Source organism: Stenella coeruleoalba (assembly GCF_951394435.1).
Source record: "Stenella coeruleoalba genome assembly, chromosome: 8".
Lineage (NCBI taxonomy): Eukaryota > Metazoa > Chordata > Mammalia > Artiodactyla > Delphinidae > Stenella > Stenella coeruleoalba.
Window position 1 is genome coordinate 76,759,201 of NC_137154.1, and position 144,179 is coordinate 76,903,379.

Sequence of the window (144,179 nt, forward strand, 5' to 3'; positions counted from 1 at the left end):
ATGAAATTTAAAATTTGCTTGAATTTAAAGCAGCACTTCCAGTCAATGCTCAGCATCATCCAAATGTTGACAGTCTTTGGGTAGCTGAATAGTGAACCTTCATTTCTTTCTTTTAGTTGTTTTAGATATGGCCTCATATCATCAGTAAGTAATAGCAACCTCTTGGTAAATGCTCATGAATTCAGATTCCTGTTTTATATATTTTGAGAGGAGGGTAGGACATACTAAGTATTTGCAAGTTCCCTCAACACGTTTTTTGCTTTACATTTGAGGCCAAACATAGGAATTCACCTGTAAAGCCCCTTGGAAATGGCACAAAAATTGTGCTATAATTGAAGCAAATAACGATAATTGTTTGTGGCTTTCATACTTCTCCAATAAAGTGTTCTTATTTGGCCAATAATTTTTCAATAAAATAAAAAATTGTACATTGTACAATAAAAAGTATAATATAAAGAGCTTTTGAGTATCTGTATTGGCTGCAAAAGAAAATAGGACAAGTATTTCACATGCACATGTGCAAACACACACACACACACACACACACACACACACACACACACAGAACTGAACTATGTTTCCAGAGTTCAGTGAAGGAAACACTTTTTCACTGGTAAGTGTAACATTTTCAAAGAGATGAATCAAAAAATTTAGGAAAGATTTAACCCCATTTTGCAGATATTATCAATCATATTCTGTGGGGGCTAAGAAGGGTAGATGATTAAACAGTATTCTCTAAATGGCAAGAGATTGTTTTTTTCTAGATTTCAAGTCTGGAAGTCACCAGCAAGGGATCCATAGAGCAGGCAAGAAGGTACCTGATATCTCCATCAGGGAAATACCACAATATGGTGTGTCTGCCCTGCCAGCTAAAATGATTCCCAGGCAAACACTACATGGCAATCACATCATCACAATAGTTGTACCCAAGAAAGCAGTTTACACAACAAGCACCAAACAACTGGGAATAATTTTCATCATAATCTGCAACCTTTAGCCTGAATAATGAAATTTAATCATCAAAAATATTAAATAGTAGAGTTCCAAATAATAGGATGACCCAAGTTATCTTTGAACATTTTCTTCTCTAAAAGCTGGTCATATTGCCAGTTAAAAAAATAAATCAGAAAATAACATGGCTTCAAGTGGACAAATAAATATGAATTTTAAAGAAAGACTTTGCATTATCTATTGCTTTCCTCTTGATTTGGTTTCATTGATAATTTCTCCCCAAGTTTTCTAATAAGTTCTGCCAAGTCTTCTGAATTTTGAGTTTTTTCTTCAAGAAGTTCATAGCGGAGACTTGAGATGTCCTGTTTAATTTCCTTCAACTCCCCTTTGCAAAACAAGAGTGATAAGAAGTCAATTGTAAATACGTAATGCAGAGAAAGTAGTGATTCTGGGATAGATTGAAATGAGCCTTAATGCCACACACACCTGTATTTTGAATCCCTTCAAAGGAAATCACTTTTTAATGGGGGCAGGTTTCTATTTTCTCAGCTCAGTATTTTGGTTAGTGAAAAGATTATAGAGAAAACTTACAACGTCGTCCTCCTGAAGTCAGTGGAAAGGAAACACTGGTGGCAAATGTTACAGGGTTTGGGGGCAATGGACCCTTACTATTCCCAACCACTTCCTTCTCCCTCCAAGCCCCCCACGGATATAACACTGTTCGCTCTCCTCGGGTATTAGGTGTGCGGAGGCGGAGGGTAGACTGTAGTAGTTACTTCATTTTATATAAGGGACTTGGGCACCCATGGATTTTGGTATCCACACAGGTCCTGGAAACAACCTCCCACGAATACCAAGAGATGACTGTAGTTACATATCTAGCAAGTGTCATCTGCCCCCAACTGCGGAGACATAGCCTATTTCCCCAGTGTGTAGCAATACTGATGGTTGGCGAGATCCTGTCTTCTCCTGTTGAAGCTCACCCTTCCCACGCCCATCTCTCCAGCTCTCCCTCAGCTCTGCCTCAGGCCCCAGGTCCTGGCTTATGCTCAGGGGCTGACTTGTCCCTGTGTTCAACTCACCTTCATTCACTTCATCACTCTCCTTATCTATCTGGGCTTGTAATACATATCTTTTAATGAGCCTCTTCATTATTTTCTAGACAGAGAAAAGAGAAATCCATCTTAGTTTTACGTTCATGATAAATCACTCATTTGGAATAAGTGTCTGATTTTTTCTCTCTTTAGTAAACACTTCAGAAATGATAGCTATGAAAGATTAAGATGATTTATCTGGTAGGGGATGCATACTATCTCCAGATATTAAAAGTAATTTTCACATCACCAGGACTAATGACTGAAAAGTTAATTCTTGAGAAAAGAATAAGTTCAGAGCAAACATCTAATCCTTCATTGCTTGTATTTTACTTGAAAGTGTTAGAACAAGACACAGCCTTAACAGCTGGGCAGGTCAGAGGTGTGCACTTCTGCACGTGGAAATGGAAAGTTAAGCAAATGTGCCCTCATTTATGGCTTTTCCCCTCCATTACAAAGAAATGGAGCCAGTTTTGATTTTATACTTGTTAATAATTTAGGAATGGCTAGCTTCAATGTAATAATATTTCTCTAGCACTTGAGCTTCCACCATGAGGATATTGCTTTTACTATGTATTTTTCATAAAAAGTAAGAGACTCAGCAAGTATGCAGGAAGTCCTGGGTGGATATATAGCTAAACCAAATCTTGCTACCTAAACCTTAAACTAAATGATAGTCAAATCCCACTTTCAAGAACTAATCCTAATGATGTAATTAAGTACATGGACAAGTATGTTCATAGTAGTCTACTTACAATAGTGAAAAAAAAAAAACCCTTAAATGTCCATCAATAGAGGATTATTTATTTGTACAAAGGAATATAGTACATCCATTAAAATTAATATGAATATATGTTTTGTGAAGTGAAAAACTATTATTCATTATATAAGTCTTGTTAACTCATTTATATAATATTACATATACATTTCTATAATAATATTAAACTATATGTAAAATTATATACATACATATAATCATCTGGAAGAATATTCACGAACAGTAAGTAGTCTTTACTTCTCAGTGGTGGGGTTTTTTACTCTCTTCTTTATGTTTTTTGTAAGATAGACTTTTTTTGTGTGTGTGTCTGTGTTCATGTATTGGAAGACTTTATATAGTTAGGACAACAATTCTACTCAAATCGATCTATAGATTCAACACAGTCACAGTTTTGGAATACACAATCAATTCTAAAATTTATATGGAAAGGCAAAGAAACAGAATAACCCAAACAACTTGGAAAAGAACAACAATGGAGAATTCACATTAGTAAGATAGGCTTTTTACAATAAACGTGTAGGCTCTAAGTTCCATGATGGCAAGACTTCATCTATTTCGTTCGCTTCTATATCTCTAGTACTTAGAAAGTGCATGGTACGTGGTAGTTACTCAATAAATATTTTTTTGAATTAGTGTATTATTTTGATATTGAGAAAAATATCATAACAGTTCATTTTCACTTAACTAATCACATAGTTTGAGTTTCTAAATATTACAAATAACTAGTCTTATTTCTTTAAAAATTAATGCTTACCTGATATTGTCTTGGAGGATTACTGAAACTGTTTAACTGGAAATCTTCTGAACTTCTTAAGCTTGATTGTTTACTATGTCCAAACTGTATTTTGAAAAGAATTAGAAATTGATTATCATTTAATTTTTTTTCAATGTGATGATATTTATCTCATTGTTATATATGTGAACTAAGTCTCATATATATAAATAATCTTTTCTATATGTATAGTACCATTTTAACTTAATTTGCTTAATATTCTGTCTTCCAAGACAAATCATAGACACTTTAGGTGTGTTCAGCCTCTCAGTGTCTATTAGAGGTTGTCTGAGGACACTCGTAGACTTTGTGGCTATCAATCATTTTGTCATGAGAGTCATGTTTTAACATTCCCACAGATACACCCTTGGTGGAGGAAGAGGCAAACAAGTTGAGAAAATAACGGTGGTGATCTCAGAAGTCCATTGATGAGGGATCCACAGTCCAGCATGATTGACTACACCATCCACACCTGCAGTAGAGACTGTGCTAAGACTCCTGAAGAAACACCAGGGCAAGACTTTGTTGTAGGATAGGATTCAGGTGCCAAGAAAGCACTAATAAACCATTTGAATTTTAGGATATATATAGTATCCTATCTGGGCAGCACTTTTCAAATAATACATTTGCTTGAATAGGAAAATAACAAGGAAAGTAATCTGCAAGAGAGGTGGTAAAGTACCATATTAACATGATAAGAGGATGATTAAAAACCTCTTTAAGGCATTTTCTAAAGGGAAAAAATTGGTTTTACAAAGAAATAAGTAGGAGAAATTGAGCAAAACACAGCATCTCCAAATATACATTTTTGGGGGTGCAAAACTCTTTTCCAGGGGAGAAGAAACTTCAAGACTATCTACTAAGACAACCATGATTTATATTTCCCAATGACATCTAAGTTGCTACAGGTAAAGCTCGATGAGACTCAATTAAAATCCTTGACTTCAATGCATTGATGCTTTAAATGGCCACATGCTGAATTCAAGCAGCTATGCACACATTCATCCATTAAACAGGTATGTGTGAGTGACCTCTATATATAAGGTGCTGTGCTATGTTCTGAGTATTTAATGAATAACATAAATAACTATGATCTAGCTGAGTTATAATAATGGGAAAAGTATGGCAAGGCTGACAAGATTCATATTCATTGTGAAGATATTGTTTAGATAGCATCCTTTTCCATGTAGTTATTTGCCTTTTATTTCACCCTCTCTAATAATGTCAGCAAAATGTCCGTATTTTTTTTAACTTTATATTAACTTTTAAAAAATTAAGATAAAATTGTACAATTGACCAAATTAACCAGAGGCAGCTTGGGTTCTGTAGAAGAGCACTTGACAGAAACCTGAAAACTCAAATCTGGCTCTGCCACAAGTTAGCTGTGGGATAATAGGTGAGAAGCTGAAACCCTACAATCTCTTCTGACAGTGAAGGGAATGCCCTAGTTGACCTCTACAGTCCTTCAAGTCCTACTAATTTATGAATTCGTGAAACAAATGCAAACTTCAACATATTTTAATGTTTATTTTCAAATTACATAATCATTTATTTTTATAATATTATAAAATATAATGATATTTAATATATTAGATATGATTCCTGGATTTCAAACTATGATTTATGCTTTAAAGACATCATTAAACATGATGACCAGAGTCATCACTTCCATCCCCCAGTTTTTATGATAAAGCATGGAGGGTGAGGACAGGTTCATAATCAGAGCAAAAGGATCCAGGCAAAGGGAATCTTTGTGTGCATCACGTCCATCTCTTCATGAATGCACAGCCTCATGGTGGCAAATCATTAATTTGATGTCTCCTTCTTTTGTTAGAGGCCACTAACACATCCAAATGGTGTTCATGGAAAAAAAGAAAGTGAAAAATTATACTTCTTTGAGAGTTTTTTAGAGATGAATGTGTGGACCTTAATACTCGTGCCGGTCATTCCAAATTAAGGCAGCTCCACAACCCACCATGCCTATGGCAATCATCCTTTTTTGTAAATTTAATATTATATGAACACTATGCAGGCTTTTTTTCATTTGCTCTTTTCTAATTTAATGTTTGTTATTCCCAATTCCTGAAACACTCTTTTCCTGGCTCTTTGCCTGTCTGACTTGCTTTGTCTGATCCTCTGGAGTTTAGCTCAACACATAAGCTCCTCAAATGGCTTTCTCTGCCTACCCCATGAAAATAGATCTTGAGCAAGCTAGGCCTTTTGTACCCTTCAAAACATGCTTCACAATTGCTAATTACTTTATTCACTGGCTTGTTTACATGGTTATTGTCTACATCCTCCTGGGCTCTACAGAAGGAGGGACTTTGTTTAGTTTATCTCAGTGCCTTAAGAGCCATCGCTGTCCCGCAGATGGTAAGTGCTCAAAAGTTGTTGATTGGTGAATGAATGAAGGGAGAAGTGCTTTCGGGTCACTAATAGAGTTCACCTGGTTTCTGAACAACTTGCTATACAAGACATGTACAATACAAGTTCATGAACCAATTGGCTGCAGCTCAACCACATGGGAAAGATAAATCTGAAACATGGTTTTAAGGTCTGAGGCAGATGACTTACAAATTAATACCCTGGATGACACAGAAGAGGTAACAGTACCAGGAAAGCCAGAAAACAGTTTTCTGTTCATTTGAGAATGGGTATAATTGTAGATTTTCCAGATTGTAGATCTTGACGTGTCAATGACTACAGCTACAGTGTGTCATACAGTTTTATAACACACAGCTCCTCTTTGCACGCACCCAATGGGTAGAGTCTGGGATTTCTCAACTGCAACATTTTTGACACTTTGGGCTGGGTAATTCTTTATTGTGGGGGGCTTCCAGTACATTGTACAATGTTTGCCAGCACCCATGGCCTTGATACCCTAGATGCCAATAACAGTTCCCTTCTCTAGTTGTGACAACCAAAAAAGTCTCCAGGTATTACAAATGCACCCTGGACTGCTGGTAATGTGGAATCAAAATTACCTCTCAGTGGGAACCACTAGTATAGTTAAATGGTATATGACTAAACAGTTACAAATTAATTTGGATCACTTTTATGTGAAGAGTTCTGCTCTAAATCTGAAGTATGAATTTGGATGCAAATATAACATTTATTTAGCAAAAATTTCTAAACAGTTTCTGATCTATAGTAGGTATTCAACAAATACATGTTTAAAAATTTAATAACACAAAGGAGTAATATGTAAGAAGAAACTTACCCAATGGTGCAAAGAAGCATTATTACCACTTGGTGGCAGAAAATTCTAATTTATATTTGTTTTGATGTACAGCTACTAAAATAGACTGGGAAGTCAAGGGAATTCAGTTGGCAATATGAATAGCATTTAAACCTTAGTGATTTGGACATTTATAGATGGCACTGACGCATAATGTGATGGGAGTGGGAAAGGGGAGCTTGTTGAGTAGAAGCAGGAAGGACTGAGTGTAATAAGCTTTCTTCCTGTGTAATGCAAATACACACTCTGATTCTGAATAAAGCACTGCCTGTCCTTTTTTTCCCCCATACCTTCTACCGCATTTCCTGCATTCTTTATGTTTCTTTTCTTTTTTAATCCTAGTAATTAGTTTGATATTAGCATTTCTTACCTTGCTGCAGCTTCATTGTAGGATTAGAGTGAGGAACACTAAATAACTTGTTTGTTATTCATTAAGAATAACAAGTAAGCCTCAGGCTTGGGAATTTTTTATGTTGTTGGACATAGTACTAGGAGTCAGTCTCCCATTCCCCACGTTGAGGGGTCTGAGGCAGGGATCAAAGCAATGAACTGAAAATGTAGAGGAAATATGATCAGTCAGCAGGGGGTGCACATATGACATGAAACCATGTGGTACAGTGCTTGTAAAAGCTCTTGCTTGAAATCAAACAGATATGGATTTGAATTCTGGCTCTGTCATGTGTCTGAAGTGGGACTTTGAGCAAGTCATTTCACCTCTGTTAACCAAAGGTTTCTCATGTATAAAATAGGGAAAATAATATTACCTACCTTCTAGAGTTAATATGAGGATTAAAGAGATAAGGTGTGTAGCTTGACATAGTAGATGTTGTACAAGTGTCAACAGCTATTATTATTGTACAGAAGGATAATTATCTACTATGTGGCTTTAGGCCTATTTCATGGTTAGTTTTAATCTGCTCTATTTCTTTTGGAGACACTTTGCTGAATATTGCTTTTTACTGATGTGCTCATGTCCATGACTAAGTCATCCAGGGAATGAAATATTCAGTGATTCCCATACCCAGATAAGCATTAGAATCTCCTAAGTACTAATTAAAATGCACATTTCCAGGCCCAATGGCCAGAGATTTTAACTCTATAGACCCGGAGAAGAGGATGGGTAATTTGTACAAATTCATCTGTTGAAGTGACCCTGGTGATAGTAACAAATTGGAACCACTATATTATATAACTGGTTCATCAGATGACTAAAAAGAAAGCCCCTGACCTAATTAGAAGCTAAAGGACATAGTTCCTGGATATGTAACTGCTAAAACAAAAAAATCTCCACATCTCATTCAATCCAGTACAGAATGGACCCCAAATCCTAAAATAACATTTACGCTCCATACTTGCCTATGGTCCATGGCATGTAAAACCTGCTCTGAAACTGACTACTTGAAGGGGATCTGTTCTAGAGCTAGAACAGAGCAAATATTCAAGAAGTTATTTGGCATTTTCAGGTTTACACATGTAATACAGTATGGCAGAGACTGAATATTAATGTATGCTGTCCTTTCAGACTATATGTCCGAAAAGCTAATGCTAACCACCAAAGTCAGTGATACTCGGAGCTGAAGGAGATGATTAAAGATAATAAATAGATGTGCTAAAAAGTATTTTTATATGGCTCATCTGACTGATTTATATAGTGTCCGTGGAGCAGATGTGAAGGAAGCAGATGTGAAGGAAGGTTTGTGCGACCTAACCACTTTAACTTTCAAGGAGCCAAGAAAGAAGACCCCAGCAAAATAGAAACTTAACTGTGCCATTTTAGACATAGACTTTATGAAAAAGAATGAACAAAAGCCATGCAAATGGGTTAAGGAAAACACACAGCAACAGGCAAAACTGATTGGAACTATAAATGGTTGCTTTAAAAAACATTTTCTCAGGAATATAGTTAATGTATCAAGCAAAAGCAAGCTATGTGAAATATGCCTCAGTTTTGTTCACCACAAGCTTAAATAGTAAGGGAAAATAGACACTTGTGTTGATTTGGTCCTCTAGGAATCAAATGCCAAGACAAAGTGAGAAATATGAGATGTATTCAGAATTATGCCTGTGAAAGATAATGGGAAGTGGCAGCAGAAGGCATAAAAAGCTCCCAGACCGTGAGGCACGGCTCACCTGGGAAAGAGGGAAAGGTAGTAAGATTGTCTGGGAAAGTCAGCCAGCCCAACGGGGAGCTGCGGTGCAGAATGCCCCAAGAGAGGTCCTGTGTTGGCTTGAACTATCTGGGACCTAAAGAGCATGGCCATGGCAGGAAAGCTGAGGGGATCCCAAAGATGCTGCAGCCGGAGGCTGTCAGCTGACCGAACTCCTTGAAGCAGGCTCTCTCTCGAAAGAAAACATGAGCCGTACATTCCCATGGCTGCCACAATAAACAGTCTCTCAAAAGGGTCTCTAGAAGGTTCAGCTGACATTGGAATCAACATTTCATCGATCTACCACTGTGATCAGATACCAGAGGCTTCGTATTGCTGTTAAAGAATTTGCTTTCGCCTGGGATTGAAATATGTGCTATCGGAAAGTGTAGAGTAATCCAAGCTATGTTTAAAAAATATAAAATGTATTTTCCAGATGATTAAAACAAATTTTAAGTTTCCACATTTTTTGAGAAACTCTAAAGAAAATAAAATTATTTGATTTGAAAGACACTATAGTTTCTATCATAAAGAAAAAAGCCATGTTGATCCCCCTTGAATTTTTCTCATATTTGTCCAACGCTTTATTGTTATCATGCATTCATCATACTTTCAGCACAAGTAATTTCTTACTGGAAAACTATAAAATCCAACTCACACTGACCTATTTTTGAAAAATTTTTATTGAGTTATTCATAACCAAATGACAAAAAGCTGCTTCTTTATAACAAGTACTTCACTATTTGTATAATAGTGTTTGTGATTTACAAAGCATCAACTGAATCCTCTCAACGATTTTGTGTGATGGGCTGTACAACTTGATCATTCCTATCTTGTAGATGAGGAAATTAAGGTTCAGAGAAGTCAAACGAATTGCTAAAGGGGCAGAGATAAGATGAGATCCCAATCTTCTGACTACTTGGTTCAATGATCTGGCTATATCAATACTATATCAATACATAAGAGTATTCCTATTTTGTTGGAGGAGGTAACATACTTGGCTTAAAAGCAAAACAAAATAGCATCCCTCCTTGGCATTTGTGTCCCATGGGGTGGCCCTGTAGCAGAGTTCTGTCTAATGAGATATAATAACAGAAATTGTTGGGAGGCATCTCTGAGGGTGATTCAGCTAGGAGCCCACTTTTCCTTTGCCCCATTCCTTCTTCATGCCTGAAAAGTGGGTGTGATGTCTGGAGGTGAAGGTGTCATCTTGCATCTGACTATGACAAAAAAATCCAGGAGAATCAGAGAGACTCACTCCTGGCAACAGTCCTGTACTGCCAACTCTGGAGAGTTAAATGAGAGAGGGAAAAACAACTGTCTTGTTGAAAACACCATGATATGTGCAACTGAATGCTAGTCCCACCGGATACACTGCCTTCTCCTAATGAATTCACTCAAAATTTCCCTCAGCAACATGCATTTATTGTATCCCTACTATGTGCCTGCTGCCAGAATGAAGCAAAAGTCCTCAGCATCAGGGATTTTGCCGCTCCAAATTACGGAGCTGATGCAGCTCCAGGGTACATTGCTCATTATAAACTGGGCTGACGACAGGAGCCATTAAATTCTCAGGGTGCCTTTTTGTGACAGCTTCTCGATTACTGACAAATAATGCAGCTCTGTTAGGTGTGCGTAATCTCCACCTGAGCTGCCGAGAATTAAGTTAATTATATCTCCATCAGGTCCCTATTGTTTCAATTTTCCCTTCTTTACATCACAATTTCTATATTCCATCACCCATAAGTACCCCAGTATACTTGTTTACTATCTGTCTTAAACAGCCATGTAATTCTTTTTGCTGATTAACAGGACACAGGCTTATTTTTACTTCTCAATAACAGATTCTTTGAGCATTGTTAAATTGTTAATTCTTTAATGTGTCTACTGTTTCTTGAAATTGCTTCTGAACATCTGTCCTTTTCTCTGAGTAGAAAGCCTGAACCTACTCGTGGTTTCATATTTTCAAATGTGATCTTACCTGTCTTTTGTCAAGTGATAATTTTGAAAGGTCTTCATGACTTCCCAGAATTCCAAATTTCTTTTCTTCATTTCTCTTTTAAAGATAGAGAGTAAAATAGGTACAATCACTAATTTTACATTGGGAATTATAAAACGAATTTCACTCTTTCTTTATTCCATATTCTAAAAGCCATCTGGTCCAATTCTCCAGCAAGTTTCAATGAGAGAAACATATTCTTATTCAGGTCTTCCCTTTGGTGAGTACTTGGACATTTCCTTTTGGAGACTGAATTGTCTTGGGTTGCAGCTCTAATCGCACCTGTAAACTACACACTTAATAACATTAAGTAAAGTGAGGGAAATTTTTGCCACTCAACACACTGAGTTCTGTAAGTTATACATTTGGGAGAGCACCAAAGATGGCATATTTTTCCAAAATTCCTATACAAAATAATGATAATACATTTAAAGAGGGCTTTAGAATTCTCAAAGCACTTTTACATATTTATCTGATTTGATTTTCATGATGTAGATGCAATTTTTATTCCCATATTACAGTTGAGGAAATTGGAGCTCTGGGAGCTTAACTTGAGAATCTCACATAGTAAGTAGCAAATCATTCAATAATAGAATCTTATAGCTGCAAGGAACTTTTACAATCATTTGGCTCAGTCGCTCACCAGTGTAGGAAAACCTATAAATTCCTAATGTTGGTTAGCCAACATTTATTGATTACCTGCAAAGATGGGGAGCTCACTATTTCACAGGACAGCCCACCACTCTGTTGGGCAGATCTTGTTGTTACAAATTTTATTTACATAGAACTAAAAATGAACTATTTGCAACTTTTGCCCATTGCCTCTCTTCCTATTTTTGAAGAGAAAATTAAATGTGCTTCCTCATTAAAATTGGGAATTGGAAGCAGCCAGCTCCTTCACGTCCCCATAATATGACACCATATCCACACCTGTTCCCTTCCTGGCCCTCCTCCTCTGGAGGCATCTAGTCCCTCAGTGCTCCTTCTGGATATAGAGTTCTGTCCCCTGCAGAGTTCCCTGCTGAGAGTAACCTCCCCACCCCCATGCATTCCACACAGCATTCCACATGCTCCACACATTTCTAAACCCACTGTGATTGTTCTACTCCTTCATCTAAGCAGTAGACCTCTTCTCTTTCATGGCTTCTTAAGATGGTACTGCCTCATGGGATTACTGTTTCCAATTAGTCTCCTTAGATATTTCTTTCTTGAACTACTTAACGCCAAACCTGGTCTCCCATATTACATGTGATCAATTGATTTCTGAACTTTTCAATGTACGACTTACTTGTCTGTCAGATTCCCCCAAGTCATAATCAGCTAGCTGTATAAATTGAACATGCAAAAAATGGAAGCTGTATAAATTGAAGTATATAAATATACCTAGCTGTATAAATTGAAGGTGAAGTGAGGGACATGTAGCCACAACAGCAAAAATGGGGCCCAGAATAGCTCTCCCTTTCAGTACCCACTCCAGATAATGTAGTACATTATTTTAGTTATATTTCATGAATTTTTCTTATATTTTTAAGCAGAAATGCCCAGTGTTCTCCTAATAAACAGACACAAGCCAAAGGACTGCTCTGAGCTAAGTGACTACATTTGGGAATGGATGGACATGTCATCACAGACTGCTTCTTTATAAAGGGATGTGGCACAGTGGTTATAATGGTTTCAGCATTTAAAAATATAATTTTAAATTATCAAGTCAAATCACCTTGTTCATTTCCACATCCTCCTGGAAACCTTTTTTATGGCCCTGGAACAGCTCAGAAATCCATTTTTTAAGCCTCAGTAGGAGATAAAACAGGGACTTTGGACTTGGCACCAGGTTGAAGGGAACAGGAAGAGTTCTTCCTTCCTCAAAGTAGGAAAACCAAAGTTTGGCCCTTGCAAATTTCCACTCCACATCAGCATCATCCTATACAAATACATATGACAGTTCAGCAAGGAAATGCGTAAAAAGAATTACTGGGATGCTTCTAACATTGCGTGACTAGATGGAAGTAATGGTGCCTACAATACTCTCAGGCCCCAAAGACCACTCCAAGATTTTTTCAAAAATGTTAAGGTACTATTCACACACTCTTTCCTAAATCTGCCTAAAATTTTATCAGGCTTATAGATCTATAGATCTCAAAACTTGCATGTGTTTATAAATACATTGAAAGATATAAATGCATTTTCCTACATTTGAGAAAACACTATGAAAAATTATTCACTTTTTTATTCTGCAACAGATCACTACTTTGATTAATTTGGGAGACAGACCAAGATTTCTGGAATAAAGATGTACACTATCACTCTGAGTTTGAGAAAGTGTCAATTCTGAACATCACTCAAAACAAGATTTGGAGAATAGTGGTATTCGGAAGCAATAACTTTTAAAATAAAGTATAAATTCATGCTGATATAGTATTTCTAAAGAGTTTGTAAATAATAATAACAAATCATACATCATTTCTCATCCTTACGCCTTACTATCCCACCACACCCATAGATATTGTGTTTGGAAGCAAAACATTAAAATTTTCTAGATTCCTTGTATATAAAGTATACAAAAATATAGATATTCTCTACAGTATATATAGTAAATAAAGAAGTATGTAAAAAGGGAAAGAACAGATGGAAAGCAGTCTATACTGTCACCACCAATGCTGAGTTGATCCCTGGAATAGTTAAAACATGCAGCACATAGTATACAAATGTATAGAGATTATACCTCAATTTCCTGGAATGAACTGTTGATCATTGCAATTAACATATTTAGCAAAACAATAACCATTGTAACATTATAGACTCCATAAAGAACATAACCGATGTTTTCAATGAATTTGTGATTATAGTTGATGACCACTGATTTCACTTCAGAAAGTCCAAATATAGCCCAAAACAGTGTCTTAAAACTCTCTTCCACTCTGGTGAAAAAGAAGGAGAGAAAGGAAATGATAAAGTGTACAAATAAACAAAAATGGTACCATAATAAAAGTGAGTTGATTTAGTGTCTTTGAAAATTATTAGATATTCATGAGAAAACTCTTTACTTCCCTGAGCCTCATTTTTCTTTTCTATAAAATGGGTACAATAATTATTTATTTCTAGGATTGTTGCAAGGATGAGGAAATATTGTGTATATGAAGCACATAGCTCACTATCTGGAACATAATAAGCACTCAGTAAATGCTAGCATAATTACATAACCACAGATATTAACATTTAAATAATCCATAGTTGTGGCAATGGAAGTGTTAAATGTATTACTTAATAAAAGATAATGCTATCTGTTAGAGTCCTTTTGGGTTTCCTGCTCATCTATACTTCCACTAATTTCCAATAAAAAGATTACAATATTATGTGTCTTAAAGGTGTCTTAAGGAAAATATGACAATATAAATAAGCCGATGTTACCAAAATCACTGACATGTCTTACATAGGAATTTCAATGCTTTAAGCATAATTATTGACCTTAAACTAAGCCCCTCTGCTTAGCCCAGGTGGTTTAATTTCTCTCATAAACTGAACTTTACAGGAATATGGGTAATAGGTTATGCTTCAGTCAATACTTATTGTAACACTGAATACCTAACATTTGAATAATGTATTCCAAACACACTTTATAAAAAACATGTGTCTATGGTGAACATAAGTTAAAACTCTTGTCACTATTGATAAATTGGATTGTCTCAGTGATAAGATCCAACAAATTGAATTAGGAAGCAGCTGTTCTCATAGTCAGCATCCCAGGAGTCTGTAGTAAGCAGAAGGACACAGCAGTGAAGAGCACAGATGTTATAGTGGACAAGGGACTATGTCCTGGCTTTTCTATCTATTAGCAGCTACGCAGTGTTCAGCACATCATTTAACTTTTCTGAACTTCAGTCTCCTTTTTTTCTTCTGAAACAGAGATAATAAAATGATGTGTGTGAGGTAGTTCCTAGCCTTAAAAATGTTAGCTATAATTACTTAATATTACAGAGGTTGCCTACATTATTGAGTTCTTCCAACCCATTTTAAAATCCTCTCATTTTGCTAAAGAGTAACTGGAGATGAAGTCTTTACCAAAACATTATTTATGCCATGGACGCATATGAACACTGTTAAGCTAACATTTATTTAATCGATGATCTCCATGATCAAAATATCTGAAAGCACATACGTTGTGAAGGCTTCGTTTTGCTTTGCACCAATGTAGTAGGAATAGAGGTTGAACATTCCAATCATAAAGGCCACAAACACCATGATGAATATGACCATGAACTTGAAGATGTCTTTCACTGTTCTTCCAAGTGATATCTGCAGAGGTCCAAAGCTTTCATTTGCTGGTAAAATGTAGGCTATTCTGGAGAAACTTAAAACTACAGCAATTGCATAAAGACCTTCAGATATAATTTGAGGATCAGAGGGGTCCCACTTTATCCTGGCTAGGAGAAAGGAAAGACAAGTGTTATGGTGAGTTTATTTAAGTTTTTTACTTAGGTAACTTCTTTTCTGGGGTAGAAATAAAATTACATTAGCAATCCAGTTCCTGACGGAAGTCTTTTATCTTAAAGGGCTTCTTTAAGTGTCAGGTGTATTTGAACTTCTGAATTTACTGAGAAAATTATGCCCCTGGTTTGCTGGAAGTTTTCCATAGGGTATAGCATAATGGTTAAGAGTACACATATATATGGAATCTAAAAAAAAAAAAAATGGTCATGAAGAACCTAGGGGCAAGACAGGAATAAAGACGCAGACCTACTAGAGAATGGACTTGAGGACACGGGAAAGGCGAAGGGTAAGCTGGGACAAAGTGAGAGAGTGGTAGTGTATATATGGACATGTATACACTACCAAATGTAAAATAGATAGCTAGTGGGAAGCAGCCGCATAGCACAGGGAGATCAGCTCAGTGCTTTGTGACCAGCTAGAAGGGTGGGATAGGGAGTGTGGGAGGCAGGGAGACGCAAGAGGGAGGGGATATGGTGATATATGTATATGTATAACTGATTCACTTTGTTATGAAGCAGAAACTAACACACCACTGTAAAGCAATTATACTCCAATAAAAATGTTAAAAAAAAAAAGAGTACAAACTGTGGACTCAGCATATGTAAAAATTCCAATACCTACCTGTCTATCTATCTATCTATCTATCTAAAATCAGCTGGAAGAACTGGTACAAATTACTTATCTTAGTTTTATTTTCCCCTCTTTAAAAATGAGATAATACTGCTTCTACCTCTGTCATCTGTTGTGAGAATCCAGTAAGTCAACATACATTCAGTGTTTAGAAACTGCTTGGCACTAACTAAATGATAGCATTTACTATTTAATCTTAAACTATAATAAAAGAAAAGAAGGCCCTAAATACATGATATCATTATTTAATTTTAAACTGTAATTACACTATAATGTAATTTGGGGCTTTTGGAGTTACTTAAACTTACTAAAGTAATTTATATTGGTCACTCAAGTCTATTTTTATCATAAAAATGTAGTAATTATTCACTTATGAGTTCTTCTGGCATTATTACATCAGGTCATCAAAAACCTAATTAAGAAACCATTATGAAGAAAAGCAGTGTGTAGGAAAGAGGAAAAATATAATTATAAATTTTTATTTGCTTATTTGCTGAGAAGTGGAATCAGGAAAGGGTACAGTAAACTAATAAAAGCACTTTCTTTTTTTATAGCACTTTGAATATAAGTACAATATATAAATAGATAGTTCTGACTTTAAAATTCCATATAATAAAAATTTTTGTTATAAAATAACGGCTACATTCCCTGTACTGTACAATATATAGAAGCCTTACATTATGCACTAAAAGTTGTTAATTAAATATTAAAAGAAATATTAAAAAGAAATAATAAAAAAGAAATCCCTATGTGATATAGCCAGTAAAACCCATAGAGATGTCAATTGACTGTTAACTGACATCTTAACAGAGGATTTGAAATAAGTATTCAAAGAGAATCTGTTTTCCCCACTCTAGGTTTCTACAAGGAGAGATTTTCCCTAAGTAAATAACTGAATCTATTTCTATCACTTAGTCACTTTCCTCCTGGGGAGGTGGAATGACTTATCTGATTACTAAACTGGGGTGGAAACTGAGCATACTTGGTTCAGCTCTGCCCTCTTTTTTCTTGAGAATTTTCCTCTGTTCTTCCATGGGGGAATCTCACATGATCAGACACTTGCTGCCATACCCCTCTTTGAGGAAGACTGCCCTGTCCATACATCTGCCTAAGCCTGAGGTTCAATATTACTGAGCCGGCTAGCTAATAAACTCAGAATTATGTCATCCACCCTGAACTTTGTCATTATTAGAGGTGATGATCTGGCCTCCGTGTTCGCTTTTGGTTTTATCTGTTATCTAGTTTCAAAGACTGGGTGAGAAAAAGTGGTGTTATTTATTGGGGGCCCTCTAGAGCCTCCAATGATTCCTGTGCTTTCAAATAGTTTATATGCCTTAAATGGAAATAGTACTTAAATGTATACTATTTTTAATGGACAAGAGGAAAAAAATAAATCCAAGACATAATACAGGCATTCTCAATGAAGTTTGGTGGTTAGCCAATTAATCCCAGAGATAAAGTGAGATGATTCTTGTGATTAAAAGAGGTTTCCAGCCAGAAGAAATATCAAGGGAAGAGGTAGAAAGCATGCTTCTTCAGATACAGATACTCTAAAGAAGCTGGAAACTGACCAACAATTTTATGAGAGCTGAGTAGTAATCAAACTGTTACTGATGTGTACTTTTATAAGAAAATTCTGCATTTTATAAACTTACATTGACTGTGTCCTATAAACTCACCCAAATTGTAGTATTTCACATTGTCTCCCAATGTGACTTTTGTCAAATCCTTCAAAGTATCATTTGCATCAATAATGCTCTGGGCTTTGGAAGCATGCCAAAATGCCATGAATCTTGCAATGAATGATGCTGCAAAGATTGCCAACATTCCAAAATCAAGCATATTCCACAACTCAAACAAGTACTCCTTGGGGCCTTGAGTCCAAATTTCTTTACATTCAGTCCATATCATGCCTGTATTAGAAAGAGGTTAAAATATCAATCCAACTTCATTCCAGCCTTGGCTCTTCAATAAAACAATAAATTTGAAAGATCTCAGGCTGATATTCAAAACCCTTCAAAATTTGGCCTCATCCCACCCATCCAGCCATAATTATCTTGTCCCCACAAATCCTAGAGTCCAACAATATCAGTGCATTACCTTATAGCAATGTGACAAATTTCATCAAGGGCATTCAATGTTTGATTCAATGGATCAAACATGATTTGATCCATTAATTCTATACATAAAAATACATTAATAAGATGTTCAGTGTAGGGTTCTTTATAACAATCAAACCATACAAACACACCCACATTCACACACTCAAAATAGAAGTAACCATGGGACTTCTACATATGGGATATTATGCAGCCATTTCATATGATATTTTAATTACCATGGGATAGTGGCCACAGGAATGTACCTCCCAGACCTCCAACTACAGGAATTTAATTGGCCATGGGCCTCAGCTACAGCATTCTGAAAACTACTGCCACTTTTGCCCTAAGGCCATGCTTCCCATGGGCTGCTCCCCAGTAGTGACTGAGGGCAGTCCTTCTTCAGAGACATGGGACTCCTTTGATGGCTGACTTTGGCTCAAGGATTTCCTGACGGCCTTGTTAAACTTTCTTTAGACTGGATGGAGATCTAGGATACTTCTACCCTACTTTCCTTCCCTCAAGATAAGACTTGCATCCCCGTCTTACAGCCCTTGCAGCTCTCTTCAGTTCTCTCCCATTTTCTCTCACGTGGAATTTCCTTAATAAAATTGTTGTACATTAAATCCTGTCTTGCATATGCTTCTTGGAGGACCTGGACTAATACACATTGGAAAATGTTTATGTCATAAACATTCAAGCATGCTAAGTAAAAAACGTTATATATTGTATGACTTTATGTTTCAAACAAGCATAGTAAAAGACTAGAAATAATTACAGGAACATATTAATAGTAGTTGTCTCTTGATGGTGGAATTATTAATAATGTTGCATATTCACTCCAAAACTTAATGTGGTACTCAGGAAGGAGCATAGGTTTTGGAATTAGACTGCCGCAGATTTGAGACTTTGCTCTTCCACTTATTAGCTGTGTAATCCTTGGCAACTTATTTAAACTTTCTAAAACTCAATTTGGAAAATGGGGATGATAGTAGTTTGTACCTACTTCACAGGTTTGTTATGAGACTTAAATAACACATGTAAAATGCACAGCACAGTGCCTGGCACTTGAAAAAATAACTAACATTGATTGAGCATTTACTATTTAAAATTTCCTATGTCTGGCACATTTTCTTTTTTCATCTGAAAAATCGTGCTTTATTAAAAAGAAGTTACTTTACCCCTATTATCTTTAGATCCCTATGCTCTGATGTCCCACCTCCTCCTAGAGCCATCTGGAGAAATACAAGCCAAACTCCAACAATCCATCAAAGGCTACCTCCATCAACAAGTCTCCATGGTCCCCTAGTTGAAATTAATCTTCTCCCCTTTCTCCTACCAAGCACCTTCCCCAAGTCCCCACATTTGTCATGAACCTTTATCACAACTTGCCATGTGAATGACTGTAGAGCTCTTCAGGGGTTTACAAAAGCCATGGTCTCCACTCTTCCAACAGCTTACTATGTGCTTTTCTCAAAATGATCATTCACTGTAGCCCACAACTTACTTATTTGTAATTATTCAAAATTCAGAGGAGACTAGAATTGAATTCATATATACTTTAGTGGATCAGATTTAAAACAGGACACACTACATGTGTACACTCATGAACACATACGTGCATGCACACAACTATGAGCAGGGGTGAACAAAATCTGAGGGCAGCCTTTTTTTGTGGTCCCTGGATTCCTGCCAGCTTCCTCAATAGGACAAAAGGGTAGTTTAGAGTAACTGAAGAATAGGAATGAAAGGGCGGTTTAAATTCATATCGTTTAGTTGTTTTCAAAACTTCTCTCCTTCTTCCTCCTACTTCTCCATCTTCTCTCTCTTTAAGATGTACAGTTTTTGGTAAAAAATGATATGTCACCAAAGCTTAAAAAATAAAATAGATAGAGCGAACTCTTCTGTTTGAAGGAAGAGTTCCCATCTTATTTCCCCTGTGGACCCCCAGGAGCTGCCAAGCATAGATTGAAATCCCCCATCTAGTCCAACTTCTCCAGCAAGCAGGGGACTTCTCCACAGGGTTGAGCCTCTTCTTGAATTCGTCCTGAATGACTACTTCTGAAGACGGCTCATCCCATTGTTGACTTTTTAGGAAGCATCCCTTCACTGTGGACCTGTTAGTGCTAATTCTGCCCTTGAGAGAAGAGAATGAGTCTGCTCTCTCTGCCTTTAAATTTCTTAAAGCAAAACAGAATAAAACAAAGCACAAACACCTGCACACTCATTAAATCTATGCTTCTACAGCAGAGGCAGGTTTCCCACAAAGCTAATAAAATTTAAACTTCAAGATGTCTTATCTGCCCAGGCTCCTCCTAGGGCTCTGTTTTGTCTTCTTTTTCTCTAAATGGGGCCCTCCAAATAACTAAACTTCAGGTTCCACAATCCCAGGGTTCTGCCCTACCTCCACCCTCCAGAGTAAGCTTCTGCAGTTCCCACAAGTGCTGTTCCCTGGAAGAGCCACTCCCTTTTCTGGTTGCTTTCAATTTGTGATGCTCCCTAGTTTGCCAATTGCCTGCAGATGGGATGTGGCCAGAGTGTGGAGCAGGAATGTGATTACGGCCCTTGCCTGCAGTCCTCTCCTTCTGTTGAAGGGTCAATCCAGCATTGCATTTGCTTCCTCAGCAGCTCACACTGTTAGTGTGATGTTAAGTTAAAAAGTGCTCCTTAGGTGAAGCGTCATCAAGCGTGTCTCCCCCCTCCCTGTGTTCCTGCTACACTTCTCATTGGTTTCAGCTTGCCCTTCAGCCTTGTCAAGATCTCCTGGAATGTCAATTCCATCATCCAGCCTTTCAACATTTTGTCTACTAAAAATTATATAAATTTGCTTTCTGTGACCAATAATGTCAGTCTTTTCCCTCAAGCCAACTAGCATCTTGACCTAACTAGTCCACTTCTTATTAATATTTCCAGAAAGTACAGCAACTGTCTTTCAAGAATAACTTCAAAAAGAAAAATAAATACCAGTGTCAGAAATTGAACCAGGAGTCTAACATATGCTACAAAGTATCAGCTGTCCATTCTGAGTTGTTCCTTGTCTTCCCTTTAAATGAATGCTGTAAGATCATCTCTGAATCTCAACCGTAAAGGTTATCCAGCCAGTTGTTCCAAGGAAACGGCTTTTATTCATAAAATTAAAAGTTAACATTCTTGGTTTAGGTTTCCAAGTGAAAAAGGAAAAACTTCCAATGTTTATATTAAAATATTAGTATGAGGAGAGTCAATTAGTTTTGATAAAGAATAAAATGTGCATTCATTGTATTTAATCCTCTTACATAAAATTTAATGTTTTCAAAGTTTAATCTTGAACTGAAGTGTCATATCTTGCTTAATATGTTTTCAGTAGGAAATAGCACTTCCATATAAAACACATGAACTCTTAATGAAGAGTTTAATAGTAATCATAGTTATCTGAAATTTATTAAACATTTCCTATGTGCCAAGTGCTGTAATATGTACTTTAAACATACTAACATAAAACAAAACCTATAACATATAGGCTCTTAGCTTGAGGTAAAGGCAATGTCCAAATGATTATTCTTATTTTAAATCAAATATTCAAAATGAAATGTAATTTATTTCTTATAGCATTATGTTATAAGGTAAATATCAATTAAATTCGAAAAGAAAAAGTGGAAAATCAAACTCTTCTTTATCTAAGGTTTACTTCAGTGATGCAATTCACATGTTAAAACACTATATTTCTCCTTGGAACATTTCCAGGAAATGAAGAGATTCAGAAGTTTTGAGTAACTCTCAATGCTGTTGAATTACCTCATATGCATTTAAAACGATCATATGGTAATTTGTATAGTGCTTTGTAGTATTTCAATGGATCATCCTATCAGCCCCAGTATGAGGAAGCCAAGAAGACAGCCCCTGCCCTAGAAGTGATATAAAACTGACTGCAGATGCTTCTCCAGATCACTGAAAGAGAACCAAGCTTATGGGCTACCAATGGTTTTGTATGAAGATTCCTTGGGCCTTCTTCTCTTGACACTCTCCACATTACACCCTAGGTGACTTCATGCATAGTCAGGGCCTTATGAAGATTGCTGAAACTTTATCCACAGCCTGGCTTCTCCCAGGGGTTGCATTTTAGCGGACATCTTCAACTGGAAATCCCATGGGCACTTCAAAGTCAATCACAACCCAAACTTACCTACCAGCTTTTCATTCTCCCAGTCTCAAGCATGATCTTCCCTCTATATTCTTCTTCCTAGAGACTTGCAGTCACCACCTAGTAATCCAAGGCAGAATCCACAGTTCTCCCTTTCCATGTACAATACATCACCAAGTTATTTGAAGCGTATCTTTTAAGAAGCTCTCAACTCCTTTCCCCACGCCCTGACTTCTGGCACCATGTTCCTCACAGGGATCACTTCAATTGTCTCTCAGCCTCCACACTCACTCCTCCCCAAAGCCACCCTCTACCTCACAACCACTGTGATCTTTCTAAAATGTGATGGATCACATCACCAACAGCTGAAAATCATCCTCTGGCCATGTCACCACCCTTATCTCCCATCACCCACATCCATAAGTGAACCTGCATTATAGCCGGACCTAACACATGACTTTGCAAATGAGGTGCCAGCTGTCGACCTTTGCAACCCCTGGGAGCAGCCAGGCTGTGGATAAAGTTTCAGCGATCTTCATAAGGCCCTGACTATGCATGAAGTCACACCTTTGCATCTAACATTTTGCATCCATACCTCGTAGTGTCCTTACTCCCCATAAACACTCTGTAGGATTAACATGTCCTTATCTTCAAAGTCTCAGATTGAACATACTGTTCAGGGAGGCCTCCTTCGTCCTATCCATACCCCACCCCATTCAGATTTAGATGCCCAATCCATGTGTGTTCATAACACCCTAATAGCTCCTCAGTTACAGTATGTGTCACATAGGTTTTCTTTATTGATTTACTTATTGACCTGTCCCCTCCCCCCAGACCTAACTTCCTTGACTATAAAGACTGCATTTCATTCACTTCAGTATCCTCATTATCTAATGAGGGCACTTTGTTAGACAGCTATTAGGTAGGTAATAGCTACTGACTTTATTCATTCATAAATATCCAATTGAAATATCTTTCATTTGCATTATATTTAATGACAAGCCATATGGATGAGTGATTCTAAAGATAAATAGCATAGTAATTAAGACCACATTCCCTCTGTATCACTTAACATCTGGGAGATCTAAAGCAAATTACTTAATCTTCACATTAATGCTGTAGTGTAGACATTATTATATGACAGATTGGACCACTAAGGCACAAACAGAGTGTGTGATATGATGTATGTAAAGTGATTTGAACAGTTCTTGGTACATAACAAATGTTCAATAGATGTGAGTGGCTACTACCTTCAGTTCCTATTAAATTGCAACATAAAATCATGTGGTTATTTTTAAACTTGAAGTCACAGCTCTCCTAAAACATGAATGGCAGTTTTTCGTCACTGGCAAGGTTTGATTCATACTATCCTGTTCATTTTCTTCCTGAGTTTTTCTTAGAAATCTAAAAAGCACGTGACATGTGAGAAGACTGTGGTACTGATAATGAACCCAAGATAACTGTGCTTTAAAAACAACAACAAAAAAACATGCTATGTGGAACATTGTATCATGCTGTATACATCTGTATAACTGATGTGTGAGGGAATCAGTGTCATTCAGTCCTACTGCTAAGGCTGTAAAAATAAGTGATGACAGAAAAATCAGTCTTTACCTATTACCCAGGAAATAATGAGCATCTCCATCCATGAGAAGCAGGAGGTTTTCATCCTGAACAGCTGTTTTGCATTATCTGTGCTGGTTTCATTAGGAAGGAGTTTGGTGCCTTCAAATCTGTCAGCTGCATTCATGACTAGTAGCCCCAGAAAAATGGTGAAGGAGGCTGCATGTGCTACAAACTTCATGAATGGGCCACGCATTATCTTCCCCATCTGCCACAACACACCAAAAGAAAATCTTAGCTTTGTTCTGTACATTTTGCAAAACACACATGCGTATACACAAGAATAAATATCTGTGCACTCCAATCTTGTCCTAAGATAATTATGTACCTTTATATAACTAATAATAGAAAAATAATTCCTTATGCTGATATAAAATTTTGGTCATGTTGCTCAGCTACATATGCTGATATTCTGGATTGATAGTTAAATAAATTAATTTCTATTAAATGTTATTTAAGTTCTTAAGATATTACTGACAAAATATTTTATGAATATAATAATGACAAAAGGCAGAGCATAGTATCACCATTACTCATAAAAAGAAAACTAATTTAGTGGGTGTGAAGTATTGAGGAAGCAGCAATGAAAATATTAACCTGAATCTGCTTTACAGTGTATACACCCTTGGTTGATGTTTGTCTGCTTGTTGTCCTCATGTGCATTTCACTGACATGGGTGCAAATCAGGCTTCAAGTGATGCTGTAAATGGAGTAAGAGTCAGGAGTACCAAGAAGAGAACTCCCAGCCCAGGACGGGACAGCAAGGCAGTTCCCATCACGTACTGGAAAGACGTCCTGGAATGACACTGGATTGAAAAAAGTCCAAGTGTCTTTTTTTTTTTTTAACGTCTCTAAATCTTTAAATATGGGATAGGAGCAAAAGGTTAAAACATTTGGTCTCGCGTTGGGAAGGGAGTTTTGAGGAAGAATGGGTGAATTCACTGGAGCTGGCCCAGGCGACAGAAACCAAGTAGGGGGTGGGTTTCAGGTGCAGAGGCTGGAAACAGGGACTCAATGTGAGCAGTTTGTAAGGGTGGCTGTAGGGTCTTCAAACTGTTTTTTATATTTGCAGAAGCCTATTGGAAATCACTTTATATTTGCTGTTCATAGGCTTCGGGAAAAGGTTTAAAAAAAAGTTTTGTGGGGTTTTTTGGCTAGAATTGCATCAGTGTGGTAAGAAATGCAGATTGGCAATTACATACCTCTCTGGTCACATAACCAACACATTTTAGGTTCAGGTTCCAGTTTCATTCCCTCATTAGCTGAGTAGCAATGAGTGAATTTCCTAAATTATGTGAAAGTCAGATTCTTCATATGAAATACGGAGACAATAAAAGTTCTTGTGCATCTATAGTACAGGAATCATTTCCATCTGAGATGCACGAATCCTAGCTGGGGCAGAGGGATGGTGTGTGCCCAGGATGTGTCTCAAGGGCTCTGTGTATCCCCTGTAATGGTTAACAAAACTCAAATACAAGTATGCAAGAATTTTTTCTTAGGAGAGGGCCAATAGCTTTCGACAGCTTTTCAAACGAGCTTATTATTACAGAAAAATGTAAAAATTAATAATACCACCAACACTTGGCCAGTACTTTTATGTACTGTTTTAAGTGCTTTACCCTGTTAATTCCATGATATAATTACAATACAAAGCGGTATATGCTGCTGAAATGCCCATTTTATGGATGAAGAAACTGAGGAAGTGAGGTCCAGAAACTAGCTTAAAGGTCACACAGCTTATAAGTGGTAGAGCTGGAATCTGAACCCAGGCATACTTGTTTGAGTTAATGTTTCTATTTGGTTTACAAAACAAGTTCATATTTTCTCACTGAAGTACATATATATGTAAATTCTTAGAGAACAAACGGTTCTAAGATTTTAAAAAGCTAAATGCTATAATGGAAGGAATGCAATCAATGTTCTCTGTTCCTACACACTTTATCTGTCTATATGGTTTTCAAAATCATAAAAGTTAGAGCTAGGATGAATCACATAGTTTAGTCCCTTCTCTCTTGATATTTAGAATCTTAGGTCAGGCAGAATATCAGGGTGTGTATGTGTGTGCATGCATGCGTGTGTGTGTGTGTGTGTGTGTGTGTTTATCTAGATCAATAGATCAACTGCTCTATCTATCTAGTTTTAAGCCAATGGATCTATACAGTTAGATATATTGCAGGCCCAATCCAAGGTTACTTTGTAAAAGGTTGCTGTAAAAACGTTGTCCAAAAACCATACTTCCATAAGTAAATGCTCATTAGATTGAATCAAAGAGTACTTTCTGTGTTTTTTTAAGATCTTGTTTAAATAGAACTCTCAAATAAAGTTAAAACAAATGGGAGAGAAAGTAGGCTTGATTTTTCTCTTGCCTATTGTCCTTAGCAATGTTTTCTAAAAAAATATGGACTATTAAAAACTGAACATTAATGCGACTTTAATTTCTTTTTCTATGGTGTGCCACATATACAATTTTAATTCTACATTTGCTTTATATGCAATTTATTGTAATCATGGCTATTTAATCATGTTTTATATAAGATTTAATCAAGTGTACAAGATTTATTTAATCATTTATTGCAAGGTTCAATATCTTCCTGGTGAAAAGAGCTATTATTATAAATATTAAACCAATTTTTTAAAGTTCTCAGTTTATTTGACTGTTGTGGAAAACTGGGATTGGGGCATTGACTATTAGTAGTAAAATCTATGGAAAACTTATTTATTCCCTGTTTTGTTCAGGAGAGAATCAGAGGTGGCCTTCAAAATACAAAATTACGAAAAACTCAAGAGAGCACAAATTAAAATAGGAGAAGGAGAAGAGAAAAGGCTGGAGACGTAAAACGGGGTGAGAATAAAGCTACGCACATTAGAGTGTGCCTCAAGCCTGAGAGGTCTGGAACTTGAGTTCAGCTGTCTGGACACATCTAAAGTCAACGTTCAGTTATTCAGGGCATGGTATCTGATCTGCCCCTTACTCCTGACCTGCCTCACCTTCCTTCTTCCCTGGGTTCCTGGTTCTTACACAATATGACTCCTTTATTTTATTCGGAAGGGAGAGAAGGGAATCAAACCAGGTACTTTTGTTGCTTACTAAATATATACTACCAAACGTAAAATACATAGCTAGTGGGAAGCAGCCGCATAGCACAGGGAGATCAGCTCGGTGCTTTGTGACCACCTAGAGGGGTGGGATAGGGAGGGTGGGAGGGAGACGCAAGAGGGAGGATATATGGGAATATATGTATAGCTGATTCACTTTGTTATAAAGCAGAAACTAACACATCATTGTAAAGCAATTATACACCAATAAAGATGTTTAAAAAATAATAATAAATAAATAAAATTTAAAAAAACAAACACATAAACAAACAAAAAGATGGTTGACAGGAAACTAAAGTGGTGTGTTTGGATAATCATATCTTCTATTTCTTATTACAAATCACTGAGAGTTGTGTTTCTCTTTAAACTAAAGGAGATTCTGGTACCACTCAATGGACTTTAGGAACTGAAGTGAGTTATTCATTTTAGTAAAATTTGTCATCTATATATTCTGTGATGTAAACAGATTTCTAAAAAATAACTGTAAAGAAAAATTGAACAAGGTGAAAAACTGATGTACCTGGAAAAATGACTGAAAGAAATACCTGCTTTTAAATATTATACCATACTCTTTTTAAGTATTTACTGATGATCAAATAACTATCAAATACCAATAGTAGCAGAAAATGTTGAAGATAGCTTAAGTCAAAATGATTTGAAATCACAGCATGACCTATTTTTACTATAATGAGTATAAAACACATTTGGGTTATGGTGGAAAAAGAGAACAAGTAAGGACAAAAAGAATTTCTTAAAGAAAAGAGCAGACTTGAGGAAAGAAAACCAAACTTTAAATAGAAACAAGGACTCTGTCAAGGTGCATATGCCTGCAATTTGATCTCGCTTAATTTTCATGGATGCTTTGGAATTTTTTAATATTTTAAATAATATTTTAAATAAAAGCATCAATATAGCTTGAGCAATCTCCCCCCGTTTAAAAAAATCAATTCTCTATACTGTAAATAATATTTATATATATTACCAAAGGGAAAAATGTAAAATAGATTTTATCATCATGCTTCAAACATTAAATAACAGTAAAATAGATTTTACATATGAAAAAAAATACAGTGTCCTTGACAGTGTCCTTTTAATTTGATTATTTGCCTCAGGGTTCATAAACGAGGGTGGAAAACATGGCCAGGAAAGAAGAAATAGTGAAGGAAATCAGGTTTAATTAGGATTCAATCAAAATTTAAGAAATGTGCAACTCTAAGGACTGCCAAAACTAGTCTGTCAAAACACCAAACACTCTGGAAGGCATTATGCTTTTGAACTCACTGGATATGGGGAGGCACAATTATTCACCTTAGAAGAGATATTATAATTTAACTGATCACAGAGTAATAACAAGGATAATTCAGAACGCCCCCCCCCACTTTTTCCCCCAACTTGTAATTCAGGTTAAATCTCTGAAGACCCAGGAAATGTGAGTAGAAGCAGAACAGAGACTACATACATAGATGTAGCTTATGTTCTAGTAAGGAGAATTAATTCTTTTTTCAAAGTGAAATCTGTCATTCCTATGAAAAAGGGAAGAAAAGAAAAATCTTAACTTCCTAGAAAAAAATCCATGCTATAAATTTCTAATTCTAGTAAATATAACTATTTTCATTTTATTTTCCTCCTTTATAATTTACTTATAAATATATAAGGCCAACTTTTGGCCTTATATATTTAAGGGAAAAACATTTATAATGACAGATTTTACCCTCAGGAGAAAATGCCAAGTTTCCAGCAGTTCCTATCATCATCAATGGAAGTAATTATGAAGTTCCCACTATGTAAGGCTTTGCACCAGCTTCCTACCATAAGCCACTTAATAACATTCCTATAAGGTTAAAGCACCAAATATATGACTAAGTAATAATAATAAGAAAATATGTAGGTAATGGTGATATATGTCTTTGCGCCCACATGTTACAAATATTTGAAAATGAGTCATGCCCAGATTTAACAACAGCAAGTGATTCAACTGGCATATCGACATGGCACATAAATAGGTGGTCCAGCAGACATTTCAGTCACATAGCTTTAGAGTTATTTCAGTCTGACTCTAAGAGTTGAAACTTTGACAATTCCAGAAATGTGGCTTCAAAAACATGCAGAATAAGATTGTTGGCAATGCAGGGCAGACAAATCTCTATGCCTGTTAACAGAATGACAGGTCAACATTTTCCAAACTTCTTCGGTCACACTGATGAAAGGCTAGGTCCATCTGAACAAATTAATTTCATCAAATCCTGGGCAGAGTTTGCAAAAAACAAAAAAAACCTAAAAAACAGGCTATCTTTGTTGTCAGGTTACAATGTACTCTGTCCTTAAAACAAATAGTCTTCATTGAAACAAGCATTATAGTAATATTTACACAATTGCCCTTTATTTATATTAAGATTTATCTGGTCATATTCGTTAAAATAAATACAAAACAAAAATTTTCATCTCAAATTTTGCCAGAGGAGAAATAACAAAAGAAAACATGTTCTTTTAGGGTGTTATTTGAGATATCTACTCAATGCATACCTCATCAAAAATGTAAAAATATATGCATAGGTGTAACTAGAGAGAAGACAAATAGGAAATATACTGAGGTTTTCTTTCGCATATTAACAGTGGTAATATTACAGGTGAATTTTCTCTTTCCATTGCTTTCATTATTTCTTATAGCAAATATATGTTATTTTTATAATAGTAAAAACAATAAGATTATTTAAACCCAACTCTGACTTCCCTGAAATTTTTATTTGGGAAATAGAATTTTCTTTGCTTAACTGGCTCTGATATATAAACCAGATACACTTCTAGGAGATAACAGAGGTGCAGGCTTCACAGACATACCTTGCTGCATGGAGCAAACCAGTAAATGAGAGCCAGGAAAGGCAGTCCGATGGCAACGGCGAGGACCACAAGAAACTTGACTGCCGTGGTCTGCTGCCGCAAACCGGAAAGGTTCTCATACCATATGGACAGAAGCTGCTGTTGACAGTTTGGATGAGCTACAAACTAGCAGGGGAGCGACAAAACATTTAACAGCTTGCTTAAAGATTCAGCATAAACTCTTTTCTTGCATTCTAATATTATGTTCTGTTCTTGCCCATGAAAAATATTGTTAGAATTAAAGAACAAATGTAAAATATCTAGCAGGCAGGTATTAAGCAAGATGGCAGGGGGTTCTAATATGTATTACATAAATTCAAAGATTCCAACTTTTGCTTTATGACTAATGGGTTTTCTTTCAAAGCACAAACAAATTTTGGAAATTTAATATTGGAAAATGATTCATCAATATTTTACAAAAGGACTTTTATGATTATATGTTTTTTCCATCTAGAAGGAGTGATATAAAGATCCTGCTAGATCAGATGTCTAAATACTTTTTTTTTAAAGTATACGACCTTTTCTGCACTGACCTAAAATGCTAAACTTATTTTATACTAGGCTCCCATTGCATATGGGTCTTTTTCTGGACTGCCTATTCTATTCTACTGATATTTCTTTTTATTCCTGCACCATAAACTCTTTCAATTAAGAAAACTTTATAATTAAATTTCACTCTTAATTTTTCAGAATTTTTTATTCTTACATATTTATTGCTTACAAATGAACCCTATATATGACAGAGAGCTGCATTATTTAATATACAAAAAGCAACAACTCAAAATAACAATTGGTAAAGAATATTAAAAATTAGACAAAGGACAGGTTATATAAAGGAACTAAAAATGTTTCTTAAGGATGGTTAACCTGGAAGATAATTAAATCAAGATACAATGTTTGTCTTCTCAGAATGGTAGGGTTTAATAATACCCATTATGTAGCACAGGGAGATCGGCTCAGTGCTTTGCGATGACCTAGAGGGGTGGGATAGGGAGGATGGGAGGGAGGCTCAAGAGGGAGGGGATATGGGGACATGTGTATGCATATGGCTGATTCGCTTTGTTGTGCAACAGAAACTAACACAGTATTGTGAAGCAATTATACTCCAATAAAGATCTATTTTAAAAAAATAAAAAAATAATAATACCCATTATGAGTGGAAGAAATAATCCCTCTCACATACTGTTGACATGTGTAAACTGGTGTACATTTTTTGAAGGGAAATTTAGCAAATGTTTTGAAATAACAAAAAAAATAAGGAAAATAATAAACACCCTTAAATAGTAAACTGACTAAATGAACATAACAATATAAATAAACATAACGATATGCAGCCTTTGAAAAGATTAAGTGGACTGATATGTGAAGATGTCCAAGGTATAAATTTATGGAGAGAAATATAATATTGATTAACCACTCTCCATTAAGAATTGAGAAGACAGAAAGAGGGCATGTCTATATTGTTTGAAAGCTTACCATAAGTCTGTGTTACTTTTATTAGAAAACCTACCTTTAAAAACTGTTTTTTTTTAAGATATCTTACATAACCTAAGAAAGCAGTCAAGGATAGGGGGCACCACATGAAGACAGAAATAAAAATACTCCACAAATAAAGATGAAGGAGATTCAAATGCTCTAAAGAAGGAATAGAAGGCATTGGTCTGGAATTGGAATATATTAACAAATGGGAAAACCGAGTTGGGTCTTAAATAATGATGTTCCTATCCTATAACAAATGCCTTGTAGTTTGAACACACAAAGTCATTTTTGTATCATTAGTTAAGTAAAAGAAAGTGTCAATCACTGCATAAACAAGTCTAGGTTTTAAAGACTGGCATTAGTGTAGGTTAAATGCCTCACAACCAGGCACTTAGAATTGTTAGAGAGCCTACCTAGTGCAATTAATTAGAAAAAAACAGCTCAATCTAATTATGCCAACCCTTCATCCTGATTTAGCACCAATAAAAACTGAAATAATGTAAAAGGGGCTTCAGGCCTGACCTTACTTTTTTTACGTCATATTTAATGGCAAGTTTTAAACGGCTGAGATTTGGACGACCGTGATCTCCACCACTGTGGTGTATTTCAACATCCCCATTCAGAATGGCCTCTACTTCTTCGGTATTTCTGCACAGATCGAGGAGTCCAACAACAAAATCTTTGCACTGCATTGACAGTTTTTTGTAGTCATTCTAGGAAAGACAAAGCAAAGCAAAAAACAATAATGTAGAAGTAGCAAATTTTACTATGTTATGCTGCAGAATTTATCAGTGATTTGATGGTCTGTAGAGGAAAAAAACTCTATTTTTAGGTTTACTATTCTTTTAACATCTTCAATTGCTGTTCTGCTGAGCGATCTCTGAAATATCTTAGCACAATAAAGATTTTCTTTATATTCTGAAAGAGGAAATTTGTCTAAAACATAACCAAAGTTATCAAAAAGTACTGCACTGTGCCAAACTCATCTGCTGATTCAGGAGAAATATAAAGTAAGCAACATTTCCCACGGCATGCTCATACTATTTTGCATACATATAGCTCTTATGTTCATAACTTCATCAGCTAGGCACGTAATATATATTTGCTAGACAAAAGCAAACATATATCACTTATCTATTTACTAAATTGTTACTGAGGAATTTTATGTACCAAACACAGGGTCAAAAGACAAGATCTAATATAAAGTCTGCAAATTGAGATTCTTCTTTGGAGAAAAGGAAATTTAATGAAAATGCTTTCACTGTAATTTACTGCTGATGAACTAATGGTATTTTGGGAGGATTTAGAGAGTACAGATCTTATTTAAACACCAAAAACTCATTTTGAACTTACATACACCATGCATTCATATCTTCATTCAGGTCTTTGATATTTCCTTCCTCTTTATTCTCTTACATTGAAATAAGGCCATTTATAACCCAATGTTAATAAAGAAAACCTATTAGCTAGAACTTGTTGCATTCCAAGTGGATCATATCATTTAATCTTCACAGTTGCCTTGATCACTTAGGTTAAATAATATGTTCAAGATCATGCAGTCACCAAGTATCAAAATGAGGCTTTAAACGTAACCCTGTTTTGCTCTAAACCCTTTGCCTGTAAGAATTATGCCACTTTGTCTTTTTGTAGAATGCTTCTCTATTTTGATCTATGAAGAACTGGGAGGCAAGCCAGGGAAATACTAGTCCCATTTTACACATCAAAAAACTAAGGTCCCGGGCTTCCCTGGTGGCGCAGTGGTTGAGAGTCCGCCTGCCCATGCAGGGGACACGGGTTCGTGCCCCGGTCCGTGAAGATCCCACATGTCGCGGAGTGGCTGGGCCCATGATCCATGGCCGCTGAGCCTGCACGTCCGGAGCCTGTGCTCCACAACAGGAGAGGCCACAACAGTGAGAGGCCCACGTACCGAAAAACAAAACAAAACAAAACAAAACAAAACAAAACAAAACTAAGGTCCCTTGAGGTCACTGCCTCCATGGCAGAGTTTACTCTTAAAGCCAGCTTTGTAGGTTCAGAATTAGTTGTCTCCTCCATCTTGAAGCCACCATTGTGTTGTAGGATAAAAAGATTCCTTGCAGGGGGAGTTAAGATAGCAGAGGAGTAGGAGGACATGCAGTTCATCTCTCCCCATGATGCATCAGGAATACATCTACAGATGCAACAATTCTCCCAGAATACCAGCTGAACACTAGCAGAAGACCTTCAACACCAGAAGGGACTATAAAGGTCCCTGAATAACTGGGTAGGATGAAAAAAAGGAGGGAGAAGGAGGAGGAGAGGAAGTGGGATGGGACATGCACCTCGGGGCAAGGGAGCTGAAGCAGAGGAGAGATCCCCAAATTCAGGGAAACCCCCACTCCAACAGGGAAATCAACTGGGACAGAAGGGAAAAGCATTTGAGGCTGTCAGAAGAGGGTGAAGTGGCCGATCTACGGCAGATGGGACAGAGTGAGAAATATACAGGTGGTCTGTACCACAGCCCTATGTGCCCCAGACTGGGATGTGTGTTCACAGGTGTTCAAGGGGGCTGGGAGCTGGACTGTGGGGATTGGAGAATAGACCTGGAGTGAGAACTGCTGTTGGCTGTGGGGAGACAAACTGAGGGGACGGAAGAGAGGAAATCTGCAGCAGGGAATGCCTATGGAGGAAGACTGGACTGCCATGGAAACAGGGCGCTATTGCAGGGGGAGGAGCCGCTACTGTAACCTCTCTCTCCCCACACACCGGCACCAATAAAAGAAGCCTTCTCACGGCTGGCCCTCACATGCCTTATGCTGAGCACCAGAAAAGGCCCTCACTTGGGCCATATCTCTTGTGCCCATGGCCACCAGCTTCCCTGTGCATTTGGTGCCACCAGGGGTCCTGTGATCCAAGCAGCCATACCACCTCTGCACCCCGTCCTCACAGGGGAAGACCCAAGAGCTCCAAGGCAGCCTCAGGACCAGACTCCTGTGGGTGGACCACAGGAGAGAGGTGGGGATAAAACCAAAGCTGAACCTCAGGAACAGGGTGACTAAGGAAGAAGATCAAAAATCTTTCCATCAGCTGTTCAAGCTGCAGATTAAATCCCCGTGATCAGCTAGGTAGACCCTGTGTCTATGGAATATCTGAGTAGACTATGAGTGTTCCCACAAATGAAAACAGTCTAGCTCTGGCAGCTGTGGACTTTGGGGGCAAGCACACACAGGAATTGGGCCCAATCAGAGTCTGAGTGGTTCCCACAGGGCCCCCAGCAAGTCCAGAGACCAGCCCAGAGGCAGAGGAGGGCCTCTTGGAGAGGCAGAAGTGGGCTGTGTCTCACTGCATGTGCAAGGACACTTACAGTGGAGACCCCAGGGAAACATAATTATTACTAAGAATTTTATCATGTTTTCATTCATTCTGTTGTTGGTTCTGGCTTTTTTGTTTGGTTCTTTTTCTTTCTTTTTTTGTTTGTTTGTTGTTATTGTTTTAGTTTTATTTTTTTTAATTTAGTCTTTTGGGATCTTCATGTTTTATAACTTTCTTAAATATATATTTCTATTTTTACTTTGCTTTCCTGTTCTGTGTTCTTTTCCCTTATTTTTATTCCTCTTCTTTTTCCTTAATATATTATTTATTTTAAAAATATTTCCATTTCTACTTTGCTTTTCTGTTGTCTTGTGTTTTTTCCCTTTTATTTTATTATTATTTTTTTAATCCTTTTTATCGGTTCTGTTTCCTTACTTTATTCTTCAGTTGGCACACTGCTTTGGTTTTGTGGTTTTGTTAGTTTTGATCCTAATTGTTTGATTTCGCCTTTGAGTTCCTCTATTTGTCTGGTTGTTCTTTGTTTTTTGTTTTATTTGGTTCTATTTTTATTTCTTTTGTATGTGTGTGTGTTTCCTTGCTGTTTTTGTTTGATTTTACTTTTTACCATTTGTCTGGGGTTTTGTTAGTCTTTCTTTTTTTAAATCCCCTTTATTGTGGGAATGAGTGACTTGCGGGGTCTTGGTTCCTCGACTGGAAGTTGGGTCTGAGGCTTTGGGGTGGGAGCAGTGAGTCCAGGAAGCTGGACCACTAGAGAATTCCTGGCCCCAGGGAAGATTAATTGCCAAGAGCTCTCACGGAGGCCTCTATCTGAATCCAAGACCTTGTTCCACCCAAATGCCAGCAGTTCCCAGCGCTGTATGCTTCACACAAAACAACAAAAAAGACAGGAACACAAACCCACCCATCAGCACACAGACTACCTAAAGTCATACTAAAGTCACAGACACCCCAAAACACACCACCTGACATAGCCCTGCTCAGCAGAGGGAAGGACTCAGCTCCACCCACCAGAACACAGGTACCAGTCCCTCCCATCAGGAAGCCTACACAAGCCACTGGACCAACCTCTCCACTGCGGGAAGAGAAAAGCAGGAAGAGGAACTATGAACCTGAAGCCTAGGGAAAGGAGACCTCAAATACTGTAAATCAGACAAAATGAGAAGACAGAGAAATATCTTGCAGGCAAAGGAGCAAGATAAAAACCCACAAGATCAAAAAAATGAAGAAGAAATCGGCAAACTACCTGAAAAAGAACTCAGAGTAATGATAGTAAAGATGATCTTGGAAATAGAATAGAGAAAATACAAGAAATGTTTAACAAGGACCTAGAAGAACTAAAGAGCAAACAAACAGTAATGAACAACACAATAGCTAAAATTAAAAATACTCTAGAAGGAATCAATAGCATAACTGAGGCAGGAGAACGGATAAATGAGCTGTAAGATAGAATGGTGGAAATAACTGCCGCAGAGCAGAATAAAGAAATGGAATGAAAAGAATGGAGGACAGTCTCAGAGACTTCTGGGACAACGTTAAGTGAACCAACATTCAAATTATAGGCATCCCAGAAAAAGAGAAAAAGAAAGGGTCTGAGAAAATATTTGAAGAGATTTTAGTTGAAAACTTACCTAACATGGGAAAGGAAATAGTCAATCAAGTTCAGGAAGTGCAGAGAGTCTCATACAGGATAAACCCAAGGAGAAACATGCCAAGACTCATATTGATCAAACTAACAAAAATTAAACACAAAGAAAAAATATTAAAAGCAGCAAGGGAAAAGCAAGAAATAACATACAAGGGAATCCCCATAAGGTTAACAGCTGATCTTTCAGCAGAAACTCCGCAAGCCAGAAGGGAGTGGCAAGATATATTTAAAGTGATGAAGGGGAAAAAACTACAACAAAAATTACTCTACCCAGCAAGGATCTCATTCAGATTTGACAGAGAAATCAAGAGCTTCACAGACAAGCAAAAGTTAAGAGAATTCAGCACCACCAAACCAGCTTTACAACAAATGCTAAAAGAACTTCTCTAGGAAGGAAATAAAAGACAAGAAAAAGACCTATAAAAACAAACTCAAAACAATTAAGAAAATGGTAATAGAAACATACATATCAAATATTACCTTAAATGTAAATGGATTAAAGGCTCCAACCAAAAGACACAGACTGGCTGAATGGATACAAAAACAAGACCTGCATATATGCAGTCTACAAGAGACCCACTTCAGATCTAGGGACACATACAGACTGAAAGTGAGGGGATGGAAAAAGATATTCCATGCAAATGGAAATCAAAAGCAAGTTGGAGTAGCAAGATTCATATCAGAAAAACTGACTCTAAAATAAAGACTATTTTAAGAGACAAGGAAGGACACTACATAATGATCAAGAGATCAATCCAAGAAGAAGATATAACAATTGTAAATATTTATTCATCCAACATAGGAACACCTCAATACATAAGGGAAATGCTAACAACCATAAAAGGGGAAATCAATACAACCAAAAGGGGAAATCAACAGTAAGACAATAATAGTAGTGGACTTTAACATCCCACTTACACCAACAGACAGATCAACCCAAATGAAAATAAATAAGGAAACACAAGTTTTTTTTATTTTGTTTTTTTTTTCTTTTTGCTGTACGCGGGCCTCTCACTGTTGTGGCCTCTCCTGTTGCGGAGCACAGGCTCCAGACGCGCAGGCCCAGCGGCCATGGCTCACGGGCGCAGCCGCTCTGTGGCATGTGGGATCTTCCCGGACTGGGGCACGAACCCATGTCTCCTGCATCAGCAGGCGGACTCTCAACCACTGTGCCACCAGGGAAGCCCAAGGAAACACAAGTTTTAAATGACACATTAAACCCACAGCCAACATCATTCTCAATGGTGAAAAACTGAAACCATTTCCACTAAGATCAGGAAAAAGACAAGGGTGCCCACTATCACTGCTATTATTCAACATAGTTTTGGAAGCTTTAGCCACAACAATCAGAGAAGAAAAAGAAATAAAAGGAATCCAAATCAGAAAAGAAGTAAAACTGTCACTGTTTGCAGATGACATGATACTATACATAGAGAATCCTGAAGATGCTATCAGAAAACTACTAGAGCTAATCAATGAATTTGTTAAAGTAGCAGGATACAAAATTAATGCACAGAAATCTCTTGCATACCTATACACTAACAACAAAAAAATCAGAAAGAGAAATTAAGGAAACACTCCCATTTACCATTGCAACAACAAAAAAATTAAAATATCTAGGAATGAACCTACCTAAGGAGGCAAAAGACCTGTATGCAGAAAACTATAAGACACTGATGAAAGAAATCAAAGATGATACAAACAGATGGAGAGATATACCATGTTCTTGGATTGGAAGAGTCAACATTGTGAAAATGACTATACTACCCGAAGCAATCAACAAATTCAATACAATCCCTATCAAACAACCAATGGCATTTTTCACAGAACTACAACAAGAAATTTTACAATTTGTATGGAAACAGAAAAGACCCTGAAGAGCCAAAGCAATCTTGAGAAAGAAAAATGGAGCTGGAGGAATCAGGCTCCCTGACTTCAGACTATACTACAAAGCTACAGTAATCAAGACATTATGGTACTGTCACCAAAACAGAAATATAGATCAGTGGAACAGGATAGAAAGCCCATAGATAAACCCATGCACTTATGGTCACCTTACCTTTGACAAAGGAGGCAAGAATAAACAATGGAGAAAAGACAGCCTCTTCAATAAGTGATGCTGGGAAAACTGGACAGCTACATGTAAAAGAATGAAATTAGAACACTTCCTAACACCATACACAAAAATAAACTCAAAATGGATTAAAGACCTAAATGTAAGGCAAGACACTATAAAACTCTTAGAGAAAAACATAGGCATAACACTCTATGACATAAATCACAGCAAGATCCTGTTTGATGCACTTCCTAGAGTAATGGAAATAAAACCAAAAATAAACAAATGGGACCTAATGAAACCTAAAAGCTATTGCACAGCAAAGGAAACCATAAACAAGATGAAAAGACAACCCTCAGAATGCGAGAAAATACTTTCAAATGAAGTAACTGACAAAGGATTAATCTTCAAAATATACAAGCAGCTCATGCAGTTCAATATCAAAAAAACACACAACCCAATCCAAAAATAGGCAGAAAACCTAAATAGACATTTCTCCAAAGAAGACATACAGATGGACAACAAACTCATGAAATGATGCTCAACATCACTAATCATTAGAGAAATGCAAATCAAAACTACAATGAGATATCACCTCACACCAGTCAGAATGGCCATCATCAAAAAATCTGGAAACAATAAATGCTGGAGAGGGTGTGGAGAAAAGGGAACCCTCTTGCACTGTTGGTGGGAATGTAAATTGATACAGCCACTATGGGAACCGTATGGAGGTTCCTTAAGAAACTAAAAATAGAACTAACATATGACCCAGCAATCCCACTACTGGGCATATACCCTGAGAAAACCATAATTCAAAAAGTGTCATGTACCACAATGTTCACTGCAGCACTATTTACAATAGCCAGGACATGGAAACAACCTAAGTGTCCATTGACAAATGAATGGATAAAGAAGATGTGACACATATATACAACGGAATATTACTCAGCCATAAAAAGAAACAAAATTGAGTTATTTGTAATGAGGTGGGTGGACCTAGAGTCTGTCATACAGAGTGAAGTAAGTCAGAAAAAGAAAAACAAATACCATATGTTAATGCGTATATATGGAATCTTAAAAAAAACGGTACTGATGAAACTAGTGGCAGGGCAGGAATAAAGACACAAACGTAGAGAACAGACTTGAGAACACGGTCAGGGGGAAGGGGAAGCTGGGATGAAGTGAGAGAGTAGTATTGACATATATACACTACCAAAAGTAAAATGGACGGTTCGGGGTAAACTGCTGCTTAGCACAGGGAGATCAGCTCGGTGTTTTGTGACGACCTAGAGTGATGGGATAGGGAGGGTGGTAGGGAGTCTCCAGCAGGAGAGGATATGGGGATATATGTATACATATAGCTGATTTACTTTGTTGTACAGCAGAAACTAACACAACATTGTAAAGCAATTATACTCCAATAAAGATGTTAAAAAAAAAAAAGATTCCTTGCAGGGATCAAGAGAGAAAGATGTTGGAGGAATATAAGAGGCTCTGGATGTGAATCAATAGGTAATATTTGCGGAGCGGCTAAATGGAAAACAGCTTCAACCTGGGTATTTGCAAAGCACCTTCCTGGGCTCCTCCCCGTAAATCATGCCAAGTTGCACTTTGCTAACTGTAGGTTCAAACAGATTCTATAAAAGAAAATTAATAAAACAAATTCTGTCTTAACTGAGAATGGCTCAAACTACTTCTAAACAGGTATCTGGTCAGATAGTATAAATAAGGTCACAAGGAAACAGCTCTACCCCTGTCATGAAATAGTCAATTAAGGTCATGGGGAAGAACTTTGAGGTGTGGAAGCATCAATACATATGCTGTCCATGCCCACTATTCCATATTATAGTGGTTAGGAGCTTGGGCTTTTAAGGCTAGATATACCTGTAATCAAATCCCAGCTCTTCTGTTTTTTAGCCATGTGATCTTAGGTAGCTTCAAATCACTCTATGAGGTAGGTGTTATTATTATTTTCACTTTACAGATGAGAAAACTAAGGTTTAGTGAGAGTAATTGTTAAAGAAATCACACATTGCAAAGCACATAGCAAGCATTTGATAAAACATAATTATTTTATTTATATCATCAAAGGCAAGATCTGAAAACAGGCCATTTCTTGACATTTGTAAGTACCTATGGAGTTTAATGCATCTAGGCTTTCTTGTTTATAGTGCTCAATTCTAGATGTATCTTTAGTCCTTTTGGAGATAAAAATGTAAGACTCAAAACCAGTACTCTCTCGAATTCCAAAAAAGCTCAGGTGAAATTAGATATTTCAAAGGAGGGTATGACCCTTCAAGTGTAGAGTAACATTTTTAGTAGAAACCACATGGACTGAAAAAGTAAAGTACAGGAGCTCTGTGCTGTTTCATATCTTGACTTAAAAAATTGTTTCCAATTCACTGCTAATTCTCAAGACATATTCCAAGCAAAAACAAAACAAAACAAAAACCAACAATTAAAAAATAAAATAAAGAATAAGACTGCTTTTAGAATTGCATGTTTTTTTTACCTTGGGAATCCATTTACAAATATTTTCATATTTTAAGTTTTCTCAAATTGAAATGTAAACTCACTTAAAATGAGATGTTGGCAGTTCATTAGCCAGACACAGCACTGTGATTTTGGTTTTTTGAAAAAGTGAAGCTGACGGTTGATTTAATTCGGCCTTTGGCTCACACACCCACACCATACATTAATAAATTAGAAGTGGGTGCTTGCCTATTAACCTTTGAGTTATAAAGAGATGACTGATAGTGGGTTAATAGAACAGAGTTTAGAGATTAATAGACATGAAATACCCTGTTAAAAGCACCCTGTCAAAGGGTCATCTTAGTTGGATTTTACATAGTAGAAGATATGTTATGGTGTGTAATTTTAATGTCTGGATCTATACATAGAATAACATTTGCTTTATAGAAATCAAGAGAGTGGGGGAAAATGCATGCCTTAATTCTCACTAATCATCCCTGTGGGCTTTGGAGAAGAGCAGACCTGGATTTGAAACTAGGTGCAAACACTTACTAGCTGCATGACTTTGGGCAAATTACTTAATCCCTTAAAGCCTCAAAATTCTCATGTGTAAAACAGGGGTAATGTAAGTACCTACTTCCTAGGGTTACTATGAAGATTATGTGAGATAACAAATGCCACTTCCAGGCCCAGGGTTGGGATGAATCAATGGCAATTGTTATTGTTGTTGTTTTCATCATTTCATAAACAATATCCAAGTAGTCTCAGTACCTAGGCACAAAATTGTGCTAAAAAATAATAAAGCCATTATGGGATTCCTGGGGGTAAAAGATATTTCCACATACTGAGGTATGGGTAAGTCATTCTAGCTTATACATGAGTTAACTTGAATTTTATGCCAACTAAAATTGCCTGTTTGTGGCCTGTCAAACATACATTTTACACCTGCTTTAATTATTAAGTAAAGGGCACATTGACCAGAAGTAAAGAATATCCATGTTAAAAGTAACGATTAAATGCCTCTCTTCCTGGGAGGCCAATGCTGGTTCTCCTTCGATGATAAGACTCCCTTTCCAGGTGCCAAGGCCATACTGACTTGCTGTGTACATGTTAATCTGTTTTGTTTTGTTTTTTCAAACCTTGAAGGAACATATCCCTGACTTGTTTAATGTTCTTTGTTCTGACAAGATATAAAACTGTGCTGAAAACCATGCTTTTTCAGGTCAGTTCCTCAGAGTTATCTGAGAGGCTGTCTTCCAGGATATAGTCCTCAAATAAAACTCTTTTCTATTCCTATTGTAGATTGTTTATGGATTATTTTCATCAACATTGGGTATCACTTGAATGTACTGAAAATAAAATGATTATTCATTCATTCATTCTTTCAACAAATGTTCTACAAATGTTCAGCAAGCAATCAGCAACTAGTGCTGTGATAGATACAGCAGTCTTACTAAGATGGGAGTTTGGTAAAATGAGATTATGTTCCTAAAGAGTAAAGAAAGTACAGAGTATCATTATCTATCTAGTGATCGAGTTAACCAGTCCTGCTTCTTGGGACCATAAGTAACTCTTAAGACTTTTCAGAATAATTGTCACTCAATGGCACATTGATCATTGAACCCTGTCACAGCTGATGTGAGGATGATTAACAAGCATTTTTACAGCACCTAATATGTGGGGTTGTGAGGGACAAAAAAGGTAATCAGACACTACTCTAAAGAAAAAGTAAAAAGAGATGAGATACATTTTCAAACAAGAATTGAAGACAGACATTTTCCTAGGTTTGTCAGACGCTATTTGCTTTTATTTTGATTTTTGCCACAGCAGTGGATACTTATTTAACTTAATAGAGTGTTTGATAAACAGGTTTTATCCTTTCCTTCGCATAGAAATTCTCAGGTCCCATTGAAGCCAGGAAGATTGAAGAGCAGCAATGAAGGTAAACAGGTGCTTCAGGGGCTGAGGTCTCTCAGGGTATACACTGTTGCACGTAACTTCCATCCCTAACTGTTGACTTGCCTTAGATCTAAAATTTTGCCAGAATGGATTTTTCCTGCCCATCTATTTAACTGATCGGAAATTCAAAGGCAAGAACAAACAGACTCATACACTTAACTGCATTTGTTCATGTATCTGTCTCTCTTGAATAGAATCAAATATCCTTCAGAACAAAGACTGTATCTTACTCACCTTTGAGTTTCCAGAACAGTGGGTGGCACACAGCAGGTAACCAAAACTTTTGTTGTGTCATATAAAGAAAGGAGCATGACTGGGTATAAAACATACCTGTGTTTGAATTTTTGCTCTGCTACTTAACAACTATGATCTTGAAAGGCTACTTTATTTTCTGGCCTTTTGATAATTTCTCCTAATTATGGAGAACTTAAACGCTGCTATATCATAAAGTTAGAGTGTAAATCACTTAGAATGATTCATGAAGCTCAACAATGGTCCATTTCCTCCTTCCCCTTTGGTCTGGATCCCTGCCCTGTGCTTCTGTAGGCTATTTAGCATGCAAGTGACACCTTTGTCACCCTGCTAAGGTCTGATAACAGTCACACTGCCTTTCTGCTAACAAAAACTGCTTTTCAACTCAGTCAGTTTCTTAGAGGGTATTTCTTTTTCAAAAATGCCAGGAATTTTTGAACATTTTGAACGCCAGAACATAGCAACAGTTTAAAAATGGACACAGCAGAGTGTCTTCCCTTTCCTCAAAGTCAGTGGCAGAGGCATCTGGAGGGCCATGTGCCTGTTTAGATACACACCCCGCAGGAAGACATGAAGGATCTGGAAAAGCTTCAGAAAAGTTACTTATCTAGAATGACAGGGAAGAGGGCAAACTCTGATGTATAGAGGGGGTAATTTTAGGGTAATTAAAGGAAATCCTTTTTATTACCACAAACAACCTAAAATATAAATATATTCAAAAAAGGGTTTAGAGACATAAGTCATAGGTACATATTGATATACTAAAAGGAAGTTCTGAATTTGGGAGAATGAATTTGCTGAAAAAGCACCCCTGGTACTGATCTCCTTGTCTTTATGATAATTCTTAGTCTTGAGTCAAGGAGAAAAACCAGGAGTTATGCTCTGCTTCACCAGGATCAAAAACAGTCAAAATTCTGTGTGTGTTTTTTTAATCGATTTGGTGTTTGTTGCCAAAATTAGGTTTAGCCCCAGTTTTAAGTTTAAGGTGGCTGAGGTCTCTTGCTACCAAAGCAAAAACTTATTTATAAAAATTCAGTACAGGGCTCCCCTGGTGGCGCAATGGTTGAGAATCCGCCTGCCAATGCAGAGGACACGGGTTCAAGCCCTGTCTCGGGAAGATCCCACATGCCGCGGAGCAACTAAGTCCGTGCGCCACAACCACTTGCCTGCACTCTAGAGCCCGTGAGCCACAACTACTGAACCCACGAGCTACAACTACTGAAGCCCACACGCCTAGAGCCCGTGCTCTACAAAAGAAGCCTCTGCAATGAGAAGCCCGCGCACCACAACAAAGAGTAGCCCCTGCTCGCCGCAACTAGAGGAAGCCCGCGCACAGCAACGAAGACCCAACACAGCCAAAAATAAATAAACAAATAAATTTATTAAAAAAAAATTCAGTATAAAAATTAAACTTGAATGGGTGAAAACTTTTAAATCTGGTTTCTCCCTCATTCACTTTGAAGACCTGAAATCCCTCAGACCTATGGGTTTTCTTCTTATTCCTGTGGTTCCATCTAATTGTTAGATTTCTCTGCTGTGCTCTGGTTGTCACCCCCACACGGAGCCAGCTCCAGACCTGATGATACGGGTAATGAGTGCAATTTGTTCGGTTTAGAAGATTCAAGGTGCAAGACTACAATTGCCTGAGGAATTCAGTAGCAACCACTCTGGCCTCTTTTGTTAAAGGACTATGGGTTAATTATGGAAAAGGAGAATTTAGGAGGAGCTTAAAGAAGCTATATATTGGAGTTTACAAAATCTTTGTGAAAGTTCTCATTCTCTAACTCTCATAAAATAGATTAGTTGCCTTCAAACAGAGATATGTTTTTTTGTTTTTGTTGTTTGTTTGTTTTTTTGCGGTACGCAGGCCCCTCACTGTTGTGGCCTCTCCTGTTGCGGAGCACAGGCTCCGGACGCACAGGCTCAGTGGCCATGGCTCACGGGTCCAGCCGCTCCGCGGCATGTGGGATCTTCCCGGACCGGGGCACGAACCCGTGTCGCCTGCATTGGCAGGCGGACTCTCAACCACTGCGCCACCAGGGAAGCCCCAAACAGAGATATGTGAAGACTTTCCAAGCGGCCAGAGAACACTGATAGTTTTAAGGGAATACATTTCCAGATCTTCAACTTTCCTAAAACTGATTTCCTTGAAAATAGATCTTTCACCCCTTTACAAAATAATTCCCCACTCTCACTCACCCATGTAGCAAACAATGGAGAATTCCCCTTTAATAATTAACCCAAGTACCATAGACCTGAGGGGCTTCCTGTATTTTCCTGCCCTAATACACATTCCTGTTGAAGATGAAGTTTAATGATAGAAATACAACATGCTGGTTCATGTTGGGATGTTCTAAATTTAGATGTATGGTGCAGTGTAGTGATAGGAACAATGATAATTTTTGCTTAATGTACTTTGCCTCTTCATTCTTCAACAACTGTCAAAGAATGCATCCTTCTTGAATAAGAGGATGGCAAAGAAGGTATCAGTAGGAAATACTGAATACAAAAATCACTTCATGTACTTAAATGTGATTCTTTTAAATTATTAATACTCAGCTTTTGGATGTATTATTAGCTTAAAGGAAAGACATCTCAAATGGGCAAGGCAGAAAACGTTAGGAGGATGATTCCTTTTAATGTGATTTGGAATGGTTTCCAGGACTCAAAATTTTCATAGGATATTGGCTAAAACACATGGATAAAACTTTTATGTGATTTTTTTCAGATTCATTGTGGATAATTCAGTAAGGCAGTTATCAAATCACATCAAGAAATAGTTATTCCAACTACAGTCAGCTCTTTTAATTTTATTACATAAAATAATTTATATTTAATTTTATTAATTTATATATCCTATTAACAAAAACTAAAGTAATATGATAGCTGACAAATCAAGTTATTTTAGCAGGCTATAACTTTTTCTTTCACTAAATACATAACAAAAGTATGGACACGATTAATCCCATTAAAAATTCATTTCCAATAAGACCTGTGTCATATATTTAAAATTTACTTTTCAAAATTTGTACATATTTGTTATTTTGAAAAATTATATTCAACTTATGTAGTTTTGATCAAATATACTGCTAATATGTGTTATATAATATATATCATATATATATAATATATATGTAATTGGGTGATCTATAAAGGACTATACACAATAAAAAGCTATTACATCAGAAATCATATTTGTGGAGGAAATTGGACTGAAAATACAAGCTCAAGGAGCAAAGGAAAGATGTAGCTATTCTGAATGTTAAAAAGGAGGTTGTTTACTTATTTTTAAAATAGGTGATGTTATGCATAAAATCACAGCACTTAAAGGCCCCTAGATACATCTGAAGAAGCACTAAGAGTTCTATTTTTAAATGTCAATATTTACACTATGCAGAAATTATATCTTTTAAAAATATTTAAACTTAAAAATAAAAATATTTAGATGCCAATTTTAAAATGTGCACATGAGCACAGAATTTTTCAAATGTCTTTCAGGTGAAAAAGAAGCAAAAGAATTTGAAGACCATGAGCAGAAAGGATTGCCTGTGGCCAGTACAATCTCTCAGGTCCCTGTGAGGCATCCCAGGCCTCAGGTGGTCCAGACTCTGCAATCTTTGTTCCCTGAGACTCTAAGGGACTTGACTACTAAAAATACAAATAGAAGGATATGTGCTGGCGTGTTTGCAGTATCAGTGTTTATTTCTTGGTGGCAAAATAGAAATGATTTTTAAACTTTTCTTCATTTTTATATTATTATTTTCTAACATGACCATATACTCTGAACAAAGCAGAGGTTAGGAGCACCCATCCTCTGAGCAGTTGAAAACCTGCATGTAACTTTCCAGTTGACCCTCGGTATCCACAGTTCCACATTCATGGATTCAACCAACCTGGGATTGTGTAGTACTGTAGTCTATATTTAGTGAAAATAATCCACATATAAGTGAACCCGCACTCTTCAAACCCATTTTGTTCAAGGATCAACTGTATCCTTTTAAAGTAAGAAAAGAGAAGCTACTTTTGAAGAGTAGAGCAGCAGACTTAGCAAGAAATCTCACCAGAGACACCAATCTCTTTAGCCCTGTCAGGTCCCATCCTGTTGTAAACTGAGGCTGGGCTGCTGGGAAAAGGTTTAGCATCACAACACCGTGGATGGTGGTGGATGGAGGATGTGTTTTCCCTGAGTTTACACACAAAGGCAATGGCAGCTCATCCTCGTAGGAGGCTGTTCTTGCCTCTGTGGACCCAACTAGGCTGGAGAATGAAATATTTGTTTTAGAGTGTTCTGTCTGGTGAGAAAGAAAACCTTGTGCTTTTTTATTTTGTATCTGCCAAAGACTTTTTAAAAAAAGTCAAGAACTGGCCTTTTTCCTTGTGTAATACAAGAACTTTTGGAGTCAAATTTCTAATTAGAAAAACTGCTGATTGTCGAGCTCTAGGATATACTTTTAAAAACATTTTTCTGAACTGCTATCCTCTTTTAACAGTAAACTAATGTAATATTTGCGAAGAATTTTTAAAAGATATTAGGGATAAAATACTATTAAAGAGATATGTGTTTTCAGAGAGATTTGTTTTTTCTTTGCCTTCAAACCTTCACAGAGGCAGGGCATTAAGCAGACAGTAAGCCTGAGTAGAGGCTCTAGGTAGCTGCTAAAGAGAGTGGAACTACACAGAGAAAGTATGAATGGAGGGAAAGTGCCTGATCCATGTACCTTGCACCACCTGAGCAGAAACAATGTGTGGTGAACAAATAAAGGAACGTCCAGATCCTTAAATCCTCTTAATCCTAAAGGGGCTCTTACATTATGCAATGCATTTAGGGACAGTGAAAAATTCACATTCTGGTTAGATGTGATTCTTCTCACCTTTGGCCCACCTGCCCGCCCCCTCACTCTACAAGGTCATGCCTTATATTATAGTTCCTACACACAGGTCTTTCCTCTCCTATTAGATTACAAACTAATTGAGGGCAGGATTACTGACTGAATTGTCTTTGTGTTCGTGCTACATCTCCATCCTCCCTTCTCAACTCTCCCCAGTACAATATTTGGTACAAACATGGGCTCAAAAGATGTAAGCAAGTGAACGAATGAATTAAGAATGTAATATTCTTCTGTGGTCTAGAGAAGTGTGTAAACAAAGATACAATTGCAGAAACAGAGATGTTGAAACCTAAGCAGTGAAATTTCAAAAAAATTAAATACAAATTTTAAAATAATATTAATCAGATTTTGAAGAAACTTCTCTAATTGAAGATTGCATAGCTCTCTGACTCACTGAGTCATGGGAGTAAAGTGAGAAGTAGGAAAGACTGAGACAGGATTGTAAGCGATCATTTGCTTGTCCTGTACCCTCAGCTGCCAGGTAGCTAAAGGAAAAGCAGCATCCTCCATCCTGGGGGCCATTGAAAGGTTCCAGTCACCATTTACCTCCCCCTCCCTGCCTGGATGGATAGGACCCAAGGATAGATGGACACATGACATACCATGCTGGGTTTAACAGTGTTCCTTCAATGACAGAGGCACCAAGAAACTGCACAGGAGAGACCCCCAAAGTGTGGAATGTAGAGACATGCTTTCTCATAGCATAGAGAACAGAGAAAATAAAACCAATATTTATCTTTGTGTAATACTGTATTTGATGAATCAGGCCTGATTCCAAGCAGTGTATAGCTGAGTAATGGAGAAAACCTCACCCTAAATAACAGTAATGTACAGCAGAACGTGATGAACACTGTAAGACAGGTCAGATAACCTGTGGAGGGAATTTAAAGGTGTATGTGTGTAGGTGTGTGACCTTAGACTAGGAATCTGAACTTTCACCCTTTCCAGATGTAGCACAAACCATGGGGAAAATGGCAGCATCTGATATGGTATCTCTCCACTTACCTTTTATTCAGAGACTGCTCCAACTTCCCTCGAAGCGACTACTTCTTCCATATCTACAAGCTTTTGTTTTGGATGTTACTTTGGCCTAAAATATCTTCTCCCTCATTCTCTGCCTTCCAAAATGCTACTCATTCTGCCATATACAGCTGAAACACCATTTTACATGTAACTTCCCCGACACCTAATGTGAATTAAATACTGCTTTCTCTGAACCGCTATAGCACACAGCTTATAGCCCTACCTAGTAGTTTCATTTCTCTTTATACCATATTTATGCATGCATGCATCTGTCTCTCAAGTCAAACTACAACTTCCTTTATCATATTCATCTTTCTGACCTCAACAGCAGCTATCACCATGCTCTGAATATAGAAACAGTGTTTTACAGGAGACAGAATCTGGGTTTTAGAGATCAGCATCCATGGATTCTGATCCCAGCTCTGTCATTTTACCAGTTGTGGATCTTGGGCCTTACTTAACCTTTCTATGCCTCCATTTCTGCATCTGAAAAGGAACTAAGATCTTCTCAAGGTTGTGATAAGAATTAGACATAATAAATGCAAAATGTCTAGTGTATAGTAGATCATCTCCAAATGGCAGTGATCACTACTTTTACTCTATATAATAATGATCTTGTTGGCAAAAAAAACATGTAAAATTGCCTACTGTCTACGATACCTATCAGGGTGTGAGTACCTAGTGGAAGCTTGTAAATATACCTTGACTTCGACTCTTAAAGACCTACCTTGAACTCTTTCTCAATGTTGGCCAGCACTGCCAGCTCATTGCTAAGCTCTAAAGCTGTCATGACTGGATCTTCACTAGACAATGACAGGTAAGCTGGGCTTGCCAGGCCTTTGTAGGCATTAATTCTAGATCTGGAATGGCTGAAGGAGTCATGCTTCTGTTTCTGGTTGCATTCGCTGCACTTGCAGAAATAGTCATGAGGCCGTTCAATCCGAGCACCCTTCCGCAAGAGGGTGTGCACAATTTCATATTCCTGGCAGTGGGCGGCCAGAACGATTGGAGTCACATCATGGGAGAACCGTGTTCCGTCTTCATCATAGGCATAAAAATCATCTTGCTGGAGTTCAGACTGACTGGGGCTGGTTGCTAACCGCTTGCCTTCAGCAAAAGCTGGATGACTGAGAATGGCTTCCACAATCCGAACATAACCTTTACTAATAGCTAAAAGTAAGGCATCCCCAACACGAGACAGATTTTCTTTCTTGAGAAGAAGTTCTGTAATTTCCAGATGTTCATTGGCCACCGCCAGCTGCAGGGCATTCTGGCCCATGTAATCCACACAGTTAACATTGAGTGAGAGGCATTCTTCTAACATCTTCCTTACCACTGGGATGTTGCCATATTCAGCTGCATCTAAAAAGCGTTCCTCCTCAATAGACAGGTTTGTTGAGTGATCATTAAACATGTATGCTGGTCCTCGGTTAGCTAACCTTCTCCCCTTCTCACGGAGAACTGTCTGCCGCCGGTGGGTCAGTCTATTGTCGGTGCCCCGGCTGTAATAAAATAGAAAGATTGTGAACAAATCATATTAAGAGCATCTTAGTGTGTAAAATGACCTACCATTCATCTAATGCAATCCTCAAGTATATTAGATGTTGTCTCATCATCTCTAGACCAGCTATAATACAAATGAAGATGCATTTATTTGTTAATGGATTCCAAGAAGTCCTCTTTTTAGAAAGCCAAGCACTTTGCAGATTTTGACATTTTAATTTGGGGTGGAGATTCTGGCAATTCCCATAGTCTCTCTGTGCCATGCACACAGAGATTAATGTGTGTTTTTCAATCGCAGATATTATAGATATAAGAAAGACCCAAAATGTCACCGTTATGACATAGAGTGTAAAAATATAAAAAATAAGTAGGAAAATAGCAAATCCATTCAAGTCAACATATATTTATTGAGTCCCTCCTATGCCAGGGCCAGGCATTATATAAGGTCTGGAAAAAAGCAATGGTAAAAAAAAAAAAAAAGAAACCTTTCTGTCCTTAAAAATCTTGTAGTTCAAAGGGAGAAATGGGCAATTAGCACATTACCTTGTTATCAGCTGTTTAATTGTCATGATAAACTTATAGCAGGGGCATCTAACCTACCTTCTGGGAGAAAGTGACATGCTGAAAATGGAAGGATAGCAGGAGTCAGGTGACAGTGTGTTTGGGGAGAGTGTGATGAGGTCAGGTATAGGTAGAGAGCTTTCTCCAGCAGAGGGATCAACTGCCACAGCATAGGTTTCATTAACAAGGACAATTAATGGATTGGACTCTGGTAGGCATTGTTCTAAAAATCACTGGTAACTTGAGAAAGTTGTGATCCAGGTGGTAAGTGGGAAGGAATGAGTCTGTGATGGAGACCGTGGTCAAAGAGGAGGCCAGCCTTCAATGTCAGCTTTCGTTCTGTGATAAGAAACAGTGATTCCTCCTCTGATCGAAATGCTACAATGAGGATTTTTTTCCCTAGTGATTCATAACTTTATGTCTTAAGGTGTTTTTGAGTTTGAAGGGCTGAAGCTTTGTCACTATCACTAACTGGAAACCCAAAAAGGACAAGTTCCTGCAGAATACAGAAGAGCCAGGTTAAAGGGGAGCCTGAAAAGAAGAAGAAAGGTGTGATTGATGATTAACGTCATAGATGCTTCTTCTCTTTATAAATGTTCTAAAAGCCATCCCTCTTCAAAGACTGTCACAAACTTCCCCATATAAAGAGAATTTAAATAGATCCAAAGACCCCATAAGCCATCTTCCCCTCCGATGTGGCCAGGCTAAGAGAAACTAATTTTCTTTCCATACTAACCCTTATGCATCTTTATACCAAAGCTCCAGGCAATGTTGACAATGGCAGTGTGATGCCCAAAGAAGTTAGCAAAATGTCAGCAACTTAGAAATAGATTGTGGCTCTCCAAGGAGCTTCAAGAGTCTGCTGCCATATTCACAAAACTTTTTCATAGACTTTCGTTCAGCAGTGAACCCTTTAGCCAGCCATGGCCTCTTCAAAACTAACCAGGCTGATGTTTTACTGACAACTACGTAATTTTTTTAAAAATGACATTAAGGGCCATAGCCAAACATATGCTATAATACTAGTAATTTTTAAGATAGATCTTTAGATAATGTGTCCATAGCTTTTATTAAGTAATAAGAGAATGATTTATATATCTATTTTGCTTTCTATAGCTATTGTTTTGTTTCCGATTCCATTTTAAATTGTACCCAAGTTATGCATGTGCGTGTTTACAGACTCTAAAAGCTTGTTACAAAAAACAGCAGTCCCTTATTCTTCACCTTCTCCATATCCTGATCCCCCGAGGAAATACATTTCAACTATTTTAGCTGGTTATTTTATAATTTAAATCCTTACATCCATATAACTTCATAACATTGCTATTTCTTGCTTTTTCAGATTTGGTATTATCTACAGACTTCCCATTATGAAAGTTGAGTATTTAGTTCACTTTCACAATCTCCCACCTTACCTTCACATCCTTCTCTCTCTCTCTCTCATACACACACACACACACACACACACACACACACACACACACACACACACATGCTTCATGGTCCCTTATCATTCCAGTATAGTTATATCATAACTTTTGTTAGGTAACTATTTACATTATGACAATGCAGGTGCTAGCTATAGCTATGACAAGTAGTATATACTATACTGTGGTGTCTTTTCTGGTACAGCTTCCCTGTGTCCTGCAACCCAGTCTTTAAAAATCATCTTTCTGTATTCATATGCTTAATGTTCTACGTATTTATGAAATTCAACAAAATTAATCTCCTTCAGTATAAATCTTCTTTTAATACATTCAACATACTATGTGTTTTTTTTCAATTTTAGCTTCTTGAAGAATCTCCCTGTCACCTTCTGATCTGCTCATCTGGACCAGTTGCTATCACCAGTTGGTGAATATTTGTTGTCTTTGAATCTTCCTTTTAGCATCATTCCAAGGATTCTGTTTGCTTTGCTCTTGTGTTGGGTTCCTTACTGTCTGTATCCCAGATCTTCCTCTTTTTTAGTTTACTCCCTGGAGGATGGAGTACATCCTCCAGGAGCTGACTGAGAAAGCAGGCATAGGAAATAAATTTCTTGAAATGTTGCATGTCTAAAAATGACTTTGTCTTACCTCCAAACTTAATTGGTAGCTTGGCTGGGTAGAGAATTCTAGGATGACAATAATTTTGAAAGTCTGGTTCTGTTAGAGTCTAGTTTTTGTTAGTTGTTATCAAGGAGTATGATTCTAGAAATTCTCTTTCTCTCTGGTGCCCTACAGTTACATGATCTTTGTTATTGAAGGGAATCTCTTTTCCTCTATAGTTCTAGGCACTCAGTAAAACTTTTAATGTGGAAAAACATGTCCTTCTTTTCTGAAGAATATTTTTGATTTATTTCTCTGATAGTTTTGATTCTTGCTTACAGTGTTCCTTGTTTCTGGAACTCCTTTGTTTTGGATGTTGGACATTCTGGAATATCCTTTTACTTTTTTATCTTTTCTCTTCTATTTTCCAATGGTTTATCTTTTTGCATTGTACTCTGAAATATTTCTTCAACTTTATCCTCTAATATCTTTTGAAAATTTTTTTCTGCTATTACATTTTTAATTTTTAAGAACATCTTTTATTCTTCAAATGTTTCTGTTTATAAGATCTTTTCTGCTTTCAAAGACACAGTATCTTATCTAATTCTGGGGACATCAGTGATAAAAACTCTAACACAGATCAGAACACTTCAGAGAATTTATTCCTAAGTCACTTTTCTTATGTTTGTTTTTATATTTTATATTTTTATGTTTGTTTAATACTTTATATTAAAGTTATTCCTCAGGGCTTCCCTGGTGGCGCAGTGGTTGAGAGTCCGCCTGCCGATGCAGGGGACACGGGTTCGTGCCCCAGTCTGGGAAGATCCCACCTGCCGTGGAGCGGCTGAGCCCGTGAGCCATGGCCTCTGAGCCTGCGCGTCCGAAGCCTGTGCTCTGCAACGGGAGAGGCCACAACAGTGAGAGGCCCGTGTATTGCAAAAAAAAAAAAGTTTTTCCTCAAATAACTAGTGATCCTTAGGAGATATTCTTTTCCATTTAAAAAAATAAATATTATTTCTAATGTCTTTACAAAGAGCATGTAATTTTTTCCTACAAGAATCAGCCAGCGTCTAATGTTGATTTTGGCAAAAGGTGACTCTTGACATAGAAGCGAGTTTCTAGAAGAGCAGCATTATTTCTGAGTTAACAGGATGGATGAAGTGAAAGAGATAAGAAGTCACCAAGATTTGTTGCATGAGCAACCATCCATCATTTCCTTCTGAAATTCTGAAACTTCTTCCTTTTTTCAGTCACTTTTCTGACTTCTAATAACCTCGTTAGCCTTTCACTTCCTCTCTTGTCTTCTGTATAAATTACTTTCCATACTTTCTGTTGTAGACAAGAGGAAGTTCAAAGATTAGAGGGAGGGGACATATCTGTTGAACATGGTTAATGCTTTGAAAATGAAAACCTGTAAAATTAAAGGAGAAAAGAGCTAGGATCAGGGGATTTATAAAAGTGAGATGAAAGTACTGGTAGCACAAGAAAGGTTTTTGTGTAACTAAAAAAAGAGGACACAAAATAATGCCAAGTACCAAAAGACAAAGGATCAAGCCTCTTTTTTGTTCTTTTTTCCCCCATAAGATTGAGAGAAATAATTATACCAGCCTAATTTACAGGATTACTTCTAGGGTCAATTGAAATTATGAATGTGGAAAGCACTTAAATTTGGATTTCATCATTTTTACAGCCATAGGAATATGCGTTTATATGAAGAAGGATTTTTCATATAAAAATTTTCATATAATTTTTCAGCTGTCATTCAATTAGAAAACCCACGAAAAGCCAAGGACTGTGATGGTAATTGATGTAAGTGGTTTTTGTCTTTTTATAGAAAGAAAAATTATGATTAGCAACTTTACTCATATTTCAATTTTTTTTTGTTGTTTTTTTTTTTTTTTTTTTTTTTGGTACACGGGCCTCTCACTGTTGTGGCCTCTCCAGTTGTGGAGCACAGGTTCCGGACGCGCAGGCTCAGTGGCCATGGCTCATGGGCCCAGCCGCTCCGCGGCATGAGGGATCCTCCCGGACTGGGGCACGAACCCGTGTCCCCTGCATCAGCAGGCGGACTCTCAACCACTGCGCCACCAAGGAAGCCCCTCATATCTCAATTTTTAACCTAGTTTCCAAAGTTTTATTTGTTCATATAACACCTCTAAATTTACATTGAGGTAGAATAAGACTGAGTTGTGACATTTTTTAATTCTAAACTTTTAAAATAATGATTTATGATTTTAATGTTATTAATTTGAATAATAGCAAGTTCTATACTGGCAAGGCACTAATCCTAAGGATATATCCTATTTCCTTCTAAACTATTATGCTTTCATACCTATAACTTCCATCCTTTTGAAGAACAGGAAAGACATTTCCAGGGAAAATGTTTTCTTCAGTTTCAAATCTTTTCCTGTCTCTATCACAAATTTTAATCATTTGCAGTTACATAAATTTCAGATATGTTTTTATTAAAAGGCCTGGATCATCATCATCTCTTTAGCACTCTGTCAATGAGAAAGCCAGATAAAGAATGTTTACAGAGGTGTTTAAGATTGTTTTAGGAAGAAAACTCTTAAATGTACAATGAAGGCAGTACTCCTTGCATGGGTAGTGAGATAAAGGGAAAGTGCTTGCACGTTGACAAAATGCATCCATTACTGTCTCCTTATCATTCCCAACTGCAGTCTAAAGAAGCAACAAAAGGCTTCATGTATAGTATTTTGTCATAAGTGGTGCTGCTTAATCCTTGTTGAAACGCAAAAGCAAAATGTGTAAAACAGCTTTTTAAATGACAAACATTTGAAGCCTTTCAAGAAAGATACTAGATGTTGCCAGATTATAGAATGGATTTTATAAGGCTATATTATAGAATTGTACATTAATTGCAAGTGTAACCTAGAAAAATTGTCTACTAGAAAGAGGAACAATAGCCCAAAGCACTATGTCAACAAAAGACACATTTTCGTTCCAGTTAAAGGGCACACTTTTGCAAAGTGGGCTCTTCTATTTAAGAAAAATATTTATTAAGATTGTTTTCTTCATCCTTTTAGTTATATTTAGCATGGCTGAATGTTCAGTAACCTACATATTCATGACTGTATTTTTGTAATTTGCTTTATCACAGTACATAAATACCAGTTCTAGGAAGAATGTATCTAGCCACTGCCCCCATGGTACTCAAATATTGATTAGGTCATGAAAACAAGTTTTTACATACCTCATTTTCCTTATTCTTTTTGCTGGCAGAATAGTGCCTGTTGCCCCAGATAGTGAGAGGTGGAATAATCCATCTCTACTGAAAGTGCCAGCAATGTGAATTAGCTTTTGAGTCAAATGGACTGTGTGCTTGAGGCCAGAGCATGTGCAGTAATTTCCTCTACATCCTGTTCAAATATGATGCACTTTTATCAAATAGAACTGCTTCTATACAAACTAAGCTCTATATTAAGTATCCAGCTTCACTTTTATTTTTTGCTTCAAAAATCCTTGAAATATTTAAATAAAGCACAATTCTACTAAAGCAGAAGTGTTGAAACATAAATGGCATGTAACTATTCCAGGCAGCATGGAAGAGCCACAGGAGTAGACTTTTAGATGTATCCTAGGAAGGTGAAAATTAAGAAAATTCTAGAATGTATATTTTATTACATGCACAATTATCCATGGGAAAAATTACATGCACAATTATCCATGGGAAAAATTAGACGTAGATATTTAGAGATTAACAACAAACACAACTAGCAATTTTGCATACTACTTTAGGAGGATAAATGATAAAAGTAATTTTATTCTAATTTTATAACAATGAGATTGTTTTTACTCTACTTAATCTCTAGCCACACATTCCTGGTCCTTCCTCTGGGGTTGAGGGAGCAATACACAATCAGAGTGGTTTTCCTTTTTCCCACGAGAGCAAGGACTACTTTGTCTTATTCACCACTGGATTCCCAGCACTTAGTAGAAAGGCACACTGCAAGTGCTCTGTACATAACTTCAAATGCATGAGTCCCTCTTGTCAAAGGAATAAAAATCAAAGACTGGGCTTCCCTGGTGGCACAGTGGTTGAGAGTCCGCCTGCCAATGCAAGGGACACGGGTTCATGCCCCGGTCTGGGAAAATCCCACATGCCACGGAGCGGCTGGGCCCGTGAGCCATGGCCTCTGAGCCTGCGCGTCCGGAGCCTGTGCTCTGCAACGGGAAAGGCCACAACAGTGAGAGGCCCACATACCGCAAAAAAAAAAAAAAAAAAATCAAAGCCTGTTTGCCCTCTATTAAGCCAATAGCAAATCACCACGACATACAACCCTACAAAAAAAAAAAAAAAAGGAACACAACATGAAGGTTTAACCACAATGTGTCCTGGAGTACATATAATAGTTTGCATTCATTTCAAATAAGCATCAAGCTCAATAGCGAATGAAGAAAATTGAAAGGCATATTTTTTAAATGGCATCCTTGTGACTTGTCTTTGATCCAGAAGTGGAGATTTTCTTGTCCTTAAAGGTAAAACTAATATTCTCTCACCTCTATTGCTCTGTCTATCCTTGACACTGCGCATAGAGCATAACCACCCACCTTCACACCCATCTTCACAATGCATTACCAAATCCCTTTAACCTCCAGATATTTTTCAAAGTAACAGTTCTTTATTTTGATTCAGTTAGCTTCGATTTTCCCCATGGACTCCCCTCATTTCATCAAATACTAACGTTCTATTTGATTAGTCACACTACATAACAACACTGCCTTATTACTTTGAGAAGCAAAATGATAGAAACCTGAACTGTCTGTCGCTTTCAGTTGGGAACCAGCAAAAGTGTGACTGAAAAATGTCTTGTGCATGTTATATATTTTTGTTTGTTTATTTTTATCACCAGTTGGCATCTCACTTGTACAAAGTAGAAACCAAACTATATGAGAAAATGAAAACATGAGTAAATAATGGAACAGTTATAGAAACTTTACTTTTTGTAAAACAACTAAGTCTGAAATGTCATTGTTTCTTTTCAGCCTTCAGCTTGTGGTTTATTTCATGTGTCATGTCATCCTTCTTTGAAATGCTCTTTTGTAGATCTCTGGGCACATGCATTTATTTTGATCTATTTTGACAGAGTACTCTTGGAAATATAAAAAAGTTTATGTCTAATACAAGCAAGATATACCCCAATTATCTCATCAAAGAAACAGGTTTAAACCTTTTGCTTCTATTATCAACAGCCATCATAGTCCTGTGTATTATACAAGCATATTATCCTGTTCAACAATAACTTCTGTATAAGACAGATTCCAGGCAGAAAAAAGACAAAATACCTAAATTAGGCAATCTGACAACTTTAATGAAGAGACTCTAGGAATGTGTTGGCAGAAGTTTGTGAAATCCAGCATGGTGCCCTACAGTACCCGGTCTAGGACAGTGTAGGCTTCAGCCTGAAGGGGCAAAAGGAAGAAGAAGTTACAAGCAGTTAACAGGGTAACTGTAAGGCAAGGGCCACTTGACAGCATTTCTGACCTTTGGTTGAGGGTAACAGCCAACCCACCAGGAGAGAGCCAGTGGAATTGATACCCTGACCTCACTCTCCTGCCCTCTGATATGATGGAGGGGCTCTCCCATGGGCTGTACCCAACCCAAGGGCTGGGGACAAAGGAGCCCACTGATACCGTCTACACAGTCTGCATTGATGCCAACCTGCCAGGCAGAGGAGAGTGTGCAAAGGGTGGAGAATGGACCATGAGAGCGAAGCCAACAACACCCAACACATACTCTCTAGGTGAATTTGACTTTGCCATGATTATATCCTTCAGAAATCACTGACGAAAACATATGCATAGAGAAAATTATGTGTTTAATCTTTTATTATGAGTCACTGATGCATCATCAGTTCTCACCTTTCTGAGCTTAATTTTCCCTCTATAATCTATCTGTCAGGAAAGATACCCACATTCAATTTCAGGCAGTCCATTATTTTAAAAAATGAGCCTTTAACCAAGAATCATCCATCCAATTTAGGCTTAGGAGGAACAACTCTGATTCTGAGGATGAGAAAATGGGTAATGTGATACAGAAACATTCAGAATTGTTTAGATTGTGTGTTCAGCACAGGCTGAAGCTGCTGACTGCTGGAGATAACAGTGCTAGACTGCAATAATAGATCTGGAACATGCTCTCAATCTCTACCTCCAGGGCTAGATCCAACCACTCATAATGTGGGTTTAAGTCTATATGCACCTGGAATGTATAAGAGAGTACAACTATAGAGAAAGATGACTAAAGGATGCAGCACATAGTTTAATTTATTTAGAAAACAAAATTATGGAATGCCTTTCTTTGCTGCTGATTCAGCACAATTTTAGATACCACTATCGCACCTCACATCCACCATCAGGATCTTAACAGATCACTCACTCATCAGTTCAAATATTTGCACTTCCAGGCACTATGCTAGGCACATGGAGGACACAGCAAGGAAAGACACTTAAGGCATGGCAGAAAAAAGAGAAAAGTAAACAGAAGATTAGAGGGTGATGCATGTTATTAAAGAAAAGGTATGATGTGCCATATAAATGAATAACAAGGAGTTTTCAACTCAACCTGTTGGTCAGGGAAAGCCTTCTGAAGACATTTCCCTTCTTGTAAGAAAGAAGGAAAAGTTAGCAGAAGGGATGGAAGAGGAGAAAAACACTCCAGGCAAAGAGAACCATACTTGTTTGTATAAGTCAGTAGTCTAGAGAAAATGGAAAGATGTCCATTATGGTGGGAATGTACAGGAGTTCCCTCCCCCAAGGGACTTCTTATTCCCGGCTCAGGTTAACTGAAAATTGAGGGCTCAGGGTTTAGAAGCTGAGGTCTGGGTTCCATTGTTGACCTCAGTTCAACACATAGCATTTATACCTTAGGGCAGAAAGGTGAAAATTTAGGTAACTCCCAACCAGCTAAGGATTCCATTTTAGGAGATTCAAGCTTCAGAACTCAACTATTGGGTCTCCAGCTCAAGGGGTTTTGTTCTGAGGCATTTGGAGCTTACATAATTCAAGTTCACAAGTTTAGGAAAATTAAGAACAAATTTATGGTTCCTGAGAACTGAGTCTTTAGGGATCTGGACTTGAGGCAACTCTGGGGAGCTATGCCAAATACTGGGAAGAACATTGCTTTGAAGAAAGAAGAACTTTGTTGGGAATCTGGACTCTGTCATTTACTAGCTATATCATCTCTCTGAGCATCAGATTCCTTAGCTATTAAATGGGTGGATGGGGGGTGGGGAATAGTAGTTACTTTGCAGGGTTACTATGAAATTGGTGACTCATGACATTCAGCTTAAGGCAGTTCGACGCCTCATCTCTTATGGACTTCAAACCCTTCTTAACTATAATTGTTCAAAGCTTTCCAGTTTGAAGATGTTCTGTTTAATAAACAAGGTGGAAGGTAAGCAGTCATTAAATGGCTTTCCTTTCCCCAATGCAATCTCTTAAATTTGTACCATGTGCCTAAAATAACAGATTGACCGTTCCTTGTTTTTCTCCTTGCTCTGTATGTAAACATGGCTAACAAGCCATTTTCATTGCCTGAGTTTTTTTTTGTTTAATCTTTAAAATATTCTGTACTTCATTCTTGCTCACACTGTTCTTAAACTATGTTCTATTCTTTTATCTTCATCCCTTGATTGTGTATTTCCCTTACACTTCTCGTATACATGAGCTCTTTTTTTTTTTTTTAAGATTTTTTTGATGTGGACCATTTTTAAAGTCTTTATTGAATTCGTACAATATTGCTTCTGTTTTACGTTTTGGTTTTTTGGCTGTGAGGCATATGGGATCTTAGTTCCCCAACCAGGGATCGAACCCTCACCCCCTGCATTGGAAGGTGAAGTCTTAACCACTGGGCTGCCAGGGAAGTCCCCCTTACATGGGCTCTTAAAACCCAAATCCGTCTTCAATTTCTAGTGCCAAGCACAAGCCAGGCACAAAATGTCTATGCATCTACAAGTGAATGAATAAGTAATAGAAAGAAAAAAGGATGAAAAGAAAAATTAATGGAGAGCATTCTGTTTTGTCACATTTTTAGGAGTTTCCCAACCCATTTTATTCCAAATCAAGAACTTATGTTTTACTATACAATTAGAATATCATTTATCATCAATGATCAAATGTATAACAACCATACTACACAAGCTTCCTGTGCTGTCAGAGAGTCAAATTTTGAAAAGTGTATCCTTTATTTACCAAGTAAGGGTGACTCTTCATAATGTCCCTGCATTATTCAGGCAGTTGAGGGGAAGGTAGACAGACTACTCTGTAGGTGTAACCACATCTGCTTCACTTCCTACAAAATGACAGTGTATTCATTTAGGATTTCTCCTACCCAGAAGGATGTAATCTAATTAACAACACATCAGGTTTTAGCTCATGAATCTGTGGGATAAAATAATTTTATGTCTGAATATTAGAATGGTCACAAGGCTAAATCAACCAATTTTTATATACTCACTTGATACAGCTAAGATCTTCCAATAATCCACAATGCTCTCTTTTAAATAGGCTGGTTCCTTTGAAATATAGGGCAAAGTGTTATAAATCATCATAAATAGTAAATGTTGCCTCAATGACTTTCAAAACTAATCTATATAACTTTGTCCTTTATACCATTCCTAGTACAGCAACGTCAGACTTTGTAAAGCTACACATTTTTTTCCTCATCCTGTGACCAAATTAGTAAATTTTCATCAAATGCTTCAGATTCACAGTGGTTTAAAGCACAAATGCTTGAGTAACCCAACATGGATTCAGGTTCTGATGTGCCCATTTTTTGACTCCCTGGCTTCCTCCAAAATAAGGATAATAATGACCCTATTTCACAGGATTTGTGGGAGGATTATAATAATGTATGTATTTTATTTGGAAATATCAGTTATAGCCGTTGCATAATACTAAGTGCTCTGCAAGTCTTAAGGAAGCTTAACAATCTTATGTAGTTTGTACTTATTATTCTCATTGAGGTAAAGATAATGTAAAGCATTTACTACTTGATAATAATAAGTGCTCAATAAATAGTCTTAATTTTTATTACTATTCTACTGTATTTTAAAATAATTTTTACTTGTAATAAATTCAAATATACTTGTCCACCCTCAGTGAGAATGAAACATGGCAACTTGCTAGAGTTTGATTTTGAGCATGCCAATTGTGTCAAGTAAAGTTGTAAGTTCACTATATAGTTACTATAATTTTTCTAGCTTTATAAATAAAATTTTATAAAATTTATATAAATAAAATTAAAACACATGTGCAATGTTGGTAGGAATGTAAATTGGTGCAGCTGCTATGGAAAACAGTATGGAAGTTCCTCAAAAAATTAAAAATAGAACTACCATATGATTCAGTAATCCCATTTGGGTATGTATTCAAAGAAAATGAAATCACTATTTCAAAAAGATACCTGCGTCCCCCCATGTTCATTGCAACATTATTTACAACAGCCAAGACATGGGAACAACTTTAGTATCCATAGATGGATGAATGGATAAATAAAATGTGATGATATATATACAATGAAACATTATTCAGCTGTTAAAAAAAAAGGAAACCCTGCTATTTGCAAAAACATGGGTGGGCACCAAGGGCATTATGCTAAGTAAAATAAGTCAGACAGAGAAAAAAAAAAAAACACTGTACAATCTCACTTATATGTGGCATCTAAACAAAGCACAACAAAGCAACAAAAAACCTGAACTCATAGACACAGAGAACAGATGGGTGGTTGCCAGAGGCAGCGGGTAGGGAGTGGGGTCAAAATGGGTGAAGGGCGCCAAAGGTACAAACTACCAGTTATAAGATAATTGAAAGTTGCTAAGGGAGTGGATCTTGAGAGTCATCATCGGGCTTCCCTGGTGGCGCAGTGGTTGAGAGTCTGCCTGCCCATGCAGGGGACACGGGTTCAGTGCCCCGGTCCGGGAAGATCCCACATGCCGCGGAGTGGCTGGGCCCGTGAGCCATGGCCACTGAGCCTGTGCATCCGGAGCCTGTGCTCCTCAACGGGACAGGCCACAACAGTGAGAGGCCCACGTACCGCAAAAAAAATATCATCACAAGAAAAAAATATCTGTAACTATATGTGGTGATGGATGTTAACTAAACTTATTGTGGTGATTATTTTGCAATACATACGAATGTAAAATCATTAAGTTGTACAGCTAAAATTAATACAATGTTATGTCAATTATCTCTCAACAAAAAACAAAATAATATAAATACAATTATTGGAAAAACACTTATGAACATATATTTTATATTAATTTGACTAGAACTGGGAGGATGAGAACCGACAACTACTGGGGTTTATTATGTGTCAGTCACTTTATAGATGTTATTTTATTTAATTTTCACTGCAGTTGGTAAAGTTGGCTTTGTTACTTCCACTTTACACATGAAGAAATGTTCGGTGATCAGTAGGGATCAGAAATGGTATGCATAGGTAAAAGTGTTGTTTCTGTTGTTGTTATATTTTTAATACAGCTGAAAAAAAAAAAGCTAAGACTGAGTACATTAAGAAAATGTTTATGAATTCTCTACAGTACCTAGAACTAGTTATGATCTATAGAACACTCCTTGAGTTCATACTAGTAACAAATAGTAAAGCAAGATTGTAAACTTAGCTTTGCAGATATTGTATCTCATTTTTTAAATCTTATTTTTATTACTGTGAAACATACATGCTGAAAAGAGCTACGATTTAAGTTTAATAATAAAATTAACACCACTTACCAACCCTGCCCCCCATCTGTCCTCTAAGAATTAGATCACTGATAACTTTGGAAACCTCTGTGTGCCCATTTTGAATTAGTACTATCTCCCCCTGAACTCCAACAAGTGACCGCTACACCACCACCTAGCTTTTGGGTTAAACGTCCTCAACTTTATTGCTATAGCTTTTCCATCTTTATATGCCCTAAATAATATAGATCAGTTTGGAAAAATTAAGTACTTAGCACAAACCTGGAAGAATAAGGAAAAGGAAATATTGCCACTGTTACACTATTGGGAGAAGGATCCTATGATATGACAAGAAGAGCAGAGTCTGTGGTTCACTGTCTGGCTCCAGCTTCCCTGACAGTTGACAAGGGCCCCTGTAGGTTAGGCAGTGGTGGATCGCCTGGAGTCCTAGGAAACACGGGGCTCACCAGAGCTGCAGCATCTGGCCAGACATCTGGCAAGGCATCTGGCCAGCCTTCTGCTGCTCGTGACAATACTACAGTTATTCTGTAGGAGTAGGTCAAGGCAAATCACCTCAGAGAGGAGAGGGGCTTGCCCTTTTCCTACTTATTCCATAAGTCCTCTAGATGTAGGTTATCAGCCAAGTCTTCACTTCATCTCTGCTTTTGTCTGTATCTTTAAAAACCAATTTCACAAGAACAAAACACTGAATTACACTGGAAGTTACGTAGCGAAACTAGCCGTACTAGATGTAAAGCTACTAGTTATGCTGAGCCAAGGATGGAATGTGTCTATCTCCATTTTCAGCTATATTCAACTTTTAGAGGCATGGTCAATGAGCTTCTAGTTAAAATGGGACTTTCAAGACAACTTGAGCTATAAAAGTTATATGACTTCTCTAATGTAAGGGGAAAAGGAAAAAACAAACTCAGTGAAACCAGTAAAGTAATTGCTTTGATACAACACAAAGCAAACCTAGCTGACTAACTTCTGGAGGCTTTGGTATCACATGAACAAAAAATAAGGGTCTACGATTCTACAGAGAAGTTATTCTTAACTTACAATTCTTCTTTTATGGTAATAATGAGCTTCAGTTTCTATAGTTATAACTCAAACCATTTTTTATTAACTGCATTATATTGCTCTGCTAGAACGTTTATAATTGAGAATCCTGCCCAAGGGTCACAGTCTCTCTAAGTATCCTATTCTATGATTATTATTGCCATCAGTCACTTAGTGAATGTAAGTTACTTAAATGTCTGAATGTATGGGATACATTTCTGCATCACTTTCACTTCACCTACCAAGGCAATAATAGTAGGATCACAGACTGAAAGTATCAGAACAGCACTTAGAAATTGTCTCTTTCAACTTTCTTACTTTTCACGTATCTGCCTTAAATTTTTCTATAAGAGGGAATATATATAAATTATTTTAAAAAATTATATAGTTACCTTCTATATGAGAAAATTGAGGCCCAAAGTAACTTGCCCAATGTTAAATAGCTTCTTATAACCCTGAACTGTTGACTCATTTTCACTCCAAGATGCTATTACCTTAAAATAATTAGTTATTTAAAGGAAATTAGTTTCTGGTCCTGTTAAGAGGAACTTTCTTATGATAAAGATCAAATTTAACAAACAACTATTGTTCCTCAGATATTTCCATAGCTGGTGCTAAATTTATTCCCATATAGATTGTGGCCAGGTCAAAGCAGGAAAGGCCAAAGAGTTGGCTGAGTCTATAATCTTCATTTCTTCGCTGAAGCCCAGAGTAGTAATAAAATCCATGAGTAAATTCACTCATTGATGTTACTGTGGCACTGAGCCAACTGGGTCACTCCAATGTTTACCACCAATTCAACTCAGAGAAAAGAATCAGTTTTCCTCTCTGGTCTTCTCTTTTCTTGCTTTTAAAGCAATCTCTAAGGACCATTACAGTTAATACTAATTTGATTCTCTTTATTTTAAATAAGTCGAATATTTATCTTCATTTTCAACAGCTTTGAGGATACAGACTAAGCAGAATAACCTGAAATCAGGTGAAAACTGAGGGAAAACATTCAACAATATGATGTTTTCTCCCAAACTGCTTCTCTTATCTTGTTCCCCATCTCAGTTAATGGCACTCCAATCTTCTAGTTACTCAAGAAAAAAAAAATCCCGGTGTTATGCTCCCATCCTAGCCCAGGCCTTTTCGTCTAGATTATTGCTATAGTTTCGATCCTGCTTCCGTGCCTCTTTGCAATCACCACCATCCAAGAAAGACTATTCTTACCACATAGCAAAGTAATACTTTTAAAATGTTAGTTAGATTGTATCACCTCTCATCTCAAAACCCTACAAAGGCTCCCTGTCTCAAAACAAAAGCAGAGTCCTTACCATGACCTATAAGGAAGGCCCAGCACAACCTGACTTTGTATTGGTTCTCCGTATCCACCCTGTATTGGAACCCAACCCCACTCAATCCTTTTTCTGCAGCCACACTGACCTCCTTGTTCTTCCTTTATGTACCAAGTGTGCTGGCGCTTTTGCACTTCTACCCTCTGCCTGGAAACTCTGCCCCTGGTATCTGAGTACACACCCCCAGTTTCTTCAGGTCTTCACCTTCTCATTGAGGCCTTACCTGGCTACTATTTAAAGGTAAAATCCTAATCTCTAACATTCCCTGCTTTTTTTTCATCTTACCACATATCACAACATCTGTGTTTTAATTATTTATCTTGTTTACTGTCTGCCTCTCTCACAAGAATGTAGATTCTATAAAGGTATAGGGTCTTTTTCCTAATGTATTCTCAATGCACCTAGTAAATTCTCAGTAGATGTCTGCTGAATGGATGAAAGCATGAGTAGATATAACCTGGATTGACTGCCTATAAGAAATTGTTTGGTGTAGCTTCAGTGACAGCATTATATAGAGGGGTTTTTTTTTTTTAGGAAATCAATGCAATCTATAAAGCTCTAGCAGATTAGAAACAAAAAAGATAGAAAACACAAATTATCAATGTCAAGAATGAAAAATATGACATCATTACAGATTCTACAGATTTAAAAGGATAATAGGAGACTATTATGAACTACCTTATGCCTATAAATTTGACAACCTGGAATAGCAAAGGATTTTAGATATGATACCAAAATAATGATACATGAATTTTAAAAAAATGGTAAACTAGTCTTCATCAAGATGAAGAACTTTCACTTTTTGAAAGACAATGTTAAGAGAATTAAAAGGAAAGCCACTGACTGGGAGAAAATGCTTGCAAATTACCTACCTAATAAAGGACTTGCATCCAGAATATATAAAGAACTTTCAAAATTCAATAATAAAAATTCAATTAAAAAGGCAAGAAAGAATCCAATAAAACAAAGAACCCACTTAAAAATAAGCAAAGATTTGACAGATTTGAAATCATCAAAAAATAAATATCAATGACAAATAAGCATAGGAAAAAATGCTCAATATTATTAGCCATTAAAGGAATGCAAAGGATAACCTTTATAAGATACAATTGCATACGTATTAGGATGGCTAAAATTAAAGAGAATGATCATACCATGTTTTGGTAAGGATGCAGGACAACTGGAACTATTTTCTGTTCCTTTTTTTTGTTGTACAAGATTCCTAGTTCAATTGCACCCTCTCTGTCAGTATTTCAAAGCTCAGATAGGTTAGTGGATTGTTGCTATTTTGGTGGTGGGAGATGAGATTGTATATCCTCCAAATTTCTGGTTATCTATTGTCTTCCAGGACAGACAATAGATAACCAGAAATTTGAAGTGAAGCTTCTTTTTCACTTCTTTTATCTTTCACTACCTAATAACCAAAGGGGGCTTTTCACATCATTTTTACCTTTCCCGCAGATGGTACACATTTTGAAGAATGCTCTTTGAAACCATACATTCCCTATAGTCCTTTACCTATAGTTCAGGCTCTGATCTACCAGGGTACTTTTTTAGTATTTTTCAAACTTAGGGTCGGCTTAGTATTTCTGACAGTAGTTATAGATCAATGAGAGAGTATTCACTAGCCTTCTTCTTCTCTCTTCCCTGTAGTTTTTCTTGGTCTGTCCTTGCTTGCACCAAAGCAAGCCAGGGTAGAGGAGGAGAGTCAGGAAGATGAGATCTCGCACTAGGATTTAGTAGGTTTTTTTCCTTTTTCTTATTACTGTTATTTTGAAGTTTGATCATTCTCTGTTTTCAAGTTATACCATGGGCATGGTTTCTGTGAAATTTTATTTACCCTTTCTTGTTCCTTACTGTTTGTAAGATATATTAGAAGACTAGAAGCTAGGCAGTGGCCCTTGTCTTCCATTACCTGGAATTTTCTGTTCTTTTGTCTTTATTCTGAAATATTTTAAATCAACAGTACCAGAAATAAACATAGATTCCACTAATCTTTGGAGACTAACTCTGTGATAAAACCAATTTCAATCTTCAGTAGAGAGTAGAAAATCAAACGTTCCATATTTCCCCTTAGGTTAGACAGTTGTTCACTTCACAAATACTTATCTCTGGCTGAAATTGAAACAGAACAAATTGAAAAAGACCATACCTATTCATTTGACATAAAAATGTATCTAATCACTACTTGAATACTCTGCTCTGCTTGCAATGATTATTTGTCATGTATATATAAATAGAAAAAAAAGTTGTTTAAAATTTTTCTGATTATTAAAAGATTAAAAGTGGATACAGTGATTCCACATGAAATTTTCTGCCCCTCCCATGTCAAAATTTGAGGAAAACATTCTTTCCTCTCTCACTTCTGTGCCCCTGTATTCCTTTGTGGTTCTAAAATTATAATGGCTAATTTGGAAGCTATCTCTCTAAGCTAGACAGGCTCTGTCCTTGCCAAAGTCAACGTGAGATTACTCAGTGATAGCCAGCTGCCTGCCTCCAATTGGTTCATTAGCACTTCTCCAATCTAAAAGTAGACTCTCATTTGTATTACTTTTTATCTTTACTGTAGTCTTACTTTTACAAATTTGGGACTGTGGGCTCGTCAAGGGACTCAGGTGAATTTACCAAGAGATGGGAACTTCAGTGTCTGCCAGACCTTTTTTTATCCTTTAGATCTGAATATATTTCAGTCAAAAAGTAATTCTACCATATTGTAAGAGCTTTGATTTCAAGACTGGGTCTTTCATTTCAATATTCCCCATTTCCCAAAACAGTGAGTAGCAAGAAGTATGATATGTGAGTATAGTGTTATAAATATGACCTTTATAAAATACAGCAAAATTTGATAACAGTGGTTATCTGTGGGTGGGTGGTAGAATTTCCTATAGTTCACTTGCAATATTTTTTAATTTTTTTTATTTGTTAATAGCAGATTCATAACTATAATCACATTTTTGCCTGATTATTATTTATTTATTTTTTTAATAAAAATTGATTATACTGAAGGTTTACAATATGATGATTTGATATATGTATACATAGCAAAATCATTACTACAGTCAAGCTAATTAACATATCCATTTATTCACATAGTTACCTTTTTTGTGAGGGTAAGGGACCTGAAATTACTCTCTTAGCAAATTTTCCATATTCAATACAGAATTATTAACTATAATTATCATGCTGTATATGAGATGTCTAGCCTGTTCATCTTACATAACTGCAACTTTGTACCTTTTGACCAACATCTCCCCATTTCTCCCCGCTCCCTGTCCCTGGTAACCTCCATTTTACTCTATGCCTCTGTGTATTCAACTTTGTTAGATTCCACATATGAAGTGACATCAGCCTGAAATACTTTTTAAATAATTTCTTTTTCTTTGATTTAAAATGAACACACCTGCTTCATTCACTTTTCAATTATTGCTCACTTTCTATCCCTTAGAAATATAAAGTAAAAGTCTAGTGCCCAATTTTGTTAGCCACTCACTTTATATAACCATGAAAGAAACAATTAAACAAAATGAAATTAAACATCTCAAAGTAATAACATTTTTGGAACAAAGACATAATGGTCATTAGTCTGGAAAAGTAGTGGAAAGGCAATGTGGTAGAGCATTTCGGCTTTGGAGTCAGATGGAATTTGACTTGCATCCCAGGTTTGTGACCTATTAAATGTGTGATCCTGAATTGGTAACTTAATCCCTTTTAGCTTCAGTTTCACCAGGGGAGTAAGAATACCAACATTGCAGGGGTTTTTTAATAAGTAGGAAAAAAATTTAAATAATCCACAGCAAAGATGCTTAGTCTTAGAATTTTTAGGATTTGATGATTGATTAAATGGAAAGGACAAGATAAAGGGAAGAGAGAAGGATGACACTAATATTTCTGGTTTGGATGAATACATCTGAGCTGAAACCTAAACAACGAGAATGAGTTAGCCAGGTACAGGTGCAGTAAGGGAGAAGAAAATGTTCTAGAAAGAGGAAGTACATGCACAAGGGGCAGATGATGAGCATGAACATAACATGACCTTGGAACTCAAGGTAGTTTAGTTACACTTGAGGGTCAAGTGTAACAGGATAGCTAGAGATTAGGATGGAAGGAAAATGGCATCCCAACCAAGAAAGACTTTTTGAGACATAATGCTGTGTTTGGACTTAATCCCAAGGGTGATGTGGAGACACTGAAAGCTTCTAAATTAGATTTAGAGTGGACAGAAGCAAGGGACAGGAGGCAGGATGACCAGTTAGGAGACTATGGCTAAAAGTTGGGTGTAAGACAATGGTGACCTAAAGTAAGGTAGCAGGAATGGGGACTAAGGAACACATCAGGAAAGCCTTTCCTGATCCCCTAGGATAGGAGCTGCTACTTCCCTTCTGTGCTCCATAGCCCTTTGTGCTCACTACCTGCATTGTAGGGTGCTTATCACAATGTATTTTCATCACACAGTAGAATGTAAGTTCCAAGAGGACAAGAACCATTTTTTCCCCAGGCCCTCATACAATTTCTGGGACGTGGAGAGTGTTTAATATATATCAATATTAATGAAAAAGCGTAAATATGAATCTCTCTTCCTCCCATTCTGCAGCTTTCCTTTGAACAATGACTACTCATGGGGATAATGCAGACACCTCTAAATAATGGAATTGTTTCCTCCAATGGAGAGAGGACCACTATCATCCCCATAAAAGTTTTGAGTGCTAACTTCCATGTGAAATTGTATTAAACACTGAACATAAGTTAACTATGGTATATTTTCTGTCCTTAGAAGTTTATATATGATATATACTTTTTAACTTTCAAAAAAATATTATATATCTTAGTTTCCCTTTCTCCTCTTAAAGTCAACATCAATAACCACAGTTATTTTTTACTGAATGGATTTTTCCAGATGTGTTATTCCTAAATTGTCTTTTGTTTGTATATAAAAATTCTTTCTAGAATGTTCTGATATCAAAAGATGATTTTATTAGATAGGCTTATCTCCCAAAGAATAGGAAATGTACATTTTTTAATTAGGTCACGTTTCTAATGAGTTACACTATTTCACGGTACACACAAAGGCTGAAGGGATGAAAAAGGTCACAATTTCAAAACATATTGTATAGGTACAAGGTTGTGTAGTATTTTATACATCATTGTACTTAAACTGGGGAAGGAAATATGACTAGCAATATAAGAGCACAGCATCAAAATACTGGTGAGTCAATCCTGATGTGTTTTAACTTTATGCATTTTTCATAATTCTCTTATTCAATCCACTCTTCCAATTAAGCTGTTAACTACTAGTCCGATTAGGGTCAGAACAGGAGGCATTTACTGTATTTTCAACAGGTTAATGTGGGAAAGAAGAGGCAAGAAGAGGGCACTGGATGTTTGGTTTAAAAAAGTTACCCCCAGGTAGCAAAAGTTTTCAAAAGTTTTGAATAGACCTATTATCTCCATCCTCTCGACCTTATACTCTCCTCAACTTATTCTAATCAGGATTTTGTATTTAACTGCTGAATTGAACACTTTTCACCAAGGTGGTTATTGACTTCTACTGTGAAAATTCAAAGTCAATTCATCTATACTCATCCTGCTTGTTGTTCCGGCATCAAAGACACAAGCAAGTATTTCACCTTCTTAAAAGATTTATTTTCTCTAGGTTCCTGAGATACCAAATTCCCATGTTCTTCTCCTATCATACTAGCTTCTCCTTTTCAGCCCCTCCTCCTCTGCCTGACCTCTAAATGTTATAATATCCAGGGTCCTTGTTCTGGTTCCCTTTCTCTCCTGTATTTCCACTCACTTCTTAGAAGAGCTCAACCAGTATCTGGCTTTAAACGTCAAATCAATATACCCAGATCTAGCCTCATCCCTGAGGCCATTGATCCCACTTCATGATGCCTAATACTCATTTAAAATTTAATATGACCAAAATGGTACTCTTATATCCCATTTTTTCCTGTTTCCCAATTTTCCTTAACTCAGCAAATGGTCCCACCATCGACCTTAGGCCAGAAAACTTAGAGTAGTCCTTAATCTCTGTCTTTCCCCTACATCTCATACCTATATATCAATAAAGTTTTCAGTGGTTCTGCCTCCAAAATATATTTGGAACCTAATACATATCAATGTTTCTACTCCTAAAATCCTGGTCTAAGCCTCCATCGCCACTTCCCTGATATTCCACAATAACTCCATAACTGCTCTTTTGCATCCATTCTTGCCTCTTACACAGAGGTCCAAATATTTTCTCAAAATATAAAATCAGACAGTATACTTGTTTTGGTAAAAGACAAACAAACAAACTCCAATAGTTTCCCAATGCAATCAAATAGTGTTAAACTCTTTCCCAAGGCAGATTAGGAAAAAAGTCAAATAGGTAACTAGCAGTCTGATTATATATGGCTCACTCTTCTCCCTATTTTCTATTCTGCTCCAGGGACACTGGCTTTGTTGCCATTGCTGTTCCTGGAATATGCCAGGCCCATTCCTGTTTCGGGGTCTCTCTAGTCTACATGGAATGAAATTCCCCCCATATTTACATGTAGCTCTCTGCTCCTCAGACATTACTTCCTTGCACAGCCTAGCTAAGGAAGCTCTACAGCCTATCATATTATGCCCCACTGCCCAACTTTATTTTCCTAAAGTAATATTTACCACTCTTTAAAATTACTTTATTTGCTTAACTTATGTATTTGTCAGGTTTCCCCATTAAAATGTAGTCTTAAAAGGAAGAAACTTGGGGCTTCCCTGGTGGTGCAGTGGTTGAGAGTCTGCCTGCCGATGCAGGGGACACGGGTTCGTGCCCCGGTCCGGGAAGATCCCACATGCCGCGGAGCGGCTGGGCCCGTGAGCCATGGCCACTGAGCCTGCGCGTCCGGAGCCTGTGTTCCACAACGGGAGAGGCCACAACAGTAAGAGGCCTGCGTACCGCAAAAAAAAAAAAGGAAGAAACTTGTATCTATACACTGGGTTACAATTGTGAGTGGGAAAGTGTTGATAAATAAATAAATGGTTGAATGAATAAATAAGAGAAGAAAAATAAGATAGAGTCTCAAGGCTGTGGTCCCAGGTAAAGGGACACCACAGAAAGAGACAAAGGCCTTTTATACCCAGGGTTCTCAATATCCCCAAAGTATATTTATACTAGGAGCAAGGCAAGGCCTAAGATTCCTAGGCGCTCATAAACTACCAGAGTAAAATTTTCCTTTTTTGATATGGGAAATAACAGAGCAGCTCAAGTTCTCCAAAGTGTGCACAGGATGAATGGCAGAGAAAAAAACTCTGCTGCCAGGAAAATTTTTCAGAATTCTAGTACCTGATTTAGAAATCCCCAAAGCCTCCTTGGTTCAAACTAAGGAGAATTTATGATCCCTGCAGGTTATGCCAAGCATACCCCCAGGCGGCTATCAATTACTGTTATAGCTTAGTCTTAAGAATGTCTCTCCTGTCTGTAATTTAGAAAGCAGTGAGTTACCAGAAACCTTGTATAGAAGACAGGCTTTCCTAAAAGACATCCAGGTGGTAATCTTCCTGTGAGTGTTTCAGACTTGTGTCCTAAGAGACAGCACAAAGGCCAGACAAAGACTAACACAGGGACATGGAGAATGGAACAGGTATATTTTACACAGTTATATTTTCTTTGGTCTCAATAAGCGCAATATTCTCCTAGCCTGCTGCCTCTCTCCTCCTATTTATTAATTTGTGATATTCATGACTATAAAGCAAACTAAGGGGCACTAAAATGAGACTACCAACCAATTTCAACATCAGAACTGTTATGGCAATAAATATACAACATTCAAATATATTCACACATACTTATCACATGTAAACTGTCTCTAGGAAATGCCAATTATGACTTGAAGATTCCTTAAGGCTGTTCAGAGCACAGAAGTCTCGCCATATACTTTGAATCTATTGTTTCAGTAATGGGGCTAAAATAGGATTTCTATAAAACCAACCAGAAACCAAGTGAACTTCAACAAAGTAGGCTTTCTAAATAGAGTTTTCTCCTTTCTTCTCTTCATGTACTATATACTAGGCATTAAACATTTACTACCTCATTTAATCTTCCCAACAGCCTAAAAATATACATATTATATTAATGTCACAGATGAGGAAAGTGAGATTTAAAAAGGTTAAGTACTTTGTCCAAGGAGAAAACAAGCCATTTAACCAAAATTAGACTTCAATCTTATGTGACAGCAAACTCCATACCCTCCCATTGCTGCATTCATAAACAATCATGCTTATTTATAAAAAGAAGACTGAGATAAAAGAACTATTAAAAACTTTTTAGAAATTATTTCTATACAATGGAATACAGTGCAGCTACTAGAAAGAATGGAATAAATCTATATGTAGTTACTAAAATGCAAGATTCGGGACTTCCCTGGTGGTGCAGTGGATAAGACGCCACGCTTCCAGTACAGGGGGCCCAAGTTCGATCCCTGGTCAGGGAACTAGATCCCACATGCATGCCACAACTAAGGAGCCTGCCTGCTGCTACTAAGGGGCCCACATGTTGCAACTAAGGAGCCAGTGAGCCACAACTAAGGAGCCCGTGAGACACAACTAAGGAGCCTGTCTGCTGCAACTAAGACCCAGTGCAACCAAATAAATAAATTTTTTAAAAAGTTACTATTATTAAAAAATCCATATCTTAAAAAAAATAAAATGCAAGATTCTACAAAATGCATATACTGTTGAGTAAAAAAAAATCATAGTGTAGAAAAGTATGAAGAAATAATCTGATTTTGCTTTGTAAAAAGAATATATATACACAGGGCTGCATATGTATAGACATTTTCTGAAAGGACATGCAAGGAAATATCAGTGGATAACTCTGGGGAGTAGTACTGAGGGTAGGGCTTATGCAGTGAGATTTAAAGTTTTCCTTATTACCTTTCTATATTTTCTAATTTATTTCCTACTCAAATATCACTTTTTTATTAAAGGAAAACTAGTTTTCTTTAAAAAAGATGGTGTGATGTTCAGATAAAGAGTAAGGCCTACTACCAGGAGGAACTGAATACTACATACGTCTGCTTTAATCTCCTGAAGTGACTAGAGAGTGAGTAAGATGCAAAATTAATCTCTGTGTAAAATGAACAGAATGTGAAGCCTAGAAATACACTCAGGGTATTCAACAGTTTGATGAAAAAAGAAGGATATATTACAAAATCAAAGGAATAATAAAATAAAGGAATTATTTATTGAAATTACATTAAATTCTGTGAGGCCATTTTACTTCTTCCTTTCCAATTTGGATGCTTTTTAATTTCTTTTTCTTGCCTGATTGCTTTGGCTAGGACTTCCAGAACTATTCTGAATAGAAGTGGCAAGAGTCTTGTCTTTTTCCTGATCTTAAAGGAAAAGCTTTCAGCTTTGCACCGTTGAGTATGATGTTACCATGGGCTTGTTATATATGGTTTTTATTATGTTGAGGTACATTCCTTCTATACCTAACTTTCTGAGAATTTTTATTATGGGTGTTGAATTTTGTCAAATGTTTTTTCTGCTTCTATTGAGATGATCTGATAATTTTTACCCTTCATTTTGTTAATGTGGTGTATCACATTTATTGATTTGCATATGTTCAACCATCAGTGCATCTCAGGGATAAATCCCACTTGATCATGGTGTATAATCTTTTTAATGTGCTATGCTGTTGATTCAGTTTGCTAATATTTTGTTGAGTATTTTTGCATTAACATTCATCAAGATAGTGGCCTGCAAATTTTCTTTCCTTACAGTGGCTTTGTCTGCCTTTGGTATCAGGGTAATTTAGCCTCAAAATGTGAGCTTGGAAATGTTCCTTCACCTTCAATTTTTTTGAAGAGTTCACGAAGGGTTGCTATCAACTCTTTAAATATTCAGTGGAACTCATCAGTGAAGCCATTTACTCCTGGACTTTTCTTTGTTGGGGAATTTTTGATTACTAGATCAATCTCCTTACTTGTTATTGGCATATTCAGATTTTCCATTTCTGCATGATTCAGACTAGGTAGGTTATATGTTTCTGGGAATTGATCCATTTCTTCTGAGTTATCTAATTTGTTGGCATATAATCATTCATAGTAGTATCTTATGATCCATTGTATTTCTGTGGTATCAGTTGTAATGTCTTCTCTTTTATTTCTGATTTTATTTGCTTGAGTCTTCCCTTTTTTCCTTAGTCAAGCTAAACATAATCTTATATATAGAAAACCCTAAATACTCCACTAAAAAACTGTTAGGACTAATAAGTGAATTCAGTTAAGTTGCAGGATACAAAATCAATATAGAAAAATAAGTTACATTTCTATACAGTAACAACAAACTATCTGAAGAAGAAATTTAAAAAATCAAGTCCATTTGCAATAGCATAAAAAAATAAAAAAATACTTAGGAATAAATTTAACCAAGGAAGTGAAAGAGCTATACACTGAAAACTATGAAATGTTGATAAAAGAAATTGAAGATGACACAAATAAATAGAAAGGCATTCCATGTTCATAAATTAGGAGAATTAATATTATTAAAATCTCTATACAAGCAAAGCAATCCACAGATTCAGTGCAATCTCTATCAAAATTCCAGTAGCATTTTTCACAGAAATATAAAAAAAAATCCTAAAATTTGTGTGGAATCCAGAAAGACCCCAAGTTGCCAAAGCAATCTTGAGCAAGAAGAGCAAATCTGTAGACATCACACTTCCTGATTTCAAACTGTATTACAAAGCTATAGCAATCAAAACAGTATAGTATTTCGGGGGGACGTTCCAGATGGTGGAGGAGTAAGATGTAGAGATCACCTTCTTCCCCACAAATACATCAAAAATACATCTACATGTGGAACAACTCCTACAGAACATCCACTAAACGCTGGCAGGAGACCTCAGACTTCCCAAAAGGCAAGAAAATACCCACGTACCTGGGTAGGGCAAAACAAAAACAAGAAAAACAGAGACAAAAGAATAGGGATGGGACCTGCACCTCTGGGAGGAGGCTGTGAAGGAGGAAAAGTTTCCACACACTAGGAAGCCCCTTCACTGGCGGAGATGGGGGTTGGGCAGGGGAGGGAAGGTTTGGAGCCATGGAGGAGAGCACAGCAACAGGGGTGCAGAGGGCAAAGCAGAGAAATTCCTGCACAGAGGATCAGTGCCAACCAGCATTCACCAGCCCAAGAGGCTTGTCTGCTCACCCACAGGGGCAGGTGAGGGCTGGGAGCTGAGGCTCCAGCTTCGGAGGTCAGATCCCAGGGAAAGGACTGGGGTTGGCTGCAAGAACACAGCCTGAAGGGGTGCTAGTGCACCACAGTTAGCCAGGAAGGACTCCAGGAAAAAGTCTGGACCTGCCTAAGAGGCAAGAGACCATTATTTTGGGGTCCGTGAAGAGAGGGGACTCCTTCCCCATCTGCCCACAGAAGGCAGAATACTGCCTAAACAAGCTTCAGAGATGGACACAAGCCACGGCTATCAGCTTGGACCCCAGAGATGGGCATGAAACGCTAACGCTGATGCTGCAGCCACCAAGAATCCTGTGTGAAAGCACAGGTCACTATCCACACTCCCCTCCAGGAGCCTGTGAGGCACGCCACTGCCAGGGTCCCATGATCCAGGGACAACTTCCCCGGGAGAACACACAGCGTGCCTCAGACTGTTGCAACATCTCGCTGGCCTCTGCCACCACAGGCTCACCCTGCATTCCAATTATAACTACTGTACCCCTCCTTCCCCGCCCCCAGCCTTAATGAGCCAGAGCCTGCTAATCAGCCGCTGCTTTAACCCCAGCCTGTCTGGATGGGAACAGATGGCTGAGGGTGACCTACATGCAGAGGTGAGACAAAAACCAAAGCTGAACTCCAGAAGCTGTGAGAATAAAGAAGAGAAAGGGAAATTTCTCCATGCAGCCTCAGGAACAGCAGATTAAATCCCCACAGTCAACTTAATGTACGCTGCATCTGTGGAATACCTGAACAGACAACAAAGCATCCCAAAACTGAGGCAGTGGACTTTGGGAGCAATTGCACACTTGGGGTCTACAATTGTCTACAGTTGTCTACAGTTGTCTGGAACTGATTTGTTTCGGATTTTTATCTTAGTTTAGTGTTTAGCGCTTGTTATCATTGGTGGATTTGTTTATTGGTTTGGTTGGTCTCTTTTTGTTATTATTATTTTTTTTTTAGTAATTAAAAATTTTTTTTAATTTATTATTTTTTTCTTTCTTTTTTTCTCCCTTTACTTATGAGTCGTGTGGCTGACAGGGTCTTGGTATTCCAGCCTGGTGTCAGGCCTGAGCCTCTGAGGTGGGAGAGCTGAGTTCAGGACATTGGACCACCAGAGACTTCCTGACCCCACATAATATCAATTGGCGAAGCTCTCCCAGAGATCTCCATGTCAACACTGAGACCCAACTCCACCCAACAACCAGCAAGCTCCAGTGTTGGACGCCCCATGCCAAACAAGTAGCAAGACAGGAACACAACCCCACCCATTAGCAGAGAGGCTGCCTAAAATCATAATAAGTTCACAGACACCCCAAAACACACTACCAGACACAACCCTGCCCACCAGAAAGACAAGATCCAGCCCCACCCACCAGAACACAGGCACCCGTACCCTCCACTAGGAAGCCTACACAACCCACTGAACCAACCTTACTCACTTAGGGCAGACACCAAAAACAATGGGAACTATGAACCTACAGCCTGAGAAAAGGAGACCTTAAACACAGTAAGTTAAGTAAAATGAGAAGACAGAGAAATATTCAGCAGATGAAGGAGCAAGGTAAAAACCCACCAGACCAAACAAATGAATTGGAAATAGGCAATCTACCTGAAAAACAAGAATTCAGAGTAATGATAGTAAAGATGATCTAAAATATTGGAAATAGAATGGAGAAAATACAAGAAAAGTTTAACAAGGACCTGAAAGAACTAAAGAGCAAACAAACAATGATGAACAACACAATAAATGAAATTAAAAACTCTCTAGAAGGTATCAATAGCAGAACAACTGAGGCAGAAAAATGGATAAGTGATAAGATAAAGGTAAAATAGTGGAAATAACTACTGCAAAGCAGAATAAAGAAAAAAGAATGAAAAAACTTGAGGACAGTCTCAGAGACCTCTGGGACAACATTAAATGCACCAATATTCGAATTATATGGGTCCCAGAAGAAGAAGAGAAAAAAAAAAAGGGTCTGAGAAAATATTTGAAGAGATCATAGTGGAAAACTTCCCTAATATGGGAAAGAAAATAGTCAACCAAATCCAGGAAGTGCATAGAGTCCCATCAGGATAAATCCAAGGAGAAACATGCCAAGACACATATTAATCAAACTATCAACAATTAATCACAAAGAAAAAAAATTAAAAGCAGCAAGGGAAAAGCAACAAATAAATACAAACATACAAGGGAATCCCCATAAGGTTAACAGCTGATCTTTCAGCAGAAACTCTGCAAGCCAGAAGAGAGTGGCAGGATATATTTAAAGTGATGAAAAGGAAAAACCTACAATGAACATTACTCCACCCAGCAACGATCTCATACAGATTAAAGGAGAAATTAAAACCTTTACAGACACGCAAAAGTTAAGAGAATTCAGCACCACCAAACCAGCCTTACAACAAATGCTAAAGGAACTTCTCTAGGCAGGAAACACAATAGAAGGAAATGACCTACAATAACAAACCCAAAACAATTAAGAAAATGGTAATAGGAATATACATAGAGATAATTACCTTAAATGTAAATGGATTAAGTGCTCCAACCAAAAGACACAGACTGGCTGAATGGATACAGAAACAAGACCCATATATATACTGTCTACAAGAGACCCACTTCACACCTAGGGGCACATACAGACTGAAAGTGAGGGGATGGAGAAAGATACTCCATGCAAATGGAAATCAAAAGAAAGCTGGAGTAGCAATTCTCATATCAGACAAAATAGACTTTAAAATAAAGGCTATTATAAGAGACAAAGAAGGACATTACATAATGATCAAGGGATCATTCCACGAAGAAGATATAGCAACTGTAAATATTTAGGCACCCAACATAGCAGCACCTCAATTCATAAGGCAAATACTAACAGCCATAAAAGGGGAAATCAACAGTACCACAATCATAGTAGGGGACCTTAACACCCCACTTTCACCAATGGACAGATAATCCGAAATGAAAATACATAAGGAAACACAAACTTTAAATGATACATTAAACAAGATGGACTTAATTGATATCTATAGGACATTCCATCCAAAAACAACAGAATTCACTTTCTTCTCAAGTGCTCATGGAACATTCTCCAGGATAGGTCATACCTTTGGTCACAAATCAAGTCCTGGTAAATTTATGACAATGAAAACATGACAACCAAAACCTGTGGGATGCAACAAAAGCAGTTCTAAGATGGAAGTTTATAGCAATACAATCCTACATCAAGAAACAAGAATCATCTCAAGTAAACAACCTAACCTTACACCTAAAGCAATTAGAGAAAGAAGAACAAAGAAACCCCAAAGTTAGCAGAAGGAAAGAAATCATAAAGATCAGATCAGATATAAATGAAAAAGAAATGAAAGAAACAATAGCAAAGATCAATAAAACTGAAAGCTGGTTCTTTGAGAAGATAAACAAAATTGATAAACCATTAGCTAGACTCATCAAGGAAAAAAGGGAGAAGACTCAGATCAACAGAATTAGAAATGAAAAAGTAGAAGTAACAACTGACAGTGCAGAAATACAAAGGATCATGAGAGACCACTACAAGCAACTATATGCCAATAAAATGGACAACCTGGAAGAGATGGGCATATTCTTAGAAAAGCACAACCTTCAGACACTGAGCCAGGAAGAAATAGAAAATATACACAGATCAGTCACAAACACTGAAATTGAAACTGTGATTAAAATCTTCCAAGAATCAAAAGCCCAGGACAAGATGGCTTCACAGGTAAATTCTATCAAACATTTAGAGAAGAGCTAACACCTATCCTTCTCAAACTCTTCCAAAATATAGCAGTGGGAGGAACACTCCCAAACTCACTCTACGAGGCCACCATCACCCTGATACCAAAACCAAAGATGTCATAAAAAGGAAAACTACAGGCCAATATCACTGAATCCAAACAGTAAATACTAGAGAGGGTGTGGAGAAAAGGGAATCCTCTTGCACTGTTGGTGGGAATGTAAAGTGATACAGCCACTATGGAGAACAGTATGGAGGTTCCTTAAAAAGCTTAAAATAGAACTACCAGATGATGCAGCAATCCCACTACTGGGCATATACCCTGAGCAAACCATAATTCAAAAAGAAGCATGTTCCACAGTGTTCATTGCAGCACTATTTACAATAGCCAGGACATGGAAGCAATCTAAGTGCCCAACAACAGATGAATGGATAAAGAAGATGTGGCACATATATACAGTGCAATATTACTCAGCCATAAAAAGAAACGAAATTCAGTTATTTGTAGTGAGATGGATGGACCTAGAGTCTGTCATACAGAGTGAAGTAAGTTGGAAAGAGAAAAACAGATACCACATGCTAACACATATATGGAATCTAAAAAAAAAAAAAGGGTTCTGATGAACCTGTGGGCAAGACAGGAATAAAGACTCGGATGTAGAGAATGGACTTGAGGACACAGGGAGGGGGAAGTTTAGGGTAAGTGTATGCTGGGACAAAGTGAGAGAGTAGAATTGACATATATACACTACCAAATGTAAAATAGATAGCTAGTGGGAAGCAGCTGCATAGCACAGGGAGACTAGCTTGGTGCTTTGTGACCACCTAGAGGGGTGGGGTAGGGAGGGTGGGAGGGAGTTGCAAGAGGGAGGGGATATGGGGATATATGTATACATAGCTGATTCACTTTGTTATACAGCAGAAACCAACACAACATTGTAACATAATTATACTCCAATAAAAATGTTAAAAAAATTAAAAAAAAAACAGTATAGTATTTGAATTAAAAAAAAAAAAAGACTCATAGATCAATGGAACAGAACAGAGGCTCCAGAAATAAACCCACAGTATACAGTCATGAAATTTTTGACAAAGCCGCCAAGAACACATAATGGGGGGAAGAACAGTCTCTTTAATAAATGGTGTTGGGAAAATTGGACTACTGTCTTACATGCAAATAATGAAACTGGACCCTTATCTTATGACACAAAAATCAACTCAAAATGGTTAAAGACTTAATCATAAGACCTGAGAAATAAAGTCCTAAAAAGACACATAGGGGAAATGCTCCCTGACATTTGCTTTGGCAAGAACTCTTTAGATCTGACAACAAAAGAGCAGGTAACAATAGCAAAAATAAACAAATAGGACTATGTCAAACAAAGAACTTTCTGTATGGTAAACAGTTAACAAAATGAAAAGGCAACCTACAGAATGGTACAAAATATTTGAGTGATCTATTTGATAAGAGTATAACATCCAAAAAATATAAGGAATTCTTACAGCTAAATAGAAGGGGAAAAAACAATCTGATTAAAAAATGGTCAAAGGGGCTTCCCTGATGGCGCAGTGGTTGAGAGTCCACCTGCCGATGCAGGGGACACGGGTTTGTACCCTGGTCCGGGAAGATCCCACATGCTGCGGAGCGGTTGGGCCCATGAGCCATTGCCACTGAGCCTGCGCGTCCAGAGCCTGTGCTCTGCAACGGGAGAGGCCACAACAGTGAGAGGCCCGCATACCACACACACAAAAAAAAAAGGTCAAAGGACCTGAGTAGACATTTTCCCACAGAAAACATACAAATGGCCAACAGGTATGTGAAAAGATGCTTAACATCATTACTCATCAGGGAAAGGCAAATCAAAACCATAATAAGATATCACCTCACACCTGTCAGGATGGCTATTACTAAAAAGTCAGAAGTTTACAAAGTTCTCAAGGATGTGAAGAAAAGGGAACTCTTGTACATTGTTGATGGGAATGAAAATTGGTACAGCCATAGGAAATTCAGTATGAAGGTTCCTCAAAAAATTAAAAGTAGAAAAACCGTATGATCCAGCAATCCCACTTCTGGATATATATCCAAAGAATATAAAATCAATATCTTGAATAGATATCTGCATTCCCATGTTCATTACAGCATTATTCAAAATAACCAAAATATGGAAACAAACTAAATGTCCATTGACAGACAAATGAATAAAGACATATATATATATATATATATATAGAGAGAGAGAGAGAGAGAGAGAGAGAGAGAGAGAGGAATAGTATTCACACTTAATAAAGAACAGAATCTTGTCATTTGCAACAATGTTGGTAAACTTTGAGGGTATTATCCTAAGTGAAATAATTCAGACACAAAAAGACAAAATCCATGTTCCCACTTATATGTGGAACATATTATTTTAAAAAGCTGAATGCATAGTTAGAGAGAGTGGAATGTTGATTTACCAGAGGCTGGAGAGTGGATAAAAATGGGAGATTACAAAAAAAAAAAAGAAAAGGAAGAAAGAAAATAGATTGTTGCCAGGGACTGGGGGGAGGGAGTCATGGGACTTATTTTCTAAAGGATACAGAAATTCAGTTTTGCAAGATCAAAAGACTTCTGGAATGTTTGGTGGTTGCACTACAATATGAATGTACTTAATACCACTCAACTGTACACTTTAAAATGTTAAAGACAGTAAGTTTTATGTTATATGTATTTTACCACAGCAAAAAATTTAGTTTTCTGAAAAAGAAATTATGTGAGGATAATAAATCAGCTATAAGGAAAAATAATTATATTACTTACATTTCATATAATAATACCATATAACTAAAAAACTTATATGTGAAAAAATATTTCCATGAGTTTTATTTAGTTTACTAAATAAAAACAAACCCAAGAAAATAGCAAAAAAGGACAATAAAAAAGAATTTAATATTTATCAGATATTATGTTAATAAACTTTGATGAAATAGAAGAGACCATAATGAAAAGAAAGTTTTAAATGTTTATAATAAAATAAACTCAGTAAAAAGAAAGTGGTAGAAAGAAAAACCCTATACTGAATAAAACAGCAAAGGGTTAGTTACTATATTTTGAAAAGAGCTTATATAAAATTTTGAGGAGAATAATAATGACTATAATAAATACATAGACAGTATTCATCACAGAAATACAATTCACACATTATAAAATACTACAAACCAAGCAAATTTTGAAAAACAGTCAATCAACTAATAAATAAAAGCAAATTAAAACTAAAATGAGGTATTATTTTTCATATACTAAATTAGAAATAAAAAGAATGATATCACCAAAAGTATACGACTGAAGTGAAATTTGTATCGTCCCTTTTTACTGATGACACAGAAATTGGAAAAATCTTTTTGGAAAATAATTTAATAATATGGTCTAAGAATCATGAACATATATTAAGTTTTTGTGCTTTAGAATTCTCCTTCTTGGAATTTAGTCTAAAAAAAAAGTCTAAAGGAAAAAAATATGCTGTGTTGGATGGTTTTCAAAACACTATGCATAAGAACAAAAATTTAGAATCAACTTACAAGTGTCCAACAATAAGGAAATAATTAATCATATAATAATTAATTCTTTAATAAAAAAGTTCCTCAGCAGAATTTTATGTGACTTTCAACATAACTATTATAAAAAATATATATTATACATGTGAAAAAATTGGTATAATACTAATTACAGTTAGAAAGTTCAGAGTTATATACTATGGTGGAAAATGATACATATATATGCATAGGTACATGAAGGTAACTAAAAGAATTATATTTTGATTTGTTAGAGTTCAGATGTATTGATACTTTTTTCTTAATTTTAATTTGATTTCTATTAATGCTGTTATGAAAATATTTGTGCAACTAATGATAATAATTTTTATAACCCTAAAACACAGAGTAGTGTTTTTAAGCAACAAAAACAAAAATTACTTTCAATTGCTAAATTTATAATATATGCCATAAGCACTAATTAAAAAATGACAAAGGGCAGTTGAATACTGTATTATTGTTTATATAAATGTTTCTTAGAGACTTTATAAGGTGATACATCATAAAACACAAACAGATTAACTAAAAATGTATGTGATACATGCAGAGCAGGTGGTATAAACTTTCAAAATTTAGAAAAATATATTTGGACCAAATGTAGTACTTTTTAATATTCCATGTTGATGTTTCATTTTTATTTAAAAAATAATACACAGGCTAAATTATGTGTTCACTAGGTTCACTTAACATTGTTGTGGGATAAGAGATGATTCCTACATTTTATTGGATTGTAATATTAAAAAGAAATTGAACCATGTGATTTAAAAATGAAATACTTAATTTTTGGTGCTGCATTAGCCAAAGTTAAAACAATCATTTTCATTAAGAGCAGTTATATGACTATAAATATGTAAGTATTTAGGACAAAGTAGTCAGGTTCTCTAGTCTAGTTTTCTTGGAGAAAATGCTTCTGTACTTTAGTAATCAGAAAATAGCTTCTCGATATAAGAACATATTTTCAAGTCAACATACTTCTATAAAAAATAGTTCAATTTTAAACGTCCTAGAAATGAGTATTTAACATTTAATCAGTAAATACATTCAGTGAAACTACTAAATGAAATAAAAGGACTAACTGAATATCATGAATTGGCACTCATTAAGCATGACAAACTTTAAAGCATTAGAGTAAACTATATTTATGGCCAATTTAGGGTGACAATCTTAATAAAAAAATTTTTATAAACAGTTCATCAAAAAGAAAGCCTAAAATATGTTAGATTTGACCATTTAAACTATTTTTCTTTGGGGAGCATAACTTCTCATACTGAAAAATGAGTAATGTTATTTAAATTGCTCTCCTGAGAAATAACATTTAGAAAAACCTGACATTTTCAAACCTAAGTTAAATTGCTTTTCACTACTTCCTCATATAGTCATGTCTGCAATTTTTTTCTGTAGTTATAAATAATTTTAAAATCACCTTTTCCCCCAATATATTGTCTCTACCAATTATTGACTCAAAAAAGCTCCTAAAATCCAATTATTCACAGATAAGTCTAGAGTTTCTACATATTTTATGTGTGAGGCAATGATTGTCCTTTGCTCTAAACTATAACTCCAAGGATGCTAGAACAGCAAAGAGCCTTGGAAGACAGAAATGGTGTCCTTCTCCAGAGCACAACGGCAGTCATGGTTATTGTCCATTTCAAAAGATTTAGGTTCCCTAAGCGCAGAGTTTCTCTCTTGTAATGCAACTCACTGTGAGTACAGCACCATCTCGACCTCTCATGTCTCCCTGTGGAAACTGCAGCTTGGGGAACCAATCCGAAAATGTGAATACTCTGGCCACTGTTACTGCTAGGGTAATAAACTGTCCTTTATCTCAGACCCAGGAGGTTTGTGTCTTCTACCAGTATCCATGCAGCTATGAGAGGCTACATTGTAAGTCTGCAAGTGAAGTAAAATCTCAGACCCTTCGCAGTACTAGACATCAGTAAGATCATGCAATTTACTTACAATTTATAAAATATTTGCAGGACTTAGCTGGTTTTGATTGTCTTTAACTAAAGGAAGCCAGGGCCACTCACTGCACATTTTCCAATGTGCAGCTAGCTACCCCTTGCTGTAAGAGACAAAAGAAATAGATGATAAAGAGAAATCAACATAACCCATATTTGAAACACAACATGACCTATATTTGAAAAAATAATAATAAAGCTGCATGAGGCAGAATTTTCCAAAATTACTTGGCTCTAAATATTTTTGTCACCTTCTGTCTTGGTGGTTTATATATCAAGAACAAAAATGGTCCAGGAAACATTTGGACGAAATAATAAAACTTTAGTCAATACATTCTGGCACAAAACAGAAACTGAGGCAGTGAGCCAGAAACTTCAAGTTTTGCTTTTGAGACTTCTTCTCTTCTTTCCATTTAGGTTTGTTTATTTGTTGCCCCAAACAAAAAGAGAGCAGTGGTCAATACTCCAACCACAAATTCTAAAAGAAATTGTCTTAGCTATCAGATTACTCAATTTTTAAAAATTCTGTCTAATTGCTTATGTCTCAAACTGCATATTTCCTCTACAATTCCTACATTATTATGTTGTATTAGTACTGAGTATTTATCTTTCCCCAATAAATGAGGGTCAGGTCTAATTCTGAGTTCTAGGCAGTGCCTAGAAAAACATATGTGTAAACGTTATTGCATGAACAAGAATGATAGTTACAAATATTGTTGGACTTTATCCAGTGTGGTTTTCTGCTTCAAGTGGCAGAAATGAAATGAAAATATCAGGACTGGGAAATCATTTTTTCCCCTGAAAATGGAGAAGAAACTAAGTTGTATTCAGTTAATGTGAAAAGAGAAGATTCCTTAAAGTCTGTTTTTGCAGAAAACAGGAAGTAGGGTATTAATGGGAAGTAAGATAAGAGCTATGGGGTGGAGTAATAAAAAAACGAGGCAGTTAGCCCCTTCTTTCCATGCCTGGCTCAGCAGCTGGTGCTCAAGACCATGAACCTGAGCTAGTCTTGACCAGTACAATTACTCTAGCCTGTGAAGTTAGGAATTGAAACAGGCCTGGTACAGAAACCAAATTTCCCCTGAGGTATACTCTTCCCTATAACCTATTCCACATTTGCCAACCCTGATACAGCCTTTTTTTGTTCTTGTTTCTCCCCAACTAGGCTTTGTAATCCTCTCCTTGAATCTTTTTTAGATTTGGTATCTCATTTCAATTGGATGAATAAAAAATAATTAAGGTACTTCCCTGGTGGCACAGTGGTTAAGAATCTGCCTGCCAATGCAGGGGACAGGGGTTCGAGCCCTGGTCTGGGAAGATCCCACATGCCGCAGAGCAACTAAGCCCATGCGCCACAACTGCTGAGCCTGCACTCTAGAGTCCGTGAGTCACAACTACTGAGCCCACATGCCACAACTACTGAAGCAGGCACGCCTAGAGCCCATGCTCCGCAACAAGAGAAGCCACGGCAATGAGAAGCCCGAGCGCTGCAACGAAGAGTAGCCCCCGTTGGCAGCGACTAGCGAAAGCCAGCATGCAGCAACGAAGACCCAATGCAGCCAAAAATAAAATAAATAAATACATAAATTAAAAAAATAATAATTAAGATGATACCATAGGATGAATCTAAATGTCTCACTACCAGTTGACTCCTGCTGCCTTGCCCACCTGTTAGAACAGATCCTTTTGGATGCCGATGTTCACCTAAACCAAGTAATTTTGGTCCCATGCCTTTGGACATTGTAATCGAGACTTCTAATCAAAACTTTAGAGTCAACCTAGACCGTGTTCCTAATAGTTTCCGGCTTTCTTCCCTTCTCAAACAGCTCTCCTGCTGAGATCTCAGCATACATTGTATCAAGTCCGCTAAGAATTATAAAATATTCTATCATATATGTATCAAAAAGTTCCTTTATTGTATTCATGTCTTCTTTGGCTCCCATAGTTAGTTCTAGAAGAGTAGATACACCCATACTTCATTCTCTCCACAGAAATTCACTTAACATTTGTCATGTTCCAAATGCGAAGCCCATAGTAAAAGGATGTACACAAAGGAAAATAAGACACTTGCAAACAAGAAGTATTTTGTAAACTTCTGCTCTGTCCTGGAAGCTGTTGTAAGTGTTCATACTTTAGTGGGAAAAATGTTCATGTGAGCATTTTTCATATTTGCTTTAAATGCTACACTAGAAGTTTATATAATAAATATGAAAATACAGAAACAGACACACTGAACTCAGCCTGAGTTGGAGCTGAATTCACAGGGAGGTGATTTTAAAGTACATTGATAAGATGGAAAGAGGTTCGCTAAGTGAAGAGGAAGGAAGACAGCTTGTATCTCAGGCAGACAGACCAGTATATGAAATGGAAAGGATGTATGAGACCATGTACTGTCATTTCAACAGGAAGAACTGAAAGTGGAAATTGTTCCTTTTTACTTTCTTTTTTATTATTATTGAGGGGTCAGTTTCAGAGAAGCTGTACAAAAAAAGTTTTGATTTGCATATATTCATGTTTTTAAACTTTCATTTGTATTTATTTTACGCTTAACATATTAACTAGACACCTAAGTTTATCTGAAAGTTGAGCAACAATGGAAAGTTAACCTATTAAGAGAATAAGCAACAGCCTGAGTATGCTGGAATCCTTCATGTTTCCCATGCCTGTATGACTCTAAGTATGACATATATATGGATTGGGTATATGGGGGTCTTCCTGGCTACAAGGAGAGAAACTGACCTCTACAGTAACCTCTGTGCCCTGGTCAATTTCAGCTGGTAGCTGCCCAGGGCCAGGCAACAAGAAAGACAAGTTATTTGTCTCACTGCATCCTTTTTTGGTCTCACCCAAACAGTGATGAAAAATTTAAAACCAAAATGAAATACAACCAATCAAAAAAATTACTTAGTAAAAATTAAAGAAATGTATTTTAATCTCCAAGCTCAGATAGCAGCTGGCCCAGCTATCAGAATTGGATATTCCCTCAAGAGATCCCAGTCCTATTTCTTTACCCTAGGTGTGGGCACTAGCCCTGCTCTGTTGCCTCACTGTCCTAAGTTTGTCTTGTTCTCTGTACTTCAGTCTTAAAACAGGCCACAAAGATTCTATTCCACATATTTAGCTGCTTTAGGCTGCATTAGTGTTTACCTCCCCTCGTTTCCTACTGCTTATGATTTTCAGTGCTAGCACAGTGTGACCTGATATTCACTGAGCCCTCACTGTGACAAGCCCTGTGCTAGGCTGTAGAGATACCACAGAGGACAGGAGAGTTCAGGCTTTCGAATTCTTTCTCTGTGACTGGTTATGGACGTGGAGTGTGTATTCACTAGGTGATACAACTGACTCTCTTGTTGGTGATATCAGCTTTCTTCACCTATTCTTCAAAGCAGGATGCTTTATGCTTGGTGTCAACTGGTCATGGAACATATGGGCGGCTCCATCTTATTTCTTCCATTCCAAATACCTCTCTCTTCAAAATTGCCATATTGCATCCTACTCTTTCACCATGCCGAAAGGGACCTCCCTTTTATTCTATTATTTTAAAAAGGCTTCCTCTTGGCTCCCCTAGCTACCTTTTCCTGTCTAGGAAGTTCCTGTGTGCTCAGTGTATTTGCTCATTGGGAAGGGGTTGAGTTGACGTTTTTTTGTTCATAGTCACTGATGTGAATGAATCACTGGCTTTCCCCCATCCTGTATGAGTACCACTGAGCATGTGACAAGACCTAACAGCACACAAAGCTATAGATAAACATATTACATCCTTTTGGAAGAACGGATGGTGGAAAGCTATTTTCAGATAAACATGGGAACATTATGGAATAAGATGCAAACTTTTAATGTAAAACAGATGTCAAAGAATATTTGTGCTTCCAGTGGGCTGTACCAGATTTCTATGAGAACCAGCCTTTTTTTTTCCTGTGGTTGGGGATATAAAATGTTGAAAATTTTGTATAAATAAAATTTTATTCATAAAACTTTGAGGAGCACTATCCCAGTTATTCCCTAGAGAGTGGTTTTCCATGAAATTATCTTTATATATTTTAACAGAGTAAATAAAACTTAATAATCGTAATATCATGAATGTACCTTTAAGTAAAGGTGAACTGTTTTTTACCAGGGAGTTAACAGAATTTCTTGATAATTTGAAGGTATTTTTATTACAGTGATTTTTCAAGATTTATTTCTCTAAAAGCATCAGTTCACTCTTTTTTACAGTTTTTTTCAAAGCAACATCTAGCCATCTTGTGGAAAAGTAACATCTGTAAGTCCAAGTTGAGAAATAAAAATTAAAACCTATATGCCACCAAGATATAATAACATTCTTTTTTTTTTTTTTTTGATCAATAGAGTGGTAGGTTTCATTATAGTGGTATATTAGCAAGCAAAATTTATTCAACCTCTAATTAAGGTTTCATGGAAACTGACCTTTTATTCATTCTAAATCTTTAAAAATTGTCAGTCTGGGAGTTAGATCTGATCTATAGTCATTTTGGACCATTTGATGTTTTAAAAACCAGGACATTTCACATATAAAATCTTACTTCTGGCTTCTCTTTAAAAACCAGACGATTTAGGAACACAGACCTCTAGTGCCTCATGGTAGCAATTGACCAGGGCTAAGTGGAGACTGCCATTTTTACATAGGGCATCTTCTCAAGGTCACTACATCCCCAACACCCCCAGCCTTTACTTGCTTTATTTCTTTTCATGACTTGCCTAGACATTTGAGTTGGCAAGATTGATTCATTCAACCAGCCTTCCATGCCTCAGATATTTTTAGATATTGTATATGACACACTGTTCTGCAGCTAGCAAGTAATAACTAAGCCCTAGCCCCTGCCCTTGAATATCCAAAAGTCCCATACAGCAGATGCACTGAACTATGGTATTGTAAAAGGAATGAAAGAGATCTGCTCAGAACACGACAAGAGCTCTGAGGTGAAGCAATTCCAGCCTGGGGTGGAGAGGACTGTTCAGGGAAGGAGCCTTTGAAGGGGTGTGCCTGATAAAAAAGGAGATAAGGGTAATTTAGGCAGAGTGAATAGTCTAAAGAAAGGCACAGCAGTCAAAAGTATCAGTACATTTATTGTGACAGCACAAGAATTGGGAAGAAGGTGAGGAGAGATGATGTTGGAGAAGGAGGGAGGAAGTCAGTCTGTAGAAGCCAGTATATCGAGTTGTCCCATAGTAAGGTCTCAGATTGCATTTGATTGGCATCAACAAACTAATCCACATAAGGGAACATTACAGTTTACACCCACGTCTTATAGCATGAACATTTTTGTTAATTATGTTAGATTTAAAATCTTTCTAAAATGCATTGCATACATCTCCCCTTTCTTAAATTATGTTCAGAATGCTCAATTTAAGTTTCTTTTGATGACTCAAGGATAGCATTATAAATGTCAACGATTAAACCATGCTGCCAATAAAATATCAATGCTATAAGTGGGACTTTTCCTCCTACACTAATAATATTCTATTTGAGTAACTCATCTTTTTTGATATAAATCTGTTAGGCAAATTGAAAGTAATTGACAGAAAAGTAAGAAGTCTCAAGTGCTGTCTCCCCCTTCTCATTTGTTGTTTCTGATACACCATAGGCTAAAAGTAAAGGATCAAACTCATTTACAAATACATTCAATATGTCTTTCATTTAGGTTCAGATGAGCACTCATAAATGATATGCATGAGCTTCATGCCAACTCTTTTATTTACTCAGAACGACCACCCCCTTTTTTTTCTTTTAACTTTCATGCAGACTCTTGAGTACATTCGAAATCAGTGGCTCTCACCCCTTTATTCTTCCACTCTACATCTGAGCTGGTGGATATCAAAAGGGAGAGAAGCTTCCTTGGACTGGATATAGATGGTACAGCCTGGGTTATACAGAAGCCTCACTCCTCTCTCTCTTCCACTCAGGAAAACATATGAAAAGGCATGTCAATACCAGGGGGTTCTAGGGATTACCTTAAGTCCCTTAAAATTTAATTAAAAAAAAAAAGCAAATTCCTTTGAGATGTTGGTCCTTTAACTCTCGTTATTACTGAGTTGCTTGGGGCACACCTCACAAATGTCTAAGATATACCATAACACCACAAAAATATGGCCTCAGTTGCCAAGATGAGTGAAGTGAACCTGTGGTGACATAAACATCTTGAGATGTAAAATTCCAAATCTGCTTGGACTATGAGTGGTTCCTAATTCTGATTTCTCTTTCTCCTCTAACCCTCCTGAAAATGGATAGGTCAGGTCATGGAAGAGGAAGAAAAGTAAGAAATTTAAAAATAAAGAACTGAAAAAGGAAAAGGTACAAAGAGGAAGGGAAGAAACCAGGGGAGATCACCCAATTTCAAGGGACTTGTTAGGATGTGAATGAGCCGTCATATATTTAGTAATGGTCATTTTGGGGCACTCCCTAAATTCAAGAAGCTATGACTTCATCCTGAGGCCCAAAATGTTGCCAGGGTAAATCCCTTTGCAAATCATGTGTTTTAAAATTCTTTCTCTGTTCTCTTTCCTTTTTACTCCTTTCATGAAAATGCTTCTTTCTGTACAACCTGAAATTTTAGAATAAGTGGCTTAAATTTTGTCCCAGATATTCCTACCAAAAATTCTAGTTTGCATAATAAAATAATGCAATTCATACCCGTATGTAGGCAGCTACCTACTATTTTGAGTTGAAATGTAGTAAGAAATGTGCCTTTGTCCTTGTTTTTGACTCTTTGGATTATGATATTGGAAGTGGGTATTAAAAATATCTTACTTGAGGGTAGAGAGTAAGAATTTAGAATATAGATTCTGGAGTCAGACTGCTTGGGTTTGAATCCCAGGTCTGACAATTACCTATGTGTGACTTTGGGAAAGTTACTTTAGACATGTCGGCTTATATTTCCTAATCTATACAGGGATAACAGTGGGTGGAGGTGTGGTCTCTGGGAGAGGTAAATTTGGTGCAGTTGGAGCCTTCAAGGTATGCTGTGTGACCATGGGTGTAGCGGGGGAGTAGGTGTGGGTCCTGAAGGAGAGGCAAGGAGAGGATGGGCTGGGATGTGCTGAGCATCTGAGGTGGCTCAGAGGAAAAATAAAAATAGGCTGTGCCTTCTGGGTATTTATGATAAAAGACTCCACTTGAAAAGGTCAAGTGAAAAGGTCACATCGATGTGAAAAGGTCACATCGATAATAACTTCATAAAAAAATCTATGTAAACAAAAAAACCACCTTTTTGTGTATACATTCAGTCTTATGACAACAAAGCAACATGTAAAACTTGCTTAAACCTGAGATTATCTTTCCAAGGAAACAAAAGAAAATTTAAAAATAAATAGGAACAAAATTAAAGAAGGTCAATTCCAAATAAGATCCTACATGTTCTGTTGATTCTCCCACTGAGTGGCACGATTCAAGTCATCATTATGAGGGAATTCTATTTTAAACGTGTCATCCTAGACTGCAAGGATGTCCAATAAACCCTACCTCATAGGGTTATAGTGAGGTTTAAATGAACTAAGAGGTGTAAAATGCTTAAGACAATGCCTCCCCCATAGTATGTTTTTCATTAAAGTGCCCTCAGCCAGGAATCTGGAAAACTAGCCTGTGTAAAGGTGTTGGAACAGCACTGTCCAATATGGTAGCCTCTAGCCGCACGTAGCAATTTAAGTTTTAATTCAAATTAACTAAAATTAAATAAAGCTAAAAATTCAGTTTCTCAGTTGCACTAATCACATTTCAAGACCTCAATACCAGTGGCTGACATATTGGACAGGGCAGATATAGAACTCTTCCACCACTGCAGAAAGTTCTATTCCACAGTGCTGTGTTAGAAACTGATAATAATAATAGTAGTACAACAGAGACTGGAATGGAATAAGAGAATGGAATGGAATAAGGACAAGAACACGTTGAGTCAAGCAGTCGTTAAACATGGAGTGAGGGTTTCATCTGGACCAGATGCTGTATGAAATGCGGAGGATACTATGATGCCTCTGTTCGTCCAAATGTGCCTACAGGAGGGGGCGGATGTATCAGGAAAATTAATTGTAAGGAGAATGGAAGGGTGATTAGACTTTTGGTAGGAAAACATTACAGAATTTTAAAGCTGATAATTGGTTATCTTCATAAGTAAAATCTCAACTCCATAAGCCAACATCATGTATGTCTCGTTCACCTTTTAAATTTCTTGTTCCTAGTACACAGTCCACTGCATAACAGGTGTTCACCATACATTTGTTGAATTAATGAATTTTAAAAGTCAAATATGAATGGAGGGAGGTTGGTGAAGATGAGATATATGGAAATGAAGCTGGAGGGAGGAGGAGAGAGGACAGGATGGGAGGAGAGACAGATTCTGGCATAACTGAGTAAGCGTAAGCGAAGCACAGCCTAGGAGGAGGTGAGCGTGGAGAAGATGGAGAGCGAAGGTGAGAGTAGATCAGGCCTCTTCACGCTTTTGCCTAGGGATGCCCTGCTAGGTTCATATTAAGTATTTACCTTCTTTACTCCACTTTCTACTTGTACATTTAGAGTAAGGAAAAGGTGGCCTGGCCTGAGAATAGAGGGCAAACATAAACTGTTTACTGAATGGAGCTATAGAAATGGAGAATGTCTATCCATGCTCACACTGCCAGGGTCCAAGGAACTCCCCTGCACCCAGCACCCCCATCAGGAATCTAATGTGAGGGAAGTTGAGTGGTTCCACTCTGCTAATACCCTCTGCTGTTAATTTGTTTTCAAACTTGGCAGGCCTACAGGCAGCCTACAATTTCTTCTCAGTAATGTTGCATAATTGTTCAATATTAGAAACAATGTTTCAAACATTCCTGTATGTATATTCTGGGGCACATGGGTAAAATTTTCTGTTCGGTAGTAGCTCTCAAAATATAGCATGTATTAGAATCACCTGCAGAGCTTGTTAAAACACAGGCTACTGCACTTATAAGTGGAATCAAAAAACAAAAACGAAAACCAAATTCATAGCGACAGAGAACAGACGGGTGGTTGCCACTGGAGGGGGGTGAGGGGTGGGCAAATGGGTGAAGTGGATCAAAAGGCACCAACTTCCAGTTCTAAAATAAATAGGTCCTGGGGATGTGATGTACAGCACGGTGACTATAGTCAATAATACTGTATTATATTTTTGAAAGTTGCTAAAAAAAATAGATTTTTAAGAAAAAAAGATTTGTAACTGTAGTGATGGATGTTAACTAGACTTACTGTGATCCTTTTGCAATATATATACTTATCAAATCATGTTGTACACTTGAAACTAATATAATATTATATGTCAATTATAACAATAAAATAAATATTTTTAAAAACAAAAGCTTGAGAAACACTAGGGTTTAAATTTTGCAACTCAACGTAAATTAATAAAATTAAAACAATAATTTTGTAAAAAATTTCCACACATCAAAACTCCTTTCAGGCTTTAGTAAATCTCAGTTGACACATTATTCAATTGTTTATTCGAAACATATTGATTGATTGTCTGCTTTGAGAGAGGTGCCATTCTAGGTACTAGGAATATAGTAGAAAGGGTCTCCAAGTCTCACATTCACTGAGATTATACACTAGTGAAGATACAAGGGGAAAAAAGTCAAACAGCATGAGTTCAGATAATGCAGAGACAAATACTGGTTAATCAGAGACTTCTCTCTTGACTCTAACCCCATATTTCTCACAGCAAAGGATACTGTCCCCTTTCTCACTGTCCAGGAATAGAAGCAGTGGCTATTTCCCTTCTTCCAAGTAAAGACACCACCAAATTCTCAATTCCTACTTGACTCCAATTCCTGACACCAGCCTACAGCTCCTTTCATAATTGGTCAATGAATCCACAAATGTTTATTGAGCATCTACTATTTCCTCAGGATGAGGCTCTTGTCCGGGCAGAAAAGGGAAGAGAAAAGTAAGAACCCAGAGAACATTTAATAAACGAAGCAGCCTAATGTTGATGTGCACTCAGCAAGTCTTTACTCAACACCTCCCACATAACTAAGTACTGAAGGGTGAGAGGAACACAGTGGGGAGGAAGCCACAATTCTTTCCTTCACATAGGACAAACTTTCTGGCAAGGCAAGTCAAGGCAATACTTCATTCAATCAAAGACACCCATTTCTTTTACATTTTAAGATCTTTAAAATTGGACTTTATCTTACAATGGTGATGCTTTCAACTGGGTGAAACCATAACGATAGCACAAAATAGCATCATGCCCTGAGAGCTGTGTAGAGTCTATGGCAATTAGAACAACGGTCCAAAGTCAGGCTGCACATTAAAAAAACAAAAATAAAAACCACACGGGCTGCTGGACTCCACCCTCAGTTTCTGATTCAGTCAGTCTGGAGTAAGGCCTGATGATCTGGATTCCTAACAAGTTGCAGGGTGATGCTGGGCATGCACTTTGAGAAGCCCTGCTCTAGGGTTTCTGTCTTTAAACTGGAGCACCCCTACCCATGGAGCACACAACAACTTTGCAAAAGGTGCAAGGACAGAAATAGTTTTACTGAAATCTATTTTCAAATCCTCCATATCTATATGTACTCTTTTCTAAAACTTCCCTTAGATTTCCCTCGGAATACTCTTGTAGTCAATTAGTCATATTGATTCATCATTCCCACCGCTCATTCCACAATCTCCCCTCTCTCACTTTGCAAAGGAAAAGCACAACTCTCATTCATTCTTGGCATTGCCCTAAGGTGTAAAGGCTTCTTGAACATTAAATAAATGTCCCCAAGTTCAAACTAAGCCTTTTTTAATTAGGGCAACGAAAGAGTCCCCATTCATCTTTTTAGAAGATGCATTTCTAGTCGTTAGTAAAGAAAAAATAAACTGTAATAGTACTGATCAAAATATATGAAGTTTTGATCAAAAAAAAATCTGAAAACTGGAGCCAAAATGTCTAGAATCCAATCCTGAACCCAAGACTTAACTAACTGTGAAATCTTGAGAGAGTTACTTAATCTCTCTGTGCCTCAAATTCCTCATCTGTAAAGTGCAGATGATAAGTTCCTTTTATGATTATTGTAAGCATTAAATGATATACATAAAAACTGTAAATTAAATTAAAATTATATATGTTAATATACGTAAAAAATGTTTAGAATTGTACCTGGCACATAGGAAATGCTGTCTGTGTTAGCTATTATTGTTGTTGTTGTAATTATTAATTGTAATAATAACTCAGAATAACTTTTTTAATTTAAAAATTTTACATAGATTTTCTTTTGTTTCAGGAAACTTTTATAGGATCATCAATAAAAAGCCTTCAAAAAATATGTTGTGACATGATAGTTAAGTTATGTAAAAGTATGATTTCAAGTAAAAGGAAGTAACAATTTTTAATTAAAGAACCTATATATTTTTAAATTGATGGTGACAAGAACATATATATTTTTAAATTAATGGTGATAAAAATACAATTTTAAAAGTAATGGATCCATTTTAATTATAAACATTAATTTCACAATATACTGGCAATTACATATGATGAAAACTTTCAGATGTTAACATTCTTTTAGGGTAACCAACCTGAACAACATTAAGACCACTGCTTTAGGTATATGCCAAAGAGTGAAATTGTTGGGTTATATGGTATTCTCATCTTCACCTTTACTAAGTTTTGCCAAATTCTTTTTCTAACAAGGTTGCTTCCCTTTGATGTATACTCCTACACGCTGGGTATAGGGTTTCATTGATCTACATCATCATAGGTACTTAATATTATCGAGCTCATTTACTTTTTGCCAATTTAGTGGATGTCAAATGGTATCTCTTTGTGATTGTTCTGGCATTTTCCAGATTATTAATATGACTAAGGATGATTATTGGTCATCTGTGTTTCTGCTGCTGTGAGAAAGCTGTGTATGTCTTTGCCCATTTTTTAGAGAATTTATATATTGTCATGTATATTATATGCTGTCAGTAGCTTTTTCCAGTCTGTAATCTTGTCTTCCTTTTCCATTTATGGTATCTTTTGGTAAGCAGAGTTTCTTAATTTTTATAGATTAAATTTATTAATTTTATGATTTATGTTTTGTGATTTTTTTGTGTGCCATAAGAATCTTTTTCTACCCCAAGTCATTAAAATTTTTAGAAGAAAACAAAGACAGATGTTTTGCTTCTAAAAATTCATCTGTAGCGGATTTTTGTTGTAGGACGTGAAGTAGAGATCCAATTTCTGCTTTTTTACCCCCATATGGATATCCAATTTCTCTATCACTATTTAATGAAAAATCAGCTTTCTCCTCATTGATCTGCCCAGCCACCTCTTTCATATAAATTTAATTCAATCAATTAGTCTATTATCACAGCAATGTCATACCAGCTTAATTATTAAAACCTTAATATGTATTCTGATATTTGATAAGTCCCTCCAGATGATTCTTCTTCAGGACATTGGCTATAATTTGGTTATTTGCACATATGTATAAATATTAGAATCAACTTGTCAATCTTCTGGAAAGAAAAAATCTTGCAATTTTCACTTGAAATTACAGTTAATTTATAGATTAATTTGGGAAAAAAGCTGACATCATTAAAATATCAAGTTTTAATATGTGTGAAGATGGTTTAGTATATTTGCATTTACATGAACAACCTTTTATCTTTCAGTATAATTTTAAATTTTATTCCATTAAAGCATACACATTTTTGGCTAGATTTATTACTGATGTCTTAAGTATTGTTTTTTTCAGTGAATAGTAATTTTTGTAATTTCTAACAGCCCATTGCTAATATAAATGAATGTAGTTGATTTTATATGTTGATCTTAGAACAATGTGTTAAACTCTCTTATTATTTGTAATATGTGTCTGCAGAATTTGGGGGCTTTACTATGCAGACAATCTTATGCTAATAATGGCAGGGGTTTTTTGTTGTTGTTATTTCAGCTTTATTGTGGTATAACTGACATATAAAATTATAGGATATTTAAAGTGTACACCGTGATGATTTGATATACATATGTATTGTGAAGGGATTCCCCTCATCTAGTTAATTAACATATCCAATTAACATATCCATATGTGAATATTTACATATTTATCTTTACTTTATTTTGATGAGAATATTTAAATTCTATTTTCTTAGCAAATTTCAATTATACAATACAATGTTATCAACTATAGTCACCATGTTACACTGGATTCTCAGACTCAGACTTTTTTCATCTTATAGCTGAAAGTTTGTACCCTTTAACCAACCTCTGCCTATTTCCCCACCCTCTATCCTCTGGCAACCTCTTTTCTACTCTGTTTCTATAAATTTGATTTTTTTTTTTAGAGTCTACATATAAGTGATACCAGTACAATATTTGTCTTTCCCTGACTTATTTTACTTAGCATAGTGCCCTCAAGGTCCTCTTGTTGCAAATGACAGGATTTCTTTCTTTATCCTGCTAAATAATATTCCATTAAACATATACACCACATCTTCATTATCCATTCATTCATTGATGAACACGTAGGTTGATTTGGCTGTTATAAATAATGCTACAATACTTATATAATAATGGCAGTTTTATTTCTTCCTTTATAAGCCTATCATTTTTATTTCTTTCTCTTTTCTTCTGTGCTTATTAAGGTTCCAGGACACAGTATAGAAGCAGTGATGTGGTTATCAATGTCTTGCTCTTGAATTTTAAAAGAAATGTGTCAGAATATTTTCATGTAAATGTGGGGATATTCCTATTTTATTGAGCTTTGTTATGAATTAATACTGAAATTCATCAAATGCTTTTTCACTTCTCATTGAGATGATCATATATCTTATCTTTTCTCCTTCAATTTATTGATCTGATGAATTAAATAGATTATTTACTTAGAATTAAACCGCTGGGTTTGGTTTACTAATATTTTGTTTAGAAAGTTTTACATTTATGCTGATGAATCAAATTGTCATAACTTTCTTTCCTTATACTCGTTTTGGACTGTGTATCATGGTTACAGTGGTTTCCCTATAAGAGTTTGTGTGAGATTGAAGTGATCTATCCTTAGGAAATTTGTTTTATTTATAAAACTCTCTGAGCGTGTCTTTTATGAGAAGATTTTTATATAATCTTCTTGAGTCAATTTTGATATGTTCTATTATTCTAAAAATTGAACATTGTGCCTTAAATTTTCAAATTGTTGGCATAAATTTGGCCTATTATCATACCTTTTCAACCTCTGATAACTGTTATTATGTTCTATCATTCCATATTATCACTTTTTACAATCTTTCAGGTACCTGTGAATATATCTATTTTTCATGCTTAATATTGTTTATCTGTGAATTCTCTTTTCTGGATAAGTCTCACCAGCCTTTTCTACTTTCTTAGTTTTTGAAAATAATAAACTTCTGGATTTGTTGATCTCCACTATTTTATTGTATTTCAATTTTATTCCATGTCCTTATTTTTCAGGTATCTCTCATATTTAAATGAAAAATAACTAGATTAATTTTATTCATTAGCTAAGTGTTCAATTATGAAAAGAGAGAGCACAGAAGAGAATAAACACACAAAAAAATAACATTATCAAAATAAAAATATTTGCTAGCTTTTGTTTCCTCTAATTTAAACATTTAAGGTTAAGCACCAATCCTACTGCCACTATTACAATTTGCTATTTTCATTGTAGTTTATTTCAAAGTATTTTAAAATTTTTATTATGATTTCTTCTTTGCTCCATGAAGTGTGCATGTATGAGTGTGTGTGTATATATATATATTATATACATATATATATATATTTATATATATACATTTTCAAGTTGATGGCAACAGTTTATTTTTGTTACTCATCTCTAATTCAAATGTATCATGATCAGATAGTCTTTCTATGAGATATATATTCTTTAGTAATATTTATATGTGTCAGACCATAAAGTTATCTCAACAAATTTTAATGTTTCACATGTGCTTGAGAAATAGTGGATATTATTTAAACAGCCAGGTCCCATATATGTCCAATAAATAATATTTGATAATTTTACTTTCAAGTTTTCCTTATTTAAATGTTTTTATTTGCTCAACCTATCAAAAATTGAGATTTCTCACTATGATGACAGATTCGTCAGTGTTGTTCTTACAGTTCCTTTGATTTTCACTTTTATATTTTTAAGGCTACATTATGATGGGTATGCAAATTTTTAACTTCAATACCTGCAAGGTGAATTATATCTTTTATTATTTTGTTGTTGCCTCTATTTCCCTACTAATGATTTTTGTTTTAAAACATTTGTTTCGTTTGATGTTATTATACCTACCAATATTTCTCTTTGTGTTGCCAGATACATCTTTGTTCCTGTCTTGATTCCCAGTGTTCCATGTCCTTATTTTTCAGGTATGTCTCATATTTAAATGAAAAATAACTAGATTAAGAAAAATCTATTCTCTAAATCTCTGGGAATTTTTCCTGGTGAATTTAGTCAGTTTATATTTATTATCTTAACAGATACATATGAACTTGTTTCTACCATCTTACTTTTGCTTTGAATTTATCCTATTTTTCTTTTCTAGGTGGCTTTTTTCTTGTTTTTTTTTTTTTCCAGTTCTCTGTCCATTCATTTTCCTCTTTCTTTTTATTTTCCCTCCCCGATTTGTACCGTTATATACTCTATTTTTATTCTTGTATGGACTTCCTTTGAAATTTTACAATGTAGTTAATTTAAGCCCCACCCCTTCCCAAGCAACATAAGGACTCTAGAATTTTTTAAGTCTGAAAATTCTCTCCCAGTTTACATGAAACTGTTCAGTACTTTAGTTCTGTCCTTTTTTAAAAACACAAATTAGACATAACTATTTTATAGGAGAATGATTATTTAATGTTATCTACGTGTTTATCAATTTCATTGCTCTCATTCCTTTAATATCACAGACCATCCTCCTAGGATAAGTTTCCATCTTTCTGAAGTACGGTATATCCTTTACAAGTTATTTTCATGTAAGTGTGTTGGTAATAAATTCTTCTTATATTTTTTCCCTGAAAATGTCTTTATTTTAAACTCTTTCTTGAAAGGGGCTGTTTCTGAGTACAGAATATTAATATGATTTTGGATATATAATTCTCTTATCTTCTGCTTTCCATTCTTACTGTTGAGATGTTTGCTGGAAGAAAATTCTCTTTCTTTGGTACATAATCTGTATTTTTCTCTCTGGCTGCTTATAAGATCTTTTTAAATAAATTTTTTATAATGTAGTTGCAGTTCCTTGTATCTAGGTGTGAATTTCTTTTTATTTATCTTATTTCATATGTGTTGTGGCTCCTTTCTCTGTAGCTTCATATCTTTCATCAATTCTGCAAAAAACTTAGCCATTATTTTTCTAATTGTTTCTTAAATACATTCCCTTTCTTCTTTGCTTATGGTTCTTTGAATATATGTAAACTGGTCTTTCCAATTCTAGCCTCTATATCTCTTAACCTCTCTCACATTTAACATTTCTTATCTTTCTGTATTACATTTTGAGAAACTTTTTAATATCTATCTCCCAAATTATAAATTCTCTTACTAGCTGCACTTAATCTTCCATGAATAACTCTGGTCCATTGATACTTTTCTTTCAATAGTTTTTTTTTTTTTTTTCCTGAAAGCTGTATTGTTGTCTTGTCATTTTTTTCAATACACTTGCTCAGAGAAAGACAAATATCATATGATATCACTTATATGTGAAATCTAAAAAAAGGTTATAAATAAATTTATCTACAAAACAGAAACAGAGTTACAGATACAGAAAATAAACTTATGGTTACCACGGGGCAAAGGGGGAAGGATACACTGGAAGATTGGGATTGATCAATACACACTATTATATATAAAATAGATTATTAATAAGGACCTACTATATAGCACAGGGAACTCTACTGAATACTCTTTAATGGCCTATATGGGAAAAGAATCTTAAAAAAGTCAATATATGTATACATATAACAGATTCATTTTTCTGTACACCTACTTCAAACTAACACAACACTGTAAATCAACTATATCCCAATAAAATTTTTTTAGAAATATGCTTGCTCATTTTTGATAGTTTTCTTGTGCTTGTTCTCTTTTGGGATTCCATCTTTATGTCTTTATACAGTTCAAACAAAGTAATTTTATGTTCTTAACTTTAATCCTTATATTGAAGTCTTTAATGATTTTATACCTTGCTTGCTATTTCTGTTGACTCCCACTCAGGATGGCTGTTTTCTTGTGTATCTAAGGTAAATTAAATATATACTCACAATTAAAGATTACCAATTTGTAGAGAACCCAGAGGACCAGGATTAATTGAGGATTACCAGGTCCAAGGCAGAGTCTCCTAACCACGATGCTGACATTAGCACCTTATTTATGGAATTCCACCTTTCAAGAGAGTTCACTGCTACTCTGATAGAAGCCTATGACTTGTGCATGTTCGTGTTTGCATACAGGGGTTGGGTTAAGATTTCCCTTGCTTCCTACAAGCACAGAAATATAAATTATATTTTATGCAGAATCTAGTTGTTTTGAAACAGGATGACCATCAAGATTATCTATTCCACTGGAGGCAGAATTTCAAGAAAGTTTTACAAAACCTCATAATATTCAGAAAAAGAAATCCAGTTAAGTGATAATAAGCTTCTTCAATAGCAAAATTTTCACCCTTTTGGAAAATTTTACGCCATAAAATCTTGGATGATTTAAAAAGGACAAACTTCCTCTATATTTTCTGAAAATACAGATAATTCAAATCAGAAAGAAGGTCAACATTAAGATAAAAATAAAATTTAAATAAATTACTTTCTCCTCTAATTTAAATATAAAATTATTGCATCATGTTTTGATTTAAGAAACAAACTGGAAAGGTAGTTTTTCTCATAAAACAACATGTTACTCTCTTGACATCTTATCAAGCATATCTCCTATCTCATCACTTATGCTCCTAAAATATATCAAGAATAGCATCTTGTGTATAGCAGGTATTTGATGAGAATTTGCTGAATTAAAATATACTATTTTTCAATTTATCTGATAATAACTAATCATTGGATCTTAGGTAGAAAAATGAATTTCTTTTTTTTTTGGGGGGGGGGTACGTGGACCTCTCACTGCTGTGGCCTCTCCCGTTGTGGAGCACAGGCTCTGGACGCGCAGGCCCAGTGGCCATGGCTCACGGGACCAGCCGCTCCGCGGCATGCGGGATCCTCCCGGACCGGGGCATGAACCCGCGTCCCCTGCATCAGCAGGTGGACCCTCAACCACTGCGCCACCAGGGAAGCCGGAAAAATGATTTTCAGTCTCACATTTTTGCATGGATGAATACACTGTAATGGTTTTCTTGATTGAAATTAGGTTTAGTTCCTAACTCTGGTTTTCATAGTGAATCTAAAGTAGCTGAAACAATAAGTTTCTAAACCTGACTACATATTAGAATCAACTAGGGAAATTTTTTTAAAAATATTATTCCTAGGCCATAACCCCCAGAAATACTGATTTATTTGAACTCTCGTAATTATTAGGGAATCTATATTTTTAAAAATTATCCAGGTAATTCTAATATATAGCCAGATTCTCAACCCACTGATAAAAACATTTTTTAATCCCCATCATCTGGTGTACATGTTTAGACAAGAGGCTGCTGATTTTTTCTGTGTTTACATCAGTCGATGTGCAACACTATTCCTTTAATAATATCTCACTGCAATTTTCTAGTGAGGGTATATCAAATTCTTGCATGTAAGAAAGTGAGGATAATGCCTAAGTCTGAGCATAAGGTGGATTGCAATACAATTTGAGAATAATTGATCTAATTTCTAGAAGACAGATTACCATGAAAATCAACTAAATGTGTAAGTTTTGCCCTGCACAATGTGATCCAAATCAAAGTTACAATATCATTAACATGTAATTTTAAAATCATTTTTACTTAACCATTCTTTTCTCACTTTCTCAATTTTAAGTTGGATTATTTCATATAAGTATTTAAGACTTCTCGGGATGTAATGAGCTTTGGTCACAGGAAGTTCAGTTTTCACAAACTTTTTCAACTTAATTTAAATAAAAAGACAAGAACCTTTCCTGTTGCCATTTTAGTAAAAACAAAAAAGACTAATCTCCATGAGTGTTCTATCAACACAATATAAAAAAATAAATGGTTTATATTTATATTTTCTTGTTTGCAGGATTATTTAAAAATATTTGACAAGCACAATTTTAGGGATCAAGCAGATATATCACAAAGCTCTTAGAATTCATTAAATGACCTAAGCTGCAAGAATACAAAACTCCAATACTGTAGTATTTCTGAAAAGGCTAAGATGAAAACATGGTATCCTAAAGGCAAAGTCTCACAAAACTGTATGAAGCCCAAAGAGAAAAGAATTTTAGAGATAAGGCCAATCTACTGGCCTTCCACTTTGTATAAGGAAGACATTGTATTCATCCAGCAAACATTTATTGAGTCCCTACCAAATGCTAGTTTATAGACTGTATCCCCGCCCTCAAGGAGCTGCCATTCCAGTGAGGGGAAGAAGTTCAGACAGTGAGGGTCAAATGCAAACAAACAAAACAGTCAAATAGGAGTTTAAGTACAGGCTCAGATTTTTGAGAGCCATAAATTCTTAGACAATTCTTAACCTTTCTGAACTTGCTTCCTCATTTACAAGTAGAAACAATATTACCCATCACACAAGTTTGCTGTGATGATCAAATAAGCTAATATAAATAAGGCAAAAGACTGGCATAGTCTTATCTGTGTCTTAAAGTCAGAGAATAAAGTTCAAATTCCGGACAGATAATAAAGTGTATTGTCTCCCTTGTAATCTTTCATATCTCACCTCCTCTTTCATTTACCCTGACTCTAGCACACCAAACACCAAATTTCATTGATTCTAGGATACATAATTCTCCCACTTTAACTTCTCTGGAATAGAACATGTCTTATCAGTGCTGCCAGTTGGTGTCAGTCATTATCATGACAGTTTACCTTTAGCAGTGCATGTACAAGCATTAAAAGCAATGGCTCCAAAGTTTCAGAATGGATGACAGTGGCTTGAAAATAAATCCTGGAAACAGTAGCTAAGGATTCCTTTCAAGCCTAAGAAACAAATACATGTGTGTATGTGCATATGTGTATTGGGGAGAGTGGATCGTACATGGGGAACGATGGCGAATCAGATTTGTTCAGCAACATTCAGGAACTGCTAAGTCAAAATAGTCTAGCTCTATGTAATTGCAAAGTCAGTTTAACTGCCTAGCACCGAAAGCTTTTGGTCTATCATGGTTCTTTGGATTCTTTAAAGAAATGCTGCATCACCAATGTCTTCTTGGCACAAAGGACAAGACCGTGTGGAGAAACATAGATATCAAATATTTTGAGTTGAAAATGACTCAGGAAAGTTCATCTCTGAATATGAAGAAGCTTTAGGAATACCTTAACTAAATTTATTTTGTTTAGACTTTTTTTTTCCATATGTGTGTAAGAGTTATATGTGACCCAAACCTACACTTAATTAAGTATAAAGATCTATTTCAATAGCTATAATATAAAAATCTAAGGTATAATATAATTGATACAGTACTTTTTTTCTTGTTTTTCAAAGGCATATAAAACATCAGGACAGGTTAAAATTGATACAACCTTGGACTCTATGAAATACAGTAACAGTGATTCCCAAATACGGTGCTAAGCACATCAAAGGAGCTAAACAAATATTTGTTGAAAGAAATTAATGTTTTCTTCAAGACGAAATACAGTGTCTGGCCCTGAATGCCCCTCCAAGAAAAGGGGTCCTGCAGAAAACATTTTACTGGAGAGAAGAGAAGATTCTTACAGTGCCCAGGAATCAGCTTTTCATAGCAACTACTGCCACCCTTCAACCTATTCAATGCAAAATTCTGTTTCAGAGAGTTTAACATAGTAATAATAAAAATAAGTTTTATCTCTAACAGTTTAAACTGCCTAAAAGAATCTTTAAAAGAGTTTTAGAAATCATGTCATTTCCAAATCCTATTATAATTCTCAAGATAATCTTGTTAGTAATTCCCATGAAGAGAACTCTTCCCAGTTTTGTGCAAGGGTTTTGTGCTGACCCATACATGTCAGGACAAAATGTTCTTTGTGCTGCAACCAGAGTTTCTGTAACTGAAACGTGAAATCTGCCTTGAAAAGGCAATCAATCTTAACATAACTATCCATGCTGTAATTGATTTCTAGCAATATATACTTTCAGATATGTAAAATGCTTTACAAAGTACGCAAATCCTGCAATGAAATCCAGTTTCACACTACCATTTGAGTCAGGTCAGTTTTTCTAATACAACCTGTTTCATAGCAAAGAAGCAATTTCATCCACATGATAGAAATCAAGAGTAAAAGAAAGCTTCCTCTTTTGTAATCTTAAAAGAGTCATGATCAGCTTGTGGACCATTGCTAAAATTAGTAAGTACTTTACAGATTACTTAGTTTTGATGCATTCACAGTCTTCCTTTGGTGACAAAGATTGACAGTTTTTCAAAATCTAGTTTCACTGTGTCTAGATAAGTGATAGGATCTTTCTTTCTTTCCTTTCTTTCTTCTCATTTCTGTCAACTACTGGCTGTGTAATCCCTGGCAAATCACTTAACCTCTCTTTGCTGTGGTATATTTTTACTTTTTTCTTTCTTATTAAAACATCAGTAAAACAGAGATTTGCTGGGAGTATTAAATGAGGTACATATAAAGCACTTAGAGGGCCTAGCACATAGAAATCCCTAATAAATCTAGTTGTTATTTTTATTATTATGTGACAAAATCATATAAGTCAACAAAGATGAATGAATAAACAGATTAATGAATTAGTGGAATATAAAGCTTGATCTTCACGGATGACTAAGATTTCAATAGAAAGAAGAGGTAGAAGTGAAACACACATATTACTGCTATTATAACCTTTCTTCCTGTCTTCTTCCCTCACCAGAGAATAACTTAGATAAAAGGAGCACAGCTCAGGAATCTTGGTGCCGTAGATCAGAGCCAACCTGTGGCTTCTCAAGTACCTATGAAAAGATAGAGGAGAAGGAAGTGAGTGTGCTCTCCAAGAGGACACCCATCACGTATCCAGCTGTGCCGGGCACAGGCATGATTATATGGGATGCCTGGAGATTAGGGGACTCTGTGCAACCTGCCAGCCCTTCTGTTTATGCGTTCCAGCCTGCGTTACCTAAAATGTATTGGTTTTTGTCCACTTGACAACAACTTTCCAGCTGTGTAACTTTCTAAATATTGCTCAATGTTTCTAAACTTCAGCATGGTCATTTATAAAATAGACATTAAAAATATCCAGGTGGCTGCTCTGAAGAGCAAATTACATTTGTATGACAACTAGAAGAGGACATGCTACAGAGTAGGTATTCAAAAAATGTTAGTCCCCCAAAATATACACAAATACTTTAGATTAGTCCTCTACAGAAACAGCAACTCGCCCTGACCTGTAAATAACTCTAGTCAATACCCCTGCTCCTCTTTGTTCTGGCTGAGTTACCTGAATTAGGGTGAGAATAGTTAGATTGCAACTAACGTGTTGTTTCGGTATTTGTGACATTCATTTCTATATGCTGCTCCAAAAGGACATTCTATAAGAAATGTGATTCAATCCATTCCAATATCTTAAGGGTCTTAAACAGCATACCAAGTTTTAGATGCCAAAGTTTAATTGAAATTTGACATAGAGATGAGCACTTCATGTCCTGAAAGCCAGCAGAAGCTTCCTAAACAAAGAGCAATCACAAACAGTAATTTTATCCAACTGGTTCCAATTACATTCAGCATTTTTTATGAAAGAGGGAGAAAAACAAGAATGGACTCAAGAAAATGTTTTCCTTTTATGATTTACTCTCTAAGAGGCAAAGATGAATTGCCTTATGAAGTCAACTTACCTCTTGTAACTCAAGGAACATAACTGTCTAGAGAAAAAAAGTTATGCAATGTCTTCCTAGAGGTAAACAAACATTATGTTACGGAATAAATGTGGGCATTTCAGCACATCTGGAAATAACTCCACAACCTACGGTGTTGGACCTCTAAAAAAGATGTTTCATGATAATAAATTGTTATCAGCAGATGTTGATTACTTCAAGCCAGGGGAGGTTTAGAAACAAAATAGATGGTTTCTGTCATGCAGAACACAGAACTTCAAAGTGGTCAATTAAAAGACAGATCAGCTAGGTGGTTTGTGACCACCTAGAGGAGTAGGATAGGGAGGGTGGGTGGGAGGGAGACACAAGAGGGAAGAGATATGGGAACATATGTATATGTATAACTGAGTCACTTTGTTGTAAAGCAGAAACTAACACACCATTGTATAGCAATTATACTCCAATAAAGATGTTAAGAAAAAATATAGATGAATGGATAAAGAATATGTGGTATATAAAAAAAAAAAAAAAGAGACACACCATTAATCCAAATGACAGCTGGAGGAGTTGTTGATTCCTAAATGAAGAAGGGAAAGCGGATCCAAAGGTGATTTTTACACTTGTTTTTCTCCGGCTAGCACAGCAGCTTCCAAACTGCATACCCTTAACCAAGGTCCAAGTCTTTGCTTTATGGTTATAGATGCTATTTCTTTCAAAGGACATAATAGATACTAGGATTCCCTCTGAATTCTAAACCACTACATATGTTTGTGATATCATAAGAAATCATGATATCACACATACTCTATTTGATTGATTTTATTTTTCATTTGATAAATGTGTTCTTATAAGGAAATGAGTCCTTGATTTTACTTGGAAATCCCTTATACTGCTGCTGAGTGGCTGTGTTCTAAGGTAACTGCCCCTATGGGTCAGAGAGTGAAGCCATACCTGTGTGGGTAGGTGGTAGGATCTCTGCTTAAAAGAGTAGACATACCTAATGTCAATGATCCAGGAAAGAAGGAGATCCTAGGAAAAGAAATGGAGTTTGAGAGGCACATCTTACTCTGGATAAAGGGAGGAGGGTGGTATTCCTTTGTCCATCTGGGCTAAGACTGACTTTTTTTTTTTTTAACTTTTTTTAAGATTTTTATTGGAGTATAGTTGATTTATAATGTCGTGCTAGTTTCAGGTGTACAGCAAGGTGAATCAGTTATACATATACATATATCTACTCTTCTTCTTTAAGATTCTTTTCCCATGTAGGCCATTAGAGAGTATTGAGTAGAGTTCCCTGTGCTATACAGCAGATTATTATTAGTTATCTATTTTATATATAGTAGTGTGTATATGTTAGTCCCAATCTCCCAATTTATGGAACACTGACTATTAAGGGCTAGATTGTCTGTGGATGGTCTGAGGAGGAGAGGGAAGAATACTCTCTGCCAGCTGGATAAAACTTGGGGTTAGGCAGGGGTCAGTCCTTAGGAGACTCCACAAATGAGCTGAAAGACAGTTATAGCCAGCCAGGAGTTTTTCTCTGTATGTTAATTATCTTTGGTTATTCCTAAGCATTTGACAAGTACTGATAAAGATACAGCCTCATCTCAGGTGAGCAGAAGGAACTTGAAGGGGAGAGTCTGGGGCTAGAGCTAAAAGGCGAGCAGCATGGTAGTGGCATAGTAATTAGTGACAGATCCCCCAGAAGAAGGTGAATCTAAGTGGACAGGCAGCCGGAATATAAGATCTGGGTATCTCCTTCTATGTGGACATTCACTCTCTGTCTTCCTTAAAGGACTCAGATGTTATTTTATGAAAAGAGCTGGCACCACGTTATTCCTTATTAGAATAAATACTGATGAGAGGATAATGTCTTTGTTGAGGAATAAATTAATTTACACCTTCTCTTTGCTAGATTCTATGCCAAGAGTAGACAAATGAAGGACTAGAGGCATACAGTCTGGTAGAAAGAGATTTGTGAGCAAAAAGTAAAACGGATGTTTGAATAGACATATTTATCAGACATAGGGAGGCAAAAATAATGGAGGGATAACAAGCACATAAAAATGTAATGTGATTCATAGGCTTGAGTCCATACTCTAACGTCAATCCTAAACTTTTTCAAGGGATTCGTGTACTCTATCAGCAGTTAATGTCAGAAAACATTTTCTATCCTGCAGTCTGAATTTTTCATTCCCTTTTAATACATAAATAAATTCAAGCATATTTTATTTTGCCTGGAGAAAAGAAGGCTATGTTGGGGAAATCTATTTATCTGTGGTCTCTGACCTTAGGTTACCTCTCTTAAATCAAGAGTTCAAAGTCTGGGTCCTAGAGCTCATAGATGGGTTTCATCCAAAACCATCCTGAGGTCAATAAAAATTTAAAAAGATCCATGACCCATTAAAACATTTTTTAAAAGGTCACTTTTGTTTCATAATATGAATTAAAGTATACAATTAAGAATCTCTTTGGGTTTCTCCTGAGACCATGATTTAATGACCCTTGGAATCCCTTTTTGTCCATATCCATGTTTAAAGAGATACTACCAGCAATGGAGCACTGACTTTGTATTAAAAACTACATTAATAACTAGAGAGTAAACAATGCTTCATGTAAAAGAAAAACCATAGTTCTTATAAGTTACACATCAAAATACACTGGGTATCAATACACTGGGTATCAAAATACACTATGAGTATGTTTTCTTATTCTAAATTTTAAAACTCACTCATTTGAATCTCTTATATTTTGGTTCATTTTTATATTTCTTATCTTTAGTGTTCTTCAATTTCAATATAATACATTTAAATGGGTTTATTTTTCTGTATCACACTAGTATTCTTGTACTTCATAAACATGAGAATGAATCACTTCTGGAAAATTATCATCCATTATCTATTCAAATGTTGCCTCTCCCTCATTCTCTCTATTTTCTCCTTCTGGAACTCCTACCTTCGTGTTTCTTAGCTCAATAATGTTTATATTTTCCATTTATTTATGTCTCTGCATTCTAGGTATTATCATTGATTATACTATGGCTAATCTGCATTTTTAATCTTTCCATTGAGTTTTCATTTCAAAATTATATTTTTCACTTACAGGTTTTCTATTTGTTTTTTAAAAATAAGTCATTCTTTGTTAGGGTTTAACTTCTTTTTATACTGTCAACATTTTATACATACCCATTTTATATATTCTCTTTCATGTTGCTATATTATCTCAAGTTATTAAGGATCCAATACTGCTGTTATGTCTCATGTTAACTCTCCCTCATGGACTGTACTGGCTGCTAACTTTTGTTCTTAGTTGATTGTTTCCTTGTGTGTTTCGTTATGTATTATAGTGAGCATATCTTTAGCAGGGATTGCTGTTTTCCTGAAAATCCTTGGCAGTCTAGATAGTTGGTACTACACTTTCAGAATGCCTTTCTGTTTTACTCTTCTAGGAGCCGGAGTATTTTTCAACTTGAAGATTTCTAGGTCAGTTAGGTAGTGTAAAAAACAAAAGCAATAATAGAGTCACATGATGTTCAGGCCCAACGAATGAAATTCTTAGGGGAAGGTTCCTTTTCCTCTTACTAACAAAGTTTCTTGTTCTCACTCCGTGCTGATGGCATATTATGCTAGTCTAACTTTTCACTAAAATAAGGGTCCTGGTTTTATGCAGCGGACAGGGATGTCTCAGTTCCAACACTGCCTCATCTGGAACCAAGGCCTTAGCTTTTCTCCATCTCACATGGACATTAGACTCCAACCTCCTGGTCACCCAGATCCATAATCACTGGGGTAACCACAGCATCGTTTCTCAGGGTATACTCTGTCTTTTAACTTCTTTGCTTTTGGCAAATGGTAATCCCTTTTATTTTTTGCAAAATTGAGTACCACGTTAAAATCATTTAGATTATTTTATCCAGTACTGCTAGGTGTTTGTAACCGTAATTTTTTTTAGAATATCTCAGTCTATTGTTTTGCCAGAGCTTTAGTTTACAGTTTGTTTCATTATTCATAATTAGTCTTTTCCAAGCAGAAATTTCAGTTGGACTATTTCAGATCTTGAGAATTTAGAAACACTTAACATTTTTTATGTCCAGAATTCTTCTCCATGTTCAGAAGGGATGGACTAGAGACATTTTTAAGTTCTAAATGAAGGAACTCTCTAACTCCTGGGATCCTCCTTGGACATGGACATTTCTTGCTAACCATGGTTACAAACTGATCAAAATATATTGTATTAATTGATTTCCAATTAGAAGTTGAAAAAAGGGAGAATTTGAATCTTTTTCTTCTAAGCACCACTTCAAAATGTTACTTCTTACACTTAAGTTCTGAGAATACTTAATTTCTCTCAAACAAGATAATTTGCCAAAATTTTCAGTAGTAAAAGCCTCATAAATATATATATAAATCATTCTACATAAGTGAACTATGACAATATTTTAGCAAGAGTCATAGAACTTATCCCACAGAATTGATAATTTGCAAAAATCTGTTATCTTACAAGGGAAAAAATCTCAGTGATTTGAGATAATGGCAGTACCCATATCTAAAGTATACTAGTAATTGCCACTTTCACAAATATTATGCCTCTCACTCTAGGAAAATATACAAACAATTGTTTAAATTGCAAGTCAAAAGCATATAGAAGCTCCTATTTGTACTCTCTAACAGAGGGAAATAATTTTTTTATTTTTATTTATTTATTTATTTATTTTTTGCGGTACGTGGGCCTCTCACTGATGTGGCCTTTCCCGTTGCAGAGCACAGGCTCCGGACGCGCAGGCTTAGTGGCCATGGCTCATGGGCCTACCCGGACTGGGGCATGAACCCGTGTCCCCTGCATTGGCAGGCAGACTTTCAACCACTGCGCCGCCAGGGAAGCCCAGGAGGGAAATAATTTTCTTTCATTCTTTCTCATACATCACAGGTGTGAAATACTATTGTTTACTGGTTAAAATTTTTCAGTTACTTGATTATTTAACTGGAAAAAATTAAAACCTTGCCAGAGTAAATAGTGATGAAAAGTAACTAAGAACCTTTTGGAAATAATAGACTTGGACAAGACCAAAGTCTTACTTAGAAACATGGCTCACTCTTAAATTTACTATCATACCTCTGACATGACAGGGGGTGCTCAATAAGAATTGAAGCACATTAAAATATTTCTGTTCATCTCTCTACTGCCAAGGCCTATCCATTAAGAGTGATCTAGGATTCCTGAACGAAGGGAGAAAAATACTTATTCTCTAAATAGTAGATGATGTAAAAACTAGATAAATCAATAAGGCAGTAAACCACATTTGAAGAAAGCATTGGGGAAACTTTTCAGGACAACTTGCAATTATTGTTTTATTTAGTCTGTCTCACTACTAACATATAGCCACAAGTGTTTAAAATCAAATTATTTTCCCCACACAGTAACAAGTGACTATAGAATGATTAGGTGATAAAGAGAGAAAAAAAAAAGATTTTGTCTATGGAGCAGTCTAATTTTTAAAAAGCAATATAGCTTTTATAAGTTGCTTAACTTACCCACAGGTAACATTACCAAACATAACCCTCAGGCTTAAGGGTAGATCTTAAGTCTAAGTCAATGAAAAAGTCCATCTATGTTTCAAAGATACCCTTAAAGCAAATTTGAAAGTAGCTGCGTTCAGAATATCCAGAAATTATTTATTTATTTTTATTTTTTCTTGGCATATATCTCCTCGCTACTCAAAGTATGCTCCACAGACCAGCAGCCTCTACATCTTCTCAGAGATTGTTAGAAAGGCAGAAATTTGGGCTGCACTTAGACCCTACTGAATCAGAATCTGCACTTTAACAAGCTCCATAAGTAATTCATATGCCATTAAAATTTGAGAAGTTCTGTAGTAAAAGACACAGAAATATTTTCTAATTTAACGTCAAGTACAAGATTTCTTTTGAGGGTGATGTCCTGGAATAACATAGTGGTGATGGTCCCCAACTCTGTGCATATACTAAACACCACTGAACTGTACAACTTAAATAGATATATTTTATGAAATGTGAAATATATCTTAATTTTTTAAAAAAGAAAAAAGTAAGTAACAGTAAATGCTTTCAAACCATACAGCACGTAGATGAATGGAACCAGTTCCAATTTTTTTTTCTTTTATCTAGGGGAAAAATTAGATGCACCATTTCCCGGGGCTCAGTTCTTATTGGGAAAGGGATCTACAGCAAACCTTGACTCTGGGCAGCCCTGACCAATGATCTGAAGGTGCACCCATCCATCCTGCCCCCCATCCCCCGAGAGTGAGACACACACACACACACACACACACACACACACACACACACACACCCCTCTACAGCTGCTAACAGAACTGCTACTGAGAACTGCTTTCCTCGGGAAACCGCATGCAGATGGATGTGACATGTCAAGAAACCATACTGCCCAATCAACTAAAGGAGCAAAGAGGCAGACACACTATCTGCCAGCTGCACTTGTGGTCCCAGGCGTGTGGGGGAGGGGAGACTTCCTCATTCCGTCCTCTGCTTGCCCCTGCCACCCATCCCCCGCCAAAAAAGAAACTCCAGATTCTTAAATAATATCTCGTAGTCACTCAGGGTCCACAGCAGACGACCTTCTTCAGCTTCTACAATTATCAATTTCCGGCCCGCACCTGTAACAGGCTCGCCTCCCCCGTACGCCCTTGGTAAAAGTTTCGCGCTATGGGTGGGAAAGCCTAGAGGTTCTATTTCTCCTATTTAACTCGGAGAACCGGAGGCTGGGGAGAGGATGCCTGGGGTAAGTGCACCCCCTCCCACGCGCCCCTTTGAACTTTGCTGCCGTCTGGTAGCTGAGGACCTGTGCGCGCCCCCTTAAGGGCAACGGTGGGGAGTGTTTAGAGGGCGGGCGCGCGGGTTCTCGAGTTCCCCTGGCAGAAGCGCCGAGCTGCGCCCAGGACCGAGAGTTCTGGTCATCCCTCCCACAGATGCTAAGAGTCACTGGGGACGCAAATTTGAATCAGTCCCCTGCCCAGACCATGCCTTTGGCGCAGCGACACAGGGTCTCTTTGAGGGCTCCCGATTACTTGGGACTAAAGAAACCGACATACACCTATCACCTGTAGTGGCGTCGGTACCCCACGGTCTCACTCTCTCGGGCAAACCTACCCGTGCGTGCTCGCCCGGAGCAAACCTTAGATCCGCGCGCGCCCTCCTCTCACTCGGGTCTCAGCCCGGCTCGCGCGGCCCTGGGAAGGCAGACGCGTGCGGAGACGCGCGCGGAGCCCCGGGTCTTCTCCGGCGAGCGCACACCTCCCGCCTGCAGCGCCCCCGGCCTGCCCGCAGCGCCCGCACTCACAAGCAAGGGTAGTAGCCGTAGGGAGGCAGGGGGGGCTGCGGCCAGCCGTCGTCTCCCACCTCCGAGTCCATGAGCAGATAGTCTTGGCTCTCGTTGCGCCGCGCGCGGGCCCGGGTAGCCACCCCGGGAGAGCCTCCCCTCCCGGGCCCGAATGCTGAGCTCTGGTTCATGGCGGGAACGCCCGACTGGCCGGGATCCAGCTCCTGGGGGAGGCGCCTCGGCAGTTCCAGCGGGGACCCGGTGCGGAGGGGTCCGCGTCACCTGCCGGACTGGCCCGCGGCAGACTGGTGCTCAGGGGGTGAGGGTGAGGCGAGGAGGGCAGACGCCCTGAGAGATGAGCTCCGCGAGCGGCTCACCCGCTGGCCCGGGGAGAAGTCACCACGCAGCGGGTCGCAAAGGGGACCTTTTCTGGGGTGCGTCCGGGGAGGCGGCTGGGGCTCCCGGACCGAGCGAGCGCAGGCGGGGCGGCGGGTGGCAGCGGAACCTGAGAGCTGAGAGCAAGGGAGAAAGAGCTGAAGAGTTACTATGTCAACCGAGACTCTTCAGCCGTCGGCTCCCGCCTTCTTCCCCCGCATCCTCCGTCATGATTCCACCTTTAAAGGGATCGGAACGACGTTCCAGAAAAAGCCTGTCGTGTAGCCACAACTTTCAGGGCCAAGATGAACCTAAAGTAGGTGGAGCCACACATGCACTTTTTTTGGGGGGGTGGGGCCCTAAGAGTTTGCTTATTTAGAAACCATACAAATTAAGAACTTTCTAGGAAGCTTCTCTTAAGTAAGACTCAAAGAACTCTTTTTTAAAAGAGACAGAAACCTCTCCTTTCTCCTGTCTGCCTTCATTTCTTAGGACATTTTCTCTCCCACTCTCAACCCCCGAAGTTATAACTCTTCACTTTAAAATGAACAACATTCTGTGTTCCCAATGCCAAATGTTCCCAGTTCCTGAGCAAATCAACAAAAATAGGCATTTTCCGATGATACCAATAGAGGCCACCAACCTGCTTACTTCAGAGAAAAACTTTCCTTCCATCATTGCAAATGCCAGAATTATCTCTCTGCCAGATGTTTCCCACATTTCCGAACTGTTTTTAATTTTAAGACAGTTTTAAATTCAGATTTAATCTTCATACATGTGCAAAGTAAAAGAAACTCAACAAGGATGAATCACTATCTGTAGTAGTTCAAGTAGTTGTCATTTAGGAATCCATTCGTTCAACAAATATTTAGTTGATCCCAATTGTGTGCCAAGCACCATTTTAGGATTCAGAGGCAAACTAGCCAGACAAGGTGCCTGTCTGCCTTCCTGGAAGAGAAGGAGACAGAGATTAAACGAGCAAACGAGAAAGTATCAGAGAAAAAGGCTACAATAAAAATAAGACAGGTTGACGTGATAGTAACTGGAGACTGACTACTTAAGATTATTAGGAGGTTAAAAGAGACCTTTCCAGGCAGGTGCTAGTTAAGTGGAGATGGACAGGGCAAGGAGCCAGACATGAAAAGATCAGAAACTGGTTCCAATAGGATTGAAGAAAGCCAGACAGTCTGAAATTCTGTTGACAATGGTACTTTTGCTTCCCATAAATAAGTGGACAATAAAATGGATGTTGGAAGTGTGAAAGCAGTGAACTTGATGGAGGAGAAAAGAGGTCACAAATTTAGTGTTTTTGACTCTGCCAGTACACTAAGAACTAAAGCTCAGAGAGGACAGGAACTGTTGTATTCTGAGGGCCTGGGTCTGTATTTGTCACTGGTATGTGGAATGAGTGAATGAACAGATGGATGGACGCAGTACAGAAAAGATAGGAAAACAGTCTTGGCCACTAAAAGAACATTTACCCTGAAAAACTAATCACCATCATTGTGAAGTACATTATTCGTGATTTAAGAATCTCCTCCTTGGGGCTTCCCTGGTGGCACAGTGGTTGAGAATCTACCTGCCAATGCAGGGGACACGAGTTCGAGCCCTGGTCTGGGAAGATCCCACATGCCGCGGAGCAACTAAGCCCGTGAGCCACAACTACTGAGCCTGCGCTCTGGAGCCTGTGCTCCGCAATGGGAGAGGCCGTGACAGTGAGAGGCCCGCACACCGCGATGAAGAGTGGCCCCAGCCCTCCGCAACTGGAGAAAGCCCTCTCACAGAAACGAAGACCCAACACAGCCAAAAATAAATAAATAAATTTATTTTTTTAAAAAGAGTCTCCTTTGATTTCCCATCATGTGGAGTCATGGTTTAAAATTCTTACTTTTGCCTAATAATTATACATAGTGAAATTTGTCTGTGGCAGTTGCCATCTGTAAGAACTCAGTAGCTTTGATGCTTGAATGAGTTAGTTAATAAATGTTTAATTTAAATAGTGCCAAAGTAATCTGTTTGGGAACATCAAGTATAGTAAACAATTTAGTGGGGAAGGTAATATTCAAATGTTTTTTGACATTTCAAATTCTATGAGTTAAAGAAAAGTTAGAAAAGACCAGTGGTGTTAGTTGAAGTGTTTCATGAAGTGTTTCATTTCAAAAAATGAAGTTTTTCATTCTCAGGTAGCAGCCTTCACACTGAAAAAATTATTACAGTAAACTTATAATGTGATATCAATTTATCACTTTGCAAGATAAGACATGCTTTTCTCTGTTTCTTAAATATAGTTAGTACAGGACCAATAAATCCTAGGGACATTTTCCCAAGAGGGAGAAAGTGGTGTACAAAGGATTAGAGGATTCTGAAAGAGTTTAATGATATGAGGAAGTGGAAACAGCATTAGATTGGAAGGCTGAAAGCCTTGTTCTAACCATTCCCCTAACTGAAGCTGTACGATTTGAGAGAGGACATCTAATCTCTCTATGCCTCCTTTACTAATCAGTAAGCAGATATATAATTACTAAGTACTCCTCAATCTCTAATTTTCTTCATTTTATGCTTATCTATGAAGTTTCATCTCTTCAATTATGTTAAAAAAAAACAGTGAAACAAAGACAACCCAGACAGTTAATATATTTTTTAATCAAGTGAGGCATTGCTGAGTAGATCTGGAGTAATGAAGAAAATTGGTGAATGAAGTTAAAAAAGTAAAAAATAGTTGGATGAGTAAAGAAAGTATAGTTTTCACAAGCTAAAAAAAATTGCCATGAAATTTTGTTATGTTTATGTAGTATGTTTATGTTATTAAGAAAAAAAAAGAACACCAAGTTGTAGGTCCAAGATATGGAGATGAAGGTAGGCTGTGTGTCTCTATGTGGAAAGGGAGGGATGCCATTAAGAGATGACTTTTACCTCATTATACATACCTGCAGTTTGTTTGATTGATTGATTTTGATATAACACAGTATTTTGAAAGTCAAGAAAAAGAATTGCCCTCTAGAAGGTCTCAGGCTAAGAGCCCAAAGGGAAAGAAAATGATATTGCTACTGGCAGCAGGGACAAAAGGTTGAGAAAACATTATTAGTTGCCAAATTACTCAAGAAGAAGGTGTTACGTTGAAGACTTTGGGCAGCTGCAGTTTATGAGGTGCTATTGTTGATGGGAAGGCACTGACACAACAGCTTTTCTGGGAAATGCAGTTTGGGGTTAGTTGGCCAACAGCTACAAACAACAGTTTAGTCAGAAAATCGTGTGGATAATTCAAAGCATGGAGACCCAGAGCCCTGAATTCTAATGCATGTAGAATCCACAGGGAAAAAAACAAAAACACCCTAGAAGCTTCAGAAGGCTTGATCGTCTATAAATAAATGACCTCTGTAAATTCTGGCCTGAGTGAAATAGTTGCAGGTGATATCAGATCTTTGAACCTCAATTGCTTAATTTTTTAAGTAAAGGGGTTTTAATAATTACATTTAAACCTCTACTGCAGATATTAAAATTTTACTATGTTAAATATTAGAAACAGTAAAATTAAAGTAGCAACCTATTTTAATATTTTGTTTGATTTGAGCTTAACATAACTATCCAAAATTCTAACATTATTGTATGGGTATTTTTTTAAGCACTTGTGATTACCATGGTCTCAGAACAAATCATGTTCGACTGAATTAATCTCTCTTTTAATAGAATTATTAGAATACTTTCAGTAAACTATTGGCCAAGGGAATCGTATAATATATTTGTCAGCAAGATTGAAAAATATGGACTGAGTAATGGAGGAATGATTTGTAAGTAGTCAGAAGACTGTTAAGAAGACTGCTGATCTGTGGATTAGTGTCACCCAGGCCTAGTAGATGGAGACATATCAAAAATGGATGGAATTACTTTATAAGTAGTTAGTTTCCTATCACTCAACACATTCAAATGCAGCCTAGACCTCAGTTTTTTACATATGTTATAAAATAAATGAATGTATTTGTGGCAAATTAAATGATCTCTAAGATCCTTTAAGAAAAAGGCTGAAATTCGAAAACTTATTATCATCTCAGTGGATCCAAAATGCACAATTGATAAAACTTAATATCTTTTCCTGATTTATTATTTTTTTCAAAAAAGCTTAGTAAAAAGGCATGTCTTTAACATGGTGACGAAGATCTATTTCACATAAAACCAACATGGAGAAATACCAGAGATGCTTTCATCAATGTAAGGAATAAGATAAAGATGTTACAATCATTACTAATAATTATTAGCTAAGAACTTCTATAATAAGCTAAATAAAACATGATAAATAAGAGGGAAAAGTTTGAAAAAGAACATAAAGCTATTAGTTTACAGGTGATATAATTACCTACTGTAAAAATTTCAAGATTTTTAGCTGAAAATTATTAGAACTGCAGAGTAAGAAATGTGTTTGGAACATTGTTGTATTACAAAGGCAAGCATAGAAATTTCAGTAGTTTTTCCTATCTACTAGCAATAGCCAAGGATCAAGCATCAAGGATTTGATCCTTGATGTTAAGACTGAGATTTATAGGCCTTTGGGGCTCAAATAATTTCACAGTTTTATAGTTTACTGTTTGGGGATGAAAACCAACAGCCTCTTCAACCTTACAGGTCTCTGCATTTCAGGACTCTCTATTCTCTTTCAATTTTGCTTGCAAACTTTCCAATACTATGTAGAGATCATCTCTTTCTTATATTAAATTGCCAAATGCAGCCAACAGCAACCAACATTTGCTATGAACATTAGTTTTTTTCAATTCTTCTTTACAATTAAAACCTCATTAGGTACATTGTCTGTCTTCCAAGTAATTGAAGGTGACAGGTTTTGCCATTTTTTCCTACCACATAACACCAGTAACTCTTGAACTGCCCTCTTTCCTGCATTTGATAACAGATTCCTTGTCTGTCATCACCTGGCATCTGAGAAAATGCCACATATTTTAGTTTAGTTTGTTTGTTTGTCTTGTTTTGTTTACAGAATCACCCCGCTTCTAATTATAATTTTGGTGACAGAAATAAAAAGGGTTACTTCTGTTAGAGGAGGTCATGAAGAGGACATGACTCCCAGTTGACCCTCAAGCTGCACCTGAGCAATCAGAGACTCCTACACCCTCCCCTGTCCTTGCAATGTATGGAAATACTCACAGTGGGACCTGTTTCAAGGACACAGCCTTGAGAGACCATGTGTTGTTGAGATCATCTGGACTGTATACATGACTGGGCCCAGTTAAGATCTATATATAAACTTTTAAGATTCCGGCAGGTGGATGCAGAGATCTACTCATCTCTTGCAGCTGCCCAAGACAAGCCTTGGTTATTAATCCTGCCACATACCAATCTGGAGTGGTCTGCTCTTCCTTCAGTCTCTCCTTGCCTTCTGTGTATGGGGGGCCAGTTTCAGATTTCACTGGAGAAACTCCTGAGTTTTCGAACTTCATAGTGACAAAATATTTAATTTGTTAGAAAATATGGTCATACCACACAAAGCACCCCCCTATTAATAATTTTCCAATTTCCTTCAATACCCAAACTTTATAGAAAGTACCTAGTTCTCAATACATTTTTGGACACTATCTCTAAGTGGTAAATTAATATTTACATATCAAACTAAAAACAACAGTTTTAACAAAATTATGTGCATTTCATTGAGTTATATTTCAAATACAATTGGTGGAACATCGAAAATCACAAATACGTAGAAGTAGGAAGTTTTATTGAGAACCTCCTGCTGTGGGAAGATGGTAGCTTGATGTGTTACTTCTTTCTTTTAAAATTTTCATTTTGAAATAATTTCAAATAAAAACTTACAGAAAAGTTTATAGAAAGTAGAAGGAACTGACATATACCCTTCATCCAAATTCACTAATTGTTATATTTTTATTTATATTCCATACTTGGTATATCATCATCTCTATACACAGATAACATTTTTTCTAACCTATTGGATAGTAAGCTGAAGACCTCATTCCCTTCTATCCCGAAATACCTCAATGTGAATTTTCTAAGAACAAGGATATTCAGGTACAGCTATCAATTTAACATTATACAATTCTCTTATATAATCTCCAGAACTTAATCTGATTTTGCAAATTGTTCCAAGATTGTCCTTTTGGCAGTTTTCTTTTTTTGGTCTAGGGCCCAGTCCAGGTTCATACATTGGATTCACATGCCATGTCTCTTTGGTCTCCTTTCATCTGGAACAGTTTCTCAGCTTGTCTTCACCCTGAAGTTGGTATTTTGAAAGTACAGGTCAGTTATTTTGTGAAATGCCCCCCAATTTCGGTTCATCTGACACTTCTTCATCATTAGATTGATGGGTAGGAATACCACAAAAGTGATATTATGCTCTCCTTGGTGCAGCACATCAGGAAGCATATGATATCATTTTGTCCATTATTGGTGATGTTAACCTTGATCACTTGGTTAAGATGGTATTCTCCTGGATTCTACTGTGAAGTTATTATTTTCCCTTTGTGATTAATAAGTAATTTATAGGGTGATAACATTGGGTCTATGAAAATAAATACCTTGTTCCTTACCAAACTTTATACCCACTAGTTTTAGCATCCATTGATGATTCTTGTCTGAATTAATTATTACTATGATGGTTACAAAATAATGATATCTCTAATACCATCATTCCTTCCATATTCATTTGTTGGCATTCTACTGTAAGAAGGATGTTTTCTTTCCTTACCATTCATTCATTTCCGTAAACTCATGGGTATGTATTTTATTAAAAGTGTTATAATCCATTATTGTCATTATTTATTTTAATCCTCGAATGGCCCTTGATTAGGCCCTTTTTATTTGGCCTCTTTAAAATTACTCCATGTGTTTATAGAGAGTCAGTTTTTTGGTTTTTTTTTAAATAAGCGCACAGTACTCCATTATGTAAATCGGGGTTGACAAACTGCGAACCCCCTGGCAAAATCTGATCCTACCGTCTATCTGTTTTTGTAAATGAAGTTTTATTGACACACAGCCATTCACATTTGCTTATACACTGTTTATGACTTCTACAACCACAGAGGTAAGTAGTTGAAACAGAGACAGTATGAGCCAAAAATTACTATCTGGCCCTTTAAGAAAAATTGGCTCTCACTTGGTGAAAGTTATTCATAATTTGTTCAAATAATATCCAGTGTATTGATATTAAGACTGTATCTGAGATTTGTAATTATTAATGATGCCATAATGAATAACTATACATAAGTATTTTCATATTGTTGGAGGTACATTTTTAGGGTAAATTCCTAGAAGCAGGATCAAAAGCAAACGCAGTTTCTTGAATCGAAAAAACTGTGCCTCACTAAACTTTGATAAAATATAGGCAATTATATGTTTAAATACTTTTTTCTGTCCCATCCTCTCCTCTCCTCTCCTGTGACTCCAAATACACATATGTCCCACTCAATATTGTCCCACAGATCCCTGAAGTTTATTTTCTTTCAATCTTTTTCTTATTCTTCTTCAGATAAGATATATTCTATTGGTCTATCTTTAAGTTCTCTGCTCTTTTCCTCTGTCATCTCAATTCTGCTATTAAAACCATCCAATGATTTTAAAACTTCAGATATTTTGTTATTCTATTGTATTTCCATCAATATTTCTTTTTACTTCACTGCACACAGTTACAGCAGCTCCTTTTAAATCCTTGCCTACTAATTCCAGCATCTGGATCATCTCTATTCATTATCTTTTCCCTTAAAAATGGGTCACATTTTCCTGGTTCATTATTTGTTAATCAATTTTGATTGTATCCTGGAAAGTGCGAATATTATGTTTTGGAGACTCTGGAAAAAGTCTGATATTTTTGTTTTGAAAGCAATTTATTTGATCAAAATTAAATTGCAAACAATTTCTCCTGGCTGGCAACTCAAATCTCAATTCAATTCTTTTATATGTGGTTGTTACTTTGAATCTGCTCCGTGTATGCATAGCTCAAGGGCCAGGCAAAGACTTGGCTAGAGTTCCCTCACATAATTTGAAAATTACCCCACACTGGCTCTCTACTTCAGGGCTCTCCCCTTACTTCCCAGCGGCTGAGATTGCCCTGAATTCTATTCTGTCTTCCACAGTCTTGGAGGTTTACCCACCTTACTTGGTGGCTGTTTTGGCCTTTTCTCAGATAAAAGCTGTACAAGGGGAAAACTTGCTGTGTGTGATCCTCTTCTTTCAAATTTTCACTCTCCTCAAAAAAATCCTGAGTTATTCATTCACTCTGAAGTGCCTTTGTATATTTTTGTATTTTGTCCAGAGTTAATAGTTGTTACATACGGGAGGTTTGAGTCTGATAGGAATTTCATTTGCAGTATAGAAGTAGGCACATCATAGCTTAACTGCTAAAAACCAAAGACGAGGAGACAATCTTGAAAGAAGCCAGTGGAAAATGATATGTTATACACAGGGAAACAACAGTTCAGTTAAACAGTGATTTCTCCCTAGAGGGCCAGAAGGCAGTGGTACAACTTCTTTAAACCTTATCAAATCTGGGATTTGAGACTGTTAGATTGTATGGGTGTAGAGGAAGTTACCCTTTCTAGTACCTGAATGACTTTATTTTTATACTGAAATATCTGGTCCATTTTGGAGTTTATTGTCGTGTATGGTATGAGATATGGATTTACTTTTATATTCTTCCACATGGCTATCCACTTATTGCAGCACCATTTAGTAAAAACTTCACTAGTGTCCCAGTGATTTTAGATACCATCTTTATCATATATCAAATTTTCCTGTGTACTTGGGTCTATTTCCAGACGTGCTATTCTATTCCATTAATGTTTGTTTATTCATATGCAAGTTACAAACTATTTTAACTACAGAGGATTTATAGTATATTTTAATATATCATAAGACTAGTTCATTCTCTTAGCTTTTCTTTTCTTTGTTTTCCTAGCTATTCCTGTATGCTTATTTTTCCATATGAACTTTGGTATCAACTTTTCTGACTCCAGAAAAAAATATTTGTTGATATTTTTATTGGGATCACATTACAATTATAAATTAATTTAAGCAAAACTGACATCTTTATGACTCTAAGTTATATTCAAATACAAGGAAAGCCTTTTTATTTGCTCGTATCTATTTTTGTGTCTTGTAGAATTGTTTTAAAGTTTTCTTCATATAATTTTCACACATTTCTTTCTAAACACAATCCCATTTTAAAATTTTATCAACCTATTTGGAATATGTTTTATCTTCCATTACACTATTTAAACAGTTATTTTTGCTTACATGAAGTCCACTGATTTCTAGGTTAATTTTATATCCTGATACTTTACTGAATTCTTTTATTGTTTCAGTTTATCACTAATTCTTTCACATTTTCTAGGAATATCACCATATCATTTGAACTAGAGATAGATTTTCTATTTTTTTCCAATTTCTATTACTCTAGTTGTTTCCTGTTATCTAATTACATTGGTTAACACCACAAGTACATTGTCAGTAGTAATGTAGATTAAATACAAATACATACAAATGTGTGCTTGTGTGTGTGCATGTGCACATGCTAAAGAAATGTCCACTAATTTCTATTTTCTTGAGTTTTTGCATTTTTTTAAGAAGAGGCTTTCCAAATAACTATGGAGATAATCATATGACTTTTATCCTGAGATGTATTAATGTGGTCCATTTTATTAATGGATATCTTAATACTGAACAATTCTTGCAGTACCAGAATAAATTCCACTTGATCATTATATATTATGTTCTAAATATGGTGCAGAATTTTGCTTGCTAATATTTTATTTAGGATTTTTACACCAATATTCACAAGAGATATTGATCTGTAACATTATTTTTGTGCTATAAAAGTAGATGTTTTGAAAAGCAATCAGAGTGTCAACAAAGACAATGTTTATCTGAGGTATTATTGGTGCTAAAAGAGACTGTTACTTCATACGAAGCAGATATTGGTTAACAAATAAATTAGTTTTTTGGTGATTAGGACGTAGTGTCTTGAACATTTTGTAGCCTAACATGTTAGCTTATAGCCATATAGATAGTTACAAATAAGTTTTTTACTATGTTTTAGTAACATTTTAGGAAATTGGTTGAGAGTTTGCCATTGACATAGATGCGTTATAGTTTTTTTCCATTAAAATAATGATAAATTGGCTCCCATTCATGTTTTTGCATATAATGTCATTTTTCCATGGGCATATTACTGATGTTAAGCAGAAATTGCTTATATAACAATTCTCAACTATAAAGCCTCAAAATGTATAAAGCAAAAACTAATAGACCTACAAATAGAAATAAATCCACAATCTCAGAGATTTTAACATGCCTCTTCTGATGTTTGACGTGGGAAATCTTTCTTTATTGAAAGATATGAGTTGAACACAATTGGCAAACTTGACCTAATAGTCATATATAGAGCAATGAACTGGAGCAGGGGCCAGCAAACTGGGCCAAATTCTGCCTGTGACCTGTTTTTGAATGAAATTTGAGCTAAAAATGGTTTTTGCACTTTAAAAGAATTGTGAAAAAATAAAGAAAAATTTGTTACGAAGACCATATGTGGCCCACAGAGCCTAAAATATTTACTATTTGGCTCTTCAGAGAAAAAAATTGCTAACCCCTGCACAGACTGTAGAACATACCCTTTATAAACATACCTGAAATATTAAAATATTGGTCAAAGAGGAGCTCATAATGGTTTTTTTAATAAATGATAAAATATCCTGCTGCATCTACTTGTGATATATTCACAAAACTCTGTTTCATTTTCCTCTTTCTGAGCATGTAAGAAAGTAACACTTGTCAGATTCTTCTGTACTTAAGGGCCATGTAACTGACTATGAGGGGGTTCTAAACATTTCTATACATTAATTGACACTATTCCAATTGATATATGGGGCCTATGCCCCCTCCCCTTGAATTGGGAAAAACTTTAATGACTCACTTATAACCATTAGACTGCAGCAAAAACAATGATGAGTAACTTCCAAGGCAAGGTAAGAAAAGGCCTTTCTGTTTCCACTTAACTCTCTTGGGTCACTTGCCTTTGGAGTGACCCTACTTGAAGTCCAGATACCTTGAGACCTTCATGCTGTGAAGAACACAGACCACGTAGAAGGGCTAGAGGCAGGTATTCTGGCTGAAAGTCCCAGATGACAACCAGCATCAACACCCAGACATATGCATGGAGACAGCCATGATTTCAGTCCTGAGCCTTGAAGTGACTCCCAGCCATCAAGTTTTACCAACTGAGGCCCCAGACTTTGTGGAACAGAGACAAGCTATTCCTGATGTACCCTGTGGGAATACCTGACCCACAGAATCTGTAAACGTAATAAAATGGTGATTTCATGCTACTAAGTTTTGGGGTAGTTTGTTATGCAGCTTCAGTAACTAGAACACTAACCAATGGAACAGAGGTGGGAATTATGTATGACACTTCAATACCTAACCATAAATCCCTCTTACTCTTAAATTCTCGTCCATAGTGACTCTCTCAGAGCAGGAGTTTTGGTTGGCATATGTTAAGATGGAAGGAGCCTGGGTTTTTCAGTGACTACCTGGAGACTGGCCCATGAGATCTACTTGACCCACATTAGACTCATACATGAGTGAAAAATAAATCTTCACTATGCTGAGACACTGATTTTTGGATTAATAGCCCATCCTATCTTACTAACACAAATACATTTCATAGTTTAAGAGATGAAGCTAAGGCAACATTTAGAGGATAATTCAGCTTTAAATTCATATATGACAAAAGGAGAGTGATGAAAAATTAATGATTGAAGCACCCATCCGAAGGTGTAATAAAAACAGAAGCAAAATGATCCCAAAGAAAGTAGGACATAAATTAGATCAGAAAATAAAGGGAAAAAATTCAATGTAAATATAAAATAAAAAGTCCAATCTTTTTAAAGTTAATAAAATTGATAAACATAATGCAAGACTTATCAAGAAAGGAGAGAAAGGGCAAAAAAAGAAATTCCAGAATTGTAAAAGGGAATATCACTGTACCTCCTACAGACACTAATGGAAAAAAATATTATTAACAAAGTTATAACCATATGAAAGCTACAAAATCCTTGAAAAATACAACTTATCAAAACTAACACAAGGGGCTTCCCTGGTGGCACAGTGGTTGAGAGTCCGCCTGCTGATGCAGGGGACATGGGTTCGTGCCCTGGTCCAGGAAGATGACACATGCCGCGGAGCGGCTGGGCCCATGAGCCATGGCCGCTGAGCCTGCGCGTCCGGAGCCTGTGCTCTGCAACGGGAGAGGCCACAAGAGTGAGAGGCCTGCGTACCGCAGAAAACAAAATGAAACAAAACAAAACAAAAAAAACTAACACAAGAAGAAATAGGAACTCTTACTAGTCCTATAGTATTAAAGAATTGAATCAGCATTTAAAACTGTCCCATAAAGAAAACAGTACCAAATGACTTCATAGGAAAATTCTACCAAACATTTCAAGAAACAATGAGTCCAATCTGAAACCAACTTATACACAGGGTACTTTCCAATTACTTTCATAGGACCAACATAGTCTTAATATCAAAACAAATTGGGCTATGTAAGAAAGAAAATTACAGGCCAATCTCACTTATTATGCATTGTATCTCCAGAAGTCCATCCAGAAGCCCAAACACATATAAGCAAACCAAAAACATAAATACATAAATATCATGTACATCATGAACAAATTGACTTTATCCTAAGAATGTAAGGAGGATTTAATATTAAAAAATCAAACAAGCTATTTGGTGTATTAGTAATTTAAAGGAAAACACTCAAGAGATCATTCATCTCTTAATTCCTGTTTTTTTTTTTTTAACTCTAAATGAATAATTAGGGGTGTGAGTAAAGATTACCTAAGATAATGTCAATTTTTTTTTTTTTTTTTTTGTGGTACGTGGGCCTCTCACTTTTGTGGCCTCTCCCATTGCGGAGCACAGGCTCCGGATGCACAGGCTCAGCGGCCATGGCTCACGGGCCCAGCCGCTCCACAGCATGTGGGATCTTCCCAGACTGGGGCACGAACCCATGTCCCCTGCATCGGCAGGTGGACTCTCAACCACTGCGCTGCCAGGGAAGCCTGATAATGTCAATTTTTCATCCATTTTTCTGTCTATGCCCTTTGCCATGTACCTTTGTGATTTCTCCTGCTAAAGAGGCAGAGTAAATTTTCTCATCCTTTGATTCTGAGGTTGGCTGTATTACTTGCTTTGGCAAGGAAGTATTAGCAGATATGATCACTTCAGAGACTGGCCAATGTGGTTCTGCATTTCCACTTCCTTTCTTGGTTCTTCTTCAAACATGCCAAGAGCACTTCTGCCTTCCAGCCTTTGGCCATCCTGCTCCCTCCATCTGAAATGCTTCTTCTTGTAGATACCTACACAGCTGACTCCTTGCCTTCATTCATGTTTCTGCTTAATTGTTACCTCATCAGAGAAGCCCTCCCTGAATATCGAAGTTAAAAATGTGTATCCAATGAAAAAGAAATTCAGAACATCACTCTCTATCCTGTTTTCCCAATTTTCTTTATAGCTAATGCTAATTTGTTCATTGGCTGTCTCCCTGACTGGATTATGAGATCCTTGAGTACAGGGACTTTTCTACTTTACTGATGAATTCTTAGTGCCCAGATAATAATGCCTGGCATGTTATTAGTACTCAAGGATTATTTGCCACATTAAAAATATGCCTTGGGTCTTATCAATTCAGCCACTTTACCCTTTATTAATTTAGCAAAATATAAGGCACCCTGGAACTTGACACTTGTTGGTGACAAGGGTGATGAAGTGAGGCAAGACTTAGAAGTTGCTGAAAGATGGAATAGTTAACTTAAAACATGGTTAAGAGAGTGCATAACCAGAAAGTACTTAACCATGGAAAGTACACACCTGCCATTAGTCTTTACAGCTATTCTACACACTGAAAGAATCACAAACTGATGTTCATAAAAAGCCATATGAAGAAATAGAGATAGACATATTTTAGATAAATTGAAGAAAATTTCAAGGAAGAATTTGAAAGATATAATGAGTAAGAAACCTAAGCATGGATGAAACATTAATGAATAATGATCACAGTGTGCAAGGAAGAAATGAAGAAAGTATCTTCACTCAAATAAACTTTATATGTGCAGGGAAAAACTACAGAAACATCTAGACACAAATACTCAATATACAGTGACCTATGAAACCCAGAAATTAAAGAAAGGGAAATGTATAAAACTGTTTAATTTTCTTCAGTTACAACCAAAATATTTAGATGTTGAGAATGTACTTGTTTGCATAATTGAATATGTTGTTCAGTAACTAGGCAGATGATAAAGGATTTGTGGTTATAATGTGGTAACAGTGTGTAACAAAATGCAGTTGGAAAGACAAATATAGATGCTCAACAAAAGTTGAATTCTGAGCATTACTTTCAAGGAAGTGACTCAATATGTACAGCAGTCTTGTTCATACCACATAGATGCTTTCATAACATTAATGGAATGACTAAATGTTCAAAAAGGAAAAAAAAAAAGCAGCTATGCACAACAGGATGAATAGCTTGCCTAACAGAACCTAAATTAGTCTAAGTTATTTTTAGTCTGTGATTCTGCCCTAGAAGCCCCCTGGGAATTGGAGGGAAATATGGAGAGAGAAAATTTGTTTTTTCCCAGCTGAATGATACCAAAATATTCCTGAAATACATTTTAAAAGGCTTTATGTTCCAAAGATAACTCAGTTTCTGTCAGTTACTGAGAAAATAAAAAGGTGGAAAGTTTATTTTTATAACACAACATTTCCTCCAGTGGGCCCTCTCCAGGGTGATTACTGCCTCCTGCTATATGTAGTGGAAATAGACAGGGATGTAAACTCTGTGAGTATATTAAACATCTGTAAGTTAGACTAAGAACCTGGTTTTGTTCAGTTTTGGAAAAATTCTTTTAAATTTTATTTGTCTGGATATCCCTGATCACCCTCTCAAATCCAAGATTCAAGCTTCAGGAAAGCCAATCACTGGGAAGCCCCCACACTTTTGTGAATTTTACCTTCTGAAACTCTATCAGGTTCTCACGGTAAATATGGAAGAAACCCCCCCAGTGCTTCCTGCAGAGGAAGTGGAAAGGAAACCATTTTTTAAATATTCCAGAGCATTCTTTTCTTCTTAATAAGGTCTGACCTCAGGAGAAACTAGTTAACCAGAGTTTAATCTGCTGGTGATTTATCAGAGCCTAACTGACCTGGGGGAAGGGAAATACTTGACTCCAGTTGGATCTAGTCTTCCATGTGGAAAAAAGGAAATACTCAACTCCAACCTCCTCTAGCCTCTATATGGGAGATGACTGGAGTGAACTGGAATATGGTATCCCTGTCTCACCTGAGTGGGGGGATGGAAAGCCTAAGAAGTGAGGAGAACTGAGAAGCCTGTGTGAAGTTCACATTCCAGAGGTAAAGGCTCACTAAAAGACTCAGACCTAATGACAGGACTGTAGAACACTTCCCCTCCTCCCCCACATCTCACCACTACATTGCTGACGGCTTACTTACAACCATTCTACTTACCCAGTACACTATGTCCAGCTATGAAGAAAAAAAATTGCAAGACATACTAACAGACAATAAAAAAGTTTAAAGGGACAGAGCAAGCATCAGAACCAGACTCAGATATGACAGGGATATTGGAATTATCAGACCAGGAAATAAATATGCTTACTATGCTAAGGGCTCTAATGGATAAATATAAGGCAATATTGATACTGAACAGGACCATGTGGGGCTCCTGGGTACAAAAGCCTTTCTGTGTCCCCCATTTCTTGATTACAGAAAAGAGTCTTCATTCAGCCTCCATGGCCATCCCTGAGTTCCAAGGAGTAGGTTCAAACCATTGTTAATTAGGAAAGGAAGGGAATGTGGAAACAAGGAAACAGTCAAGGGAAACAATAGTGCAGCCTTGGGGCAAGGTCCTGGTTCCCCATCAAGGGATATACATAACAATATCTTAGAGCTGTTTTGTAGATACTGAAACCCCCATCAGGTGGGTGAAATTAACAGTATGCTCCCCTCAAGCACGATGATGCTGACTCCCATTTACCTCACAACCAGCCAATCAAAATAATATCCACAAGCTGATAGTGCCCTCTTTGAACCATTCCTATAAAACTTTTCACTATCCCCTCCAGGTTGGGACATACAGTTTTGAGGGCATTAGTCTGCTGTGGCCCCCTTTGCCTGGCAAAGCAATAAAATTATTATTTTCTACTTCACCCAAAACTCTTTCTCTGAGATTTAATTCAGTGGTACAGAGGCCAGATTCAGCTTCAATATGGCAACATAAGCAGAGAGATAGAAATTCTAAGAAAGAACCAGAAAGAAATGCTAGAGATCAAAAACACCAGAGTAGAAATTAAGAATGCCTTTGATGGGCTTATTAGTAAACTGAAAACAGCAGAGGAAAGAATCTCTGTGCTTAAACATATCTCAGTAGGAACCTCCAAAAAATGAAAAGCAAAGAGAAAAGAGACTGAAAAAAGTCAGAACAGAATATGCAAGAACTATGGGACAATTACAAAAAGTGTAACATATGTGGTATTGGAATATCAGAAGAAAAAGAAGAAATATCTAAAAGAATAACAACTGAAAGTTTCCCCAAATTAATGTCAGACATCAAACTACATATTCAGGAATTGCAGAGAACAACAAGTAAGATAAATGCAAACAAATAAACAAAAACCCCAACATCTAGTCATATGATTTTTGTATTACAGAAAATCAAAGATAAATTAAAAATACAGAAAGGAGCCAGAGGAAAAACTACCTTATCTATAGAGGAACAAAGATAAAAACTATATCCAGCTCCTCAGAAATCATGCAAGCAAGAAAAGAGTGGAGTGAAATATGGAAAGTATTGAGAGAAGAAAACTACCAATCTAGAATTCTGTACCCTGTGTAATTATCCTTCAAGAGCAAAGGAGAATGAAGAGTTTATATACACAATGGAATTTTACTCAGCCATAAAAGAAATGAAATTGAGCTATTTGTAATGAGGTGGATGGACCTAGAGTCTGTCATACAGAGTGAAGTAAGTCAGAAAGAGAAAGACAAATACCATATGCTAACATATATGGAAGTTAAGGGGAAAAAAATGTCATGAAGAACCTAGGGGTAAGACAGGAATAAAGACACAGACCTACTAGAGAATGGACTTGAGGATATGGGGAGGGGGAAGGGTAAGCTGTGACAAAGTGAGAGAGTGGCATGGACATATGTACACTACCAAATGTAAAATAGATAGCTAGTGGGAAGCAGCTGCATAGCACAAGGAGATCAGCTAGGTGGTTTGTGACCACCTAGAGGGGTGGGATATGTAGGGTGGGAGGGAGGGAGACGCAGAGGGAAAAGATATGGGAACATATGTATGTGTATAACTGATTCACTTTGTTATAAAGCAGAAACTAACACATCATTGTAGAGCAATTATACTCCAATAAAGATGTAAAAAAAAAAAAAAAAGCGAAGGAGAATGAAGAGTTTCTCAAACAAAAATTGAGGGAATTTTTTAGCAGTAGAATTGCCTTGTAAGAAATGTTTAAAAAGAGGGTGTGGATTAGAAATAAACTACAAGAAAATAACTGTAAAACATGGACACATGGAGGCTAAACAATATGTTACTAAACAACCAATGGATCACTGAAGAAATCAAAGAGGAAATCAAAAAATACCTAGAGACAAATGAAAATAAAAGCACACCAATCCAAAACCTATGGGACATAGCAAAAGTAATTCTAAGATGGAAGTTCACAGCAATACAATCTTACCACATAAAACAAGAAAAAATCCCAAATGAGCAACCTAACCTTACACCTAAAGCAACTAGAGAAAGAAGAACAAACAAAACCCGAAGTTAGTAGAAGGAAAGAAATCATAAAGATCAGAACAGAAATAAATGAAATAGAAACAAAGAAAATAATAAAAATGATCAATGAAACTAAAAGCTGTTTCTTTGAAAAGATAAATGAAATTGATAAACCTTTAGCCAAACTCATCAAGAAAAAAAGGGAGAGGGCTCAAATCAATAAAATTAGAAATGAAAAAGAAGTTACAATGGACACCACAGAAATACAAAGGATTATAAGAGACTACTACAGGCAACTATATGGAATAAAATGGACAACCTAGAAGAAATGGACAAATTCTTAGAAAGGTACAATCTCCCAAAACTGAACCAGGAAGAAATAGAAAATATGAACAGACCAATCACAAGCACTGAAATTAAAATTGTGATTTAAAATCTTCCAACAAACAAAAGCCCAGGACCAGATGGCTTCACTGGCAAATTATATCAAATATTTAGAGAAGGGTTTATTGATGAGAAAAACTGGAAGAATAGCATAAAAGATCTTCTACAACTAAAAATATAAAGAACCACAATAAGACAGTAAGAGGGGCAGAGATACATATAGTCAAGACCCATACCCCCTGTGGGCAACCCACAAATGGGAGGATAATTACAATTATAGAGGTTCTGCCCAAGGAGCAAGGGGTCCAACCTGCACACTGGGTTCACCAGCCTAGGGGTCCTGCACCAGAAAGATGAACGTCCAAAACATTTAACATTGAAGCCCATTGGTGCTTCCTTTCAGGAGAGCCAGAGGACTGTGTGGGACAGAGACTCTACTCTTAATGGGCACACACAAAATCTCACATGATCTAGGAAGAAGAAATAATTTGAAAGGAGCCTGGGCCAGACCCACCTACTGATATTGGAGAGTCTCCCAGAGAGTCAAGAGACAACTGGAGCTCACCATGGGGACATTGACACTGATCAACCATTTGGGTGAGCTTGTTCTACCACGTGGACCCTGGTGCTGACAAGTACCATTTTGGAATCTTCCTGATAGCTTATTAGCATTGAGACCCAGCACCATCCACCAGCCTGTCTATTACTTGGATGCCCACCAGTACTGTGACACCACAGTTCAAGCAACTAGCTGGGCAGAGACACGGTCCTACCCACCAACAGGGCTACTGCCTTCAGAACCCATGGACCCACAGCAACCCTGGGACACTGCCCTGTCCACCAGAAGGCCCAGAACCTAGCCCCACACACCAGCACACTGGCACTAGTGCATGAGACCTCCCAGGGCCCTGCAGTCAGAGACCCCCAGACTCTGCTCTGCACAGCAGTGCACTGACACTAGCCTCAGGATCAGCCTCACCCACCAGACAGTATGCACCAGTTTGGGGACACCGCAGACCCTGCAGCCAACTGTGTTAGGGACTGCCCTTTCCCACCAGCAGGTTGAAACTGGATCACCAGGTCCACAACCACCCACTCCATAACCCAGCTTTGTCCCAGTAGGCCAGCACTAGCCCTGAGAACACCCAGGGCCCCACAGCGAGCAACCTCATAACCTGGACCTTCCCATCAGTGGCCAGCAGTCTCTGCACAAGACAAGGCCTGGCAACCAACCAGACTGGGGGCCGGCCATGCCAGCCAGACCACCAACAGTCAGCCTCACAAAACAGGAGGAAATATGCAGCACAAGTAGAGGGCACTCCTAGAGCATATAGCCCTGGTGACCAGAAGGGAGTGCACTGGTGGGACACATAGAATATCTCCTACAAAAGGCCACTTCTCCAAGATCATGAAACATAACAAACTTACCAAATACATAGAAATTACAAACAACAATTTAGGCAAAATGAGGCAAGAGATGAATATGTTCCAAACAAAAGAATAAGACAGCCCCAAAAGAAGAGCTAAGTAGAGTTAAGTGTTTCTACTCCAAAAAGAGTTCGAGGTTAGGATCATAAAGATGTTCAAAGAACTAAAGAGAAGATTAGATGAACAGAGTGAGAAATTAGAAGAACCAAACAGGTGAAGAATACAATAACTGAAATGAAAAATACACTAGAAGGAAATGACAGCTGTCTAAGTGACATACAGACTGAAAGTGAGGGGATAGAAAATGATATTTCATTCAAATGTAAATGACAAGAAAGCATAGGTAGCAATACTCATATCTGACAATGTAAACTTTAAAACAAAGTCTATAACAAAAGACAAAGAAGGGCATTATATAATGATAAAGGAATTAATACAAAAAGATGATATAACATTTGTTAACATATATGCACCTATTATAGGAGCTCCTAAATATATAAAGCAAATATTAACAGACATAAAGGGAGAAACTGACAATAATAAAATAATAGTAGAGGACTTCAACACCCCATTTACATCAATGGGCAGATCATTCAGGCAGAAAATTAATAAGAAAAGAATGGTCTTAAATGACATGTTAGACCAGTTGGACTTAACAGATATCTACAGGACATTCCACCCCAAAACAGGAAAATGCACATTCTTTTCAAGTGCACATAGAACATTCTCCCAGATAGATCACATGCTGGGCTGCAAAACAAGCCTTAACAAATTTAAGAGGACAGAAATTATTTAAACATCTTTTCCAACCACAATGGTATGAAATGGTATGAAACGGTAGAAATTAATTACTGAAAGAAAAATGGGGAAAACACAAATGTGTGGAGACTAAATACCACGCTACTAAAAAAAAAAAATGGGTCAATAAAGAAATCAAAGAGAAAATCAGAAAATACCTCAAAACAAATGAAAATAAAAACATAACTTTCCAAAATCATTGGGATGCACAAAAGCAATTCTAAGAGGGAAGTTCATAGCAATACAAGCCTACGTCAAGAAACAAGGAAAATCTCAAATAAACACTCTATCCTACCATGTAAAGGAATTAGAAAAAGAATAACAAACACAGTCAGCAGAAGTAAGGAAATAATGCATATTGAAGCAGAAATAGATAAAATAGAGCCCCCCCAAAAGAAAGAAAGAAAGAAAGAAAGAAAGAAAGAAAGAAAGAAAGAAAGAAAGAAAGAAAGAAAGAAAGAAAGAAAGAAAAAGAAAGAAAGAAAGAAAGAAAGAAAGATAAAGAAAGAAAGAAAGAAAGAAAGAAAGAAAGAAAGAAAGAAAGAAAGAAAGAAAGAAAGAAAGAAAGAAAGAAAGGGATTAAGGAAACCAAGAACTAGTTTTTAGAAAAGAAAAACAAAATTGATAAGCATCTGTCCAGACTCATCAAGAAAAAAAGAGAGGATTCAAATTAACAAAATAAGAAATGAAATAAAAGAAATTACAACTGATACCACAGAGATACAAAAACTCATGAGAGAATACTAAAAATAGTTATAGGTCAACAAATTGGACAATCTAGAAAAGATGGATAAATTCCTATAAAACTAAAATCTTCAAAACTGAGTCAGGAAAAAATAGATAATATGAACAGACCAATCACCAGTAGTGAAACAAATCAGTAATTTTTAAAATTCCAGCAAGCAAAAGCCCAGGACTGCACAGCTTCAAAGGAGAATTCTACTAAACATACGAAGAAGAGGTAATACCTATTCTTCCCAAACTATTCCAAAAAATTGAAGAGGAGGGAACACTCCCAAATTCATTCTATGAGGCTACAGTTACCCTGATACCAAAAAAACAGACAAAGGCACTACAAAAAAAGAATATTATAAGGGCAATATCTCTGATGAACATAGATGCAAAAATCTTCAATGGATTATTAGCAAATTCTATTCAACAACCTATAGAAAGGATCATACACCATGATCTAGTAAGATTTATTCCAGGGATGCAGAGTAGTTCAATATCTGCAAATGAATAAACGTGATACACCACATTAACAAAGGAGGGATAAAAATCACATGATTATCTCAATAGACACGGAAAAAGCATTTAACAAAATTCAACATCCATTCATGATAAAAAACTATCATCAGAGTGGCTATAAAGGGAACATATGTCAACATAATAAAGGCCATTTATGACAAACCCACAGCCAACTTCATACTCAACAGTGAAAAGTTGAAAGGCTTCCCGATAAATTCAAGAACAAGACAAAGATGCTCACTCTCACCAATTCTGTTTAACATAGTATTGAAAGTTTTAGCCACAGCAATCAGATAATAAAAAGAAATAAAAGACATCCAAATTAGAAGGGAAGAAGTAAAACTATCAGTATTTGCAGATGACATGATACTATATACAGAAAACCCTAAAGTTGCCACTAAAAAATGATTAGAACTAATAAATGAATTTAGTAAACTGCAGGATACAAAATTACTATACAGAAATCTGCTGCTTTTCTATACACTAATAATGAACTATCAGAAAGAGAAAGTAAGAAAAAAATCCCATTTAGAATTACGACAAAAAGAATAAAATACCTAGGAATAAACTTAACCACAGAGTGAAAGACCTATACTCTGAAAATTATAAACATTGATGAAGGAAACCGGAAGCGATGCAAATAAATGGAAAGATATCCTGTGCTCATGGAAGAATTAATATTTTTTAAATGTACATACTGCCCAAATCAATCACAGATTTAATGCATCCCTATCAAAATATTCATGACATTTTTCACAGAACTAGAAGAAATAATTCTAAAATTTATATGGCACCACAAAAGTCCCTGAGTAACCAAAGCAAACTTGAGAAAAAAGAACAAAGCTGGATGTATCTAGCTTCCTGGCTTCAGACTATAAAGCTACGCAATCAAACCCATATGGTACTGACATAGAAACAAACACAAAGGTCACTATATCAGAACAGAGATCCCAGAAATGAATCCATGCACTTATGGTCAAATAAACTATGACAAGAATGCAAAAATATACAATGGGGAAAAACAGTCTCTTCAATAAGTGGTGCTTGGAAAACTTGACAGTTACATGTAAAAAAGTGAAATTAGAACATTTTCTGACACCATATACAAAAGTAAGCTCAAAATGGGTTAAAGACATAAACGTAAGACCAGGAACCATAAAACTCTTAGAAGAAAACATAGGCAGAACACTCTTTGTCATAAGTCATAGCAATATTTTCTGATCTGTCTTCTCAGACAAAGGAAACAAAAGTAAAAATAAACAAAAGGATCATAGTTAAACTTAAATCCTTTTGCACACCAGAGGAAATGATTGATAAAATGAAAAGACAACCTACTGAATGGGAGAAAATTTTTGGAAATGTTATGTCTGATAGGGGTTAATATCCACAATATGTAAAGAGTTCATACAACTCCATTTTCAAAAAAACCAAACAATTTGATTTAAAAATGTGCAGAAAACCACAATAAACATTTTTCAAGAAGTTATACAGATGGCCAACTGCAACATGAAAGCATGTTCAACCTTGATAGACTTGGAGGGCATTATGTGAAATAAGACAGATAAAGACAAATAATGTATGATATCATTTATATGTGGAATCTAAAACATACAACAAACTATCGAATAAACACAAAAGAAGCAGACTCACAGATATAGAGAACAAACATGGTTATCATTAGGGAGAGAGATGGGGGAGGAAAAATATAGGCATAGGGGATTAAGAGGTACAAACTACTAAGTAAAAGTACGCTACGGGGATATACTGTATACCTGGGGGAATATAGCCAATATTTTATAATAACTATAAATAGAGTATAATGTTTAAAAATTGTGAATGTCTATATTGTACACCTATAACTTGCAGAATATTGTACAGCAACTATGAATCAATAAAAAATAATCATCATGAAAAAGATATTCAACCTTGCTAATTATCAGGGAAATGCAAATCAAAACCACAATGAGATATCACCTCATACCTGTCAGAATGGCTATCATCAAAAAGAACAAATAACAAATGTTGGAGAGGATGCTGAGAAAAGTGAACCCTCGTACACTGTTGGTGGGAATGTAAATTGATGCAGCCACTATGGAAAACAGTACGGAGGTTTCTCAAAGAACTAAAAATAGAACTACCATAGAGTTCAGCAATTCCACCCCTTGGTATATATCTGAAGAAAACAAAAACAAAAATTTGAAAAGAAACATGCACCCCAATGTTCATCACAGTGTTATTTACAATGGCCAAGGTAAGGAAGTAACCTAGGTGTCCATCTATAGATAAATGGATAAAGAAGAAATTATATATATATATATATATATATATATATATATATATACACAGATATATACACAGATATATATATGTATGTATATATAAAATTGAATACTACTTAGTCATTTTTTAAAAGATGAAATTTTGTTATTTGCAACAACGTGGATGGACCTAGAGGGTATTAAGCTTAGTGAAATAAGTCAGACGGTGAAAGACAATACTGTATGTTATCACTTTTATGGTATCTAAAAAATATAAGAAAGGAATGAATATAACAAAACAGAAGCAGACTCACAGAGCAAAAACTAGTAGGTACCAGTGGGGAGAGGGATGGGGAGGGGCAAAATAGAGGTAGGGAATTAAAAATACAAAATACTATGTATAAAATAAGATACAAGGATATATTGTACAGCACAGAGTATATAACCAATATTTTATAATAACTTTAAAGAGAGTATATTCTATAAAAACATTGACTCTCTACATTGTACACCGAAACTAATATAATATTGTAAGTCAATTATATTTTAATATAAAAAAGAAAAGAAAAATAAAATGTAAGAGAGAACATCACTGCTGATCCCATGGACATTAAAAGAATAATAAAAAAATACTATGAACTTTTTTTCTGACAGTATTATGTAATTTTTTAGAATGTGTAGATGGAGTATTGCTTGTATGTTACCATACAGCTCACATGTATTTTTGTCTATTCTTTATTATCTTAGTAATTTCATGCTATGTAGGTACTATAACCAAGCTATAGCCTATAAGAAACATGCAACATAATTTATTTACATCCATTATTCCACATTTATATTTTCTATCCAGTTTTATATGTGTCATATAACATTCAAAGGGAATTTTTTTCTTGATTAAGGATAAAAAATGAAAACTCCACAATTTTGTTAACTGAAAAATGCCAATCATTTTGCAGTGTTTTATTATATTGGGTGTCTTGTCTTTCTTGGGCTTTTAGTTAACTAATGTATGAACACATTAGATACTTTTGGGTTTTAGTTGGGATTTTACATAGCTTGCATTTTAAATCTTTGAGTCCTTGTTTTTTTCTATTAACCCATAGCATTATTTTAGTAAATGTTATATTATCAACCTAAAAAAAAAAAAAACTACTGTAAATAACTCTATGCCCATGAATTTGATAATGTAGATAACCTTGAAAGACACAATTTTCCAAAATTCATACGAGAAGAAATAGATAGTATGTATAGGCCTATATCTAATAAAGAAATTTAATAAGTAATAAGTAACCTTCCTAAACAAAATATACAGGCCAAGATAGGTCACTGTTGAATTCTATCAAACACTTCATAAATGAATTATACCAATTCTCTATAATCTCTTTCAGAAGATTGTAGAAAAAACCAAAGATATTTCAAGAAAAAAAAACTACAGAGCAAACTCTCATGAACATAGATACAAAAAAATCCTCAAAATATTACCAACTTGATTTCAACAATATATGAAAAGAATTATACACTAGGACTAAGTGGGATTTATCCAGGGTATCCAAGACTGGTTCAACATTCAAAATCATTAGTGTAATTTCAACACATAAACTGGCTAACAAAGAAATAATTTTTGATCATATTAATAGATGCAGAAGCATTTGAGAAAAACCAATATCCATTCAGGATAAAAACTTTCAGTAAACTAGGAATAGAGGGAAACTTTCTCAACTTGTTAAAGAATATCTACAAAAAAACCTACAGCTAACATCATACTTAATGGTAGAAAAATATTACATCTTTCCCACTAAGATCAGGAACAAGACAATGATATCCCCTCTCACCATGCGTTTCAACATCACTTTGAGGTCCCAGTTAATGCAATAAAACAACAAAAGGAAATAAAATGTATAAAGATGAGAAATAAAACTGTCTTTGTTTGCAGATGACATGGTCATCTATGAAGAAAATCTCAAAGAACTGACCATAAAACTTGTAGTTAATAAACAATTAGAGCAAGGTTACAGGATACAAGGTTAATATACAAAAATCAATTGCTTTCCTGTATACCAGCAATGAACAAGTGAAATTTGAAGTTAAGAAACTAATACCATTTACAATAGCACACCTCAAAAAAATACTTAGATATAAATCTAACAAAATATGTACAAGATTTATATAAGGAAAACTACAAAGCACTGACTAAAGATATCAAAGAACTAAATAAATGGAGAAATACTCCATGCTCATGGATAGGAAGACTCAATAGTGTCAAAATGTCATTTCTTCCCAACTTGATCTATAAATTCAATGCAATCCCAATGAAAAACTCAGCAAGCTATTTTATGGTTATCAACAAACATTCTAAAGTTTATATAGAGAGGCAAAAACTCAGAATAACCAAATCAATATTGAAGGATAAGAACAAAGTTCGAGGACTGATATTATCCAACTTCAAAACTTACTATAAAGCTGTAACAATCAAGACAGTATGGTAATCATGAGAGAATTGACAAATAGATCAATGGAACAGAATAGGGAGTCTAGAAATAGATTTATATTAATGTAGTCAGTTGATCTTTGACAAAGGGGCAAAAGCAATGGAGAAAAGAAGTTCTTCTCAACAGATGCTGCTGGAACAACTAGACATCTGCATGAAAAAAGATAATAAATCTAAACAAAAATTTTCATTCTGCATGAAAATTAAATGAATCACAGACCTAAATATAAAATACAAACCTATAAAACTCATAGAAAATAGCACGAGAAAATCTAGATGACCTTGAGTTTGGTGATGAATTTTTAGATATAACATCAATGTCATGATCTATGATAGAAAAAATTGATATGCTGGACTTCATGAAAATTTAAAATCTCTGCTCTGCAAAAGACATCATCAAAAGAATAAAAAGACAAGCCACAAACTGGGGGAAAATATTTGTAAAAGACATATTTGATAAAGGACTGTTATCCGAAAAACTCGAAGAACTGTTTTTTTTTGTTTTGTTTTTTTAAAATTTTTTGCAGTACGCAGGCCTCTCACAGCTGTGG

General features: G+C 36.5%; 1 protein-coding gene across 5 annotated transcripts; it reads right to left on the reverse strand.

Annotated features, from left to right (window-relative positions):
• Positions 1-1,003: 1,003 nt before the first annotated feature.
• TRPC6 (transient receptor potential cation channel subfamily C member 6) lies at positions 1,004-117,497 on the reverse strand. Of its 5 annotated transcripts, XM_079930598.1 has the most exons (14): positions 116,654-116,919; positions 110,463-110,540; positions 49,727-50,501; positions 31,919-32,104; positions 29,874-30,038; positions 23,931-24,147; positions 17,777-18,010; positions 15,136-15,400; positions 13,702-13,897; positions 12,697-12,900; positions 10,962-11,036; positions 3,578-3,661; positions 2,034-2,109; positions 1,004-1,336 (listed from the first exon to the last, which is right to left on the reverse strand). In XM_079930598.1, the coding sequence occupies exons 2-14, from the start codon at positions 110,504-110,506 to the stop codon at positions 1,185-1,187; spliced, it is 2,673 nt and encodes an 890-aa protein (XP_079786724.1). In that variant the 5' UTR covers positions 110,507-110,540; positions 116,654-116,919; the 3' UTR covers positions 1,004-1,184. The 5 variants fall into 5 exon arrangements, with proteins under 5 accessions (XP_079786724.1, XP_079786722.1, XP_079786723.1 ...); XM_079930596.1 differs by lacking the exon at positions 110,463-110,540 and having other exon boundaries at positions 116,844-117,497; XM_079930597.1 differs by lacking the exon at positions 116,654-116,919 and having other exon boundaries at positions 110,463-110,965.
• Between the last annotated feature and the right edge of the window lie 26,682 nt (positions 117,498-144,179).

Bases quoted from the DNA above. Each gene is read 5' to 3' on its own strand.
- TRPC6 (XM_079930596.1), bottom strand. From the start codon at position 117,013: ATGAACCAGAGCTCAGCATTCGGGCCCGGGAGGGGAGGCTCTCCCGGG. The intron at 18,011-23,930 runs GTAAAGACTGAT...TTTCTAATACAG, and splicing joins CATTATTTCCTGGGTAATAG to GCATGATATGGACTGAATGT. The intron at 12,901-13,701 runs GTATAATCTCTA...GTATTTGTATAG, and splicing joins GTTCATTCCAGGAAATTGAG to GATGATGCTGATGTGGAGTG.